Source organism: Dermacentor silvarum, chromosome 5 (genome assembly GCF_013339745.2).
Source record: "Dermacentor silvarum isolate Dsil-2018 chromosome 5, BIME_Dsil_1.4, whole genome shotgun sequence".
Taxonomy (NCBI): Eukaryota; Metazoa; Arthropoda; class Arachnida; order Ixodida; family Ixodidae; genus Dermacentor; species Dermacentor silvarum.
Genome location: NC_051158.1, coordinates 72,457,632 through 72,581,194, shown reverse-complemented (window position 1 = coordinate 72,581,194; position 123,563 = coordinate 72,457,632). Strand labels below are relative to the sequence as shown.

Genomic DNA, 123,563 nt, shown 5'->3' with positions numbered 1-123,563 from the left:
CGTGAGCGCATCGTAAATGAACAACCAAATAAGCGTCTTATTCCATTGTTACTACAACTTTCAGAATATGAACCAGAACTCTTCCTTTGAACAGTGTATACAGGCTTCGTGGTGCTGTGATGTTGGCCAAGCATAACGCTGATCTAACCTATTATATAAATACAACAAATTTAATTTGGTAGCCGTTGTCGCAACCAAAATCGAAGCCGTGCCTAACTTGAACCACTCTGCGTCGCTACATAGGCCAGGGGCGACAACTTCGAAGCGACGGCCGTCCTTTTCTTTTAAATGCATTCTAAATTGGATAATACAAGATCCTCCTCGCGTCTTTGCATTTTTAACTGGCGGTTCAAAAAGCTTAAGTGAAAAAAACAATAAACTAGCGAATGGGCAGAGAAAATAGGCAACACATAACATAGAAGAGAAATATGGTAGCGCCGTTCCGTAAGATATGCTGATTCGGCTTATTCGACTACGCGCTTACAATGCGAAAATCGCATTTACCGTGCTCGGGACATGTGCACATCTGCAGTAGGGGACAAAGGCACTGTCACAACCGCTTTTCATTTCGGCTTTCTGCCTGCGTTCCTGACCAACGATGCTAGATCCAACGTTGCTCCTGACAACTGTGGTCTCCAATGTGCTTACAAGTCTAGCCACACCACCATTGCAAAAGTGACTTAGTTCACATTACGTATTACGTACATTTATAAAGTTATGCATATTTATATCCTCCTGAGACCCGAACACAGCTATGGTACATAACTGCTCTTCAAGCTGGTTTTTATTGTCTACTGTTATATGTTACGAATGTGAAATAAAAATTATTTAAATACCATGAATAGATACCAAAAGCTGCATCTTCATGTACGTGGAAGAAGTAACCATCTGATTTTGTTTACTATAGTAAAAACTAAATTTGATTGCCTAAACGCAGAGATAAAGATTGAACTACGCGTAGTACACTGCCATGTTGCTGCTGCATCCGTGATATTCACGCTATATCAAAGAATTCCAAACACACTTCAAGCGTGCTTTCTGCCGTCTGTGACAACACAGAGGTACTAGATGAACTTAGTGTCGAATTTCTCTAAAGCAGATGACAAGAATGTGTGTAAACCTATTCTGTACAGTTCCACATGCATTTCGGTGACGATGCCACGCGTCCTATTTGCGCGCTATAAACATATTCATGCTACTGGTGTGTTTTGTGTCTTCCTTCTTTCCGCCACTGTGCGACTTTTCCGTTCAGCGCATCTGTCCTCCCCCTCCTACTAATAAACGTATTTCTTGCATTGATGATGATGATGATGATCGAATCCAATTTTCACATGATGATGATTCGCCTTTAGAACATGGCACCTACCCACAATGAGGGATGCGCCAAGAGTCATGTAGGTTGCACGCACAGGTTAATAAAATTAATTTCAATATATACGAACCTGCTCCCCTTCTTCACTTATTTTCAAGATTTGCTGCTGGCGGTCTTTTTTTTTATCACATTTGTGGCACGACCCACGATGGGGGGATTGGTCTCTGTTTGGGTGCATATGCATGTAAAACGCGTCTTATTTTCATTTTTAACGCGATAGTGTTAAGGACCCCGTGTCGCAGAAAATCCGGTGTCGGCGTCGGCGGAGTTTTTGTGAGCGAGAATTTCCGTATATTTTCTTTGATGCGGCCAAGCTGGGTTGCTATTTAAAAAATGACCGTAGGCTAGGTAAATAAATTAATGACACAGTCCTACTGAGTATTTGAAAGAATGAGCGAGTTTTTACTATTGCAATTGCAAATAGGTTTGTCATTCGTTGTTGTCTTTTCAACGACCAGCATTGGGCCTCCGGCAGGAACCGTAAACAGGCGACAAAGCCCGAAGGCGTCAGCGAAAGTCCCAACTTTCGAAAAGAAAAGCTTATAATACGAAGTACAGACCGGAAAATCGGAATTTGATACTATTGCCAGTAGCCGAAGAAGAAATGGCAATATAGCAGTTTTAGTTTATGTAAAAGTGTCAGTAGCCAGCCGCTGTTTATGGTGGTGGTGTCGAAGCGCTGGCATTATGAGCAGTAAAGCGACTGTAGTTCTGGCTGTAAGCTTAGCCGCCGCGGGTATAGCAGGTGAGACACTGCGCGAAGCAGGAGCTGACGGTTTAAAACGGAGTGTGGTGAAGGGCCTACCAATTGGAGGAAGCCGAATGGTTGGAAGGCAATTCAACCTACAGTTGAAGTCGATGAAAGGCAATGTCTTCCTGGGAGAGTTCGGGATCGCAACAGGGCGGAGTCACTGGCGCGCGGGACTCTATCGCGTCCCTCCTAACATCAGGGTAGTAGGAGGAGCATCGGACTCCTTAAACTATTTTACCTGCACGATCTTCGGGAAGGAAACTTAAGGAAGCATAAACATGTGTTGGAGCGCATGCGGCAGGCATTGTCAAATCGTGACTGGGAGCTCACCACTGTGGTTGAAACGAAAAGTGTAAACAAAGAAGCTCGAGGACACGTTAAGGACCGAGGGAACGAAAAATGTTAGGCATAACGTTAAAAGACAGGAAGATAGCGGTGTGAATCAGAGAAAAAAACGGGGACAGCCTATATTCTAGTTGAGATAAAGAGGAAGAAATGGAACTGGGCAGGCCATGTATAGCGTAGGGCAGATAACCGGTGGACCATTGGAGTTACAGAATGGGTGCCAAGAGAAAGGAAGCGCAGTCGAGGACGGCAGAAAACTAGGTGGGGTGACGAAGTTAGGGAATTTGCAGGCGCAAGTTGGAATCAGCTAGAGCAAGAGAGGGGTAATTGGTGATTGCTGGGAGATGTCTGGGAGATGCCTGGGAGATGCGCAGCGTAGCAACACCCCAAATAAAAAAAAAAATACTGCTCCAGTCAGGTAGACTGCTCCCTCCCTGATAGTGAGATTATATTTGGATCATCAAAACAGTGATGCGTTTATTTAGGAATACCATCGTTTCTCTCTCGCAGGCGCAAGGACAAGCGGGTGTTCGCGCCTGCGAGAGAGAAACGATGATATTCCTAAATAAAATGTTAAAATAAACTAAAATAAACAAAATAAATTTTTGTAATTAAAATAAAAAACCTACCCATTACACAGCCTCTGGATGATTCGAATGAACTTGGCTGCATTTAAGGAACTTAAATTCTGTCGACAATAGGAAGCAGAATCGCAATTTATAGTGCCTTATACTTTTTTTCCAAAAATTGACTAAAATATGAGGTAAAACATTGAGGCACAGAGCTCACAAATCGAAGAGTGCATAAATATAGACACCATGCTTCTGTAAATTGCATCTGCTAGAGCATCTCAAGTAGACAAATGTGATTAATTAATTAAGACAAATGTCTTAATTAGTTGACGTGAGATTAGTGTATTGTTTACGAGCGTTCTACAGTCACCACTCGCAAATTAACGATACATTTCAGAGTGCTGTATAGTGCATCAATTTTGTGCGCATTACCGTATTTACTCGAATCTAACGAGCACTTTTTTTCCGATAAAACGGGTCCAAAAATCACGTGCGCGTTAGAATCAATTAAGAACGATTAAATCTGCGTTACCATATCGCCATCGGCATTCCAACCTCGTACGTGCTTCGAGCTAGAGTGTACTAGAATATGGTTAGAGTACTAGACAATGGTCGAGTGGGCCGAACGGCGGTCTCCCGCTGAGGCGCCGCGTGTGGAAAAATTGTGCAAGGGGGCTGCGAGCGAACTGGATTGGGGCAGAGACGCGCTCCGCGGCATATTCAACGTACTTTCGCTGCAGGCGCCGACGCCGATCGCGCATAGTACGCTCTTAAAATAGTGCTTTATTTCAACTGCAAATTTATGTTTACACCATTTTGCCAGACATATATATTTGAGGCATGGATTATACAACGCGACGTCTTCAATTTTGCTGCCGTTGTCAAGCGCGTCGTCTGCTAGCGAGCGCTCGTTCGCTACGCGAACGCTGGCGGACGCCCAGTTTTTCTCGCAGAACGTCTGTGCAGTACATTTTAAGTGCGAATGCACTTCTTAAGCGACCCCGAAAACTCCGCCGGCATCCGCGCTCCTCCTCCTCTCCCCTAGCAACGGCGCGAGGAGCGGAGAGGAGCGTCTGTAGCAACGGCGCAGCGACGTCACGCCCCACGTGACTGCGCGCGCTCCGCCCTCCGCTCCGTAGCTGCGCGCGCCCCGCGCCGGCTCCGCACCGCTCTCCGCGCCGTGACGTCACGGCGCGTTGTGCAGCTGGCGCCTCCGCACCGTGGCTGCGCGCGCCGCGCCGGTGGTAAGTGGTTCTTGAGGGAAAGGGAAAGGTTGGCGCTATCTTCTGCAGCCCTTGAGAGAGCACGGCTCAGCGCTCCTCGCACCCTCTCCGCGCCGTGACGTCACGGCGCCATGCAGCTGGTGTGCCTCTCCCCCCGTTAGGTTTGCACTCACCCTCGGCCGCCGCCTCTCCCCTCGCGCTGACAGCTCCCTCCTCGCCCGGTAACAGCCCCTCGTGTGCGTACTCTCCCCACCGCTCCAACCCTCTCCAACCGCCTGGCGTGTTTTGCTCCGCCGTCACGTGTGTGTGTGGCGCCGGCGCGTCAGTCGTGCTCTCTCGCTGCCGTCTCCTTCGCTCGGCTCTGCAGTTTAGTCGCGCGCGCCCCCTCATAGCATCACCCCGTGCTTCGCACTTCCTCATACTCCCCTTCGGGGAAATGCGGGTTTTTTTCTTATGTTTTAGTTGCTTTGGTGTAAAACCAAATGTAGTTTTAGCCAGGTGAACTGCTCTTTTTACCACTGTCTTCTGATAGTAACTGGTATCTCTGCAATATGAAGGGGGCTATACGTAAGAAAATTTTATTATTGATATCGTGTCATTTTACGCGCGCTTCTTGTTGGTCAATATTAATCCGGGAGAATGATCGAAGCAATAAACCAGGTTTATTAACTGTGTGGCGCGAAGAAATACCGATGTATTTCTAGGTTATTAAATCAAAGGGTACATAGACAAATATATTCACGATATATGTGTAAGGGAAAAAAATAACACATATTCTAAATGCACTAATTGAAAAAGTGAGAACTCCCGACCGGAATAAGCGCACGTGTTTGCAGCAACAAACACACTTATTAGTGAATGCTGCACATAAAAATGTCGCAGTTTCACCCGAAAGGTGAAGCATCAATTGCGATAGCAAATTAGTAGAGAGCTATGCGGAGTAAGGATAGTAGTTTTGTCAGCTGTATAAACTTGGACATGCAGCAGCACCAGCAACGCGCAGAACTGTTGTCGACGCCGTCGGCGTTTTGCCCGCGTTCGCTCCGAACGCGCGCGGCATTGGTGACTGTTGCCGGTGCCTTTGGGGGCGGCTCGGAGGTTTTAGACGAGTTCAGAACGGGACACTCGTCGAGCAGCGTCGGAAGTCTTTACAACCTTCTCGCCTCGCAACGTGTTTATATAAATACGCATTTGATGCCGCAGCTAAACGTCGCCTTTTTTTTTTTTTTTTTTTTTGAGTAGATGATGACGTCGTCGATGTACACATTGCAAAATATGCCCAAGAAAGGTTTCAGAATGTCGGTCATAATCTTTTGAAACCACGCTGGGGAGTTTGTCCAACCAAATGGTAGGTGATTGTACTCGAAACAGGTCAAATGTGGTTCTGAACGCGGTGTACACACTAAGTGAAGAGACGAGAGTCTCTTCATTTAGTGCTTACTATTTTAATTTTAGGTAAATGTTTACTGCAAGTTATATGACCACTACAACTAGCGTATAGACTCGTGTAAGGGCCACACTTTTCTGCCGCGATTTTGACGAGCCTTTCATGGGACCGGGCCATTTGACCTCATTTTTCCAACTACGAGTATGACATCCGCCGTAAACCTCCGCCATCACCTCCTCTCGACATCCAGCGACGCGCGAAAGTACGCTGCGCGCGACAATTCGCTGTTGAGCCCGATCAGAATCAGCGCATGGAACGCGATTGCTTCTCGGTTGGATGTCTTTTTTTTTTTATTATTATTGGCTGTCAAGTTATGGGCGCGGCCCTTACACGGGTGCGATCCTTACACGGATTTACACGGTAAAGATCTTCCTTCGTGTAATTGTCTTCTACTTCGCCATCACTAATACTGCTTCGCCTTCCCCGCCAAACTGCACTCTTTCTTTATTTTTTAGTACATTGAGTCCGAGTCAATCTTATCAAAGCTTTCCAGGCCTTTTTCCTAAGTCACATTACCTATATAACGCCCTACCTTGATTGGAGCAGGGCAGAGAAGGCCAAATTATACGCGCTTATAAGAACGGGCCTCAAACGTGTGCTGGGACTTTCCCAGTCCACGAGCACGGAACGACTGCTGAAGCTAGGGCTCCATAACACGAGAGACGAAATTATAGAAGCCCACTCAGCGGCGCAGGTTTATAGACTATCGTCCAGCAGGGCAGGAGTTAGAATACTATAAACGAGGCGGGCATTCGGCCCTGGCACGACCCGGAGGATAAAGTCTGTCTACCTAAAAACGTTAGTTCCCTAATCAAGGTAGACTCGATTTCGCGCAACATTCACCCAGTACACGAGGGTAGGAGACGGGCGAGAGCTCAGGCAATCCTCAAACAGATCCCACGACAAGGATTACAAGCTCTATTCGTAAACGCCGCTAGATACGACAGCGGAGACGCGTTCGCCCTATCGGTAGTGGATACAAAAGGCAATCTGGTGAATGCGGCCTCTGTGTGCACCAATTCTGCTCACGAGGCGGAGGAGGCGGCTATCGCCCTGGCCATACACAGGGCACATTCTCCCCTCTTCGTCTTCTCGGACTCCCGTACAGCCGTTAGGTCCTTTTCGGCGGCGCGCGTATCGAAACGGGCAATAGAATTACGATCAACACGCTCACGAATTTCGGTCAAATCGTCACGGAAGCATATTTCCACATTTCATGGTTCCCGGCCCACCTGGGGGACTCGATCCAACCGCACGGCTGCAACCCCAACAGGCTCACCGGCTGGCGCGCGATTTCACGACACGCGCAGCAGTCAACGGCCATCCTCGTAACAAGGCTTGCATCCAGAAAGACCCATCGTGCACTTTTCACGAAATCGTCTCACACTACCGCTTGGTAAGGAGGTGGTTCGCCTCCACCCAAAACTAAAACCACAAGCTAGCACGCTGAGAATGCTACAAACCCGCACCTATCCCACTCCGCGGTCGCTTAGCAGGATAGACCCAGACTTCCCGCAGTTGTGGCCCAAATGCGGAGCCGATTCATGCTCTTTTGATCATATGCTCTGGCTGAGCCCAGCCAAAGGAAACTCTATACTTGCCACAAAGGAATAGTGGGAGGAGTTCCTAGGAAGCGACCACCACCACATCCAGCTCCAGGCAGTTCAGAGGGCCCACGACGTCGCAACGGGATTTCGCCTCCCGGTGCCATCGTGGGCGGAGCCACCGATTTGACCTGAGGGAGACCTGGCCAGTTTATAAGGACCAATAAAAGTTCTTGTCACCGTCACGGCTTACGGCCAAAGATTAGCATATAGGATGCCTAAAACCGTTTTCGGCGCTCGAGGTACGACCACAATAAATGACCCCGTACCAATTACTCCGCATTCTGTTAGGCGAGGAAGGCGGAAACTTGAATGGAATCTTGCCCTGCAGTTTACTGTTTTTTATCTATAACAACGCTTCCTGTAAATCTGAGTTCAAGGCGGGGCAGATAGGTCTACTTGTTTGAAGCGGCAAACAGGAAGGTTACATATATTTCTTCGTCTGCGTTTCGGAAAACCTACTGATGGAAAACTATATGCGCAACAATACACACCAGAGATACACGCTGCTTGAAGAACGAGAAAAACATTTGTTCTCCAAAGGGAACCGTACAATAACATAGTAGAACGAAAGCTGACACTGCGGCCGCAATGCATGCGCAATCACCGAGCGGCAATAAAAATAGTAGAATGAAAGCCAACACTGCGGCCGCAATGCACGGGCAATCACCGAGCGGCATTAAAAAATAAGATAAAGAAGAGAAAGAAAAGAATTTATTCTTAAGGAATAAATACATGTCATATGCAATTATGAACACAATTTGAGCGGTCTGAACGCAAATACCAGCGCGCGAAGTAGTACGAATGACCCTGCCGAGCAGTACCGCCAGCAGTTTCCAACGGCGCGACCTTGATGCGGCCCAATCCACTTCGATCGCTGCGGCCACAGTATTTTTCCACGTCGGGCGCTCGTCCCACTCGGGATGAGCAGCTTTATCTTTGTATTGTAAAAAGATAATTTACTAACAATGCAAATAATTTTCCTCTTTAGTGTATTTCAGTGCACAAGCATTACTTTGCACTGTGTAGGTGGTAAAAACTGCCACACAAATCAGTTTCCTACAATGCCAAAACCATTCTCATAAAGCATTTCTTGCAACACATTAGCAATTGTCACATCCAAGTGAGTCTTGGCTAATTCCAGTCATATTTTGCAGCAACAATGCGAAGCTTTATTTGCCCTCTGCTGAACAGACACTTGATCCCTTTTCTGCTTGTTTTCTTCAGGTAATTGTCACAATGCAGCAGTTTTTTTTGCACAAGCTTGCAAACATACTTACATTAAACAACACTTAATGCTTTCATATCTAACACACTGTACAGAAAGTAAAAGTCTGGCATCACACATGTGCACAATGCACATGATGCCGTAGTAAGACAGAAAAGCCTTGAAACAGGCTAGACAGTCACATGCATTGAAAGCATGCACTTCTATGCTGATAAATAAAAGATTAAAAATACCGATTTTAGAAAAAAAAGAATAATGTAAAAGAATAAACTGCAAAGTCCCTTGTGGTGTACACTTCAAGCAGTGTCCCCAGGCTTACCCCTAATGCTGCTCACGTCTGCAGGAAAATAGTCCTCAATGTTAACATGTCCATTAAATAGTGCATCACCACTACACTGTTGCATCATTCCCAGCAGTGAGCCATCGCTTGAGCCAAGCTCCAGCTCTCGAATTAGGTTTTCCAGTGAGTTGTCTTGCTTGTCTGCTTCATCTGGGCGCTTTGGCGAGGAGAAACGGCGGTCACTAAAGGTTTCTTCAGTGACTGTCTTGCTCAACACTGGCCGACTGTGCAAGAGCTCCTTGGATTTTTCTTCGCACAGCTCATTATAAATTGATGACAAGTGAGCGCTCATGTTCAATTGTTCGTGGGAATCAGATGCATTTGCCTGAGCACCATCAGAGAGTTGGTTTTCAATTATTTGCTGGTACAGCATGTCCATTCGTGCACTCAAATCAAGTTCAAAGGTGTCATTCTGGCCGGGGTCATCTTCAACATGAACTGCCTCCAAACTTGCCGAGTCCCTGGTTGCTAGATTCAAATTGTCTTGGCAGCATGTATCTCTCGTGTGTATCGTTGCGCATATAGTTGCTGTGCTGATGGGCTCCAAGCTGTCTTCAAAAGCAGCATTAACGGTAGTTTGGTGGGGTATGCTGCTTCCTGTCTCGACTTCTGAGTAAATGGTCTCTGCCCAAAGCTTGAGGTCACCGCACTCGCTTGCTCCAGTGCCTGGCAGGGTGTGTGCATGGTCATCACTGACGTGACCGTGGCTGTCCTTCGACACGCTGCTTGTGGCTTTTGGAGAACCGATTCCACAAACAAAGGTTTCTCTCCGGACCTCTTCTGGGCAAACTGTCGCTGTTCGATGCATCAGATCCTCAGATTTATGAGCGGGATGCACCACAGGAGAAACTACAGTCTGAGCACTGTCACTCGCAAGACAACCACTGTCTGCCGGTGTGCTTAGTGCAGTCTGCTCAGCTGGGCAACTGCTCTCATGCTGGTTGTCAGTGCTCAGGTGGCCGTTGCTTTCAGGCAAGCTTGGCAAAGTCTGCTTGTGGAGCGGGGTCGATTCCACAGTAGCATTGCATGTGTTCTCATCACAAGCAGTACGCTTATTTGACCTTGTCTTGAAGTCCACAGGGACGGTAATTCTGGTGGGAGCAACAGCTTTTCTTGTGCCCTGTGCAGGGTTTGGTGCGGCCTTTTTTGCTGGTGGTATAGGAACCTTCCTGTAAGGCCCAGAGGTCAAGTTCGGTTTCTGCGAAGATGTCAGAACGCTTGACCTTGGCACTTGCTTCTGCACATGGTGAAAAACATGTATGCACAGTGCAAGGTTAAAGTAACATAGTGCTACACGGATAACACAAGTTTTCTGCAACTGCTACCCTGTCTTGCACAGACTGAATTTCACACCGAGTTTTTTTGGTTTAGTGCCATTTGCCTTCTCTATGGTAGTGGTGGCATGGGTAGAGGTACAGCATAGATTTCCAGTACTCATGGTCCTCAGTTCGAATATTTGTCCAAGCCCCTACACTTATAGGAATGGTAGTGGCACCTAAATCTGGCAAAATAGCCAATAAAAACTGGCATAACCCAGTGGAGTTGAATTACAACCAGATCAGGGAGACCCATTGAGCTTCATGAAGACACTACATTGCAAAACAAATTGCGCTCAGTAGCATTAACTTAGCCACTACCTGCCTCGCTAATCTCACAATTAACTCTTTTCCCTCTGGCCCCAGTGTGTGCAGAACATGTGAACAAACTGGCCTTCTGTTGCACCAAAAATTTTTCTGCTCCAGTTCAGTATGAACAGTTCAGTTGTGGTTCAACACAGGAGAGAAAAAATACTGGCTCAAATCAGTTTAAACCAGTTTATGTTTGCTCTACTTAAGAATTACAGCAAAACAGCATAAATTTATTTTGTACAAAAACTTGACAGCGCTCCTGAGCTGCATGAAAAGACTGAAAAAGAGGTATGTGTGCTGTTCTTCATGCTGCAACTAGTTAGAATATACTAAATATGGCATTGTAGGCCACTCCAGAAGTAAAAATGTCAGAAGCAATAACAATTTCCGTCGCACCTACTTCAGTTTATATACCAGCATAATCAAAAGTGCCAGCGTCTCTAGAGCACATCATTTCAGCGATACTACAGGCCTTCCACCACTGGAAAACTATTTCACAGTCACCACATTCAAATGCTCACAAGCACATTACTAGCATGCCTGCCTCTAGATGAGCCACATAGGAAACCACAAAAACAGTGCTGCGGGTTCTAAAATGACAGCAACCCCACGAGAACTTACAAATTGGGTAGCATATGAGCCACACGTGCAAGCAATGCTAGAACGAAAAGCTCCAAAGAAGCCGGCTAGCCTGAACCAAAAGCCGCCATTTCTTTCATCTTGTTTTCGTTCTGGAGTGAAAAAATCGTAACGTTCCAGTTCCAGTCCTGCTTCCACACAAAAACATCCTTTTTTCAGATTTTCGTCCCAACTCCTGTTCAATAACTTGGTCAGACTTTCTGTGCAACACTAAGTTAGGAGAGCTGGTGACAAATATAGTGTGAGATAATGAACATGTCTTCTGTGTGAGGGATGTGCTTGGCCCAGTTGGTGTAAGCTGCTGCAGATAGCGCAACGAGTCCTGCACAGAAAAGTAGCCGACGATGTGGACGCGGCTACTCGCTGTGCAGGACACGTTCCGCCATCTGCAGCAGCCCACACCAACTGGGCCAAGTACAGCACTCACATTCCACCCTTGTACAGACAACAAAGTCCCTTGGTCTAACTTGGCATCCACAGTCACTCAAGCACAAGTCCTGTAAGTGACGGGGAAGCTGGTGCACATGCTGTTGACACTGAGGCTGTGCCTGGTCGACAGCAGTTCCATCATCTGTTGCTGGAGAAGAGCATGTCTCTCCTTCAAGGCTGGACGAAAGTTGCGCCACAGGAGCTGACAGTGGTACATATAACTTAATTTGCGACACGTGCACAGTGCTTGGCTGATTAAGCACACGAGTCGTTATCCCCGATAAAAGCAGAGCCTTGAATGTGGATTAATTCAACTGCTCGGTGAGACGGTAGAACCCTTTGAAGCATGGTGCCATTTTTCCGTGGGGCACAGGCGCTTAACGCATGACCCATACCAGATCACCGACTCTGAAGCTATGACAGCAATGACCTAGAACTTTCGATAGCATGTCTGTAAAGACTCATTCACACTAGGCCGACACGACACCGATTTTGGTCTCCCGACTGTTGACGACAGCATTTTCCTTCCTTTAAATCGTTGGCCACAGCATATTCCGTCCTGTAAACTGCTGTCGCCAACAGTTGGCAGACCAAAATCGATGTCACGGCGGCATAGTGTGAATCAGCCTTAAGGGTTCGGTTCAAATGCTCAGTGAAGCCATTCGTTTGTGGGTGGTAGGAGGTGGTAATTTTATGCAGTATACTCGTAGAGCAGACACGCATGATGTTGTCAATGACGAACAAAAACGTACGGCCACGGTCTGTGAGCATTTAACGTGGAGCATCACGCATCAAAACAATATCGGGTAGGAGGAAGTTCGCAACATCAGTTGTGCAAGTCGTCGGAAGAGCGGTGTTATGGCATAGCGAGCCGCGTAGCCCACAGCGACGGCAACCCACTTGTTCTCTGATGTGGATTCCGGAAAGGGGCCAAGGTCTAAGCCCAAACGATGGAAGGGCTTGTTTCAAGTGGCTGCAGGTAACCAGCAAAGAGCTGGGATGGCTTCTTGCGTCGTTGACATAGTTCACAAGCGGCAACGTAACGTTGTACGGAACGGGCAAGGACCAGCCAGAAAAAACGGCCGCGTACTCGGTCATAGATTCAAGATACGCCGAATTGTGCCGCCATTGGTGCGTCGTGAAGCTCTTCTAGAACGGTTGAGAAGAGATGTCTAGGTATTACAAGTAGGAACTCAGAGCCGTTCGGAAGAAGGTTACAACAGTAGAGAGTACCGTTGGAGAGGACGAAGAGGCCTAGAGTAGCATCGGCCAGAGAGCGTTGAAAGCGGTCGATGACTGCTTTGATGTAGGCGTCACAACATTGCTCATCGGTGATATGAAAGAGCTGTGATACTGAGAAAACGCAAGCGGCACTGTCACTATTTGAGGAGTCAGAGTCGTAAACAGGGTAACGCGACAAGCTGTCAGTGTCTTGGTGCAGGCGCTCAGACTTGTACACCACGGATTATGAAAATTCTTGCAGCCTCAAAGCCCAACGACCAAGCCGACCTGTAGGATCCTTTAGGGAAGAGAGCCAGAAGAGTGCAAGATGGTCAGTGACTACGAAGAAAGGACAACCGTAGAGGTAGGGACGGAACTTCGTAACCACCCAGACAACAGCAAGGCATTCCCTTTCCGTAATGAAATAGTTGCACTCCGACAGTGATAGGAGGTGCATAAGCAATAACGCGATCCTGGCCACACTGACGCTGGGCTAGGACAGCATCTACGCCATGACCGCTGACGTCTGTATGCAATTCTGTAGGGGCATCAGGGTCGAAGTGGCGAGTATGGGTGGTGAAGTGAGAAGAGTGACGAGACGAGAGAAGGCGGCAGGCAGCTTCTGAAGTACCTCACAAGAATTGTATGCATTTCTTCAAAAGATTAGTCAGGGGTCTAGCAATTGCCACAAAATCTTGGAAACAAAGCAACGAAAGTACGAGCATAGACCTAGAAAACTTTGAATGTCTGCGGCTGTCTTCAGAACCAGAAAGTCGGACAGCACAAATTTTGTCGGGATCAGGCTGTACTCCAAAACCTTGAGATGGCCCAGGACAGTAATTTTGCGACAACCACAACAACATTCTGACGAGATGAGTTGCAGCTTCGCCTTTTGAAATACATGAAGTATAGTTCCAGGGAAAACACGGGGAATGCGGGAATGCTGCTTTCACCTTGTTCTCGTGTTGCTCATCATCAAGCATAGTTGTTAGACGCTCAATGTGAGCGTCAACGTTGGCGAAAAAATGAGGATGTCGTCAAGGTAGCAGAGACATGTGGACCATTGAAAACCTTGGAGCAAGGAGCCCATCATACGCTCAAAGGTGGCCGGAGCATTGCATAATGCAAAGGGCATCACTTTAAATTGGTATAGGCCATAGGGTGTTATGAATGTGGTCTTTTCTCTGTCCATATCATCAACACCAATCTGCCATTAACCAGAACGAAGATCAATAGCAGAGAAATAATTGGAACCGTGGAGGCAGTCAAGGGCATCATCTATACGTGGGAGCGGGTATACATCCTTAGTAATTTTGTTCCGATGACTGTAGTCTACACAGAAGCGCCACGTGCAGTTCTAAACCAACTTCACAGTTGACGCCCAGGGACTCTTAAGAAGGCTCAATGATGTTTTTATGGAGCATTTTGTTCACTTCACATTGAATTACTCAGCGTTGCAACGCAGTAACTTGATATGGTCGTCAGTGAATCGACGTAGCATCGCCAGTAGAAATGCGATGCTTGACCACGAGCGTCTGGCCTAAAGGGCGATCGTCGAAGTCGAAAATGTCTCGGTAGCACCCTAAAACTTTGCATAGGTCTTTAGCCTGCGCCGAGGACAGGTACGGCACAACCATTTTGTTAATGTTGGAATCGGCACCCGAGGCAGGCGCGAGAGGCCTGCTAAGCTCGGAAGAACCATCGGTTGATAAAGCTGCCACTTGATGGTCGCCGAGGCAATCAACGTTGGCAAGGCAAATACCTTGCAGCAGAATTTGCTTTGCCAGTCCAAAGTTAAAGATAGGCATGTGAGTGCGGTTAGCCGTAATAGTAAAAACACTGTGAGGCACAGTGACGTCATACTGCAGTGGAATGTCGGGCAGAGGAGTGACGAGGTACTTGCCATCAGAAACTAAAACTAAATATTCAAGCAGAGGTCACAAATAATCGAAGGACAATGACTTTGAGACAGCTAGGCCGGCTATTGCGTCAAAGGGAAAGAGGGTGTAGGAAGATTACAGGAAATCACAGGAAGATAAGAGAGAAAGGAGGTGAAAACACTGGAGGTGCTGGAAATGCAGCGAATAAGTTGAAACAGCAGAACAGAGTACAAAAAATGTCCACAGAGGTAGTCTAAGAAACGTGCCAAAGAAAAATTTAAGTTTCTTTTGCAACAGGGCAACGTACAAAACATGCTCGCGCGATATGAAAAAGATGCCCCTTTCATGCCGCCCTTTTTCAGTGTGATTACGGCTCCCATATTCTGCAGAATCCAATAATAAACACGAGTTAATAGTCAGTGCTCTGTCTTATCTGTTATATTTTGTCCTCGCGCTGGGAAATAGCACTATGTCAAACCGAGTAGCCCAAGAGTACAAGGCTTGCCGATTAAGCAACTACATACCCTGTAAGCTAGAAGTGGCTCTAAATAATACAACGCAGTGTCTATTCTCTCGGCAACCGGGAGAATTTTTAAAACAAATTCCTGCCGGCACTCATCACCTATTGGCTCTCGGTAGGTTAGGTTAGGGCACACCTGCAGGCAGTTTTTTCTCGGCAGTTTGTCACGTGACTCCGACCGCCAATAGGACGTCCGGAGTACCAGGAGAAATTTGTTTCAGAAATTCTCCTGGCTGCCACGAGAATAGACTCACCCATAATATATAAAGCTTCATACCTTCCGCGGGCGCGCTTCCTGGCGGAGAGTCCCAAGCAGGACGAGGCGGCCTTTGTATCCCTTGTCCGTGGACACCGAGACGCCCACTCTCGTCGCAGTTTCCGTGCCGTCCGGTTTCCACACGAAAGTCACCAGCTGCTGCTGGCCGGGGGCCACCTTGAAGACGTCGGCGTCGGCGCTGAACCCCTTATCCCGTGGCACGCTCAGTGTCACCAACTGGTCCGTGTTCGTTGTGTTCATGATACGCAGCTGGCGCACCGCCTCGCGTTTCGCTGCGACATTTTCAAACGTCACCTGCGGTGGCTTTGCGAACGGCTGAAGCAGCAGAACTTCTACTACAGCTTCGCTTTCGACCTCCTTGGTCGGCGGCGAAAAGGTGAGCACCTGTTGTTTGGCCATAACTGATCTGCGGAGAAAGAACGCAAGAAAACGCTTGAATCAGAACACACGGGAGCGTAGCGCTGAGCGCGCAAAAATAACCTCCCCGCAAGGGTTACCGCTGTTTGTGGATGGGTTTTACTATCAGCCGTTTCAAGAATGCCACTTTGGTTTCCGCGGCGTATGTTCGAGCCGACATTCGTAACTGCCACTGCTTGTGGCGCATTGACACCCAGTTAAAAATACCCTGACGCTGCTGCTGTAATTAGAAGCTCAAAATATAAGCCGTAAAAGCCCACAGCGCTGCCTACTTACCGCATACTTTGAAAGCTTTCAAGGCACCGAGCTCACCGGTTTCATAGAAGCAACCGCCAAACCAACAACTAATTTTGAATGAACGAGCGCGCGCGCGAGGGTCTCGGGGTCCAGTGCGAGACGCCCGATGGTCCAATCATAAAAGACCAGCTTTGCCCAATCAAATGACATTTTGTCACGTGACTAAACAAATAGATAAATGAGTGGATAACGAGGTGGTAGATTCAAGCCCGTTATAAAATCCCTACGCCTAAAGGGCGTTTGGGCCTCCCGCAATCGTTTAAGCCGCGTGGAACCAGCAATAGCATAGCCTTCAAAATCGGCATGTATTTATTCAGAGGACGCCATCTGACCATTCTGATTTGGTGGCGCCCGCGGTGCGTCGCCAGATCTTGGAGGCCGTAGTATGGGATATGCGTCATATCTGCTAACCACCACATGCCCGCGTCGTCTGTTAAAGTTGTATTTAGTGACTGTTAATAAAGGAATTAGACAAATACCAGCCCTGCAGGTTCGCCAAGATTGCATAGAGTTAATATACTGACTGTTTATACTGGGTCAGTTTATTAACTCTATGCAAGATTACTTCCATAATATATACTACTTTATGGCCATGTTTATAACTAATTAAGTTAGCCATATTGAAATGTCGTTTATGTTGGCATATTAGCGAGCTTTCATGATGAAAATCTGCAGCGTGACTACACTCTAACTAGACGAAGACAGAGAAAGAAGACGACACACAAGCTAGGTGCCAACGCCGATTCCGCTTCCGATTGAAATACATATAAAATGCAGAGAAAGTAACATTCTAGCAACTGTAGAAAGCAGTTTCGATTTGGCAAGTCATACTTTTTATAAAGCTTGCTGAAAATCGGAAGGTTTACAACAAGTGAAGCACGAAGTTTACAAATTTGCAACTCTGCATCAAAAACAGCTATATATCACAGTTCTGTAGAAATATAAGTTTACAGCTTACGAGAAATTGTTAACTAGTGTTTGAGTGAGGGTGACGTGAAGATATTTTAGAGTTGAAAACTTGGTACTTTAGATTTTGCAATGTTTAACCATTCTTAAACGAAAATGGTGTAGAAACCATCGAAGAAATTTCTCAAGTGAGCGATGGCTTCGTGTGAACTGTTGCATAACCCCACGCCATCCGCGATCACAAAACTTCATGGGCACATCAGCAGGCACACGTACTAAGTTCCAATCTCGCTGCTATCCAAAATGATAAATGATGCCACTTGTAATCACAGCAGCCCAGTCAAAACTAGAGTGTACTAGACCATATTCTAGTACACTCTAGTCGAAACTCTGTAGCAACCCCGGCCCACTATCCCTTGTATCCTGGCTGCAAGTTGAAGCTACTTCATTGCAGTGCAAGTGGCCAGGCGCGACGCGGAGGCTGCATACCCTCGTGTCATCTTGGCACATCCAGAAGATTGACCAAGAATGGGCACATCTGCAGTGCCAAAGTTGTCCGTTCGGGCACATGCCAAGTGGCCCATGCTGTCTGCTCGGCAAAACAGCAATTAACACATTCCTTGTCACTCAATAGGGTTGGTAATATCGATGAAGCTAGAATTATGGAAATGTATCCCGCAAAACGATTAATCTTCATCGATGTCCGCCTTTCAAAATTTAATCGACTTAATCGATTAGACCTGCTCGATTAACCGTTTTCGAGAGTGCAACACAAGAGGCGCGAAAATTTTGAAATCGCACATGGCGGCGCAAGAGCACTCATTGTGCGGCTGCGGTAGAGCAATTCACGGCTGTCTTTCCCAGTCCCGAGAGATGCCAAAAGCTAGAGAGCACAAAAGCAAGACAAATTTCTGTCTTTCTGTTATGCTTCACCCGTGGTCATCATGGAATCACAAGCCCATTGCAAGCCCTGCTTGGAGCAATTTTATGCAATTTTATGAAAATGCACAGGCCATAATACATAATTTGTGCAAGTACTTTTAGAGGTCAATAATAACTGAAGGGCAATTAACTCAATCAATTGAGACAGCTACAGGCTGGCTATGTGTCAAATGGAAAGAGGGTGTAGAAAGAGTGCAGGAAATCACAGGAAGATAAGAGAGAAGGGGTGAAACAACTCTACTGGAGGTGCTGGAAATGCAAGGAAAAAGTTGAAACAGCAAAACAGTAGAAAAATTGGCTGTAGAGATACCCTAAGAATCGTGCCGAAGAAACGTTTCTTTTGCAACAGGGCTTCCGATCTCTTCCCCCAAACTGCACCAAGGAGGTTTTTTAAACCTCCTTGCTCCGCACACGCCACCCCAAGCCGGACGCTGGAAATGCCCTCGCAATTTAAGGCATAATATAGCAACCCAGTCGTTGATCGTCGTGCCACTCCCAGTCCGCTAAAGACATTTCACAGCATGCGCGCCGGTTTGGAGCATGTATTTGACATAGCGATGGAGTTCATGCCCGCAATCTCTAGCATCCGAGTATCTTCTCGTATGCTGGTTGTGTGGCCATTCAAAGAAGGTGCCGGTTTCACCCACACATCCAAGCCATTCCTTCGCTCCGTAGATAAGAGCATGGGGTTTAAAATCCTCCCCCTGTGCATATTGCAATTTCTTGCATATGCGAGTTGCACTTCAGCTTTCACTTATGGCATTTTTCTTATTTCTTGTTAGTGCCATGCATTTTATTTAATGCAGCACGAAGCCACTAAGATCCGTTTTATAACATATATTGTTTACCTTTTCAAAAGCCACTAGTGCCAATTATTATACTTAGTCTTACACAAGTTAGATAATCCTTTGTCAAACGTTTATACACTTGAGTTTCAAACTTGGTTCCACCTTTCAAACATTAAGATAGGGTCCTACAAATGTAGGCAACTGTGTTTCAAGCTTTGTGGAAGCACCTGGCAAAAATTTCGATTACTCGATGAAAAACCACGCATCAAAAGCAACTAAAGGCTAAAATGATGAATTATTAATCGTTAATTAAAAAATTTAATCCACCATCTATATTACCCAAGTTGACCCTACACCCAAAATGGCCCGAAACACACAAACTGCAAAGCGGGAGAAGAGCCAAAAAAGCAATCACTTTAAAATTCACACCCTACATATTGCCATGTATTTAGGCAAGAGCTGCCGGGGTTAGTAGAGCAGAGGTAAGCCACCGTCAGCAAGTGTTAAAGCCAGTCGGCTGCATCAAATTTTCGCCATGTTTAATTCACAACAAAAGCCGTGGAAGAAATGTAGTGCAGAGAGACACTGCAAGGCAACACCGCTTCAACAGCTTAAAAAGCTCCACGTTATGCAAGGATTCACATAAAGCTCCAGTGATTATTACTTTCATTGTGTTCTACTCTTCAGCCCGTTTCACATCTAGTACTATTTATTTACACAAGCGACAAACATGCTTTCAGTACCAGGAGCAGATAAAATTGGCCTCGCCGTGCACGTGCAACAGCCCTGCACCACGCCTACGACATGAAGAGGCCATGATTTTGCAACACTTTGGACCATCAAAACGGTGCAGGTGTCACCACCAAGAAGGCCCACCCTTGGCACAGTCCTGTGTCGAGTGGGACCAAAGCCAAAGCTGCCAGGGAAGGAAATTGTTTGGTAGCATGGAGAGTGGCACACCGATGAAAGGAGCCCGTGTCCTTTTATGCTACCACATATAAAACATTTGCACATATAAATTTGCATACGCAAGTTGGAATCAGCTAGCGCAAGACAGGGGTAATTAGAAATCACAGGGAGAGGCCTCCATCCTGCAGTGGACATATAGGCTGATGATATAAACACATACCAACTCACACACAAAAAGCTTGCATCGCCTGAAACTCCACATAGCTCATCCCCAGCGTGGAGCATGGTGAAATTCTGCCTTGTCGCACCGACCTGGGATGATCCAAATACCATTGGTAGTCTTCAGACTTCGCACCATTATGGGACTATTCTGGAATAATAGTTTTATGTGTACACCGCCTTTCTTTAGAGCTCGCCACTTCCCCGTCAAGAATACAATGTCACACCAACACGTGCATACGTAACTTGAAGACTCGCAGCTTTACAGGTAAGGCACACAATATAAAAGTTCTAAGGGGTGCAAATATTCCTTCAACATACCCGGTCCATAAAGACTGCAAACACTCTTGCTCTTTCAACTTCTCTGACAATAGTCGACACGGGTGGCAAATTACCATGTCAACACCTTAGAACACACACAAGGAAGAGACACACACACAAGGTTTGTCAGTGTGGCTGACGAGTTTTAATGATGTTTAGGCCTTCAGGAACTGCTTCTTGGAGCCAGCTGCCTTCGTGACCTTGAGGACATTGAAGCGCACCGTCTTCGAGAGGGGTCGGCACTCGCCCACTGTGACCACGTCGCCCACGGCCACGTCCCGGAAGGCTGGCGATAGGTGCACAGACATGTTGCGGTGCCGCTTTTCGAAACGGTTGTACTTGCGCACGTAGTGCAGGTAGTCCCGCCGGATGACGATGGTACGCTGCATCTTCATCTTGACGACCACGCCACGAAGGATGCGACCCCGGATGCTCACATTGCCTGCAAAGAGAAGCAATAGAGGTCACATTCAATGCATTCAGTGATAGGGCATGTATCTCCCCATCCATCAGCTTAAAGGGACACTAAAGAAAAAGATGGGTTAAGCGGCATTACCATAAAAGCCAGCAAAGATGCAAAAACTAAACACGGGTGGAAACGCCGCCTTCAAGTTATCACACGAGTTCGCCGTAGTGTCATGGATTTCGACGGCCTCTGCAGGGCCCAAGTTAATATTTTACCGATAAAGATGGATTTATTATTCTACTAAAGGCACAAAAGACTGAACGTTGCAAATTTTTTGCTCGATCACAATGGCCCAAATACGAATAAATATTTGTAAATAAACAATGTGACACACTAACATATCGGCATGATCAGAGGTGAGTGAATATCAAATAGTCAACCGCAGATGTATAAAGTACAAACAGCAAGAATATTTCTGCATACTTGGATAACACACCTCTACTGACTAGCTAAAAAAAAAAAAAAAAAATGAAAGAAAACATCCCAGCTTACTATCAAGGACAAAGGATCACCTTTAAACACAATACTATTATAAACTGTCATCAAAAACTGCATGAATAGCCCTGAACATCTTTAGAGCCTTGTTGCAAATAACTTTCGAATGAATAGCTGTTGTATGGAATAGCGCTTTAGAATTAAGTTAAATGGTGGCGAGAAAAAAACTTAGAAGTTATGGTAAAAGAAAAACATTCAGAGCCCTTCCACTACTATGAAGATGGAAGCCAGCGAAGCTGTGACTATGCTGGGTCTGCTGTAGTGAATATCCCCCCCCCCCCCCCATGAGAATAGGTGTATCGTCACTGGGAATCACCCAATCGAACACGTCTATCATGAACAACGTTCCGAATGAGAAACTGCATTGAAACCTGGCCGTCGTACGGGGGAAGTTGATGCTAGCGTTGCCGACGCGTGCACCACCATTGTTGAGTTCCTGGAGGGCAAGATCATGCTGACGTTTGGCCTCAACATTGTGCTCCCGCAACTCTGGGTCGGCAGGCTCTTCACTAATGTTTGGCCTCCACATCGTGCTCCCTCAACTCGGGGTCTACAGCTCTTCGCTGACGTTTTGCCTGGGCTTCGGAAGCCCCCACACGCTAGAATTGGCTCGTCAATGACATGCCCTTTCCCGAGCGCGTTCACGGTGGCGTTGCTCATGAATGGCTCACACCCCCGTAAACGCGGCCTCCCCATTACGACAGAAGTGAAATTCTACACTGGAATGATTAGTGGCAACCAGCTAGCTGTGGAAGACAACGCTCGAGCCAATGTTGATGATGATAATGTTTATTCCCCCTACATGGTGACATGATCCTGGGGGAACTAGCCCTTAACAGCTTCGCTGTAAGAACCTTCTGCAGGACTTGTGGGCCATAAACACACACGAAAGGGTCAGTTGCAAGAAAAACATATCTGGTTGTAGCATAAAAGGTAAAAATGCTAAATGAATAGAGTGCTAAAAATAAGACTACAAGCAATGCTCCCAGGTTTGTCATGTAGGCTTTTGCCACGAAATCATAAAACGATACTTGTATTATCCATTTTGTTTCTGCATTCCTTCGAAAACTTTGTTGTTTCACTTTTGATAAGTTGAGAAACCTTAATTGGCAGATGGAGAACAGTAACAAGACTATATGCATTAGGTTTAAACATTTGAAAACGCTGAGTAGGTCATTTTTGAATACGAACAGCTAGCACTGGTGGCCCAGCCAGTTCGAGAATTGGAGCAATTTTTGGAGCAGGAAAAATGCTGTTTTGGATCAATTGGAGCAGGAGAAAAGCAAGTGCATGGCATATGGTGCAGCTTATTACTATTACACAATTGTTAGGTACATCTTTAGAACAAATGAACACAAGCAAGACAGACTGATGCAGCCATTTTGCTCGCGTACCCAGAGCAGAAATCGTTGCAAACAGACCTTACTTGCTTAAGTAAAAAGCAGTTGTGGACTACTGAGAATAGTTTTATGCAATCAGACATAATACAAAAGTGACTAGAAATGCAGAAAAACAACTTTATGCAACAACAATGCCTAGCCATGAGCCCGAGGAGTCGACGCTCCATGTGCTTAGTCGTGCAGTTCCAAGTGCCAATGCGCGAAATGCCTAGCTGCGGGCCCGAGGAGTCGACGCTCTATGTGCTTAGTTGCGAATTCCGAAACATTGAGTGCTGAAAGGCTTAAGTGCGTGTCCAATCGAGGATTCTGTGCGTGAAGTCCGCGTCGCCGATGCTCGGAATGCTTAGCCGCGGCGTGTCTGTCCACCAACGGAGGGATCGGCCACACTACTGCGATGTCCGCGTAGTGCACGTCGAGGCAAAGGTGGCGCTTTGGCGCAAGTTGCACATCGGTGGGCGCAGACAAGTAGAATTGTAGCAAAATTGCACAAATGGCGCAGTTGGACCAGCACTGAGTTAGTGTGTAATATTAAATTTCTATATTGAAAACTTTGGATAGTGTCTTTCATGTCTTTTATGTGAACGCTGATTGGCCAAGCTAGTGGAACTGAACATGTACCCTGTCATCGTTACTCTCCTGTCATATAGTCTCGAGTCCATTGCAACATTGCCTCATCAATCCAGCGAGGTGTAAGGCTAAAGTGTTAGTACACCCAGAAGTGATCGACTGTAGCCAAAGTGGTTTGGTACTGCTGCTGACTCCCCAGCAGTAAGCAACAAGGGCCCAGTTTGGGGTGTCAGGAATTTGAGATACTTGCCACTCCAGTGAACAATCCATCTGCTTACAGGCAAACAGTACCTCAACCTATGCACCAATTTAGCAATGAAGTACTTCAAATTTCATTGGAACGATATTTTATACGAAAATGTTCCAGCAAGGCTATCTATCTAGAGTGAACAATGAGAGCATTGATGATGGCATGTTTTCTTTTTGCTAAATGCAGGCTCGTGTATGCATCCTCAGTAACTAAGAAGACCACCTCACAAGGCAGAAACAAAGCATTACAGCTACCGACAGAACTATCTTATTTGCTCGATTCTAGGTCATAAAGTCAGAAAATCATAACTTTCCTAGAACAAGAACAAAAAAGGCATTAAGGCCCAACCACATGCACGTGATTTTAGAGCAACGGCGACAAGCAACACGCTTTGCCGTCACGGAGGGCTTGTTGCGGCGCCGGGTTTTGACCAGCGAAAAAATTTCGCATGTCATCCAAAAGTCCATGCGGTGACTTCTGACGGGGACAGCATATGATAGGAGATGCAATGCACCTTGGTTAAAACATTGGCCTCGTGATACACTTACAATTGTTTTACGTGCGTACAATTCCATTTCTTAGGACAACAATGTAAGTGCATCACTACTTTATCTCACTGTGTCGTGTCGCTTGAATATCACGTGCATGTGGTTGCTGCTTTAGACTGTGAAAAGAACGTGTCATTACGGTTGCTAGTGCACGTGCAACATTCGCTCGTAGTCTTCACCGACACTGCCAGCCTCTTAGTCACCGGCTTATTTAACAGTGCTGACACTGCACACTGTCCTTGCATGTATCTAGCATGTCTGAGATACTGCACCTTTGGATTGCTCGCACTATCCATCGTAAGACATTCTCGCTTCTGTTTTTGTTCACTAATAAAATCAACATCTTTTTCCACCTCATAGTACCGATCTCTCAACGGCACAATGAAAGCCATCAGCTTCGCAGCACAGTTGAAAAGTTTGTTTCACTGCTTCCACCAACAGCACATGTCCTTTTCATCAATATAGAACCAACACTGGGCCAGCAAGTTTCCGCTTTCTTTTTTTTTATCTAGATGTCAGAGGTGATGATGCAATATCGCACCTGGAATATTGTGGCTGCAAAGCGACGTATAAGTGTCTAGTAGTTGCAGCCAAACTGCATCTTTAAATCTAAGTCGAACCTCGATTTTCATCTCTTCCTCTACCTTACATTTTCTACAGAAGAAGTTTTCTATATCGAAGTGCTTCAAGTTGTCAGTTAATTCGGCCTTGCACTGCTGTCATCTGGTTAACTTGGATGGTAGAGCAACCATTCCGTAAAGGCACTGGTCCTGGGTTCGAGCCCTAGACCAACCAAGTTATTCTTCACGAAGCTTTACATTTGAGAAATCTGCATGAGTGTCCTATGGCTTCGTGCTACTTCTCGGTGAACAACAATTCTTCCCTTTCAGGGACCACTCAATAACAATCTCCCTTTTCGTTGGAACATGTAAAGTGAAGCTTAAGAAATGTCAGCCTTAGAATTTGAAAAATGCTGTAGTAATAACCAAAACTGCTCAAATTTAAAGAAAGAAAACTCAAAATGGTTTGATTACTTAATGCATACACTTAATATTAAATATTCCCAGATTTCACAGCATAACCTACCACAGCGGCTTAGACCAGAGAGCTGCAGGGACTACAAGCAGCACAGTCAGCAAAACAACACATCTCAACCCAATTTCAAGGACATGATTAGCTATGTCAAAAACGTCATTACAGTTCTGCAGGCAGATAAACAAGATGGCTTTGTTGTTGTTCCTGACCAAATATTTCATGATAGTGCTTAGATTCAATTTAAATATATTTCGGTGATGAGCTCCAATCAGAAAACAGTTAGCAACAAGCTGACTGAATGAACGTAACCTGAATTCCATCGACAACGAAGTCCCCAAAACAGATGTAAACTCCCTGAAGACTTTCTTCAAAGTGACTTGCTAGCCGAAGTTGTTGGCTAAGACCTATTGTCTCCGAAAATGGGTTGTGTCTGCAAATGTGTGATTCGGTGGCTTCAGCAGCATCTGAAGACCACCTTCATGGATACATCCTTTTTTTTAAAATCTGGCAGGTAATCTTGTGAATGAGCTGAATATGGAATTGAAGGGTGCTTCATCTGCCTTTTTAATATACAATACTAATCTATATTATTTGGTCCCTTTTCAAAGCCTCTATGCTGCTGTTTGCACGGTGATAACAAGGGTGAACTGTGCTTCCTATACTAGACATGCACAAACAACCCGTTTTTAACACTTCTGGCGTTTTAGCTCAATTACATAGCTATATTCCATGACAGCATTTTTATGTAAAAAAAGCAGGAGTTTGTATCAGCTCATCACCTGCTACCGTTTTGACAGTTTTTAGCCAGTTTCAAAAGTGAGTTTTAAGTTTCCTCAGCGACAGTCCCAAAGACAGGATGTAGTGCTTTGTTACTGATTTCCTCATCTTCATGAATACATTGGCTGATTACTAATACAATGGCTCACACAGTGACATTCTACATGACGCTAAGTCATATCAAGACAATGTTGACTAGCACAGCCAAAGATCCAACTTTGAACATGGTCAAGAGTTGCAGTTTCCAGATATCAGCTTGTTCTTTGATCTTTCATTCCGAAAGAGCATTTGCTTTAAAAAGTACAGCCCCGCCATAAGATAGTCAGCTGGCGCAAGAAAGGCGTAATTGGCGATTCACATATTCTGAGAATACAATCAATGATGTATAAAAGGCATATCATATCATATCAAAGCACACATTCAAGGGTAGTTAATACAGGCATAATAGTATAATGCTACTCCTGAGAAAACTTTCTGGGGTTTTGCGTGCCAACACCAGTTCTGATTATGAGGCATGTCGTAGTGGAGGGCTCCAGATTAATTTTGACCACCTGGGGTTCCTTAATGTGCACTACAACGCAAGCACACGGGCGTTTTTGCATTTCGCCTCAATCGCAATGCGGCCGCCACGCTCTTGAGAAAATATGTACACATCAACTGGTTTTAGTTCACAGGTGACCTGTGTGAATAAAGTTGGGTACTCGTTCTCGATTTTGGGCACTTGTAAAGCCATGTTACCAAAAGTGGGATGTGCCAAAAACTTTACACAAGAAAATTAGGCCTATGCAGTGCAGTCCCCTAGACTCATGCACTGTCTCGCATTTATTTTAATTTAAAGTTTTGTGCGCCAAAACCACAATATGATTATGAGGCACGTTGTAGAGGGGAACTCTTCTGGGGACCTTTAATGAGCACCTAATGGATGATACACAGGCAGTTTTGCATTTCGCACAGACTGCTGTCCCGCGTTAACATCCACTACTTACAATGCTATAACTGTCACGTCAGCACCTTTCAAACAGTCAAAGATTCATGCTGCAATAAGCTACAAGCAGAAGAAGGCATGGACCATTAAACAGCTTTATAGCGCATGTGTGCAGAATGATGTATCTCGATTATTTGTTGAAAAGAGTACAACTGGCAAACCAGTCAATGCTTGAATGGCAGGCCACATCAGCACAGATTGAATGGTTTTAGTAGTCTAAAGGTTACATATTGCAAGGACTGTTGGTGTTATCTGACGCTCACTCATACTGAATTTATCAGCAGAGGTAAGGTAAAACTGAACGGTGAGGCACATTGCGCGTGCATCGTCTCTTGACTAAAACACCTCATCATTGCATTTATTTTTTGTAGCAGATCACTGCAGGTTGAAGGCATCTCCCAGCAATCGCCAATTACCCCTTTCTTGCGCCAGCTGACTATCTTTTGGCGGGGATGCACTTTTTAAAGCAAATGCTCTTTCGGAATGAAAGAAAGTTCGGCAATTGGCACCTGTCCTGTTGCTAAGTGTTGTTCGTCCGCGTCCTTCTCACCATCAAATTCCTCGACGAATTGCATATGTCACCAGCTAGCTATAGCGAATATTCTGTCCGCAAGCATTTTTTACCTCAAGCATAGGCGACACTATATGCATTTCCGACGGACACCGGTTTTAGATATAATCGTTGTCGCAGTTAAAATCTGCGCAAGCAGAAGATCCTTTTTTTCCTTCCGCACTGACGCAGCGCAAATCAGGTTGCCAAGCCAACTACCAATGATTTCTAAGCGTAAAATGACATTTCAGAAGCGACATCCCTTTCGAAATAAACCTTAGCTGCACATTTTCTTGCACCGGACAACCTGCTGTCGCAAAGACAAGGCAGAAAGGCGCGCACCTGTGAAGGGGCACTTCTTGTCGATGTATGTGCCGTGGATGGCCTCGCGCGGCGTCTTGAAGCCCAAGCCGACGCTCTTGTAATAACGCTGCACGCGCTTGGGGTTCCCCTTGGGCAGGCCAGCCTTGCGGTTGAGGAACACCGTCGGCTGCTTCTGGAAGGAACGCTCTACTTGCTCGGCCATGGTGCCTGCACGGACAGTTGGAAACAACGTTTCAGCCGGTGACACGTCCAGACAGGCGGCGCGATCACGCCGCGAGGCCTAACCGCTGTTCGGGTAGCCAGGACCTGGCTTACCAAGCAGCTAAGTAGATCGACACAACAAGATCGTTCAGTGGGTTACTTCATTAGCGTTCCTACGTTCGATTACAAAGAAATAAACAGCTAAAGATATCTAATCTTACGAAAACCAAGCACACACGTGGTCGCTTACCTAGCAACTCAGTCGAAGACCGGAGAAGAAAAGGATCGTCTTGGATCAGCTACTGAAGAGCTTGAAAGGAATCCACAAAGCCAACCTAGCGTCCGATGTTGGTAATAAACGCATCAAAAGTAAAAGTATACTTTAGACTATTTTTGTAATTATTTCTGATTTAATATTTTTAATTGAACGATTAGGTTGTATAGTTTGTTTGAGATGCGGCCAATACTTTTGCTGAAAGAACAAAATCAGGCCCAGCCAAGTTGTGGTTCCGGTGCTTTGCAACTGATTAGTCTCTGGGGCCGTAAATCGCACCGGGAACGTCCGCGCATCTCTCGGCGGCGGACGAGTTGGTTCCGATTTTCGGGTGTGCGCTGGCTGCCTGGCCGCGTGCGGTTGGTGTTTTGACGCCGTGGTGCTCCTCGTCTACACGACTCTGCGGCGGCGGCGAGCGCTCACCACCGGCGGTCGGCAAGCACCATGGGCAACACAGACTCCAAGCTCAACTTCAGGAAGGCCGTGATCCAGCTGACGACGAAAACGCAGGTGCGTGGCGGCGGCATATGCTGGCGAGCGCGACGCGCGCGGGGCGGCTGGTGCGGCCATGTCGCGCGCGCGGCGCCCGTCGCTCGAGAGCCGCTTTTCATCGTCGTGGATAGTTTTACGACCTTACGACATCTGCGACGCGCTGTCTCCCTGAGTGGAAACAGGTGCCTCCGAAAACGATGTGCTTCGATCGGATCCCCGACAGCGCGCGACAGATCGTGGCGGCATCCGAAAGTTGGCAGAACAGCAGAGGGGCGCGCCTTGACCCACTGTCGTAATTTGTTGATCGCTCGCTCTCCCCATTTACTTGTGTTTAGTCTCGCTTTTGCCGGAGTTAGTCTATAAATAGCAGCTCGCCAGTGGGCTGTAGCTTGCATGCATCGTCTGACCGGCGAGAACAATATGGTCTTGAGAAAAAAAAATCGATCTCCGTAGCGGAGGATGTCACTGGTTGCCGTCGATTTGTGATGATTCGGACAGCGTGGTACCGAGCGTTGGTGCTTGGAGACAAATTACATAAGCAGTAATTAAAACGTAAGCGCTATCCGCTAACAAAAGAAATCACAAATAAAAAAATAATAATCGAATTAAGGGAGGCGGCGACACCATAATTGAATGCGTCACATATCTGGTTCAGTGCAATTTATGAGCAGGCTTGCTTTAACGTAACTTGATACGCTAGTGGTTAGCGATGTCTATATATTCATGCGCGTGAATCAAGCACGCAGCACGTATGCGACGTGCTTTTTATATCCAAACCAGTTTGTTCGATGGGGGGGCAAAAATCTCAACATAGGCAGTGCAAACCTTCTCAGATGCCATGTATATGTAACTAACATGCGAAGTTTGAACAGTACGTCGCGGTTTCGGCTACATTTTGGTCATAGATAAAATTTTGCTCGTTTACTGGAAATATCTATATTTATGAGAAGTGTGTGAGAATTCAAAGATTTTTTCTTTCCTCTTGGTTGTATGGTTTATTGCTACTGTTTGCTCTCGAAGATTGCCAACAGGAGTCATATTTATGCTTAGAAAAGAGACGAGAAGTCCTGCTTCGGTTGAGCCACATTTCATATTTAAAACTGCATGGCAACAAGAATATTGGTTTCGCTAAGAGGTTTCCTATTTGATCTGTGTGGCATGCACAATTGTGTCCAAAGGCTTGTGAAGTGCACATTTATGCTCAGAATAAGTACATTTATTCTCAGTATTCCTACAATGAAGAAACTCTTTGAACTCAAGCAAACTCTTGTACCATTTGAGTGACCTTTCCGTCATAAGCATTGCACAGCGACAGCTGGAATACTGATCATGCACTTTTACTTCTTTTCGAGCGAAGTGAACGGAGACGACAAATGGCAGATACTAAAATATCATGAATGACGTTGAAGTTTGAAATCTTTTTCACATTCATTAAACTGAATAGTTTACATAAGTAAAAACCCCTGCATGTCTGTAAACTGGAGTATGTTCACGAGCTTCCTTTTGCTCTTGACTCCCTTAGATTTCCTTTCTTTTTATGCAAATCTTGAGAGTAACATGATATTCTCCACAATATTCCTTCTACAATATTAATGCTTTATTAATGCTTTTTTTTTTTTCACCAGTTACAGAGACGCGTATACCCATTCCCTCACGCTAAGTTAGACAGGGCGCAAGCAGTACACTACAGGCAATTACAAACTGATTCTTACATAAACCCAAGACTCATGCACGCCATGTATCCAGACACGTACACTACAAACACATGCACATCCTGTGGCGAGGTTGCCACACTTAATCACATGTTATGGGAATGTCAGGACATAACAAATAATGCGGGCAGTGCCGACACCTCCGCCTCTTCCACCGCCAGCCTCCACTCGCGTTGGAAGACCACACTGCTCAGCTCGAACCTGACAGTACAACTCTGGGCCGTCCAGCAAGCCGAGGAAGCTGCTTCGAGACAAGGTCTCGGAAGCGCGTCCACGGCGGGTGCCCAGACCCACTAAACGTACGCCGGACTCAAATCTTTCTGTTTCTCTACATGGGGAAACACATATCCCACTCACCTCAAGCCTTTAGAACGCCTCCAAAACCAAGCATTGAAGCTCATGACATTTACACCACTGCGATGCCATTCCCTGCCTCTTTACCAACTTCTTCGTATTCTACCCCTTCGGTATTTATTTCAATATAAGTTATCGCTTCTCATGTTTCGCTTCATTCATCTTGACATACCTACGGACGTCCTTTCTTTGTGTCACATCGTTAATTCATACAACACAAGGTTTTCTGAACAGAATAACCTCCTTTTACCGAAAATAACATCAAATTATGGAAAGTTTACCCTCAGATTCGCTGGTATAAGTGTTTGGAATGCAATTACTGCTGACATTAAGATTACCTCTTCTTTCTACTGCTTTAAACGAAAATTAAAAATAAAATTGTTAGAAGAGCTGCTTTCTCTGTGATCTTTCTTGTCCTTTTTTTTTTGTCTTTCTTTTTCTTGCCTCTTTTCTTGCCGATTTTCCTTTTCGTCTTTGTCTTTTCTGCGGACGTGTGTTTTCTAGTATTTGTGTGGGAATTTCTACTACGTATGACTTTTCTACTACTATGACTTCTACTACGTATGACTCTTCATGTTCTTATTGATTTTAAATAAATATGTTCGTGTTCCATTGCTTTAAATTCACAAGTTAAACTAGCCTAACCTTTTTATGATATTTATTTTTGTACTATTTCCTTGTTATTTTGTTTTTATATAACACTTTGATTTGTAAAAAGTTGTTATCGCTTGTTTCATGCATCCTGCTGCTGTTTATGTGATTATATCGTATGCAATCTAAAACAGGAGGTCCCCCAGACAGTTCTACTTTGGGACCTCCTAATGTACTACCTAAGATGTATGCTTTCTTTGCTCTTGCGCTATTGATTTGATAATAAAGTTTATGTTCTTCTTCTTCACATATTAGATGAGGATTATTAACCTTATTTAAATTTTTTTGTTGCTCCCATGACTTCAACTTTTAAACCAACAAGGAACTAAACAAATCAATAAATAAAGCTAAGGGCACAGTGATAATAAAGCCGTCCAGATAAGTGGAACAGCACACAAAAACAAGATAGAGATTATAGCGTAATGCTAGTCCATGCTATCAGCTGCACCTGATAGCTGCCAGTGATAGCGATAGTACTTGTTTAGAAAAATACAAATTTACATTGCTATGGACTAGCATGAAACAGCATGCATGTTTGTGTGTATTTGTGCACCAGATGTTTATGGGTGAGAATGTGTGTGTGGTTGTTGCAGGCCTGTAATTATACTGAGGTGGCATCAAAATTCTATGTTGTGGTGGTGTCATAATTCTGCGTCATAACATGGAAACACAACTTAATGTGACTGCGTAGATGTGCCGTGTGTTTCACTGATGTCTGTCTCAAGTTATTAAAAACAAAGGAATTCGAGACAAAATGGTAATAATCTTTGCTAGCCAATATTCCTAGCAGTGGTGGACATAATAAACTGATTGACACTCCCCTGTAAGTCCTTTAATTAAGTTTCACTAACTTGTTCATTTTTTAACAATATTTATCGATAGTTTCTTGTACTGGCTGTATTGTGTTTATTTAAATAGTGTTTGTTGCTTTTGTTTTCACCTTTGTAGCAGTGTTAAAAATTACGTGTAGTGGCTATTTTGTATTTGAAATTATTAAATATTCGTTTGTTGCTTTTTTTTTCTTCGAAATTTCCTACAATGTAACCTCCATACACTAATGCCTTCTTGGTGCTGTCAGTAATCCTAACAAAAATTTATTTTTAAATGAATTACTTTCGCATGGCAAGAAGTAGGAACCCTGAACTGTCCCAAAAATTGACTCGCAATATTCTTGCACCGCCTTTCTTTCTTGATGTGCAGCCAATCGAGGCCCGTGATGAGGCATTCTGGGAGCAGTTCTGGGGCGAGTCTGGGCTGCAGAGCGTCCAGGATGTGTTTGCCCTGGTGCCCGCAGCCGAGATCCGGGCCCTGCGTGAGGAAGCCCCTTCAAACCTGGCCACCTTGTGCTACAAGGCTGTTGAAAGGCTGGTGCGCGCTGCCGACTCCCTCTGCAACACAGCTGCCCAGCAGACAGCTGGTATTTTGACCCTTTTCTGCCTTCATTTCTTTTTAGCAAGAACTGTACGTATTTTCAGCACAACCTAGAGGTGAGCAAGTTGATAGAGAATTATGTTACCAGAGGGCATAGACTTAAGAAAGTAGAGAGTCGATACGTGCCAACATTGTGTTTACTGCTGACTTAAGTAAGTTAGGAAAGATATGCGCCATCATGCAGAGAAATAAAGACCAGCTGAATTGCAAGAAAAGACCTGGAAGGTGTATGTAGAGCATTCCAACAAGTTTGTAGAATGCCGTATGGGCGTAGGTGATTAAGTTTCTTCTAGCTTTGGTCACTCTTATGTGGGGCAGGCTGGGTGTTACATCAAACAGATATTAATTAAGCATAACTGTTCATCAATCACATTGTTCAACATTGCATTAAACGGTTGCGGTTGCAAGTGTATTCCTAAATTTGAAGACAGTATACTTCTGTTCAGACATAAGAAGGAAGAATGTGTCACCTTCTCGTCTCGTCTTCATCAATTCGTGCTGCTCTTTGTTCACTATGAATCAGAACCACTTTGCCCACCAACAAGCCCTAACAACGTTCTGGAAGGTTCTTACTATCTCTTGGTATTCAGCCACAGTCCGCAATAAAAAAGAGGAAAGAAGGCCTTCAGCTACGGATTCATGAATGTCACTAAATTATGGGTGTTCTGTGCAGTGCTCAACTGTGTGCGCCTGCTGACACGCATCCTACCATACATCTTTGAGGACTCGGACTGGCGAGGGTTCTTTTGGTCCAGCCTACCGGGAGCAGCCGAGGACGACACAGCCACCAATGGAGGAGCACAGGTACTAGTTAGAATAGTAGTGCCATTCGTAATGTTAACGCTCTTGCATTGATAGATTTACGCCTCACTTAGAACAGGAGACTGCTGTAGCATCTTGTCTTTGCTCCCCAACTGTAGCCTGTTATGGAATGTGTCTACAGTCGGCGTCAAAAGTTTGTGGACCACAGGGTCTGAATGAAAGCTTGTTTCCACCACCTAAACATGGAGCCTGGTATTCGGCTTTACATACTGGTAATGCGAATGCCATGGTGTCGTAAGTATTTACTTACTGTCGTTACAGGCTGAATCGAAGTCGCTAATAACAAAGTGTTGGGATGTGGGGGGCTGACCACAGCGCCTTGCCTCAGCACACTGAACCCCGCGGTTGGGGCATGCCTGTGCAATAGACGAGAACCACGTGTACGCTCGGACAGCATTTATTACGACTGCAACTAACACTTCGAGCAGGCCAGCTAGCTATAGTTGACATCGCTGAGGGTTCCCTCGTAGAGAATAATACACTAGGTAAAGAACGGCTTCCAACTTACCAACTGGGGAATACGGGCGGCCGCGGCGCTTGCCGCAGCCGCCTACGTGACACATCTTACGTGACACACCCGGTGGTGCTGATAGTACTTTTGATTCCCATGCGCCACCCACGAAACGAAAGCTTCCCCTCTCCCCACCCTGCCTGGCGCGCATGCGCCCGACGCGACGTTCACTGCGCGTGCGGCGGTCACATCCCTCCACCCTTAAATGTTCCCCTACGGCGGAGAAATCGCTGGAAGGACGGTGTTGACGAAATGACTGGGCAGATGCAATGATAAACTCGGGCAGGAAATGGCAGAATCCACGTCAATGGGCAGCACAGTCCTCTGTGGCGGCCGTCTAGATATGGCAGCTGTTACAGTGGTTGACAGTGACGGGGACAGAAGACGGCTTGCCCTCAAGGTCCGCGCCGCAATGTACAGCTGGGAACAGGGGGTCAGGACTTTAGCGAAGCGGCGCGCGTGCCGGCACGAGCAACCTCGCACCGACGCATCCTCGAGGGAGTATATGATGGTGGGACTCCTTCCTCGTGGCTGCCTTGTGCTGCTGCATCGGACCGGGAACAGGGCGGGGCCTCCGTTGCAATTTGAGGCCGAGACAGCAGGCAGGGACGTGGACGATGACAGCAATAGCAAGTCCAGGCGGCTTCACTTGTTCTGCAAAGTCGCTCAAATGCACTCCACAAACACTTAGAATTAAGGCAGTAGAGGCCGCCGCGGTGTCGGCCATCTGACACGATACTGAACCACCCGTCTACCACATAGCTTTATGCGGCAACGAAAAAAAACCAATCAATTTCATTTGAATGAAGTTATTCGCTCCGACCGAAGTTTTACGGTCCGATACAGCATGAAAGTTGACGATGCTCGTATGAACAAAGCGCTCTATGGTCATCCGAGATTTCGGTTATTCCGCCCTCAAAATATTGAGTCCATCTGAACAAAATAAGCTTTCTATTTCGAACGAGGTTTCTTAGCTCGGACGAGTATATATAGTCAAACTAGCGAGTCCGTTTGCACCCGTTAAATGTCACAGCATGGTTGTCTTCGAACATGTGACCGGCATCTCCGAAGGGCCTTAGGCCTAATCGCGTCTATGACGGATTCCAATGCCACAAAAGCCCCATAAAGGGTTCTGATGAGCCGCCGTGAGGAGATGCAGGCCTAGCTAAGTGGTCCCCGCTCGCTGCTCAACACGCAGCTTCCGAGCCGACTCCTGAGACTGCAACCCGCAGACGTCCTAGCCATCGTTTCCGGCGCCCGGCTCCCAGAGCCAAAGATACAGAAAGGAGGCTATTTACATATCTACAGGGAAAATCAACCACCGCGTCCGCTGCTGCACTCACTCGCTTCAGGCGTACTCTTAGGAGAAAACTCGCTGCAAATCTCAGCATCTACACGAGTTCGGTGGCACTGGTGCAGCATTAACTCGCACTCAAAAAACGCACATGCCCAATCTAGCTAGCAATCACGCCTTTGGGTGAGGCCTAACGCTGGTCCGGACAAAGCCTTCCTCGCACCGAACCGATCGTCGTCCCGTTTTCCAAGAGCTTGCCCCTCGTTGGGAACGCCAAATGTCGGGATATGGGGGGCTGACCACGGCGCTTTGCGTTGGCACACCGAACCCTGCGGTTGGGGCATGCCTGCGCATCAACCACGGTCTGGTACAAGCTCGAGGAAACAATAGACAGCCACGTCTACACTCAGACAGCATTTATTACAACTCCTACTAACACTTCGAGCAGGCCAGCTAGCTATTGTTGACATTGCTGAGGGTTCCCTCGAAGAGAATAATACACTAGGTAAAGAAGGGCTTCCAACTTACCAACTGGGGAACACGGGTGGTCGCGGCAATTGCTGCGGCCAGAACGCGGTTGACTAACCACGTGCGGGAAAACGGGAGCAGCGGCGGAGCCTTCCACTATCGCCGCTTGCTGGTGACCGAAGAGACTGGGGCGATGTCAGAGGGATCTCACGTGACTCACCCGGTTGCGCTGATATCGCTTACGATTCCCATGCGCCGCCCACGAAAGGAAAGCTTCCCCTTTCCCACCCTGCCTGGTGCGCATGCGCCCGACGCGACATTCGTCGCGCGTGCAGCGGTCATGGGACCATGGGACCTGCGGATTCCCACAAAAAGAATTAAAAACTAGGCCGTCTTTGAGAGCAGACATCTTATTTAAAGTGATCTGTTTAAAAGAAGTTTGTCCTCAAAGATTGCTTCTTAATTGTTGCCCATTAGTGGCACTGGTTTTTCTGTAGTGGTTGCAATACAAATATAGTGGTTGCAACCTCAAATCCCCTTCACTTGATGGGGGGGCTTGTGTCATACAATATAGTTACCCTGTTGACATTTACTGTAGGCAAACATCAATATAGTACATAAAATGTGGAACTCGGAGGGCTTATTTGATTGCAACACGATCAGTATGGCTAGCGGAACATTGTGAATTCTGCACCATTGTTTCTCACAGAAAGGGGAATAAGTGCAGCCTGAAATGCTTTTTACATTCATTGAAGTTCTCAATTTAATTAATGAAGTCACCCACTGCGGTACATTATATCAGAATGGCATTGCACGTGAATCTTATTGAACAAGACCCATTAAAAGTTGATTTGTGCAGCCTTGTGCCCTGAAGCTCATCAGTGCTTATAGTATGTGTCTCGCATTCAACCAACTCGATCTTGCATCAGGTTGAGCATCAGTGATTCATATCTTTGCCATACTGTACTGAGGATGCAAATTTCCATCACTGACAGCAGAAATTAGAAATATTAATTGTCTTTTGTGTTGTTTCAGACGGAATCACTGGCCCAGTCCCTCATCACGGCACTGTGTGTAAGTGTGGACTAGTAACCTCATAGTTAAGAACTTGTGCACTACCTGTGCTTAAAGGGGCCCTGAGCCACTTATTGAACATAGTAAGAAAATGCACAGTTGCACACAGTGGAAAGATTAAGTGATATTTCTGTCTTTTTGCGATCACAGACATGTAGCATCCATCACCGCCGCGACACTCAACTTTTGGCCGGGGCTTTGCTATCTTGGCTTCTCCGTTGCTTCCAGCATGCTAGTGGAGACGAAAAGAGAGAGGAAACTGGGTATCAGTGCAATGACTCCACTTATAGTTGAAGGATCAAACATTTTTCTGGCATGGGATTTGTGAGATGACATCCTCTAATAGTGAGGCCATTCTATGATTAGTTATAAAAGTGTTTCAGGGCCCCTTTAAAGGCCAAGTGGAACAAAATTTAACTTTGGGTAAATGTCTAGCCTAGACAAAGTACGCCTATCAAAACAGTGATCGCCATAAAGCCCTCTGCGATTAAAAAAAAAATTCTTGGTGACATTTTCTTGGGACAGCTGATATACAATATGGGGAATTCTTAAAAAGCATCTGCCAAGTATTGTGTCAACTACTGCTGCCAAAGGTATAACGGCCTGTAGATTGATTTTCAATGAATGGATGTCTAATGCATCATATCAGCTGCTTTTTCCTTCAAATTTGAAGAAACGTTGAAGTTGGAGATCCCTCATTACCAGTTAGGCGCTTCCTGTAAGAGTAGACGACACTGTGTGTGACACCAACTGCTAACCACAGGTGTGTTGAGAGACTTATGTTGCATGTGAGAAGGCTACTATCGTATGGTGTTTCCGAAAAGGTTTCGAAACTTCCTCCTGCAATTCATGTCCTTGTTTTCTTTCTTCAGCCGTATTAAGGTGCCGAGCACTACCCCAGCTCAAATAGCTCAAATTTGTATTTGTCTTTTTCATGCATGCTACGCTCTGCAGAAGCCCTGTAGACAAATGCGCATGCTAATGTTTGTTGGCCCTGTGTTGATGGGAAGCACCCTAATATATTATCTTGCAGGACCTGCTGTTCTGCCCGGACTTCACGGTGTCCTGTTCAAAGAGGCCTGGCCCTGTAAGTGGCTGAGCTTTGGTGCTTTCACACTGATCAACATAAAAACATTGAGGGGGGAAGGGAATATTTGCAGCATTCACTTTGAGCCTGTGTCACCTGTTGTGGCGGTTTATGAGCGTGGTCTGCGAAGACATATCCAAAATCCATAAGCTCATTCTTAGCGAAGCCTGAAAAGGGAAATTGTTAAAGGGGAAGTTCGTCATCCACCCGACCATAGCAAACAGCTACAAAGGGAACCCAAATGGGTTTCCCAGAAAAAAAGCTTCGCAGTTAAAGAAAAATTCATCCTGGTAAGGTGATCGAACCCGAGACCAACGCATTTCTGGGGTGGTCATTCTACCATCTGTTGGTTGCTCAACCAGGAGGCTAGCAGATTGCAGAGTGAGGGTGAATGAATCTACAACTCGAAGCACAGGGACGCTGAATATGGCAGATCTGTTCTGCAGAAGCCTTCAAAGCTGACTATAGCTATTATAGTCAGGTGGATAAGTTTCCCCTTTTATAAATCTGCCTCCATATTGCAGGCTTCCGCAAAACTGGCTATAATTAGCAAAGCTGCATCATCTTCATTGCTGAGCAATGGTCAGAAAAGAAGTTCACTCACCCAACATATATTACATTAATAGCTCCTATAGGTTTATTCATCACTCAGTGTGTCTGGAGTTCGTATCACAAGACCACCTTGCACAACCTCTGTAATTTCTTTAATTACTTGCATGGAAGTTAATGTTTGTTCATTCACTAAGAACTGCAAAGCATTAATTCTCATAATAAATATATCTAGCACAGGCATAGTTCTTTTAATCTAATGTCACTGTTACTGCGAAGCTTGGTTCTGAAATTGTGTCACAGACCCCAGTGAACAAGGCGCAGACGCCGGACCAAATTCCAAAGCCGACTTATCAGCTTCCGAAAATAATCCCACGAATGCAAGGACAATTAAGAATGGGCCGTCTGGTGCGCCAGCGAACGCCGGTTGCTGTCCAAAGACCGAGTCAGAGCCCAGAGTTGTCAAAACACAACAAAATATATTCTTCACAAAAGGCAGTAACACACACACTTGCACACTTAGGGCTAGACACAACACAATACAAATCAGATGGGTATTAACAAACACAAGAAAATAATGCACGACAAGCACTAAGAGTCCAACACGTAAAGTACAAAATGAAAAGGAACAGTAAGTGTCCAATCGTATTCACCGTGCTGGTCATGTCAGACGATCTCGGCGTGGCTCGGGGCAAATCTCGAAGAAGGAACTTCTTCCGGAAATGCAGACGCTCGATGAACTCGCCGACTAGCTTGCCGGGGAATCCCCTTCTTCCGCAGACGCTCAGTCTTCACGTTACATCACTTCGCCGGTGAGGACTCAACTCTCTGAACTCCCCGAATTCCTGAATTTCACCCTCTGATTCTTGCACGGCGGTTATATAGCTTCCACAGGCATTCTCGAACTTTCTTATGGGTGTCGTGATCTCGTAGCATGGCCAAAGCTTGGGAACCTTCAAGGCTTTTCTCGTTCCTTCGGCCGCCGCTGTCGGAGCATTCTCGAGGGGGGGGGGGGGGAGTGATGACTCATCCTGTTGGTGTATGCTCATGCGGTAGTAATGTCTGTCGACTCGCCGGGTGAGAAGGTGTCTCGGCGTGCGCGTGTGCTCTCTCTCTTTCTCTCTCCGGTTAACGTCGCTTCGTCGAGTCTCTTCCAGACGTTTCGGCGCCATTGTTAGCATTGTTGCTTGAGGCGTATGCGCTCTCCCCCTCCGTTGAAGTTGCCGTGGGGCCGGCGTGTTCTTTCGCTGGCTTGCGTGACACTCGGCGCACGCTTGGATTACGTGCTCTTTTGTGACAAATTGATATTTTATATAGTGTCGTAGTGGAAGTGATCCCAAAGATGCACCAATGAGCATCTTCAGGGCAAATAGTTAAGACGTAGTTGCAATGAATTTCCAACCCAGTCTTCATAAAGCCTAATGTATCGACTGACTTCTTAAGTTTATAGTGGCTCGTAGCATGCCTACTGGTTAATTCATACGATGATCACATTTTGTCGCTCAGAGGCTTGAGTTGCGGTGAGGCTGACACTGCACTGTGCTACAATAGATCTTCCACCGTTTTGGAAAACACAGAGACCAGTCTACTAACGATTTCAGTGCAGGTATGGCGATGCCTATATACGGATAAGCGTCAGAAATGCACAAAGGCGCAGCAGCGGCCCCACCAAAAAGCACAGCCATCGACTAGTGCACCTCTACTTCACCTATTGCCACCATCCCTCTAGCAATAAGCATCTATACCTATCTGCTTGGCAGCTCATGCAGCCTACTGCGTGTTTTTAATGCATACTTTTAATAGGCAATAACCCAAATACACTGCTGCACCTTGCTGCCTTGTTGAGCAGGGCCGGTACAAGTATGCGTTGTTTGCCAAAGCAAAAGCAGCTTGCAGTCACCGCATCTGCTCAACACGCTACACATCGCACTGGCTGTGCTGCAGCATTGCGGGCGAAATGGGGTGCAGTCAGCCAGCAAACGTGCCCATACAGCAAGCGTCCCGAGGTCTGCCTGTCCTTAGTAGGCAACGCACAGCAAGCAGATCGAAGGATAATTGGCAGCACGCGGCAGCGGGTATTCCATGTTTCAAAGAAGCAGTGCTGGTTCTTGCTCGGATCGTAGTACGGACACACACACGCATCGAGGGAAGCTCAACAAGCTAACGCATTTTCCTCTCTTCCTTTGTGCTCTCTACTGAAGTTTCATAATGCTGCTTTGTACTTTATCAAACAATTATGTGCTAAAGCTGGAAGCTTCTTTCATCGCTATAAAAAACAATCCTATTAATGCACATTTGAGGCAACTTTTACTGCAGCGTCGCATTTCTTTCTTCAATCGTGGCCATGCATGTGAAGACACATAAATTTTTACTTGCTGGTTAGTATGTACTGCTCTTTAGTGCATAGTTATGACTTGGGTACTTATTAACGAAATTCCACTGTACATTGCTTAAAGTCAGTTTGGAAAAAATAATATTGTTACGCCAACAAAGGGCGTTTATTGATGAGCCAAGTGGAGTGAGTCGCGACAGCCTTGATCAGCTGAGTGCCGATCGAGATTCGGCTAGCTAGCCGCCTGTCGTCTTTTTCCTTCACTCCTCTTGGATGCCCCACATCCTGCTGAGGCGTAAACCCAGAACGCACGTAAGAATGTCACTATATGCTTATGACAAACCTCCAAAGCAGAACTTCTGGGCCACCGTCAGCAGCTTCTGTTGTTGCTGGTGCCAAGAAATGGTGCCACTCAACAGCGCAAGCTGGTTTTGAGGTATGATTAAGCTTACTATAGCAACAAGGCAATCATAGAAACAAGACAAGGCAACGATCCATAAAAGCAAGTTTCGAAAGCCAAGCGAGAAAACAGCTGCTGTTAACAGACACACCACAGTTCTGCATCATCGTTTGCATGTGCTCATTTGGACACCCTAATAACCCCGGTTTTTCTCGCAGGATCGGCCTGAGGAGCCATGGTCCCTGGACAGCTGCGAGTACATCTGGGCATCTGGGGTGGGCTTTGCCCACTCACCGCCCTGCATACCCCAGCACGATCAGAACCGGCTCGAGCTGCTCAAGTTGCTGCTCACCTGCTTCTCACAGACCATGTACCTCACCTCACAGGGTGAGAAATGGTGTCACCTTCTTGGCCCTGGTTTTGTTGACGTCACCATCATCATCCTATTTGCTAACCAATAAGTTCTTTGAAAATCCCACGAGGTGCAAAAAGCTTCACAAATAGTGATCAATTTCAGTGAAAATGATGTGTTCATTATTTTTGCAATGTCAGCGTAATTCCTTTAGCTGTTACTTCAGATCTTATGGTAATTTTCATGTGAGAATTTCAGTGATGAGACCTGTAACGGAAGAACATGCCAAGAGTCACAAGATATTTTTTGTCATGTTTTCTTTCACGTCTCCCTACATGCTCCTCGTCTTGTGTTGTCACTTGCTTTCATTGTGGTAAACATTTCCTGTTGCTTGAAGTGCTAAAAAAAATGTGGAACTTTTAGAATGTGAACTTTTTGTAAAGCATTTCAAGCTTTATGTGGAGCATTTAGATACAACCTTTATGTGAAACATTTATAATTGAAGCTTTTAATGGAACGTCTTGATTGCAAGCTTCATGGGGGAACTTGTAGCACACCTTATGTGAAACTTTTTGATTGCAAACTCTATGTGGAACATATAGAATACAATCTTTATGTGTAACATTTATAGTCTAAAATTTATGTGTAACTGTTTGTGTACACTGCAGTCAGTAACTGCTTGATGCCATCTATGTCTGTGCAGAGGCCCACCAGCAGCCCAATAAGTGGATTCACTTCTTTACATCAGCTGACAACAGGTGCTTACCAAAGTTCTTTTTAAATAGGTCCAGATATTTCCAGTAGCAACGAGAAGTGGAATAACTTTGTTATGACTGAAATGTGAAACAGAGTAATTTGAAATGCGGTTAAGGTGTAAGAGATTTGAACACAAAAAAAAAACAGAACCAGCTCTCAGCACACACAGAAAGGCACAAGATGACAAGAGTGTCAGCACAAGTATCGCTGTCGTTGTCTTCTTTACAGGATTAGGCGATCATTACATCAGACATGAACCAACTCGCTTTCCTTGAAGTCCTGTTATAGAAAAGCTAACAGAGCATGAGACCTTGGAAGAACTTAAACATTTGAGTGGTCCGGGCATGCAGCCTCGACTTCAGATCTGTGGCCTGGACTAAGCATAGGTGACCAATGCACTGCTGTTCAATTATACCCACTTCAGTCACGAATTATGATCGACTGGCGATGTGTTAAGTTTACATAATTTTATGCCAAGATGCAGGAAACTCCATTGAAAGCTGATCAAGGCAGTAGTATGACTCTTTGTGCATATTACAGTGAGTCATCATAATTACTGAGCGATTAAATATCTGTGTATTGTACAGTCAGTGATGCTGTGTTTCTTCATAAAAATACTTGAATCGCACTCTCGAATCACATGTACAAGTTAATTATTAGCTGCAGCAGGCAAAAACTGAGATTAAATACAGCTTTATCGCAACACTCGCATCTTATAAATTTTTTAGGCCAACTGTAGATGCAATACTCTATCGTTTGAGCTGGAGTGACCCAGGGGTGCAAAGCTATTATGTTTAGCTGTTCTATCGGGCTATTTGGTTATTCAGTTGTGCGCCTGTTTAGTACATGCGCAGTACGTTGCATACTGAACGGTTTATGGATGTATTTGTTCTTTTGTGGATTCATAGTGTTTTTGTTTAGCCGAATATCTGATAAGGTGAACCAACTTCAGGGATTACTTCATATTACTCTTTAAGGGAGCTTGCTGAACCTGCGCACTCTGGAACAAGACGGCAGAGCACTGATGGTTTCATTTGCTTCAAAATATGCCGTCTACATGCACTACAGTGGAATCCCGTTGGTACGATATTCATGGGAACCGGAAAATAAAGCCTATCATCCGAAAATCGTAGCATCCAACGTATTATCCAACCAAATCGTGTTACCGGGACAAGAAAAAGAAAAGCATTATCCCGAAAGCGTATTATGCAGAATCGTACCAATTCAATTCCACTGTATCTGTAAGCTTGTTCATAGGCATATTGACTAGTGTTGGTAAATTTTTGGCCTTTTTCTGTCCATTTTATTAGCTACACTTATGAGGGTGAAGTGCAAATATTTATAGAGATAATCTGGACATCCACATCTTGGATACACTCGCCACGGTAGACCAGTGGCTACGGCGTTGCACCGCTGAGGTCGAGGGTTCGATTCCGGCTGTGGCAGCCACATTTCGATGAGGATTGAATGCAAAAATGCTCATGTACATAGGTTTAGGTGCAAGTTAGAGAACCCCGGGGGGTCAAAATGAATCGGGAGCCCCCTACTGCACCATGCCTCGTCAGGTCATGGTTTTGGCAAATAAAACCACAGAGTTTAATGAAACACTTTTTCGACATATTGGAGGATAGGATAATGCTTTCTACTAACAAAGATAATGCTGTGGATGGGCTTGCAGGCATGCCTTGCCGCTGTTCACATCGCTGCTGAACATCGTGTGTGGCTACGATCCTGTTGGCTACGGCCTGCCCTTCAACCACCTGCTCTTTGCTGATCATCGGGAGCCCCTGGTCGAGGTGGCACTTCAGCTGCTTGTGGTCACCCTGGACCACGACTTCAGGCCACCCCAGCAGCAGAACAGCGCCGGCAGCAATGGTGCAGTGCGTATCATAAAAAGCCTGCATTTTGCTCTAAACAAGGTTGTAAGACGAAATGGGTTCTGGTAGTTGTAGAAGCGTGCAGAGATGGGGAGGCTGGCACATATTCGTAAAGCAGCTCTCTTGAGCAATGCAGACCTGCTTAAAAGGTACAAACAAATGCAAAGCACTGAACTGAGGATTCACGATGAATACAAAGAGGGTGAAAAAAGGACAGACATGGGAGAAAGACGACAGAACGCGTAGAGTACTCGCCCTCATCTGAAACGTATTATTTTGAATGTCATGGGTTTGTGCAAGTCAGATCTTAGCTAGGTGTGCAAGGAAAACAAAACAAATTATTGTATAAATAATATTGCTTGGCCAGTAAAAAGCTATATGCCTGACTCACCGTTTGATAGCACTTGGTTTCTGCACTGTCACTACAACATGACAATATATAGCCAAGTAAGTTGGGGAGTAATGCAAAGCACAGGAGGGTATCGTGTAGGCCAAGTAGTGCATTTATGGCACAGAGTAAGTCTGGTCTTGTTTTACACATGCATGGAACTGGCATGGACTAGTGCACAAAGTGCAGGACGAATTGAATGGGCGATATGTGGCAGTATCAGAAAATGAAAAAAAATAAACATAAAAACATAGACTAAACATTAAAATCTTCGTCTGTCCCTGTGTTTCTTGTTCTGTGCCCTGTCACTGTGGATCTGTTGTCACGTTTCTTCTGTTGCTAATTGCCAGCACGTGCAAGTGATGCATGCACAAACAGTTTACTGGGCTACATCTGCTGGCACAGGGTCCAGAGGGCGAGGCCTGGTGCGAGAACCTGTTCATCAACTACCTGTCCCGCATCCACCGCGAGGAGGACTTTGCCTTTGTGCTGCGGGGCTTCACGCGGCTCCTGAACAACCCGCTGATGCGCACCTACCTGCCCCACTCGGCCAAGCGCATCGCCTGCCACCAGGAGCTCCTCGTGTTCTTTTGGAAGATGTGCGACTACAACAAGGCAAGCTGAGGTGGTGGGAGAATTGGGAGAAGGGGGCTCGGGAGAGTCAGCCACTCTCAGGTCGTTTTGTACAGAAAGAATAATAATGGTAATGGACATGCCAATATGTGCACAATGCAGGAGGCCAGTAAAAAAAACACTATCAGAAGAACAGCTTGACAAGGCTGCAGGTCCCCTTGATATTGGCACCTTTGCATCAACAGCAAAACAGTAAGCTACATTCTCCGAACAAAATTCTTCCACTTACGGCATATACATGTCCAGGCCACTGTAGTGAACACTGTACTAAAATAATGTACACCTGAAAAGTCTGACCGAAATACAGAGATATGGAACAAGGGAACGTAAGTGATAACCTAACTACAACAAAGGTAGTCAAGTGTGATGGGATAATGTAATGTTTCCTTTCATGGGACAGTTTGCATGGGAAAACGTCGTAAAAATAAACAGAAAGAAATGCCACTGAAATGAAACCCAATATTTACAGAAATTGTACACTTGCTATATGACAAGTAGGACAACGCATTAACACCGCTGAATTAACTCACGATAATAGCGGCATTTTTGTTATTGTGATAGCGTAATTCACTAATAGAGTTCGAGTAATCTTTTGCTTTAGCAGCCCTTTAATGTCGTCGTATGCAGGTACTAGCTTGTGTAATGCGCCTTTCTTTTCGTGTCACCTGGTCGCAATTGTGGCTGCAGTTATGTGCAGGGGCAAGTGATATGTGCAAAAGTAAGGTAGGAATTATGTAGGAGTTATGTAATTGTCATTTAGTGCAAGATCTGCCTCCTAAAGGTTCGAAGTGACGTTGAAGCAAATAGTAATTAGTGTCGAATAATTTCGAATAGAATAGTGAGAATAGTTGTGGCATTTGTATAAAACCTTGACATAAATGCTAGATGTTGACATATCTAAAATAAGTTGGTCCTTTACATGCAGAAAGAGAAAGCAGGTTCATCTCTGGAGTCATTTTATTGTCAAAGTGCCATTATTCCAATATTTTCATGAGCGATGCTGTGAAGTGCGACCTTAACTGCGCGACACCCGCCGTTTATGTTGTGTTGCATAAATTCAGCTTCTGTAAGCTCACATACGAACTTGTTAGGCACGCTTGCCGCTTTTGTGGTTCTCAATCTAGCCCGCGCGCGTGATCTGGGGCCCGATCACCGATGAGCGGCAAACTTCTGTCGACAGTTTGTCGTCCACCACCACTCCTGCCTTAGATGTTAAAACCAGCGCTCTTTCGCTGGGTGTCAGTCACCGTAGTTACGGCTTAACACCACGTTGACACAAATCGATTGACATAGGTCATACAACTCTCGGGAAGCCATCTGCTGCTGTGAATAATATCTTTTAATAATATGTTTGAATATTATGTTTGAATAATCGAGCAGGTGCGGAAATCAGCGACTGGAAACAAATTCATCTTTGTCTTGTCTTGGCCATGAGCTATGTGATGCGACTTGCTTACTGAAACCAAAGCTGCTGATTATGTTTTAAGATTTATTGTTAACACACACGAAACTTTTTTTCCAGTTTAACACTAAAATTGGGGTGCTGGTTATGTACGAATTTCAGACTTGAGGTGTGGTTTCATGGCAATGCGGCCGGCACTGCCGTGAAACCACCTTTAAGGCAAAGTTCCCCACCATTAGCGTCGCCGAAGAAATTGGTAACAGAGCTGCTGGCCGAAGATACAATGTGGGCGATTAGTGCACCTGTGAATGGAGACTGTTCTTACAAAGATTTCGGCGTTGCATGCAATTATTTTCACGGATTATACACGTGGACTTTTTTTCTTTCCGAAGCATATATGCTGAAAAATATGTACATTCGTTCATTTTGAATGCTTCAAAAGCTTCGAATACTGAAATTTGAGCCGAACCGAAAATTAAAGAGCATAATATTCAATTGAATATTTGAAACTTTCAAATATTCACACAAGCCTAGACACAACACTATGCTTCATGTTAACGGGTGCCCACTGTAATCTCAGAAATTGTAGCTAACCTTTCTTGAGCCGCTGTTAAGAGAAACGGAAGTTGAAATGTAAGTTAGACATTGAATGCATACAAAAGGGAGGCAACACAAGCCAAGGAAAGCATAATGTTCACGAATGTGTTGGTTCATATATATTCTGTCTTCAGTGCACCATGACCAACTAGCCCGGTCGCATACCTTACTTCATTGCACCATTTAGTCTTTATTCATGCATTTTTAATGCCCGAGTGCTAACTGACTTAGACGAGTAATGTGCATTGGCATACTAATCATTGTCTTTGCTTTGTTCCTGGATTCATTTCCTATTCTTATTTGTATTCTTCTCTGCATACACAGAAGTTTCTGTTCTACGTGCTGAAGAGCTCAGAAGTGCTGGACATCTTGGTGCCCACACTGTACCACCTGAATGACGCTCGTGCTGACCAATGTGAGTGGCGTTTGCTTTTAAACTAAAGTGAGTCTTCGTCAATTATTTCTATTTCGCACAGGGAAAAAGTCTTTGAAATGCTCATAAAATGGCAACTTACACCACTAATGCAGCTTCTTTTTGAATTTTAAGTGAAGCCAGAGTTTTGTAGAATGTAGGCCTGTAGACCTGCTGTAAAATGTATTGCTAAGAAAGAGGGTTGATTCTGACTGTTTTCGCTTGCTTATGTTCAAGGCAGTTATTTTCCTAATCGTGTTTGATATGCTGTGGAGATTTACCGAGCAACCTGTTTGCCAGTACTTCATAGTTTTTGTTTATATGTGCTAAATGCTAGGGATTATTAGCTGTGCCTAAGGCTTCAGATTGTTGCAATCTGAAAATTTACTGCTAGTTCTATCCCATACTATGCTTGACACAACTTTGTAGAAAGTGTGGTTTGGTCTGCATAACAAGCTTTACAACATTCCAGAAACACTTCAGAGATTAAGTGACTGCCTACCAACTTACACATGCTAAAACTTTGCAAAGCTGAAATTCAGAAACCAATCTACTATCTTGCTTAGCACTACTTTGCAGAAAGTGTGTGCTGATTGCATGATTGGACAGTTGGGAGGCAGTTATCACTGGTAAAATTGGACCACCAGAGCTTTGTAACCCTAACAACTTTGTCGTTGCAAAAGATTTTTACATTTTACAAGCACTTTGGGAAAATTAACTTCAGCTGCCGAATTGTACATGCTATAACTGTGCAGAATTGAATTTAAGAGGTCAGTCTATCCGAACTGCCTTGCACAACACTAATTTGTAGATAGCACAGGTGGTTTTCACGGCTGGACTGTTAGGAGGAAGCTTTCAGTGGGAAAATTGAATTCTTAGAGCATTAGGAGCCCTCGTGTCTGTACTGTAATGCACATGTAGCATGATGCACATTGTAACAATGCACATGTAACATGATGCTTGCCTGTCTGCCACGGTGGCCCAATGGTCATGGCATTCTACTCCTGAGTATGAGAAGGTCATTGATTGGATTGCCACTTTTTGGAGTCCCAATTAACGGTGCGTGATGACCCACCGAGGGTTCACGTGTCAGATTTCTCTAGTGCGTTGTGTGGTGAGTCGCCAGGTCAGAGAAATGGCTCCGCGGTGTGCCATGTCAGAAGCAACAAGAACTTCTCCTCTCCGTTAATTTCCAGCAGGGATGTCGCTTGCGCACTGCAGGAAAGCCCTGTGCAGCCGCAGATTAGGAATAGCTGTTGTGACCCACTCGTGACCTACGTCGCAGTGAACGTGTTAAAGTTGTGTGCCCCATTGGGCATATACAGTCAAACCCACGTTATAATGGTACCGGTTTTAAAAATATACGAGATGTAACAATGAGCAGTCAGTGCACCGTCAACTTTTGTATGTGTTCTACAGTGAAATAAACTGCTTACTACAATTCTCCCACACCATGTTATCGGTTATAACAGATAAATCTGGCTAAGGGACACATGTGCTTTCCGGAAAAAAAAAAAAATCTAAATTCTCGAAAAATCCCTCCCTCCCCCTCCACATGGCACATCTTTGTCACATTGCCTTAAAAAAAAAAAAGAATGTCACACCTGCCTTTGTGCCACACACATGGCCAGCACAGCAGGACATTGTCGCATTGTCTTGAAAAAATAAATATATATATCCCCAGTGGCTTTGTCACACCCTTTTTATGCTGCCCACCCCACACCATGCCTTTGTCGCACCCCTCTCTCTCCTTTCCACCCTCTCGCCAACATCATAGGGGTGGAAGGGAGACTGGAAAAGGCGACTAAGGCATACCAGCTCACATTGTTATTCTTTTCCTAGATTTCGTGTTCCTTTTCTTTTCGATGCAGACACCCAGTAGCCAGATTTAGTTGTTATAGCCAATAATGCGGCATGGGAACATTGTAGTAAGTGGTCTATTTTACTGTCTTTTATTTTACCATTTTTATTTTACGGATAAACACAGTTTGCTACGTGGAGGCTAAAAATACATGGTGTTCTATGGACTCGAGGTTATGAAAAGTAAAAGACTTCGTTAAATTGAGGATTTCGTTATATTGAAGTTCATATTGAAGTTCGTTATACCGAGGTTTAGCCGTAATTGATGCCTGCCCCTCTCTTCTCTGTGCAGCCCGTGTCGGCCTGGTACACATTGGGGTGTTCATCCTGCTGCTGCTGAGTGGAGAGCGTAACTTTGGTGTGCGGCTCAATAAGCCATACTGTGCCAGCGTCCCCATGGACATTCCAATTTTCACGGGCACCCATGCCGACCTGCTCATCATCGTACGCAATTCAGCCTTTTCACCTTTCTCTCCGACATCAGGCTCAAGATTGCAGAACTTCACCTTGCGGAATTTCTCAAGCCATGAATACTAAGGCTCACAACTATGCTAATTGAGAAAAATAATAGGTGTAGCATCAAGAGGCACGAAGTCAACAGTGTGGATTAGAGAGAAAATGGTTTAGCTGATATTCCAGTTTACATTAGGAGGGAAAAAAAACAGGGGGCTGGGCAGGCCACGTAATGCAATGAGCAGATAGCCGGTGGTCTTTTAGAGGTACAAAGGTGGTCATTTAGAGGCGCCGAAGGAAAGGAAGTGGAGTAGAGCACGGCAAAGAATTAAGTGGTGTGATAAAATTAGGAAATTGCAGTCATACAACGGGGTCAGATGGCCCAAGACAGTGGTATTAGAGATCACTGGCAGCAGGCCTCCATCCTGTAGTAGACATAAATTAGTGTGACAATGATGAGCTCATACTGATGAGCTCATACCGATTGGCAATTGTTAGAATCTCCACACCTGCACGTGTTGCGTACAGTCAGCTGCAAAAGTTTACAGACCATGGAATCTAAGAAAACAGTGAATATCTGAGCTGTTTGTAACTGTAGCCAGTAAAACCTTACAGCACCATGTTGTTCGCAAGTACTAGTGCAGGCTGGATATGCAAATACCAGGTTGTGTCTCGAGGCTGCAAAGATATTCAGATTTTTTTCGGATCCAGTGGCCTGTAAAATTTTGCCGTTGACTGTATACGTGGAGTAGTCACCATAGTTCTTGGTTGCAGGTGTTCCACAAGATAATCACCACTGGTCACCAGCGGCTGCAACCCCTGTTTGACTGCCTTCTCACAATCATTGTAAATGGTAAGGGCCAGTTAGTACATTTAGTATAAAGGGGCATCAGCATCACCTTAAGGGGAGGCCTCTCTTCAGCTCTGGGCTAACTCGTGATTTCCCCATTTGGATACAGTCGAATCTCGTTATAAGGAAGTCGCATCTTACACAAAAATTCCTTTGTTATATCATATCTTATATTTGTTATAAGCATATATTCGTTACACTATGATGATGATGTGAAAAATTTTAGCCTTACTGCATTATATGCGATGATTTGTTATATCCAGGTTTGTTATGTCGAGGTTGAACTGTACGTATAATGCGCAGAAATGTTCTCATTAGACAACTGCTGTACCAAATGAAGTAAAATTTACTAAATTTCAGACGGAAAGCAGAATATAATTCTACTGACTACTGGAAGTACAATTTCGATTTAGGGCCTCTTAATCTTTAGAAGTTATAACCAAGAATTAGTAAGTGAAAAATTGAAGCATGAATTTTAGCAATCCCATAACTGTGGATCAAAAAATGGGTGTTGCAGGTAAACTACATCTTTTAGAGCAACTAAAGCAGACAAACGTGATACAGTCAAACCTTGATATAACGGACCTCGATTTAACGACATTCGTGGTGTAACGAACTATCTTCATTTCCTTTATCTTAGTTCTATTGAATTAAGAAAACCTTGATATAACAAGCTTTTTGCGGCAAGTACAACTTCGTTATATCGAGGTTTGACTGTATATGAATTTAAATGTATAGTGAAATTGTTACAATTCTTATGAGTTATTTGCAGAACTCCTACCCACAACTTAGTGGTAGATTTCAGAGCAGTGTATAACAACCTCGATGTTCTCCCACCTTAGGTGTCTTGGTTGGGGCCGCTTACAGAATTGTGATATCTTTTATTTTAATTTCCCTGTTAGAGTTGTAAGCTTGATGCTTAAGTGTTATGATCATGTTATTATCTTCAACAGTTCTTGTTAAAATTGGTGGTAGAATAAAAGCTTTGTCCCCTACAGTCGGTTATTTTAACTGTTCTCTAAAATACAATAAGCCTATTCCAATTCAGTGCAGTAGATGCCAAGCAAAACAGTTTCTCCGTGACTGTGTATTCAGAGAAGAGCTACTGAGCTAAAGGTTCCTCTTAACAACAAAACTTTAAAAAGACCACGGAAGGAGCTTTGACGCTATAGGTGCTGCATGTCGTTATGCCTCAAATTTTTCTTCCTTTTTTTTTCTGTCATGCAGTTTCACCATATCTCAAGACATTGTCCATGGTTGCCAGCACCAAGCTGCTACATCTGCTTGAAGTAAGTGATCACTGGGAAGATGGGATAAAAGTTAGCTTTTACAGAATTAATAGGTATCAAAAGCCAATCACTTAACAGAACTGTGCGTGTACAACAGACCAAAGACAAAGAAGCCAAAAACAAAAATACCTAGCCCTTCACTATTTTGCAAAACTTTAGGAAACATCTGAAGAGGTCATCTTTTTTTCTATGCTCATGCTTTGAACAAGACAGTGTTTTTTTGTTTTTTTTCTCACTCACTCTGCCTCACTGCCTAGCTAGCACTCGCAGGGTTAAAGTGAATGTTGACCTGCTGCTGTACTCGATGCCGCGGTGATCACCGGAGCCTACTTTCTCATCGGCACACTACCTAAGGTGGTCGTCCTCGGTGCTATCCATGATGTTAAATATTCCAGCAACTTTAAAACTTTCCGCAACAGCATGTACTGATACTGACTGCCATGTTTTCAAAGCTTTTTTTCCCTTTCAGATTTTTGACCTCGAAAGTAAGAGGAAGGTGTCTTACATAAATGAATAATGGGAGCTCTTACACAAGTAATATGGCGCGTCCTTGTATTTGTTCGGCAGTCCCGATTGGCTCCAGCAGCACGAGCGAGAAGGAGACTGGCTGGCTCCTTTTCGCTCAGTGCTGCTGGAGCCAATCGGTCAGCCGAAGTGGGCAGTCCACTAGAAGGACTCTTACAGAATACCCCCCCCCCCCAAAGATCCGTATATACGACCAACGCTAACGTGAACTCCCCTCACACCCCACTCCTCCATTAACCTACTTTTTTCGTAGACAGGCGGGAGCCCGGAGAGAGCCTGTGGCACAGGCAGCCGAGGCCGGCAGGGCTGCATGCATGTGCCGCAGTCGGAGAGCGGGCACACACATGCACAGTCATGTGTGGCAGCCGCCTATGTCTCCCCCGCCATCAGGCTGCCGCACTGTGCCCTCTTCGCCTTCCTTCCATTTATCAGTGGCCCTGTCAATAGACGCATGTAGAGCAGCCAGAAGGGCGAGGGAAAGCACGCGCGTCAGCAGCCGAGGCGGAGGATCCGTGCGCTCAAAAAGGCGACGACGTTCGAGCCAATGCTGATGATGATAGTTTTTTTCTACACGCGGACACGATCCTCGGGGACCTAGCACTTAACAGTTTCGCTGTAAAAAAGAAAATAAAAAGGCGGGGCGGGGCCCTTGTCGTATATGTCACGCGATCCTCCAGCTCCGGTATGAGAGAATGCAGGGAAGGAATTTCAATTGTGGAGGCTAGAAGGGGTCAAGTGGAGAGAGTGTCTATGTTGGCGGTGACTCTTGCCTTCTGAAATCATGGGTTTGCGGCACTAAAATATTTCTATCTCGGCTAATAATGAACCAATTTGAAAAATTATTGCGGTAGAACGCTCCCTAAATAGGGCATGTAACAACTTCCAGCGTTTAACCAAAATTTGCTATGTGGCCTAGTGAGGGGCCCTTTACGTTATAACGACACTTTGCAGACAAAAAAATTTATTTGAAGGAATAAAATTACTGTATTGCTGCCCCTTGTTAGGAAGATTGTTTTAATGTTATTTATGAGTTTAAAGGTTCGAAACAAATAATTCATAATTTTTTAATTCATTGTGTTTCTTTAAAAAGTTCCAAGTTTGCCCCCTCATGCGAGCAATTGTACCATTGAAACGAATTGCTCTATCCTATAATGCATTAGAGTTTATGTAGGGCTACCTTTGAGCTTTGCAATGAAATAGAATTTTTAAAATATGTGTCGCATGTTTGGGGACTTATCTATCAAAACCTAAAAACACACAGGATAGCTTCCTTTTCGCAAGCCTATATTGGGAGAAAACTGGCCATAAATATGAAATATTATGAGTGGAATTGAATCATTCTAGTTCATTGCGTGACTTGAAACGTAAAAAAACAGCTTGGAAAGTTGAAAAAAAAATTTTTTTTCATTGAGTAAACGTTTATCGATGATGGTGGCACAAAAATGAACAAATTTACATTTCAAGAAAAACAAGAATAAAGATCATAAGTTGCAATTATACACATGAAAGCAAAGTTCCAGACTTGTTGCAAGGCTGTCTTTAAGCGTCCTTCTTGTCATGTTTTGCCTGTTTATCAGCTCTGAATATTTTTTTGCATTATTTTATCAGACTACTGGCAAAATGTCTTTATGAGAAGAAAGCGGTCTTTCACAGGGCAAGCTTGAACACTGAATGGACCCGGTTCAATTCCAGTTTGTGGCAAGAATTGCAGGGTTTCTAATGTTAAAGTGTCAGACAGCACCACAGAGGCAAAACATAAGAATTAGCAGGCTCACGTACATGGTTTTTGGAACTCTTTACCAGTGATGGTAATTATGATTTGGATTGGTGTTCCCTTGAAACGAGGCGGCGACAAATAGTAACCAGCCTGCTTGTACCAGTCGGGTTTTACTACATCTATAGCAGTCTAGCATTTTGCCTGTCTTTCTTTGAACATTTCTTTCCTCACTAAAACTTCTGTTGTCTCTAACGACTTCGGTTGTATCACTCTTTCCTCCTTTCTTTTTCACCAATACTCTAACCGTCTCTTGCATATCTTGAACGCTGACCAGTAATGGTTCCATCCGCTTTAAATCCCAGCGCTTCTTGAACGTGATTGTTTCTTAAAGGTATTGCCAAATCAGGCCATTGGCACTCATTCTGTCTCCCTTGTATGACCTATAAGAAAAACATTAGCAAAATATTGTAAAATATTACATTTATCACAACATAAAATAATGTGAGCAAGAAATAATACTTACATATTATTATTCTAAAAAAATGAAAGTAATATGATGATGATAAAATGTATTTATTGAAGGACGGCTCGAAGGCCTATTATGTGGAATAGGGAGGGGAGGGGGGAGGAGTGTTCAGAGCCGTCCTAGAAGCTGCGGCCCGTCCTTGGCGAAACCCAAGAGCGAGTCCAGAATGGCCCTGTCGGAATCCGTTGATCCAGTTGCCGGCCTAATCCACTCCTCGTAGGACTGACTACTCGCACCGCCCTCAGGTGGCGGTCCCGCTGCTTAAGAAGAAATTAATATAAAATTATTCTAAAGAAAGGAAGTAATATAAAAAGTGAAACCGAAATTTGTCAGCTTCGGTTTCACCAAGTGCGGCGTACGCTATAAATTAGCCTGTAACTATTGAACAGAACTAGGTAGAGCCATGGTTCTTTTTTGTGATAGGTAGGTGATCGTGTGGGGTTGCATAAAAACCGAAAAGTGAAAAACCCAATTTTTGGAGAAAATTGGTATTTCAAAAGTGTCCTCATACCTTAATAATATTCTTGTTTAGTCCTCCTTTCAGAACATTTTTCAGTAAAGGCAGCTTTCCATTGTTTGATGTCTGTGTCAAACACTGTTGCGCAGGCATTCAGCACACCGTGGTTTCTCTACTCAAACCCAACCAACCACCACCTGGTGTTCTTTCTGCTGGAGATCTTCAACAACATCATCCAGTACCAGTTTGATGGTGAGCACGACAGCACAAAAGCCTCTGTGCAACGTGTGTTCTTGTCCATTGGTCACGTAGACCTGAGATGCGTGAGGGGGCTGGAGATGCCCAGTATTCAGATTTGACATTATTTATAGAGGAAATTTTAGTGATGATAACTGCATTGTAGAAGGTGACAGTTGTTGGACAATCATGACATTGCCCCCTGGTTGCTCTTGCATTTTAGAACGCTGTTGAAAGATATGCTCGCTGCAGAATGGCTTGTCTGAGAAATGATCGTCATCAGCATCTTTATGTGCCTTATTGGACAAAGGCCTCTTCTAGTGATCTCCATTTACCCTGTTCTTAGTCAATAGATCTATCTTCATTGTACACCTGTACATTTCCTGATCTGATCACGCCGTTTAAGCCTCTCCCACCCTCAATTGCATTTCTATTTCTTCAGCACCCATTCTGTTTCGCTAATAGATTTCGCGTAACTTGTTCCACACATTGGCTGACCGGCTGAACTCCTCTTCTCACTATTAGTATAAACTAGAACATCAGCTATTTGTGTTAGCTTTCTATTATATGTACTACTGATATGAGAAGGAATGCGTATGCCCTCATTCCACAAATCCTGTCTTTATTTCCTCCATTGGAATCCACAGAATAAAGTTCTGTGTATGAATGTCATCTACAAAGTAGTTTGAATAGTAATGTGTTGATAGCTTGCTAATCAGTCATAAAAATTTGAACTGCTTTGTGCTGTCATGGGAAAACACAAGGGAATGCGGGAGGTGGAAATTCAAGACGATCTGCAACACGATAACAAGGTGAAAGAAGGAGCCAATGTTTCAACAAGTTCACTTGTCTGGACTCGTCTTTTTCAAGGCCTTGAAAAAGACGAGTCAACTTGTTGAGACATTGGCTGCTGCTTTCAGCTTGTTCTCACGTTGCTCATCATTTTGTGCTGTTAGGTGACATTCTATGATTTTGCTCCCCCTGGCAAGAAGGGATACTGTGTGTGGGCAGTGCAGCATTTTTTAGACAATGTCTTTTGTCAAGTACCAGTGGCAGGTACTTAGAAACAATCCACATTTTGTTTTGTTAAAAAGAAGGAGGGGGGGGGGGATGATAAAAAAGAAGCCACTACACAGCATTTCAAGCTCGTTCGATGTCAGTGTGGCTAGCTACCTTGCACTGAGCTTTATTATTATTATTATTATTATTATTATTATTATTATTATTATTATTATTATTATTATTATTATTAAATAAAAATCAATTTCGTTTTTGAGTAGAATTAGTTATGGTTGTAACGCTCATGAAAATTTGAATGCACTTTTTCTTCACAAGTGTGCACGTTAGAATTGTGCAAACACAATTTGGCTGTCGCTTAATCTGTACCTAGCAGTCCCAGTCATAGAATTTGCCACAGAAATTACGAAAGGGAACTCTTGGGCTGTGATCATTCCATTACCATTTGAATGATGGATAGTGTACATAGATTTGCTTTATGTTTGTGTTGTGGCTTCACATGTTCTTGTGGCATTGTTTAAAATTCTTTATCTTTCTAAGCAATCATACTGTTCTAAATGGATGAGTACAATATGTCTGTGTGGACATGCATAATCATTGTGAACTATTGCGTTACTAATATAATGTGATATATTTCGTTGAGTGCGATCAGTTCGCATTGTTACAAAGCTGTTTGAAGCTTGAAGGACGACGTTTAGACAAGTCTATGTACTAACCACCATAAATGGCATGCTGGCTGAATCACCCTGCTTGCGATACTCGTAGACACTGGTTGCAGAGATTGTTGTAGTAATTTTTGTGGTCCCAGTACTGTTCACTTATCGTAGGTTTATGTCCAGGCTTCTCTATATGGTTGCTAATATATTGACAAAACAAATTACTGATGAACCATTGATAAAAGTTATTGAGGGTGTGGGTGCGAGGTGTGAAAAACATTAACTATGTTTCTGTTCCCATACTGCTGAATGGAGGCATGCTATGAATGCAGCACTGGTATGAGCAGTGCTTAACTGCTTGCTTTCTTTCATCAGCATCTGCTGGTTTGGCGAGCAGCAAATGAGTGCTCGTTTAGCGAGTATACGTTGAAAGTGAGGGACTGAGAATGCGGCTGAATAGTCGTGTTGCTATAATGCACCCTTGCAGGCAACTCCAACCTGGTCTACACGGTCATCCGGAAGAGGCACGTGTTCCACGCACTTGCCAACCTGCCCACCGAGCAGGGAACGATCGAGCGCTCGCTGAGCAGGCGCTCCCGCAGCAAGGGCCCAACGCCTAGCGTCCCGACCACGCCCTCCGAAGAGGCCATCCCCCCGCCAACCGTGCCCACTGCAGAGTCCGAGACCCAGCCGCCCGAGGAGGCGCCGCCTTCGTCCAGCCTCAATGCCACTCTAGCCGCCACGCCACGTACGGAGTCCAAGCTTTAGCTTTATTGTGTGCTTCTTAGTGTAGCGAAAAACTGCTCCGTAACAACCCTGTTCACTCCTTAGTGTATATAGTTGAACCTTGTTAAGGCCAGGCTACATGGATCGACAAACCGGCGTCATAGTGACGAATTTCGCCCGGCATCAAACGCCCACCGCCAACCTGGCCCACCGCCAAAAACAAACAACGCCCACCGCCAAAAAAATTCGGCTGACGAACCTGCGAGGCGCGCTCGCCAGAGGTAGCGAGGTGCGATCTGACTCGAACTTCTGGCAGAGCGCATAACAAGAGTATTAATTGTTTGTAAATGCTTGTATGAAAAAAAAATTTTTTTTTCGCATTTCTTGGCAATTCAGAGCAAATAGTGCAATGAACACCCTTTTTATAATTTCTTTGTTTTACAAAAACACATTTCTTGAGTCTGGCGACACTGATAACTACGCAGCAAACACGCGTCGGCGTCCGCCTCATTTTCGCTCCCTACAGCCACGCCAGCAGACAATTGGCATCTTGCCACCGCATCTATTTCTGTGGCACGAAGTCAGTCTTGAAAGTTCACTCCATGACGCCCGGTTTTTACTAGGAGTGTGCGAATAGTGCTTTTTGAGACAGAATCAAATCCAAATTGATAATGACAAGGACTTAATCAAATTGAATAGCAAACACTCTTTTATAGTGAGAAATGGGACAGGGGAATGAAAAGAACCCAAATACAAGCGCACACTCTTGACTCGCCATTTGTCAAAGCAAGAACCAAGAACTTCTTACTTGGAAAGCATGGCATGTACTTGTAGGGCTTTGTTCTTTTACCAAGATTGGAGAAAGAAACCTTTGCAAGCTAATGATTGTGTGTGGCATTTTCTTGGCAGTAGGTGACTAGTGTTTTAGTTTCTTTGCTAAAAGTGGTTGTCCTATTATTTTTAAGTATTTAAGCCTGTACGTTCCAATAGAAATTAAGTAGCACTTGAGTGTGTCCATGCCTTTCATTCACTCAATCATTCATTTTTTATATTCACTTTATACATGGAAAAATTCATACAAATGTTTAGACCCATATCTAATGGCTAGTAGAACAGTCTAAGTACAACATAACGTAACCAGGAGCAGACAAATTTGCAAATAGTGGTATTAAGTACAAGACATCGGTTTAAAAGTAACAGAATTCAGTTATATTGACAAAGAAAGAACAGCAATACATTAATGCGACAATATCTATCACAAAAAATCAAATAATGCCAATTTACTATCGAAATTGCAAAAAAGAAAGCTTAATGAGACCAAAAGGACAGAATACTAAGCAAATGTAAAGTGCAAGGTAAGCTTCAGCTTACGTAAAGTGTCAATACATAAGAACTTACTGGTGTTCTATCCCGTGCGTAATGTTTCACTAGGAAAATAATCAAATGAATTATACCAACTAGCCCGAGCTGTTAAACTACTTACCAAACGGAATTGTGCTTTTAATTGCTGCATTAATGAAGTGTACTAGTAAATCAGCAATATTTGTTACACCATGCAGGCCTAGAAAAAATGACTGAGCCAGCGCATCCAGCATCCTCGCCAACAGGCAGCACAGCCACAAGTCCCGTGGAGAAGTCGCCACCTCGGGTGAGTGAACCTTGCCCAACTTGGTCATTCCTCTTCTTCTGTCCTGTAAGCCCTATGTCACGTTTTAGCTGCAAATCTGCTTTAGCTGTGAATTGTGTCCAAAATATTGTGCATTAAGATTTTTTGGATCAAATAGCTATCCACTCTAAAGAATTTTAATGAGAAAAAACATCTAGGATTGTAAAGATAGATTTTTAAAACCCTTTATGTGCCATGCTCAAGGAAAGCCGTGGCACATCTTTTGCTAACTCCCTGTTCTGCTCCGGAGATAATCCATAAATGTCGAACCCACCATGTACCGGTCAGGCTATCCACACGAAAGTTAGATCAACTGAAATTGCATGGCTGCTTTTGTTTCCACCTAACAGGCTTACTTGTCAGTTGTTAAGATCAAGAAACTTGGTAAAATGTGTTGCAGCTTATTGCCCGTAAATGTCATTGAATCTTGCCAGTTTCCTCTTTATATTGAAATTCGAGTTTGGTTCACTATGGAAAGACGTCCAGCACTCTAAGAGTTGAAAAGGTGTAGAAGGTATGTCTCAAATGCTGCTTCCTTACAACAATGACAGCACACTGCTGTATTAAGTGAGCTGAAAGTAGTAAAAAATTACCCTCCTCTCAACCCCGGCATTCTCCATCAACTTGTAATCTGTGCAGTTATGGCTATATCCTTCTTCCTTAGCCACAGAATTGTCCAGTGAGGCGAGCGCTGGCTCCTTCTGTTTGGTGTGAACTGAGTTTTTCCTTCCCTTGTCTCTTTCTAAAATGTTTTTTTTTTTTGTTGTTGTTGCTGTGGTTGCGTTGCGGTGAAACATCATTTTGAGGTCCATCGCTGTTACCACAAATAGTTGGCAGCTAGGCGTAAAATTAAATTTTAAGAACTCGTGTGCATCACGTGATCAGTAGCGGTGGCCATAGGTTCTTGTTTTACTACAGTCTGCGGCTATGTCCTGCATCGATTGCTCGAATCTTAGGTTCCAGCAACTCTTTTCAAGGCTATTTGTACCACATTTTAGAGTGAAGTTGTTAAGGGGAGTTCTGAAACAGTTTTCGTACGGCGATGAAGGCCGGTGAGAAATGGTGTGGTTGATATCAAATGTAAATCCAACGCAACATGTTTCGAAGCCCCAAATTGGCTTTAGAACATAATAGTAAGTGATTATAATGTAAAAGTTACCTTGTTGAATATTATTCAAGAGACAGCAAATCTTTATGTGCATTCTTTTTTTAAACAGTTAATCTGTAATTCTTGTTTTGCACGTTGCGTTATACTGGCTCCACGTTGGAGGTCAGCTCCAATGATAAGATGCTTGCTTATTGCTCGGCAACTTCCAAATGAAAAAATCCAACCCCTTGGGGTAGCCCAGTGGCTAAGGCATTTCGCTGCTGAGCAGGAGGTCAAGGGTTCGGCTCCCGGCCACAGTTTCGTTGGGGGTGGAATGCAAAAGCACTCGTATGCATGTTGAAAAAAAATGTTAAAGAACTCCAGGTGGTCAGAATTAATCTGGAGCCACTACAGCGTGCCTCATAATCAGTTCGTGATTTTGGCACATAGTACTCTTGAATTGATTTCATTCAAAGACATGTTCCTGCTCGTAAGGAAAATAGAAGAGGTGCAGAGACAAAAGGACGACAGAAAAGGTGAACCAGCGCTCTACCTTTTCTGTCATCCTTCTGTCTCTGCACCTCTTTTCATTTTTTTTGCGCTGGAACATGTCCGTCTAAATTGCAACTAGTCCACTCTTTGCCTTTAATTAATTCATTCATTAACGACAATAATCCGCAGAAATCACGAGCAAGATGCTTCTTGCTGATGTTGCAGATAGACGTCAGTCATCGTGCAGTGAGACAGAGCTGTCGCCAACTTCTTTGTTATCGTTATTCTTATGCAGAGCGGTTCGAAGGGTGGCGGCGGAGGAGGGCTGGTGCGTGCTGGGAGTAACGACGAGGAATGGCGCGGCCCTACGCCCGAGTGGGTGGCATCTTGGAAGCAGAAGCTTCCGCTGCAGACCATCATGCGCCTGCTACAAGTCCTGGTGCCCCAGGTCGAGAAGATCTGCATCGACAAGTCAGTGCTTCTCTCTCTGTGTGCACGTGTGCATTCTGCTACTTCTAGAGCCAAAAATAATTCTGGCAGGACCTATCTCATGACAAATGTCAACGCTAATGCGATTACTAACATTAAAGCAATGTAGCGACGCACCATACTGCCACAGCAGACACTTGAAGTGGCTATCTTGCTGCCAACCACAATACCAAATGATACCTGCACACAGTATATCATTTTGTAATCACTGCACCTCAGTTGAGACTCGATAGTATCCTTAATATCCTGGCTACAGCTTCATTGCAATGGCTCTCCATCGCGCAGCAGCGCTTGACGCCGTGGTGTCTGTTGTTGATGGGGCACTATCACTTTAATATATTTAAGGCTACATATACCCGCTGTGTGTATGTGTTGGACCTAACGTTAAGAGACAGGAAGAGAGTGGTGTGGATGAAAGAGCAAACGGGGATAGCCAATATTCTAATTGAACTAACAGAAAAAAATTAAAGCTGGGCAGGCCATGTAATGCGTAGGATGGATAACCTGTGGACCATTAGAGTTACAGAATGGATACCAAGGGAAGCGTAGTCGAGGATGGCCGAAAACAAGGTGGGGTGATGAAGTTAGGAAATATGCAGGTGCTAGTTGTAATCAGCTAGCACAAGACAAGGGTAATTGGAGATCGCAGGGAGAGGCCTTCGTCCTGCAGCGGACATAAATAGTACTATAGGCTGATGATGATGATGATGACTCCTTGTGTGACCTTGGCACATCCATTCTGGGGGTTTGGTCGAGAAAGGGCTCATACCAATATCACATACGCAGTGTCGAAGTCTGCTCCCAGTGACCCAAGTTGTGCACTAGGCCAGACAGCAGCCAGCAGCAAGTTGTCTGTTTGGCCACATACCCAAGTGGCCCATGTTGTCAGCTCAGCAAGACGGCATCCAGCACATACTTAGTGGCCCAAGCTAGCAGACACCTTGGGTCACTTAATGAAAGAGGTTCAATACAGACAAATAGAAATATGGGCAACATTTCCAAACAATGCTAATCACAATAATAGGAGCAGACAAATAGAAATATGGGCAACATTTCCAAACAATGCTAATCACAATAATAGGAGCAGCCGCACCCTTTCGTGCAAGATAGATGTTTGTCGGAGGAGGCTGCAGGTTGAACCCACTTATAACGAATGCAATAAATACATGAAAAGTGGGTGTTGTACAGTCGACTTTCGTTAATTTGACCCTGATAGGACCGACGAAAGTGATTGAATTATTAAACAAGATGCAGAAAAAAAAAATGTGAAAGCACACTGCTGATTCATTTGGCAGTATTTGCTCGACTCTAACACTCCCCAAGATGAAACGTGCTCTTGCTTTCTATGTGCCCAAAATGTAAATTAACTTAGAATTGTCATTAAAGCTCCTGAAAAAAGAAGAAATCTAATGGCGACCTAATCTCTCCAGCAAAAAAAAAAAAAAATTGAGCAACGGTCGAACATGTGTTGCACAATAGCGGCCGGTTTCTTAAAGTCAGCTTCGCCATATGGAATTTTTGAAGTCAACTTCGCAACACAGCCGTGTTATGCGGCAGAGCATAAGAATGCCTCAAAGGTGGTTTCTGGCCCTATTTTCTTGAAAGAGAAAAATAAGCTGCACTTTAGAATTGTGTAAATATTGTAATCAGACTTATTCAGCTACCATTATTGCTTACAAACCTTCTTAGGGCAGGCCAAAAATAGTCATTTTCAATGGGAGATGATGTGTGTTCAATGCATTCACTGTCCCCTAAGCTCCGTAGAGACAGACGCTGCCAATAAAGGGGTCGCTAATGGGGTCACTATAGGGGCCAGGCACATGCCGACTGTTCAAAAGTTGGAATTATCCGGTGAAGGCCAATTTTATGATCAAAGTAACAAAAGGTTAGGCCCGTATAAATGCATGGGAGCCAGCAAGGACCTGCAGTTGAGATCGAAGTAATTGAGAAATCGAATTAACCGGAGTCGAACTAACGGAAAGTCTACTGTAACAGTAGCTGTTCACGTCTGCACTTACCAATGAGTGTCCTTGCTTTGGTTCGAACGTTTTAGGATCATTTATTCATAAACACAGAAGACTGAAAAAAAGTAGCCGATATTAACATCCACAGTAGTCGTCATGGCACTATATGGCATGAGATGTCATAGTGCCAGCACATACACATATGCGTGCACGCACACACACACATGTGCGTGCACGCGCACACACAGAGAGGATCATCTAAACATATTTTTCTAGAAACGCTTGTTAAAAAAGTGATGTTTTTACTGCTGTGCTCCCAATAGGCAAGAAAAACATAAGGATCTTGACAGCTGGGGCAGATCCAGAATAGCATCCAGTAGGGATGGCCCCCATCAATGTATACAGAAAACAGGGGAACGGTCGAAGCTTTTGCTGCATGCTATGTACTATTAGCCGGCATGTTTGGGAGGAAGCCCGGGGCCCCCAGGGCCCCCCCTTCGGATCCGCCATTGCTTTACAGTTTGTTTCATGGCCTTGAGTCACTGCAAGTGCCCAAGATATGAGACTGAAGATCTTCAACCCTTGTTATTAGTACCTTTGACATTAAAAACGCTGCTGAGTTTGATGTATATTTTCAGTACAGTGGCAGGGATAGCTGCAGTAATTTATAAAACCCTTATGCATTCATCCATATTTTGCACTGAGCCTGTAATGATGTTGTGATTAATACGTTTTAACTTTATGACACCACCTTATGGCACATCTATGCACTAACTTGGGTGGCTGATTTTGTTAACGGTGTACTCCCACTCCGCCTTTTCAAGTTAGCATGGGCCAGCGGCTTGGGTGGTGACCGATACCAGTCTCATTCAACACCAGTACACCATTTTGAACAAGCGTGTACCACTGCCCAGATTGGCTTATTTTGACTGTGACTATTCCCGTACATCATTTCGAATTAGGCTAGAGCTTGAAATGGCTATCACAGTGAAAGGGACCTACTGTTGCAAGCCTGTATAAGCGACACCCCCCATACCTCCATGCTGACCATTGGGTGTTGCATTGTGCAGAGGCCTGACAGATGAGAGTGAGATCCTGAAGTTCCTGCAGCATGGAACACTAGTTGGACTGTTGCCTGTGCCACATCCGATCCTGATCCGCAAGTACCAGTCCAATGCCGGCACCACCATGTGGTTCCGAACCTACATGTGGGGACTCATCTACCTTAGGTGTGCGCTCACCTTCTTTCTGCTTTCACTTTCTTTGCAGTACAGGTTCCCTGGTCGAAGTACAGTTAAACCTCAATATAATAAAGTCTGTAAAATAAGCAATTTGCTTCTGTATATTGAAATTTCATTCTACTGAAATTTAATCTTTTATGCCAACAAATACAGTCGCCAGTCAATTTTTCTTGAATGAAAGGGGCCGCAAAAATTTCTGAATTTTCGGGCAATCAGAAAAATCAAATTTGAATGAGAAAAAAATCGTGTTGAATTTGAGAGTTGGCGACAAATGATACGGCTTCATCCCGTGTCGATCATATCTCTACATTAGCGGTACGAAGCGAAGCCGGCCACGTTTTCACGTTCACTCTGTCTCTGCGGTTGGTTGTGTCACCCACAGTGCCACGACACTATCATGAAAAGAAATGATAGCGGGGAGCGAATGTTTCGTCTGCCTCTCGCTTCAACGTGTCTCCAAAATTCGAGATTACGCAACCTCCAGCACTAAACACTCGGGAAGACAGTGCCTAATGCCACACCATTTCAGCCTGTCCAGTCTTTGCACACTTGGCAGGCTACCTCTAAAACAGGGCGTGCGGGCTGCATATGCCAGCCACACTGACAGCCATGCGCAGCCACAGCCACGCAAGAAAAGGAGACATGCACCATCCTGCTCCTCTCCTCCCCCAGCCCGCTCGTAACGCGCAAGCAACTTATGGACCACTTAGAGGGAAGGTGTGCATTAAAATTGGGCAAAACATTGTAATCATTCATAGTGATCTGCCATTTTCACATATGAATCTGCCAAAGGTAGGCCGAAAATTTGTGTTTTTGCCAGAAGGTAATGAGTCAGTGCCTTTGCTACCCCCAAATCATTGCCAAGACGGACGTTGCTACCGTCAGAGTCACAATTAGTGTCGATATTGGGGTCAGGTGCACGTGAGCTTACAAGTCAAGTTTGAATTATGCTGCAGAGGTCCATTTTAGGATCAAATAGCAAAAGTTTGGGTCCATAGGCCCATAAATATGGGCACCTTGTGTTGATTTGACCTTCGATCAACACCTTGTGTTATTTGACCTTCGAATGATTGACCTTGGGTCAATCAATCAACGTTGCGCATGAATTGACAGTGCGCATGAATTGGGCAGTGTCTTTTAAACACGAAAATTGCAGCTAGTTGCAGAATTGTGCCAGGAACAATAATGAAAATACTTAAATCTGATTTTTGGCCCAAAGTTGTGTTGAATCAGAATTGCTGATGCCAGCTTCACTGTTTTAAAGGATGAATCCACATAAAACTAACTACTGATATAATAAGCATTTTTATCAGAACTATCGCATTTGTGTAAGTAGAATCTCGATGATAGTATCACGCCTGATATGAATTTCGGGATAATACAAATTTTTTAGAAGTCCCAGCCCAAGTCGATTAACTTACAACATGCTTAATTTTGATTGTTGCAAACCGCTTTTCGCGCCACAGCATATGATATGAACAATCAAACCATTGTACGATCCTTGGCCCTGGCACGCCGGTAGCACCAGACACTTGCTGTTGTCAGGTCGGCAGAGCGGCCGTGCCAATGCGCCGGTCACATTTCTATTGCCAGGGCTACTTACAAGAAAACCACAGACGTTGACGACCATCCGCCGCGGCTGTGGGAGGCAAGTGCTGCCGCCGGGTACCTACCGGTAAAATAGGTACAAGTGCGCTCCTGGTCTGGTGCTCGGCCATTATGGGACCTCAACGCTTGGAAAGGGGTTGTTTGACCTCAGCCCGAAGGCGTCCCCACCTCAATAGGTGCTTGGGGCGCCACATGGGAAATGGCCGCCATGGGAGCGGCCCAGACATCACTTGTTTTCTGTCCTCACGAGGGTTTCGACGGGAATTGAGGGCGCAGGCTCCTTTCCCAAGCGCATCACCCCTGAAGAAAGCCGACCGCCAGGCCGGGGCACGCTTGTACCCATTTGAACCAGTGGGTGCCCGGCGGTAGTGGGAATCGAACCCACAACCTCCCACAGCCGAGGCGGGCGCTCTACCACTATCTTAACCACGCAACTTGTCGGCCGTTTTCAAACACCTTTTAACTTTGTCGGGAACCGGCAATCACATGCAACCCTGTCTTGCCACATCAGCAAGATCGGGGCATTCGCTTCCATCTACACCTGTATTCGATGTCTTCCATTATCTTCAGTGCCTGATGACTACACAAAACTTTTCTACCTTTGCACCCGTCCAATCACGTGATACAACAGTTTCACTGCCACGACGAAATGTAAACAGATTCCCCTATCTTGCGCAAATCATATTCTATTCACCATCAGCCAGCAGCTAGGATGCAGCAATGGAAGAAACTCGAGATAACCAGGCAGATCTTGCAATGTCAGCTTTGGAACACGCGAAGTTTGCAGTTCGCTGCTGCCAAAATGTGCATGAAACAAGCGTGCCAATGATGGAAATTCGTGTCAGGCAATAGGAGCGCTCCCTGCTCGCTACATGACTGCAGTAATGAATTGCGACGCTAGTTTTCCCTTTTATTGCGATAGCAATTATATGGACACTTCAACCGGATTTCTGCCGTCGGCGTCGGCGTCGCCGTGAGGTTCCGTATAGATAAAATCTTCGCCCCGCGCCGTATGCCCCAGCGGAAGCGTGCGGGGACGCGCGCTATCACGGAGAGCGAACGCACTCAATCTCCCACGCGCAAGCAAGGAAGCGGAAAGCCAGCGCCGGAGGGAGCAGGGGGGGGGGGCACTTCTCTGCCAACAACCGCGCTCGTCGCTCGTCCGCACAGTCTCTTATCTCTCCCACGCGCAAGCAAGGAAGCGGTAAGCCAGCGCCGGAGGGAGCGGGGGGGGGGGGGGGGGCGCACTTCTACGCTGCCAACAACCGCGATCGTCGCTCGCTCGCACCGTCTCTTATCTCCACACGGCTCTGACCTTTATGCGCTCAGTTTCCGTTGAAGCGATAGACCGCACGTACGTTCGCCGCTGCGGCGTATCCGCTTGCTGCCAGAGTTTTGACGGTCGTCTGCAGTCATTCAGTGTGAGCTATTCATGTTTGTTTGTGCGCGCTCACACCACGCTTGTTCATTCAGTTAGTAATAGTCGGGCCACATTTTCCAACGCACGCTACACATGCAATGCTGCCCGGATCGGCAGTGCAGCGCTACAGATGTGTCCCTTCGCACGCGCTGCCCACGGGAAGCGCTTCTCATCAACACCACCGTTTCACACGCGCCTTCTCGTGGTCATCGAGTCTCTCGTCATGTCGGTCTACTTACGCCGCAGCACACCTCCTTACTTAATCAGCTCATGTTTACTACAATTCATATTGCTACCAAAGCCGCTCACCTTACTTCGTATGACATTGCTGTGTTGCTATCGCATTCATTGCTTCGCCCTTAGGGCGAAACTGTGACATTTTTTTTGTGCCCGCTTTTGATGCTTCTATTTCTGCATGGAGAAATACAGCACTGCAACTATCTTAATTTTCGGTCTCTTGCGTTTACGGCAATGCCAAGATGGTGGTGCTGTGTGAGTGGACAGCTGTGCTTGGACGATCAGCGGTGCGATAGCACCTCCTGAAAGGGGGGCCCGGTTTACTTCCCAGTTTCAAATACAACTGACTAAAGATGTGCAATTTTCTTTCTGCTGCGTATTTCTTGCAAGTATTTCGGCATGAGATAAAAAAAAAGGTCTTAGGATTGCGAAAAAAAATTAATAAATGAGAAGTTTTGAGCAAGTCGGCCATTTCATTGCCGCATCTCTCCTTAATTTCCTGATTTTTTTACGTTGTTTGGCAATGCTAACTACGGGTGATATGAATTTTTGTGCCATCCCGAGAGATTCGTATCGTCAAGAATCTACTGTAAATAGTTTTGACTGTATGATTCATTTGGCAAGCTGTGGCTTACCATGTCGCTACTAAGTGCCACATACCTTTTTTTCTTTGCCAGGAATGTGGATCCACCCATCTGGTATGACACGGAAGTGCGGTTGTTCGAGATTCAGCGACTCTAGTCATATTTGTCGTTTGCCTCATCGACAGCCTTGAGACCAAGAGACTTCGTGCAAGTGCAACGCACAAACAATGGCCTGAGGTTGTCCCACATCGGTGACCGTGGGACACCCGATAGGCCAAACTACGATGCACAGTGTGCTTGCGGGCAGTCACGCCCTGGGTGCCTGCCGCGTTGCCAACCAGAGCAGTGTTCTGCTTAAGCCGTCTGGTATTGGTGCTGTCAAGTGCAGACGGCACTGCAGCGAACGCACATGTTCGTATGACTGCATTCCCCAGGGCATCAAACAGGCGGCACCAGAACCAGCGGTTCATCCACGCAAGAACTTTTTTGTAGCTTTTGTTCAGTGTGCAAGTCAGTCTGCATGTGTTTTAGATCATTGTACTACATACTCCAAACCGGTGACAGGTTTCTGCGATCTTCAAGTGGAAGCTGAAGATTCAAATCTCAGCTGTCGTCAACATAAATGCATGCTGGCAGTCAAAGAGTTGATAGGTGACTCTGTTTCGGCTTCAGCTCTCTGTGTTAGGCTGAACTGGACAAAGGTTTCTCGTTTCTCAGACAGAGGTGTCGAACCTTTTGCAGAGCTCCTGCAAAAGATGTGCAGACAAGGTAGTGCAAGATAGACAAGCAGAGCATTTTCTATACTTTAGCATTTGCAGCTGTGAACTCGACACGAAGAATAATTTACAGATTGAACTTCTGTTGGGCAGTGAAGACGCACAGTGAGACTTTGCTGCTGAAATGGTAGACGTCGTTGAACAAATGCAAGTGGGGCATGCACGAAAACATGAAGCACCATATGAGACTGTCTTTTTTTTTTTCATTGAACCACCATTTTACAATTGCCCCGCATGCAACGCAATATGATAAATTGCCAACAGAGGTTCTGTTATATCAGTTCACATTCCACCTCTGAAATGACTGTATCAAATCTAATTTAACATGTGAAAGGCAACTGATGGTTGCAAAAATTATGTGGATGAATGAATAAATAAAGATTTACCAAGGCAATGAAGCATAAAAAAAGCAGACAAAAGAATTACCTGTTTCATTTTTTTATTTGCCTTCAAGGCATACCAGGGAAGCATGCATTGCCTTGCTTCCTTTATACCCCGGTCAAGCGGGCAAGTTAAGTGCACTTACGGAGAGTGCCACTCGGTTTAAGCGTACTTTGCCGAATCTAAACGTCGCAAGTGGAGTGTCACTCGCAGAAGAGTGTACTCCGGGCGAAGTGCGTTCACGGAATGCACTTTGTTGGCCGAGTGTGTAGCCTCACCGCCAGCGGTTTCAATAGTACAAAATGTAATGCATAAAAAAAGTACACAGAAGTTCATTTTAGTGGTTGAACAGCTCTTGCGCACAAATAATAACCTAAAACGCACTCATATTCTGTTCTAGCAGGATCAAATGCCGCCTCATCGGACGCCGCTATGTCGTTCTGGATTGGCTTGGCATTTTTCTTGGCCAGAATTGACTTGCCACACTTTTATAATAAAAAATAATTTCGTTTTTTGTTGAAAAAACATAGATTAAGTTTGTTTGTATTAATAATACAACGTAAAACAATCACTTTTTAGAAGTACTTTTCTTTTTAATCTACATCTTCACAAAACGCTTTCGTACTATTTGTAGTCTGTCGACATTTTTTTTTACGGCGAGTGCGCTCTGTTTTCCTGTTTAGAACCGTGTACCCTAAAGTGTCACTCAAGGTCCCGAAGTGCACTCCCCGTAAGTGCGCTTAACTTGCCCGCTTGACAGGGGTATTAGTGTCGCAGGGGGCATGGAACGCAGCCCCGTGGCTTCTGTGTTAGGCATTTTGCAATCAGACTCATTAATAGCTCTGTAAGTGTACGTCTCTGGATTAGGTGCTGAGCTATAATGTTTGCTTTTGCAGTTACTCGAAGCCACAACTTAAAGCCTTCAACCTGAAGTGAATTATACCACTGAGTCCATCAGCCATGTCGTGCTGAGTACGCTGGTATACTTGTCAGATCACCAGAGCTGAGCAGCATTGTGTTTGTTCAACACCTGGGAGGCAGACCACCTGTGAATGTTGAGTGCTGATGGCACCCCTCTAACGCAGAACACAGACCTGCCAACTTTAAAGTTTGTATCATGCTACAGTCGAAGCCCAAAAGTAATAAATCTTGGTTAGAAATATACTAAAGATTGCTTTATTACTCAAGATGTGAACCGTTTACTAAATTAATTCACAGCATTTGTTCTTTAGGAACGCTATAAACAGGCTAACTCTCTCTATTCACAGTCAAAATTATCTGTGTCACAGACGGAAGTGTTCTTGAAGTTTATTCATGTAACAGCGGTCGAAAGTATTGTTGCCGTTATACATGGGTTGAGTGGAGGGGTGGCACTGCTGTGGAAATGCATCAGAGTAGTCAAGCTCATCTGAACAATATGGCTCTGAAAATCAGTCGGCAACTCTATTTGTACTTTGGAAGCTGGACACAAATAAAAATCATGAAACCATTAGCACTTATACGACAATCATAAGCAAGCTCTGAAATCTGGGGCATTTTACGATAAAATCGTAAAAGTTGACGGCTATGTGAACAGTTCAAGCGAGCATTGAAGTAATCGAGTAAGTTACAATGTGTTGGGCATGAGATGGCCACCCTACCCTTGCCTTTAGAGAACTACCAGAACAACTAACACCAAATTATGTCGCTTTTTACATAGCTACCATTTAGATACTTTTGGTTCGAGGCCTCACTTCCTTAACCATTTCTGGGCAACGATTTCTGTTGGAATCGCAATGTTTTGCAGAAGATATCCAACATCTAGAAAAGCAAACAAGAAGACTATTCTCACAAATGCGAATGTGAGCAATTCAAGTTGCACAATTTCTCGACTTTGTGTCGCAGATGAATATATAGTAGCTCTCCCCGACTAGTTCACAAATGTCGTTGTGTCATATTATCGGTTTGGTGTGTGTGCATTATCTTTGGAGCCTGCTACCTAATGCATGTCACCTGCCTTGGGTCGCACAAGAATGTTCTTCAAGTTACTTTCACTCCATTATGATTGTGAATTGAGAAGTCTGAAGGACCACATGCTGCTTACAACTGCTTTTTATGCTTATGCTGCTTTTGGCAGTTCATAAGAAAAATCTTGAATTTATTGACAAAAACTCTAGTGTGAATTTTTTTGTTTATTTTTTCCCTGTCTTTTGTCGTTCATATGCACTTATTATAAAATTTTCACTCCGTTAAGAAAATTCGGACCAGAAAGAGTTAAACGTGCAACAGATACGTACTTATAGACTTATACCATCTTTTGATGCTACCGGTTTCGAATGTAAACCAAGTGGAGCACAGCTTTGGGACTTTCCCAGATACTAACACGAAAATCGGAAGTGGTGATCACTGAGATCTTTGTGATATGTGTGTCGGTCTGCGCACTCCGCAGTAGTCGCTGTGACCATGTCACTGAAAGATTAGCACATTAGGCACTCAGTGTAATAATAGGGGAGAGAATGCAAGGAGAGCATTCTGGCCTTGCTCAGCCAAAGAGATTTGAATAGAGCACTGAAACAATGCTCCTCCAGTTTAAATAGACTGTGTGAACGAACTTTTGCCATTTCATGTAATGTAACACATAAATATACTAATTGCCAGCAGACAGGAACTCATCAGTGCAATGGCGAGTTGTCATTTCCTAGCACAAAATCAAGTCCTCTGAAACCTAGAAAAAATTTTGTCAAGCACCAGAGCTCCATAAATAATTTACTCTAGTGCTGGTTTCTACGAACCAGTCTTGGTTTCAGTATAGTACCTAGGTAGTGGATGCATCATGACGTCACGATACAGGTGTGGCTTGCTCCATTCCTGCGATTGGTGCAGCCAACGCACACAGGCACAGCTAGAATAAGCACATGCAGCGCTTGTTTATTTTTTTATGAGCAACATCATACCTGTGTGAATCGCTTAGAATTAGAGATTATCTCTTGTGGAATACTTTCTCATGACACTTATGATAGTGTGCTGTATTAAAAGAGCTACAAGTGGTTAAAGATTACTTTGGCGATCGATAATGTTAAAAAAAGTCGCAGTTTCACCCGAAAGGCGAAGCATCCATTGCGATAGCAAATTAGTAGACAGCTATACGGAGTAAGGATAGTAGTTTTATTGGCCGTATAAACTTGGAAACATTTGCTTACTAACTAAATTAACAAGCATGGTGTCAGCATGCATAAGCAAACATGAGCACATCACACTTGATGACCGCGGACACTCGGCTGTCAAAAGCTGGCGTGAGCAAGCACGGCAGAAGCAGCGAGCGAAGTGACCTTCATGCGGTCGGTCGCTTCAATGGAAACTGAGCGGCGAAAGTACAGTGCACACAAAGGCATGAGCCGTCTGCAGACAGCTTTCAAGATACGGCATGCGCGCCCGCGCAAAGTACACAGCTGCTGGCAAAGGAGAAGCCGCACCACCCCCCTCCCGCGCTGCCTTCCCGATTTCCTCCTTTCGCGTTCAAGGTTGAGTTGCCAGTTCCCCTTGCGCCCGGTTGCGAAATACGCAGTGGGTACCGGAGCACAACGCCCAGCCCCTCTCTCCCATCCCCCCATGGCCTTTCGCGCGACGGAAAGCGTTGTGTTTGCTCTTAGGGAAAGCGCGCGTCCCTCACGCACTTTCACTCGCACATGCAGCATACGGTGCGTGGCAATTTTATCGCCCTTGGACTTTACACGGAACCTCATAGCGATGGCAGCATCCACTTGGAGTGTCCATATAATTGCTATGGCAATAAAAAGGCTATCAGTATTATTAATTGCTATCGATAGCACTATCAAGAGTACTCAGTCAAAAAAAAAATTGACTCCAATTAGCTTTTGTCTCCAATTAGCACGAGTTAGGACTTTTGTCTTGCTAGGTCAGGATGACACGTAAAAAAATACAATTTTTCTTTTTGGCCTCGTAATGCTAAAATTGATAGAATGAACACTAGAAAAAAAATATATCTATATATATAAGTAGCCAGTGACAGGAGAGCACCATGCTACACAAGCACGCAGTGAGAGCACGAGCGAACGAATGAAAATACAGCTATTCTAGCAGAAGCGTAGCAGACGCTAAAGATGATCGAGTACCCCAAATGGCATCACCAGAACACCATCGAACACCATTTTTCGAAATCGAGAAATCAAGGTAGTGGCTTAAGTGGAGATCGCGTAAGGATACATACGGGGCTTCGTTTCCTATTGCCTAGGAAAGCTGTATAATATGGAAAAATTCGCTATGGCTGCATTTTGATGATACCCATGATTAGGGCATATGGAATTGCTTTCAATGACATTCAAAATATTATATTCGTTTCACCTTATTCAAGTGCCCCACTGTACATGCATGTTGCATTGAAGCAATGCTACAGCTAGTGAGCTATTGCAGTGTTGTGCTTTTTCTACTCATCCTGTTATTTCCACGTGTTCCTCAGCTTCATTACAAGCTAAGTCTGCCAACATGAAATTTTAACACAATGCATTGTTAGGACCAAAGATTTTGCTAAACATTGTGTTTATGCTAGTGAAAAGTAACAAGTTTTCTTAGATAAATGTCTGCAAAAGCTACATTTCCGGGTATCTTATGCTAGCTGTGAAGCTCATGCAACATGCAGTTTTCATTGCAACTGGTGTACACCAAAAGAACAGACTGGTTGGTTAGCTGGTACTGCATAAATTCAGGTAAAGCGCAAAAGAGCATGCAGGATGTGGTGGTGCACCACTTTTGATGAGCACATTTAAGATGTTCTAAGGCTGTGCTTAGTTTGATAACAAAAACTCCCTGTTCTTGCAGTACTGCCTTCAGAGTGGAGCCTTTTATCTCTGCCAGTGTATACAGGTGCTTTTCGTTTGTACTTCTCAAATTCTAGCTTCTTCCACAAAACCAGTATTTTCCTTTCCAAAGCTAACGTATGGTAGCACATACTTTGCTTCGTCCCATTTGAAGGAGCAAGTAATGCAAGTAATTTATGTGAATGGGGATCGCTGTCGCCCCTAAAAATAACAAGAACTTCAAAAAGCATTGGCACTTTGTTGAGGCCCCATCCTTATTCCGACGTTTTTTTTTTTTTAATACATTTGAAACATAAATTGTCCAGCTGGTTCCATGCAAAATTCCTATTGGTAAGTACTAACCATTACTGTATGTAAGGTGTCTTGTGAAGAGTTAGTCCTCATTTATTGCACATAAACAAGTAATGAATGGTACAAGTAGCTTCACGGAGGGCCAGGCTAGCTAGCTACATACAGAAAACGTGTCATAGGTTACCTGCAGCTAGCTGTATGCCCTGTCGCCTTTTCCTGCAGCTTTGGCAGTGGGCCGGGTTCCCTGACGAGCCAAACTTTGAAATTCTCCATTCATGATGCCAATGGTACACACTCACTTGCCATTAGCAAGCAGTGAGGCTGTTGGGCTTGGCATCAAGCAGAACTTCAGGCTTCCGGTCTGGCACAGAACATTAATTCTTAGTGCATCAGCAGACTATGTGCTGTGATTGTGTTGTTTAGACAATTTGACTAAGGCTTGTTATGGAACGGGCCTATTCAAGAAGGGTTTCATATTTTTTGTCCTCATTAGACCCGCGTGAATAAATCTAATGAGTTCGGCGTGTTGCCACGTAAAGCCTTACTAAAACTTGTTGTTGGGCTAGTTGGTACATATATATGCTTCATGCAACGAAAAGGATGCAGCACACCAAGGAATAGACAGGCTAAATGAAGTGGCGGGAAGAGGCGCTGTACGCAGGTGAAAAGCAGATTTTATTTTGAGCACTGTGGCTTTCGCAGTCAGTGTGTGACAGATGCTGCTAGATTGGGCTGCTTCAGGTGCCGCCGCTGTCTTTTACGAAGCGATTCCATAATGCTGTTAACATGGTGGCTATTACCCACGTGTTCTATTTTCTCGTGTTTCAAACCAAAGTCTTTTAATATTAAATGACTATATGCTCAAACCGCTGCCCGAACTTTGGCACTGATGATAAGTGGTTCTTGAGGGAAAGGGAAAGGTTGGCGCTATCTTCTGCAGCCCTTGAGGGAGCACGGCTCAGCGCCAAATTGATACTACTTTTGTTTCTCAAGATCGCGCAAGAGAGAGAGAGAGAGAGAGTAAAGTTTGTTGGAGGCGTAAATTGGTAGGCGAGACCCTGGCAGAGGAGCTAACGTGGAGGCCATGTGGCCGCGACGCGGTTAGCCCACTCTGCCAGCATCAAAATATAAACGTTGGCCAGCATGGGCCGTATTCTGAAACGTTCGCCTAGGCGAAATCAGCGTGCGCGCTGATTGGCTGGTTGAGCAAAATTGAATGACGTCGCGCTCAACTACCCAATCAGCTCATCCAATTTTGCTAAAACAGCCAATCGGCGCACGCCTGAAAGCGAAAAAAGAAATTTCGCCTAGGCGAACGTTTCAGAATACGGCCCCATGACTTGACATTCTGGTCATACCATGTCATACGTCGAGATCGCGCAAACATCTCGCTTCTGAACGTTCGCCTTCTACATCACTGAGTAGACTCTTTTTAATTCGCGCTCCCGCATCGCCGTGTTGTCGATCACTGACGAAAGCACAGCACAGCAGCGTCGGCAAATCACAAGCGCGCAAGCCATGGAGGAAGGAAAACGTTCTTCCTCCATGGCGGGCGCAAGTCAACGCGCAAGCGAACGTTCCGAAAGCGAGAGGAGCCATACCGAGCCACGACCAAGCCGTGCACATATCGGAATGTATCCAACATGGCGGCGCCCAGTTAGCACATGGCTGGTAGAGAGGCTAGAAGGTTAGTGCTGGGTTAGCACGTTAGTACAGGGCACCAGCCTTTTGTTGTGTACTGGTCGTTGTTTCTTTGCAAGTAGTATTTGTAGATGTTCCAACTGTGTGCTATAAAGTGAGCCGCGGGCGTAGACGCACACGGTCATGGCTGGCGAACAGTTGGTCTGCGGTGTGTGCAGTAGCGGCGAGCCCCGCTACCGCTGTCCGCGCTGCTTGACGCGGTACTGCTCGTGCGACTGCTACCGGAACCACAAGCAAGAGGAGGGCCGTTGCCGGGAACCGGACGCGCCTGCACCGGCGGAGACCGGCGAAGAGCCCGCGTACCGCTACCCGACGCCGGACACGGTACCACCGGAGAGGCTGTGCCGCTTGCGCGATTCGGAGGCCGTTCTCGAAACTCTGCGCAACAGAAACCTGCGGGTGCTGCTGCGCGATCTGGACCGGAGCAGGGACCCCACACGCATGCTGGACTCGTTGATGCGAGAGCCCATCTTTCTGGAATTTGCAAACGCTTGCCTGGACGCCGTTGTCGTCGAGGAAAACTAACACGTGTGTGCCGGCACCGCTGCGCGAAGCACAGCATTCAGGCAGCGTTATGGCTGCGTGAACATGTGTGCTAGACTGCGGCAAGTTTTGTGAACGACGTTTGTCGGGAGATCTATACTTTGCTTGTGCTGTCCGCAAACAGATGTGTGGTGGGCTAGTGGAACTCGAGTGGATCACTGGTGTGCCTGCGCTGTGAAATGGAAGAACATAAAAGAACAAACAGCGCGCTGTGCGGGACGTTATGTAGACGTCTGCACTTAGCTGAACACGGGAGAACCTGGGGTCTTGAGTCCTCCTAAGGTGATGCAATGCTGCGCATTCCGCTGGCCATGCCGTTGTCCGGCACTGCACTGGGAATGATTTCGTAGAGCAGCAGTTAACATTCTGCTGCAGTAGTTGCACGTTTTAAAATTTGCTAGGATACCTGGACCGGTTATGCAGAGTTGAAGTAGCAGGGAATTCAAAGTCAATTTGCTTGTGGAGCAACCAGGTGCAGCTAGCGAAGATTAAAGTGACTAAACTTATTATCACACTTTGTGACAGGTTTTCAGGCCTGGCAATGCTAAATAGTCTTAAACAAACAAACAAAAATGTGTCTTGCCATCTGTCGGTCTTTCTTTCTCTGCTGCTTACACGAGTTGCAATGCTCTAAAACATTTAGTATTGTGGTACAACATGGAGTTGAAGACTGTTACCCAACTTTAGTGTCATTACTGTCGTCACGCTTCGCTGTCTGCAATGCCATTTCTATCTTGTCAAACATGATTTTCAGCCTGGGTCAGCCAGTGCAACACCTTTGCAATTGGCCACTGTCATACTGTCATCGTTGTGACATGGTGTTATTGTCATGCCAGTGTCATCGTTCAATCGGTGTCATGATGCTGTCATCGTCGGCATCCCTTGTCTTGTTGTGGTCGCACACGTTTGCGTCACACAGGCAATCACTATCCTTACACGGGCAAATTGTGCCATCTAGTAACACTTTGTGCAATCCCGAAAAAGGTTAGATAGCTAGTTATCTACAAAATGCTTCGCCTAACATACTGGTGGATCCACAGTGAGCCCCACTCTCTTTCCTTCACACTGAGACAAGCCGGCACCTTAGTGCCGACAATACTGAGCATGCGGTACATAGTTGCAGTAGCGGGAATACAAGGACTCTTGAATAATTACCAATTCAACTTGTTTACTTGCATAAAAAAACAATCCAGTGGTAAAGAACGCTTGCCAGCTGATGAGTTATAAGACCAATGGCTTTTAGAAAAGAACTGTACTGAACAAATGCATGAAGTTAAAGTGGCCCTGAAACACTTGGAACATAGCAAACAAAAAAGCTTGCCAGGCTCCTGTGAACATGCGAGCCAAATATTATTGCACTGCATGCAGCAGGGAATTTACAATCTCGTGTCAAAAGCAGTAAACAGTTGCTTGCTCTCGCGTCCGCAATGTCGTCATCGAAAGCAGTTGGCCCACAAACGCTATTAGGCTGATTTCGTGATCGCGGGAACATTCTCAGTAGTACATAATTGCCAATTTTGAGCGAAATAAATGAAAAATGTGTATGTATGCGATCTCACAAAGACAGAAAGATCATTCATTTTTGCACTGTGCATAGCTGCGTCTGCTGCGCGTGGCCTCAGAGATGGCAGTGGCGTGCTGCGTTGTTAACAGTCTACCACGGCCATCATGGGCTGCTGCGATAATCCCTTTCGCCGCTGCGACACCCAACTTTTGACAAGGGCTTTGCCCTCTTGGTTTCTCCGCTGTGTAGCTTCCAGCATGCTATCGGAGACAAAACAAAAAGAGAGGAATGCCGAATATCAGTGCAATAATTCCACTTATAGTTGAATGATTTGACAAATTTTGACGCTCTGTGTAGCTTCCAGCATGCTAGCGGAGACAAAGAGAGAGGAATGCCGAATATCAGTGCGATAATACCTCTTATAGTTGAACGATTTGAAAAATTTTGCCGGCATGAGATTCGTGGAATGATGTACTTTAATAGTGAGGCCATTTGATGATTAGCTAGAAAAATGTTTCAGGGCCCCTTTAAGCTCATGGTAATTCCTTGCCTTTTACTGACCCTCCGTGGCTGACTCAGCAAAAGAGCATAGCTATGATGCGACTGCTGCATCGCGATGATGATCATGCCTGTGGCCGTTTCCTTTGAAACTGGAGATTTTGACCAGATCAGGCCCAAAAACTATAAAGAAAGAAAGAAAAAAAGAACATTTACTGCTAAGGGGTCCGCGCATCTGCCTTTGTCACTGCTCACTGACAGTGCCACCAACACTTGAGCTGCCACTTTGTTCTGTCCACCATGTCCCAGCAAAGCTGCCGAGACGCGGTGTTGAGCTCGGCAGAGACGCCGGCCGATGTGGCCAATGTGACATCATTGGTGTGTTTTGATGTGACCAGTTTGACATGCTTGTCTTTCTGCTAGTGTGGTGGGCACACTTACCTGTGTTTCTATTCCGCAGCAAGATGTGACGGCAGTGTCAGACTACCTTTCCACTGCAATGCTCACGGCATGATAAACACCATAGGACAGCTTGGACATAGCAGTGCTACAAAAAAGGATATATTTTGATAGCTTAATAACATTTTATTGCCAAATATATGTACATTTATTTTTTTGTATCGAGCCTACTTAAATGTGACCAGGCACTTACAAGCACTTGCACATACTGCAGAAAAGACTTGTGAAGCTAACTGTCCATAAGTTATCACTTGGTAGATTTTAGGTTGGCGAATTCTTAACAATGACAGCTTGGAATGTGTTCTCACGGATTCAATGTCTGTGGGCTTCATCAGTTGTCACCGTTTATGACCGAGCACCTCAAATCGCCTTATTATTCTCGCTTGTCGCCTATTGAGGGCCTTGATGCCACGAGACGGAATATGAGAGTTTATTGGCCTTTTGCTTGATACATGCTAAGTGATACATGTTCCACATCTGCCAGCATGGCTGTGAGTGGCGCTGGCTAACATGCCTAGGACTCATGTTGAATTCCAATGGCAGAGTCGGAGCAAGTTTTTCGGCTCTTTTCGGAGCAAGTTTGTTCCAATGACAGAGTGAGAGCGGGAGTAAAATGTTCCAATGAGAGAGTCGGAGTGGATTCAGAGTGGGAGTGACTCCGTGGAGCAGGAAAAGATGCTCCGCCAAAATCGGCGGAGTGGACCGGAACTCTGCGTGACGCATTTCCTTTACGACGTTTGTCTGCTGGGGGGCGCAGCCGGTCGCGACTCGCGATGGTAATGGCGGACGAAATGAACGGCTCGGCTAGTTTGGCAGAGCGTGCGGCATTGCTTCTGCTACTCGATAGCGACAGCTCCGAGTCGGAAAGCTCAAGTTCGACACGAGCGACTTCCCGGATAGTGCCAGCGACGCTGAAACTGCCGCTTATGAGCGGGAATTCGACAGGATGTTCCGCATTCCCGCGAAGAGACCCGAAGTAGTGAGCTTCATCGAGGACGTCCTTCAAGTTGCGGAGACACCTACCATGTTTGTCCGCATTCTGTGTGCTCACCACTAGCAAACAAAAGCTGTAGCACGCTTAATTGGCAAGATATCCATTTTGCAGCTTTAAGCAGCGGGTTTAACGGCGCTGAAAAGACAAGTGACCGGTACGGCGGTGCTGGGAGCAAACAGCAGAAGGGAATGACAACACGCAAGGTACCCTGGGTAACTTGGCACCCCAAGGATAGAACTTCCGCCTTGCTCCGGCGGCGCAGGTTGTATTCCACTCGCGGATTTGGAGGCGTTGCTCTACGCCAGAGTCGAGTGCTCACTCGCGGAGTCCGTCGGCTGCTCCGGCTCCGCCATTGGAATTCAACATTAGGTCTACTATGCATACATAAACACACAACTGTAACTCAATGCTAATGCATCGCACACATAATGGGCAAGATGTGGGTATTGGTAGCACCAGCGGCACGTAGTCATTTCACTTTTATTTCTCTGTCCCTTTATTAAGAGCATGAAGCTTATCACAAATTTCACCCTCATTCATAATTAATTCTGCTTTAAACAACACTGTTGATTCCCCCTATTATTCTTTTGCCTTCATTTTCTGTTGGCTTCATATGATTGCAACTATGGCCGTCTATACGTCACTTGGAGCAAACGCCATGTCACTGAACAATGTCTCGGCTGATTGGACCTTTGCAGAGCTTTAACAGTTGCAAGACCTGTGTCAGCGTGCTGCTTCCAAGGCACTAATGAGGGGCGTGAAGTCGACGTACGAATCCACACGACCATCCGTCACGGGAGGTGCGGGCGGAGGGGCCTCCTCCTCGCACAGCGACACCACCTGTGGGAAGTGAGCCACACGCATCATATCTGGTCCCAAGCTTTTCTTAAAGGGAATGCTCTACCACCTGCTTCTCACACGGAAAACGGTGATACTTAATGAGTATAATTCTAGGGTTTTACATGCCAAAACCATGATCTGATTATGAGGCACACCGTAGTGAGGGCCTCCTGATCACCGTATTTTCCGGACCATAAGTCACATCTTTGTATAAGTCACATCCCCTACAATTCTCGAGTTTGGACGAAAAAATTAGCATATAAGTTTCACCGGTGTACAAGATGCACCTACGGTACTCTAACTCGGTCGGTATAATGAAAAGCGATTATGCACACTTGTACACTTACCGCAAAATGCCATAATCACCCACTGCAAGGCACTAAATTTCTGTACATAAAATTTTTATGAGCCACAAATTCTAGCAGAAAAAAACATTTCAACTAACTCTTGGGTGCAGAAAACCAACATTTATAGCACTTCTGTCATGTATGGTCAGAAATATGTTTAACATGAAAAACGTAAAACAGCTACCGCCGTGTTTGAGACATTGCGCGAGCAGCACCGAGTAAAAACGAAACTACTGTTTGCAGCAACTGGTGCACACACAACTGTGATGGCAAACAAAGGCCATAAAGCAACAAATGGGCCCAAAGTGTTCCGCTGATGACTATGGCGATGCAGACTCCGCCACTTCGTTTCAGTTGGACACTAGCGCCGTTTTTGCTCTTTGTGTTGCACATTTGCGGTGCTCGTCGAGCTCCAAAAGTTGTCTGAATTCACCGGTGTGTGGCCAAATACGCCTGAATTAACAGCACTTTGATTCCATTAAGTAATGCATACGCCTTCCGGGACCAGAGGACGAGTCCGAATTATCCGATTTTCTGAATTAATGAAGGTCGAGTTAACAAGGCTTTGTTCCATTCCACTACATTCCACTTTCATTCCGTTACATTCCACTTACAAAGACTTTTTAAGGCCTATATTCAATATATGCATCTCTTGCAGCAGTGCTTCATCAGCGCTTGGGCGCTCGTCGTTACTCACTGATAGCGACTGCTGTGATAACGAGACAATCACTGTGGCAGAGCAAGTTGTGGATGGCAATTAGAATAGAGGAGTTTTGTGAATAAGGGCCAAGTTTATGCAGTAAGCACATATGGTAGTTGGTGTTTGTCCCGTCATGCACATCTTCGGTCTGAGCCTTTTTTCGCTGCAGTTCGATTGTATCTCTAAGAACACACACCGTGTTCCTTCGCATTACTTACTATGGCACTTACCATGAGTGTGAGCTCATGAGGCCAGCCAGCTGGCAGCTCGCAATGGTCGAGCAGTTGAGACAGCGCCTGTCGGGCGCTTCCGGGCTGTGATGCCAGCTTTGCAACCAGTTGGTTCGCCTCCTGCACAGTTTACACAAACACACACAATATTGCACACTGCTTATGCGAGGCATGTGGCATGGAAGTTATGCTTCAGAAACACTTTAATATCTTTTTTTTTTTTCCAAGCTTGCTCAGTAGCATAAACCTCAAGTTCCCAGTCTGCTCACTTGGTTTGCAACTCCTGAGCAGTTAAGGGCTGTGCAGAGGCCATCGGAAAGGAAGACGAGCCGGCAGCCTGGCTCCACGCTCAGCGGGCCACACATTTCTGGCTCGTTTGACACTGGGTCGGGCCTGCACAAACACAAGGGCACACTTCAGCCTGAGGGCGAAGCTCATCCAAGCTATTCTGATGGCATGTCATCCAAGTCGAAGTAATGGCACATGAACAGTGCTCATGCAAAACAATGCATGTAATCAACTAACCAACATATGTCCACTTGGTTGCGCTATATACCTGGTGTTCACATCTAGGCTACCTGGTTAGGTGGACGTTCAGCAGCGAGAAACCTTTCCACAGTAATTTGTCTGACTGCCTAAAATGCACTACTTAAACTTTTATTTATTCCCTTTAAACCATAGATTGCCAAGTTGAAGCTGAGAAGTGAAGTCGTTTCTACTTAGCTGAAATCCAAAGACTGGCACCACTTTCAAGATATCTGTCCTTAAAATGTGCTATGAAACACACTGGCGCATACTTTAGCAGATTTTGGGGATGAATACAGTCAACGTCCGATTTTTCAAAATCCCTAGGGGCTGCGGGAACGTCCGAAAAATCGGGCAGTCTGAAAAAATGAATGCATGCCCTTTTCTGCCCCCAAGGGTTTAAATCGCCACAGGCACATCCAAAATAGCTCTGAAGGCCTGTCAGTACACTATTACGTGTATCGGTACTTGTGCTGTAATAGGAGACTGCGGGTGCGCGCGTGTATAATTGAGGAATACGTGCAGTGGCCCATGACAATTGCCCGCTTCCGAATCTTGGTATGCTTCACCGCAATACTTCGCGTATGCTTCACCGCGTAACACTGCTGTATTGAGGCAAAGCTGACTTTCAGGAACTGGCATTATAGAACGCGCTGTGCTTTTCGAGCTTCCAAGTAAGTGGCGAGGATTACAAAGATGGAGTTGTCGCCATTGCTAACAGCGGCGAATTGATTCAATGAAAAACGCAGCACCGAACAGAAAGAAGCTTGGTGGCAAACGTCGAAATGGCTAGGCCTAGTGTTGCCGCGGTGGTAGCTACGGCTGCCAGCGGGATCCGCGTGAAAGAGGCGCTAGTTCGAGGCACCAAGATAATCAAAATGTCGGCGGCGGTGGCTTCGACTATTGCTGTTTCGGACCTGCGGTCATGGTAAAAAGTCTGGAAAATCGGACGGCAAAGGTTTTTTACGTCCGAAATGTCAGACAAGGATCTTACACACTGACTCTATGGAGTATGTGGTGGTGCCGCGAAGGAGTCTAAATTATCGGGCACGTCCGAAAAATCAGGCATCCGGAAAATTGGTCGTCGACTGTATCTCGAAGCAGACATCACTTTATTGCTGCTTGGCTTCAAGTTAGCAGTTGTAACATGTAACAAAAAATAACTAGACGGCTAGTTAGCATATTTCAAGTAATTAGGTAAATTATTGTTAAACTTTTTTTTGTTGCTAACGTCTGCCTAGCCACACAGTCTAGCTCTGAAAATGAAATGGCCTAGATGCAACAGCTTTTCTTAAGTGTTTCACATAAGAAAAAGTGCTTGGTGTTAGTATACAAAATGCCATCCCGACATCAACTTGGCAGCAGCCCTTTAATAGAGGTGCCTGTCAGGGGTCGTTTCAGCTCTCGACCTGTATGAAAGCAACCTGTAGGCATGTCAGAAAGCAATACTCTGTTTCAGTAGTTCCATGCAGCACTGTTGAAGCTGTTGAAACACCCGTTTCAAGTATAGTGGTAGCGTCGTCTGCTACACGGTGCGGCGCATAGAAGCCGACAAGAAAGAGGTTTGAAGGAGTGCGCGTGGCATGTGGAATTCGGTGCATGGACAACAAAAAGGAAAAGAAGAAATGAAACCCTGAAGACGAGCTGACGTATTGTCTCTTTGTATCAAGGCTTGTCCGTCCCCGACGACGAAGCCTGCTCTTTCCTTCAAAAAGGCTTTCGCCTTTACAGAAGCTACAGGCTTCTTCGACCAATCACGAGGGCGAACACATCCTAAAGGTGCCCTTCAAGCCCTGTCGTCTGCCAGCGGAAAGTGCTGTAGAGCAGGCGGCTGCATCATCTATGAAGACTCCAACTGCAAAGCGACATCAGCTGTAGAAAATTCGTTTCATATTTGCTTCGATACCAAAATGGCATGCATCTTCAAGATATTTCGAGGTACAGAGTCTGAAGGACGGTAGCAGAGATGGCGGAAGTGGAGGGTTCAGAAGGAGCACGTGGCCAGCAGTGTCACTTGAGATGGTGGCGCCATCTCTTGGTCCCCCTTGTAACATCCACTTGTACATGGTGAGCTCGCTGACATTCGCAATTGCAGCCACTTTCTTAATTATAATTTGTGCACGTTTACTGCACTCCTCCTGCGCTGTTCCAAGCATGTTCAATACCCAACTTATCCATTCCTTTTGTGTAAAAGAGCAGCTTGGAACGACACCACACAAGCGAATCAGCGGACGGCAATTCTGCGAAGGACGAAACGCTATCCAGGCGGGAGTCCTCCATGTTGTTGCAGTTGTGCCGACTACGCATATGAATTTAGCCACTGTAAAAGCAATTAATTGTTTGTACTTTTTAAATGAAAATAATGCCTATATGGCAGCAATGCATTCATTTTTTTTGTTCTTTGCACGTTTTCATTTGAACAAGTGGAGAACACTATTTTCAGTGTCATTGGAGCCTCAATAAATATTTTATTAAAAAACGAAGAAAAATCACACAATAAACCGCAGCTGAGGCCTGCAGAGAAGCTTCCAAATAAACACCTGCCGACGAGACCACTTGTCAAGGCCATTTAGTCACTGCAACGGGTTCCGAACTACAGCACTTCATCACGTTGGACAAGAATCTGCACTTGCCGGTCGCGTAGCCTTGGCTCTGCTGCAAGGAACTACTAAAACAGAGTATAGCTAGCTTACACAGCCTCCGTAATTGCTTTGGGTACCACTACGAAAGCTGTCTAAATCCGTTGGCAATCGATAAAAGCGGCAGAGAATTCTAACTTAAGCATAGTTCTTGTAGCCTGATAGTGCTGCTGCCACACGTTTGACACTATAAGCAGTGTCATCATAGTGAAAGCGATCCTGAAGGGACACAAGTGGACGACTCGAAGGTAGTGGGGTTGAAAAGAGATTTTAACAGAAGCAAATGCATGCACCCATTTTGTACATGATGCACATACACTATAGTGACCTACAAGGGCATGCAAACTATGCCACATACCATATTTTCTGGATTACAGGCTGCACCTTTGTATAAGTGCACCCCCCACTTTTCGCGAGTTCTTAAAAAATGTTTGTACAGTAGACCTAGGGTTAATTCGACACCATATAATTCAATTTTTTGGTTAATCCGATACCGACCGAAGGTCCCAGCCAGTGCCCATGCATTTCTATGGGCCCAAATTTTTGTTATTTCGATTCTAAAACTGCCCTTTGCTGGATAATTCAAACTTGACCAGTCGGCAATCACGCACCTGACCCCTACGGTGACCCCAATAGCAACGCATTTAGTGGCAGTGCATGCTGTGAACACACATCATAATTCTCTAATCGAAAATGCCTATTTGCATTTTCAAGAATTTTCAAGCAATATGTAGCTCACACTGTCTGACTATGGCATTTACCCAATTATAATGTGCACCTTTCTTTTTTCAGGAAAATTGGGCCGAAAACTGCCTGCATGGTGCGATCGGACACGAAGCCAAAAGTGTCTTCGTGAAGTTCATATGCTTTACTGCATAACACGGATGTATTACAGCAAATCTGACTCAAGAACCGTACAGCAAAGCTAACTTCAAACAACCAGCTGCCAATGTGCAACACATATTAGACCCTTGCCCATTTCTCTTGCAAGAAAATCACGTAGGCATTAGATTTCTGTTTTGTTTAGGAGCTGTAATGCCATTTACACGTTAGTTTTCTAATTATGACACAAAAAGAGTTCGATGGGGGGGTGTTAGAATAGGACAGATAGTACTGCCAAATCAATCAAGGGTGTGTTTTGGTCTGTTTTTCAGCATCTTGTTTAATTCAACTCGCCGGATAATTTGATTGATTTTGTTGGTCCCGTCAGGGTTGAATGGAAGTCGACTGTGTATAAGTTGCACAGGTATATAAGATGCACCTATTTTAACTCAGTAGGCATAATGAAACGACGCATGCATGTGCACTCATCACGAAAATACCAAACTTGCCCATTTCAGGGAACAAAATTTTCATGAACAAAATTTTTGAGCCACAATTTCGAGCAGTCAAAGACCTACGACTAACACTCCTCTTAGGCACAGAAAACCTACATTTACTGCACTTCCCTCGAAGCCACTGAAGGCCGGCAGCATCGCTGGGTAACTGTCGTCAGCTTCTGAATAACTTTTCTGAGACATTCTATGTGCGTCACTGGCATTGCCTCTGCAGTGCAAAATTGCCGCACGACTGGCCACTCGAAGCACTTTGTGTGTATTCGCGGGGTTCTTTCACGCTCAGAAAAACATTTTCATGTGGCATGTATTGAGCAACAGAAAGCTGTATCGGGAGTTTTCTCTGCTGCTCTACAATTTTCTCAGTGACACTTTTCATCTAGTTACAATATTTGAGAAGTTTATTAAGTAATTAAGACTGATTATCTAAATAGGCGGAATGCAAAAAATAATCCGAGTATCTCCAAGTGACGGCCAACAACATTACTTTGGTTCTGCCCAGCTACATGGCATTTGCATATTTTTAAATCGTGGTGCATGATAGTTGGGACACCCTGTAGGTTGGACAGATGCATGCCATATGCCAATGCACGTACGTACCCGTCGGGGCGCCGTCGGCGTGGGTGTGCACCGAGGCAACGAGTGACGGGAAGGGTTTCTTCCACAAGGGCGTCGGTGTTTAGACCAAGCCGTGCCAGGCGGGCCAGCTCATCTGCATTGTGCATGCTGTGCTCCACTGTCAGCAGCTGCGGCTCCTCTTCTCCTCCGCGCAGCAGCAGCAATCGCGTGCGCCCTGCAATATGTGAGGTGGTAATGTAGCCACACGTTCTTTGCTCGTTATGTGTTTTTTCTTGTTTTCGTGTGTGTCTCTGCAAGAATGACAAACTGGGCCTTGTTGGCAATAAAAATGCAGCTCGCGTTGGGATGCCACCTTATTGGCATTATTGTGCATTTACTTCTGCACAAGATGTACGCTTGGCATCAGATCGCTGATCTGTTGTGGGCATTGTAGGTAGTATCATGAGCCCATCATTATGGTACTTACAGTAGAACCCTGTTGATATGATCCTATTTGGTATGATTATCTGGCACCGATGTTTGCGATCGAAACCATAAAAAATTACCCAATACAGTTAGGCTGCTTTCTTTTACCGGGTAATACATTCCCAGAAAGCGCGATTGTTTGACACCAACGTTCACTCCATCCCAAAAGTGTGATCGTACGATACTCTTTCCAGCCGTTAAATCCCATGTGAACAAGAAAGGGCACGAGGCTTGCGCAATCGAGAGCAGTAGGCGCCTGCCATGGCAGCTTCCCCGCAGTACTTGCCCGTCCGTGCCACGCAAAATGCCGGCACGTACTCGGTTTCCTCTTCCAGTACCACCAAATCACCTCGCGTGTTGTCATCCGTTACATTCACAGTTATCGCCACCAACCCTATTGCAATAAGCATCTTCGCCTATCTGTTTAACAGTGTGTAGTCGACTGTAGCATACTGCATGCCTTTAATAGGCGATAATACAAATGCGCCACTGTTCCCTGCTGCAGCCGGTGCGAAGTGAGCGTCATGTTTTGCTCTGGCGGCAGTTTAGGCATCGTATTCTGGCATTGCTCACCAGCTCAATTTCGTTTCATTTTCTGTAGCCAGCTTGAAACACTATGCGGGGGGAAAAAAAATGACAAAAGCATGTCTTGGGCCACTTAAGCCCTGCCAGCTTGCCGTGCATCACTGTCTGCTGCTGGCAACGATCCTTGCTGAGTGGGTACCTGAAAATTTCCTGCCAAATGCCCCGCCCGAAGAAGCTGCCAACCCAAGCTCAATTCAAGGAACGCAAACATAAATTTGCCGAAGCTGCAAAAACGACAAAATGCATCTCGGGCTGCTTGGGCTCCACCAGCTCGACACCCGCTGGCGTCTTGCGCTGCAACATTTCATGCAATGCTTTGCTCAGTGCAGATTTCAACTACAGTTTATTCTGCCAAATTTTCTTTTGTGGCTTTGGATTGTACGTTTTCCCAGTTATGTTTCCTTCTTCTGAGAATGTATGAACGAGGTTCTACTTATTATGATCCATGTAGCACATTTTCAAACTATTGGGATGCTTGCCACTTGTTTGAGAACTTGTTAACATGCCCTGTAGATGGAGCTGTTTGTGAATCGGTCCATGTCAACTGTGCTATAAGTACTGTTGCTACAGCTGCCAAATTGTACTTCTTTCGTAGGCACACGTTCACCCACAAAGCGTTTATGCTCTTGAAGTTTCTCCTAGTCAGACTGTCTACTTCCAGCCGATGTTTTCTTGTGACAGAATGCAGGAGCACTGACAAGGCCATTTGTAAGGTTTCTTACACAGGTGAATTCCATCACAGCAACCCCATATGCACTAAAGCTCTGGTTACAGCAAATGAAGATACTGCCCCAACCCAATTCAGGTCTCTTCAACTTGGCTGCACTTTTGGAACCAGTTTTCGAGTGTGCAGTGTGTGGCACTGTGTGAGCTTGTATCGTGTGAGCACCAGCATGCCTCATTGCCTTTGCAAACAGAAAAGATGCAGCGACAAACCAGCGCTGGTCGTCTCCTGCAGGCACTTTCTTCTTGTCATCACAATAACCAATATCGTGGTACTAGTACCACGCAGTGGCAACAAATTTGTAGCCGTCAATGCTACTCTTTTCATCAGAGAACGCAGGATAATCTTATGCTGCACAAATGAAAGCAATTAAGTGTGCCTTTACCAACATATCTGTCCATAAAGAGCTTGCTAACTTCTCAAAAAATAAAGTGCTTGCATTTACCTACCAACTAGTTAGGTTCGTTGCCTTCAAAGTGAATCTTCAAACAGAAATTTTAAAAGTTGGCGAACTTTCTGGACAGACATCGTACTGGCATCATACTTGCATCTCGCTTTCTTATGCCATCTAGGCTTACTGTTTTAACCAAAGTGGGAGACACATACATCTGTGCGCCATAAATCGACTAGCACTGTGCCATGTTATATGCTACCAAGATCTTGCACGATGCCTGCGCTTCCAAAGAAGCAAGTGCAGGAGAAACGGGAACTCATGATGAACTGGCTTGTGCACCAAGTAAAATCAAAGAGCATGGTGCACTCTAAAGTTGACGACAAAAGTGCTGGACTCCCTCAAGTAGTGCAGAAAGTGCAGCCAAATTCAAGAAACCATTCTTATGTTCATATGCCATAATGACCCAATGCGATAAACAGTCAAACCTGACAAACTTTCCCCAGCAAAGCAAGACCAGTGCTGCTGTGGCACAGGAAAACACTTCTGCAAAGCAACGGTGAAGCTGAAAACAAAGCTCAAACCCTCGTGCCCACAAGCACAGCTGCACTCATTATAGCTCGAGTTCACCGCAGGCACACAGCAATGATGGCAATAACAATCTCAATTATGCCTTTTGACTGAGGCAATGACTGCACTTGAATATTGCTTGTTGAAAATTCATGCACTGTAATTTTCTAATCAGGTGTTTTCACTATTTATAATTAAAGGCATTAATTGAAGCATATGTTTTCGCATGAAACTCCTTATCAGAGGAATCGCTGAGAAGTGTCACTGAATATTGTGGCTAGACTAGGCACTTTGGTTAAAAGGTGGCGCTGCCCTTAACTAGGTCAGTCGAGGAGAAACTGAGTTAAGGAGTGTTTATGCTAACATGGTGATAGTTTTCTTGGAAGTCTCTGACCTCATAACTGTATCTATTTTCATTTGCACATTTTTCTGTTCCTGCCAACCTACCGACTCGCTCCAATGATCCATTGCCTTTGCAAACAGAAAAGATGCAGCGACAAACCAGCTCTGGTCGTCTCCTGCAGGCACTTTCTTCTTGTCATCACAATAACCAATATCGTGGTAGTACCACGCAGTGGCAACAAATTTGTAGCCGTGAATGCTATTCTTTTCCACAGAGAACGCAGGTCAATCTTATGCTACACAAATGAAAGCAATTCAGTGTGTTAAGAGCTTTTACCAACATAAAGATCTTGCTAACTTCGCAAAAAGTACTTGCATGATGTGAAGGTATCGACAATAAAGAATTATAGTTGATGGCCTGCAAGAATTGTTCAGCCAAGTATCACAGTTACCCTGTGTGCTGAAGAACTCTCGGCAGCAACCATGCTCAGTAAAGCTTCTGACATAATTTCGTTGCTTTTTGTGTTTAAAACAAAGCGCACAGTAGTGTGACAGTGCTCGACCCGTTTCCCTCTTTACGGTCATCTGTGTCATCACGCTGTACTGTAATTTCCAAGCCATGAATCAGTTCTAACTAATCGAGACTTTTATTCTCTCTTGCAATGTGTTTCTTGTGCAGCAATATGTTCTAAAGGTGGTTCTCAGGGGACAATAGGTGCCAACCTAACAGAGCTGACAAGGATGCGCCGTGCACCCACCTAGGTTGGCGACGTAGAGGTGCTCGCCATCCATGACGACAGCAAGCGCCAGGGAGCATCCCGACGACAGCTCTGCCTCCAGGGCGGCCAGGGATGCCTCACCGGGACCCTGAACAAAAAGAATAGGGAGATCCAAGGGGCTCAAATTTTCGTTACGTCGACACCGTACAAAGAAACAGAATATGAAGTCAGAGAAAGTATGGGGAAGATTAATTGTTATGTTTAATTGAAATGTAGTAAGAGGAATGCAGTAAAGAAGCAACAACTCGCCACAGGTGGGAGCTGAACCCATATCCCCTGCTTTATGCATGTGGTGCTTTATCGAGTAAGCCACGGCGATGCCACCTTCCCAGTCACATTCATGAGTTTCTGTGTGTGTGCTTGTAAGAGATAAGCCCCGGTAGTGCTAGCCAGCTCCGTTCACAGTCAAGGCAATGGAGGATGTAGGTATCGTAGGATTACGTGACAGCGGCGAACAAGCTGTGCCGTCGTTCCTACTCAGAAGGGCGAAGGCGGCGAGCCAAGCAGAGGCTGCAACAACCAGCATCTAGGCTTTCAGAACAACACTGCACGTGCCGAGCTTGCGCCTCGAGCACGCGCTGTGCATCTTTATTTTTCTCTGCCTTGACAGCCAGCGCCAAGGCACCAGCTGAAATCGCCGAGCAGTGCGCCCCGCGTTGCATCGTCGGAGGGCGCTACAGTATGATCCCCACCTGCAGCCAGTTATTTTTTCGTTCACCTTCAATTCCTTTTACTGTATTATTGCTACACTTCAATGAAAGGTAACAATTAATTTCCGCTATGCTTTCTCTGGTATCATTGACTGTTTCTGCATACGGCAGTCACTGGAACGTTGTAATATGGGCAGCCCGAGCTGCCTCATGTTGGGACACGGTAACAAAAACTAGCATGCAACAGCAGCACGCGAACCACAGAAATTTAATTTTTCATTTTGTCTCACTATCCTAAGGGGCACTAAAACACTTCTCGAACACAGTAAGAAAATGTTCCTGATAATAGGCGTGAACCCACAAAGTAAATGTTATTCTGCTGCATGCAGCAAGGAACCTACAATCTCACATACTTGAATGCTTGCTCTCCCTATTATAGCCCAGCTCCTGGGCTACGTCAGTGATGACATTACATGAAGTGCAATGGCCCATAGGTGCCACTGACTGGCAGATATATACATACCCTTTCAGATGTGCTCAGAAATGAGGAAGTGGTGATTGTTAAAGCGACTGACAACTGGCCAGAATGTGTTGTGAGACATTGATGGAAATGAAATGACCATGATTCATAGTGATAGAAACAAGCATGCTGTTCAAGATTTAAATAGGAATTATAATTTTGATTTGGTAAAGGAAGTCTCAAAAACCAGTAAGTAGCGAGAACTGTACGTAAGTCAGCTGTTATTAAGTACCGCATAGTTATCGGTTAAAATTGCAGTTTGTATATTATAAGGCTTTTGCGCTTTATTTGATGCATATTATGAAGTAAAAAAGTCCATGCTAACGAGCGGCACTCGTGTCCCTCAATGCATGGCGCTGTCGTATGCCCGTGAAATTCTGAGCACGCATGCGAGCTAGAATCCTTTGTTCCAGCTTGTTCAGATCCTTGAAAGACGACATGTTTCGGAAAGCAAGAGCGCACGCGTGGCTACAGCAACGAAGTGTGACCCGCGTGTAAAAATGCTGTTTCGCTTTAGACTTTTAGAGAATTTAACTTGGCTTGGCTAAAAAACATCCTTGACTTGTTAATGACCACATTTGTTGGACATGAAACCACGAAAGCACGCAGCTACAACTGTATAAATAATTTAACACTTCAGAAAACACGAATCACAGGAACATTGGCTTGATAAGAAAACTAATAATTTCACACAGCTACGACTGCACTTGCTGTCTGCCTCTCACCAATGCCAGTGTATAATTGCTATTGCACTCGCCTACCACTGTTTCCAGCGTGCTTCCAGTGAATGACTACATCTTTACTGAAGATAGAAAAATTCTGATAAAAATATGTTACATGGCGTTTTCCGCATTATCATTGCACAATTCCACACTCTTACCAGTAAGCTTTCCATTGCACTAAAAAAAATGGGTACCATAGTAATTGGTTGTCAGTCCCTTTAACACATCCTGTCCGTCCTATTGCTGCTGCATTGTAACCCTTGGGCACCCTTGCCAGAAGCCAGCCTTGAAGGGCTGCCATAAGCACATCACAGAAAGATAATAGAAAATAGCAATAGGCAGGGCATTGCTGCCAGAGTGACCACAGCAGAGAGAAAATGATGAGTTGGAGGGGAACAGGGAACGCAGACGTTGCACTCATTAATCTCCATTCTCATTAGATCCTTCTAAAAAAATTTTAAAGGAATATATTCCTTGAAAGGCATCACACTCATTCCAACACAATGCTCAGTTTCAAGAAAAGGTGTGTCAGGGGTCCTTTAAACCCTGCAATGCCAAGTGTCCCACATGCTCGGCCTTATCCAATAAGCCATTCCATCACAAAGGGTAGACCAGATGTCTCCTGCCCCAGGCCATGGTAGTCTTACCTGGTCCGGGGCTCGGAGGAGCTCATCTCGCCGGCTCAGCGTCGGCTCCAGGCTCTGCAGCCAGGCATCGTGTACAGCCTGCAAGCTGGAACAAAGTGCTGCCTGAACCTGCAAATAGAAATTGGCCATGTTCCAGCCTACCGCTAGCACCCTGCAGACAACCTATTGACACAGAGATGCACAGATAAAACAGTTGTGGAGGCTATAAACAAGGAGACACAATGCAAGATAAACTTATTGCAATATGCAGTCACTAACCCTGCTCCCTTATTGCCTAAAATTTGCCTGATAAGAAAGGGCAAATATGTCTATAGAGGTATCAATATGCAATGTCTGGATGTCAGAACATAAAATTTTCAGCAAGCGAAAATGGAAAATTATACTGGGAACAACCGAGGACCAAGATGCTTCGCATAAGCCTTCCAACAGCATACCGGAAAGTTTCATTTGTTCAATGCCCTATAAGAATTATCATGTGAGGCATCACCATCTGAATGAAAAATAATACAGGTATTTAAAGTAATCAAAGTTACTAGAAAAGTTCATGTAAAGTCGCTCATTGCTTACTACAGTGTGCAAGAGAAGAGGTGGAGTTTTAATGGGGTGGGAGATTTCTCAGTGCACTCTACGAAATCTCCCACGGACCAGTGAGAGCTTAATATCCTGCAGTAACAGGCTTTCTCTTAGCCATGTAGTACTTGCTAGCACAATCAACTATGTTTGCAGCCAATATATCATAAGATGCAGTTCAAATCTTTTCAAGACCAGTCCATCATAAGATATATATATAATCCATTACACTGCTAGTTCAGCTGCGATGGACCTGTGTAATGTCTGCGACCTGTGTAATGTCCATGCTAGTTCAGCATGGACCTGTGTAATGTCTGCGCTCTTGTAGCAGCCATGTCCCCTACTAGAAAAAAAAGTAATAAAAAAAATTGCGTAGGCTGTATCAGAGATGCAGCCTTGTGCGTGCTACCGAGAGTATATGGGCACTAGGGTACAGAAATGGCATAACCAAATACAAAAGTTACGTTTATTCATGCATTAGAAAGCTTAGAAGCCTAACTTACGTTATAGCTGGTGGGGATCGTACGGTCTATTTTGAAATAATGCTCCCTCCCTATGCCTAGGATACGTTAGACGTTAGATTTCCAGTCTGGACGTTAGATTTCCAGAGGGTCTTTGGCACTAGGGTAAAGAAATGACGCCCCTGCTGGTGGCACCCATGACTGGCCCATGCTGCTTGAGCCTGCTGCACTCGCAGATGGTTGGGCCTCCCGCGTTTGCCTCAAATCTCCTGCGCTTGCGCTCACTATAGAGATGGACACATTCTGTCGTGATCCAAGTTGTTGGATAACCCTCCCTCCTGCTGCCCGCGTCTCTACACACCATTTCTAGACTGTACATGTTGAACACAGGGTTAAGACTTAAAGTTTGACGCCAACCAAATAAGGGAATTTATTAGCCCGACGTTTCAGAGCCAATTCGGCTCCTTCTTCAGGGGGTATTCTTCAGAGGTGGTGGTGTGCCGCTTTTAAAAGGTCCATCGTAAGAAAGGAGAGGAAGGGGGGAGAGAGCGTAAGTTGGGGAGACTCTTGAAAGGGCACCTGTTCTTGACAGACGAAAGAGGTGGTGGTGGGGGGGGGGGAGGGCGGCGTTGCTGGTCGTCTGGGTTGACCATTGCTGGGGGCCCTTTACTCGCGGGAATGCTGTTGATTGAGGGGCGGAGGGGGACGAGATGTTTTGGTGTTGGTGACCTAAAGCGGGGGGTCCTTTCTTCCCTTCGTCGCGTCTGCAAGGCCGTGAACATACAAAGAAGGAAGGATGCCCTTCACGTGGTTTATATTACCCGCCGTATTCTGAATGTGCCATGAGTCCAGGAGTAGCCTTTTTCGCCAGTTTGTCTCTGTTTGAAGGATTTGGTTTTCTTGGAAAGAAATCTTGTGGTCGGCGTCTTCGGAATGTTCGGCGACGGCGCTGCATATTCGGTTGAATGTTCTGACGTCATTTTCATGTTGTCTGATTCTTTCATTTAGATTTTTGGTTTCTCCAATGTACGACGCCAGACAGTCGGCACAGCTGATTTTATAGACGACGCCTTGATCTTTTTCTTTTGGTGGACGGTCTTTTGGTTTAGGAAGGAGGATATTCAAAGTGCTCATCGGTTTGTGCGCGACTTTGAGGCTTTCTTTTTTTAATATTCGGCTGAGAGCTTCACTGGTACCTTTGACGTATGGGATGGACACTCGTTTCTGTGGTCGAGGGGAAGTCAACGGCTGCTCCCACTCGGATCGACAAATGTACTGCCGAGCTACGCCTTTCTGAACGCCGAGTGAGAAGCTAAATTTGACCTCCTATTGCATCATGCGTGGTGCAACAATGGTGCCATACGTGTGCGTGACACATACATGATTGAGTAATGGCTCCTTTCCTCTGCACAATGATAGCAAAGTAAGGTGCATGGGTAGTACGGTTGCAAAGATATAAGCGATAATGCTACAACACACTTTTGTTACATGTGGTTTTAGCAAACGATCCCCTATGACTGATTTTAACGATGTTTCACATAAAAAAACTCATGCTGATTCTTTTTTTAAAGAAATTTTCCCATGATACAAATCTGAAATATCCACTTAATGAAGCTGCGTACCTTTGGTGTTTCCTCATGAATATCATACAAATGTAGAACATATTTCAATCAATGCCTTTACGTCAACTCAGAGCTTCGCACTTCAACATAGCGCTCTGTGCAGCCTATGTTCGTTGGCGTGGCCACATGGGCTACATCACCCATACTTGCGATTTATGCCAGCAGACACAATTAGAGATTGTGCCACAGCACTTTGATACCAGGCATGCTCTTTGATGTAGACACCATAACATGAGCTTCTATCTCGTCAGACGCTTCATAAAACTTGCTGCACACAAGGTCATAAAGAGACTTGCAACTGTGACACCTTTCTCGAGTGCATTGCACTGCATGTGTCATAAAGAGTCATATCTGTATTGCACAAGAGAAGCATAAGGTGTTCATAGAATGTTTTGTGAACTTGTGGTTGCTGCTGTGAAGGCCCTGTGGTTTTCAGTTCAATGGCATTCTTGCTGCTTTGTTTTCTTCATGGTGCCTCCCCCCCCCCCCCCCCCCCCTTTGGTGAACGGACTCTTTCGAGGTGTTGGCTTGCTGCAGGCTTTCATACTTGATGTCTCACTCATGACACACTGTGCCCAATGGCCAGGCCTAGCAACAGGTGATGTGTTCCTGCCTGTGAGACGTGTTGTCTGCAGTAAGCACCCAGAATATGGCAGTGGATGTACCAGCAGTCATGGGAGGCATTGTGTAGTCAAGGCATACAGGAAGCTCATATCAATATCTTAGCAAATACCTATAAAGATTCAGCAGCTGCCTTAATTATTCACAAGAAAAGCAAAAAATGACCGATCAAGAAAGGGGCCAGCAAGGTGACACAACTCTCCAATGCTATTCACTGCGAGCTTAGAAGTACTTATTCAAGCTATTATGGATGGGGAACGATTAGTACTAGTCAGGATAAACGGTGAATATCTTGGCAATTTGCAGTTTGCAGATGACATTGTCCTCAATGCTAGAGATGACTTGCAATAAATAATTGAGGGCCTTAGCTGAGAAGTAGATCTGAAGATAAATATGCCGAAGACAAAGGCAGTGTTCAGTAGCCTGGCAAGAGAACAAGAATTTGCAATTGGCAGCCCCTACGATCTATGCAACAGTATGTATATAGGGAAAACAGGGGGAATGTGGGAGATGGAAATTCAAGACAATGAGCAAGATGAGAACAAGGTGGGAGCATGACCAACATTTTGACAATTGGACTTGTCTTTTTCAAGGCGACATATGCTCTCCTCGGCACAGTACGTATATAGGCCATTTACTCCCAGGTGACCCAGATCACGAAAAAGGAATTTACTGAAGAATAAAAATGGGTTAAAGCGCATGCGGTAGGCATCACCAAGTCACAACTAGCAGCTTACCGTTATCCCTGAAAATAAAAGTGCGCAATCGTAGCATTTTATTGGTGCTAACATATGGTGCAGAAAAACAAAAATAGTTCGACAATCTAAGGACTGCACAACAAGCTTTGGAACGATAAATGATAAATGCAACATTAAGAGACGGGAACACAGCGGTGTGGATTAGAGAGAAAATGAAGGTAGCTGACATTCTAGTTGAGATTAATAGGAAGAAATGGAGTTGAACAGGCCATTTGATGTGTAAAGCAGATAATCAGAGGTCTATTAGAGTTTTTGAACGGGCGTCAAGAAAAGGGAAGCGCAGTCAAGGATGGCAGAGAATTAGGTGGTGTGATGAAGTTGGGAAATTTGCTGGCACAAGACGGTGTCAGCAGGTGCCAAGACAGGGGTAATTGGAGATATCTTCGTCCAACAGTTAACATTAAATAGGCTGAAGATGACGGTGACTTGGCAGCATGTTGGGCCTACAGAATGACACACCTTCCAGAAGCACTCCAATTTTCTTTAGCCATAATACCATCGTCGCTTCTGTTGCTGGCCTTATATGGAGGCACCAATATAAAGTGCAATGCATTAGGCAGGCACGTAAAAAGCTCCATTGATAAGAAAAGGAGGTACAACGTCACTCTCAACTGCAGGTTTGTTGAACACACCGTGGGACTGAAATGCTCAAGGGAACAAATGACAATGCAGTAGCGTGAACACAAAGAAATGTAACTTATTTCTCTTTTTATATATTAATGCCAGCTAGCCGAGATGCAAGGCATAGTTCCCTGAGGGAAACGTACTGAGGAATCGAGGAAGTTGGGCTCACCACACAGGGATGCCATGCAAATGTTCATCCACATCAAACTCTTTGACTTAGACCGTTTGCAGGTGCAGTACTGTAAAGCGAAGCGCATATGAGCGATTGTGTTTGCCCGTCCTGGTGCTGAGCTCTGCAGCCAAATAGAAGTCTTTTGTGGGAGAGCCCCACAAAGTGCACTGACAAGCATGCATTTAGCCAATGCAGGCCAATGTCCTGCATCCGAAGAGCAGGAAGCAATGTCGTATCGTGATAACTATCCACACTGACGGGTCGAACGAGCGTAAGAGTGCTCGTACTGTCTCTCGTTGTAGCTGCATAACTAGGACACAAGCTTGCGCCGTGCATGCCATGCGGAGAAGATGATCTTCAGAAGACATAAGAGACGTTTGGGGAGACAAGTATCAAGAGATGCGAGAGTCACATGAAAATTTTATGCTAAACACAAGAAAGGAACAAAAAGAAAGAAATAACAACCAAAAATTATGACAAGTGTGAGAAGGACAGAAGTGATCAGAAACAACTGTGAGTTTGAGGAAGGGGCAGAGTGGCAAATGACTGACCTGCTCTGGCTGAGAGGCATGTGTGAGGCGCTTGGCAAGCTCTCGAGGCAGCCGGCGTCCAACAAAGGGAACCAACCACCGGGGGCTACCCATCGGAGTGGCACAAAGTAGGCAACTCACACGGGCATGTGCGTTGTTCACCCTGCACATACCAGGGGGCAGCCACAACACCATGTCCCTCCGGCTTTAATACACACCTTGTTTTATTGTTGTAACAACTGAAAAAGTGCAGCCATCAGATTTGGTGGACCATTGCATTTTACAACTCAATTTGTGTTTTTCAATTTGTGCTGCTCCTGTCTCTATCATGACGCACCACACAACCTTGCTGCCATGTGCAACAAGTGAATCCCATTGCAGAAATTAAGCAGTAAATGGCTGCGACTTGAACAAGAAATATATTTCATGCTGGTTTTACTTTTTTTACAAAAACATATCCCCTATAAATCAGCACTGAAAATAGGTACACTACTTCCTTATGCAAATGGCTCTGGCTGTCAACTATGACAGGAAACGAATCTGTTTCTCTCAGGCTTAATCACAATAAATGAGATTTTTGGTGTGCTCAAATACTAACACTTTGCATCAGTCAGAATCTCATGTGTACACGATTTCATGCAAATGTTATGACAAGACCTTTACAAAGAAACAATTCATGTATCATGCAGCTGTTGGTGGACGGTGCATATTGTTCAATCAGTCACTCAATCAACCAATAAATCAATCATAAATCAATCATTTAATTAATAAATAAAAAATTTTGCCTCTGTAGCTTTAACCTTATAGCTATGGTGCTGAAAACCTTTGCACAAATTCTATGCAGAGAGAAATGGACATATGCTACAAGCATAAATTCAAACAGGAGCACGAGTATTGTTACATTTTAAGATTTGTTTACCTTTGTAACCACTGCCTAATTTTGGCTCCAAATCTTCTGTCTGGGACTACACGATGCTTAGAAGTCAGTTATGAAGTGGTTGGTCATTTCACTCCCATGAAATTATGCTTTTAACAGGTGTTCTGATAAGTTGTCTCTTGTTCTCATTTCAATTTATGCTGATGGTACACAAAGAAATGTTGTCGAAGCACCACCTATATTTGCATACAGTTCATGTTAGCGTTTACAATTGCACGGCTTGTCAAGACAGTGACTCTTCTTAATATTACAGCCAGAAAAAGTTGTTGATGTGCACAAGTCCTCCTCGGGGAAAAGATGCTCACCGAAACTGCAGACAGCGGTTGTGAGACTCTCCTGCTGCATGCCACGAGCCCCACGTGTCTGCTGCGGGAAGCTGTAAACAGTTGCAAAGAAAGTGCATTGGGATTACATTTTTAATGCCTAAAAAAAAAAAAAAAGAGAGAGAAGGTCAATGCATGAAAAACAACAGCTGCAAGACGTTTTTACCAGTGCAATTATGTGGGTGGAGAGAGCGCCACATAATGGACACCACAGACACAGATGATGTCTGCTTGATGAAAGGCAAAACACCATTGTCAAGAATTTCTGTACACACACATACTCTCTTTTACTTGTTTGCATCATTAGTTGATTGGCGCTTGACACTTGGCAACAAGAGAATGGAACGAACTTTTCTCCGTGGAGTTTCTCGGTACCCTGGGGCTCTCGACTTTGGCTGGGCTTCCAGGAGGATGTTTCGGGGACGAAGACATGAAGCATGACAAGGAGAACTAGTACTCAGAGGAACCAGCGAGTGATCATCATATAACGGCTTCTCTGTTAAAGTAGAACCGACATGACATTTTTAACTTGTCATTGTATTGCTATAAATGATGGTCCAAACCCTCTATATCGTAGAAAAAATACTGGCAACCATCAGAGCACTGTAAATAATTTACTATAGTACTTCTAATAATCAGTCTTGGTCTCTGTACCTCGGTGGTGGGTGCATCATGATACAATGGCTCACTTTGCTCCTGCAATCATTGCAGCTGCCACACACAAGTGCAGCTTAAAGAAATGCGCGCAGAACTTCATCGCTCTCTCTTTTATGATAATTATAATGACACTTAGCGTTACTGATTCACAACGTCAGCAAGTTTTCTCTGTGTTGTAACGTCATGATAATGCTGATGGCGCCATGTCCAACATTTCGAGACCAACTTCTGTATCAAATTAAAGTATCTCAAAAGTGATCCTAGACCATACGCACCAAGTGTCGTCATTTCACGCGTGAGAAATGTACGGGTGAGATTAAACAACTTTGAAAACATGTGCTGGTGTACATCTTTAAGATGTAAGTGTTCATTGTTTGTGTAACTGTAAGCAGTGAAATTAACAACAGCAATGGCAGTGCCTTACTCGACAAAATCTATCCTAGAGGAAACAGCCACAACCTCAACAAGCAGTACATCTCACCACGTGTGAGTGCCACCTATACTATTGTTGGCAAATTACAGTGAGCATTCTGGGAAGACGTATCTGAATCTTCAAGCAAGCGCTCGGTGTTTGCTGTCCAAATGTGTCAGAGGAAAACGATGCCCTGTGCCGGACACAGTGGAAGCTATGCGAAACCAGCAGAATGACCGAGCAAGGAACAAGTGTATCTGTCAGCTCTTTTCTTTGGCGATTACGTGTTGTTATTGAATGTTACAAGGTAGATTATTTTTGTACAAAGGAATGAACCATGCGCAAATAAAGTCGCACAGTTTCATCACAACAATGACTGATTTATTTTGTGTGCCTCCCTTAATGCACAGTTAGTTCGGCTTCTATGCGTACAATGCAAGTAATAATAATACAGTGCAATTAAATAACGATACAATGCAAGTGACGAGGACTTGTGATCTGGAATCGAGAGCTAGATCGAGATGGCATGAGCCGTCAGGATCGTCGACGACAGAGCTCACCGTGTCGTTGGAGCCACCACTGCGACCAGAGGAACTGGACCCGTCGGTGCTCTCGGAGCGGGTCGGCATGTCAGCTCTTAACGGGATGAGCGATGGGTGAAGACAACCGACACAAATCAGTGTAAACAATAGAACAACCGGACGACAGCACACACACACAACTACCACAACTACTTGCACAACTGCACAACCTACGCGCCGCGCTAATCAGCCGGACGCGGCTATGGTGGCTATTGGCGACAGCGTTTTCGGCTGGTTTCGGCCACGACCTCCTCTATAAATTGGCGACCTGCCCATACGGCGGCGCTCCTGCGCGCCGATTTTGTTTTGCTTGTTTATTTTATTTTAGTTCTGTTAGCTGCCACCGCGAAACGTGGCGCCACAACTTACCCCCATGCCAGATCGCTCGGCGTGTAGTTGTATATGGGTGTTCTGTGGTGTAGTTGTATGTTGTTGTTCGTCTGCCATTTTCCACGTGTTTTTTCAGCCGTGTTCTTAATTGCTGCGAAGTGTGCTCGCGCAGCGTAAACAGCGCTTGCGAAAGCATTGGTCGCAACAGCAATGGTTTACTGTTGCATGCCGTTTTGTAAATCGAGCGGACGGACATCTGCTGGCATCTCATTTCACGAGTTTCCTGTCACTGATGCGCGCGTACTTTGGCTGAAGAAGATATCTCGCCAAGGCGAAGGTAATGTGCTGTTAAAGTATAGCGGCCGGTAATAGCATGTATGTCATTCCCAGCAATATTGTCAAAACAGTAGTCTGTATGACTAAAGAGGATGCGTTCATTGTAATTCGTTCGATGCTCGCGGCTTTACTACTCCGAGCAACACCAAGCCAAAGTCTCGAAAGGTGCTGAAAGTTTGAGCTTGAACCAATAAAATGTACTTCCTGACACATCTGTCCATTTCACATTGCGTGAAGTGTGTTCCTTCTGCATGAGCATTTTGCCTAGTTCAACTGAACTACACATGGATGTGTTTTCTGAAGTAGTGGGGCTTAACTTTGAATTTATGGTTTATGAGGGACACTGCAGTGAAGGGTCCTCGTGATGGAGGTGCAGCAAAGTATTCCTGAAAAGGGAACCAGGTTAATTCCGATCGTCTGAAATGCTCACGATTGAATTCATTGCAATGAAAAAAAAAAAAAAAAAAAAAGGTGCCGGGAACTAATTAGCCTTAGCATAATTGATCTCGTAACTCGGTACGAATAATTGCATTGAAAACCCGAACTCGGTAACCCGAGACGCAGAGGGTGTGGCGGAGTGTGCAGCGAGAAATTAAAATTTGCACATTGGAGTTTCTGCACTCCTCTGTATCAAACGGGGGGTGGGGAGTAAATCGCCCGCCCGCAAAACCCGCCAAAATATTCAACTAAGACTTCTTCGCCATGGAGACCTTCAAATGGCATGCCGCAGACAGTAAATAAAAGTGCGATAAAAATTTTTACATGTAAGGGCGAGATCCCGTGAGAACCGCTTGCTGTGCACCGCAGCGCTTCGATTGCTATTCTCATCCCGCATATCTACTGTATTAGCGAAGATGCCGTGATGGTGGACGCGTGGAATTGAATGCGTATTTACGCAGAGCGACAGTAGCAACTGTTTTTACGGTGCGTACACAAAACCGTGCTTGGGAACAGTCGGCAGTGCTGAGCTAGGTCGATGTAGTCGCAAGCCGTCAAGGTGTCTACTACACATTTTGGCCTCGTCTGGGCGCATTAATTGAACAGAGAACCATTTTTAACAAAGTTTTCCAAGTACTTAAATAAAAGAAAACGAAAACACAAGGCACGGCACACTGTACTGACTAACAACGCGGTCGCCGTTCCGAAGTGTTTCGACCATTTCTAGTTGTCGCGTCGTCTGCTATGGGGGTAAGTAGTGGCGGCCTCTCGCGGCATTTTTGGCAACTGCCCGAACACGTGACTTTCAAAAGTGGAGTCACGAGCTGCCGTAGAGAGGGCCGGTATGAGCAGGTCGCCAATTTATAGAGGAGGTCGTGGTTTCGGCTAACTGCACACATATGACCTCCGAGATTGGGTTGCGATCACTACTAGTAAAACCATTATGATGAAAGATGATGCCAAACATGCCACAGAGCGTAGTTTTCCTTTCGTTTCCCAAAATTTGATAATACACTTCTGAGCTTTTGTAACGTAGAACCAGTACATTTTATACGTTAATTTTATGTACTATCAACATCGTACACCTCAACGGCAGCCACTGTGAACAAATCCAATCTCGAAGGCCATGCTCTTGCATACAGAAGACGATGGAAAAACGCTGATTTGGTTTAAATGTTTTCTCGCTTTTATCTTTCAATCTTCGTTGTCTTATGAATGATTTCGTTAGAAAAGTGTCTGCAGCATGCTGATACTGTCGCTGCGCTGTTGTAAGGGTGAAGTCACGCCACCAAGTGTCGTTGCGTGTACCGCCTCTTGCCGCCCACAAAAGTGCGAAACCCATGGAGGAAGGAAAAAAAAAAATGTCACAGTTTCGCCCTAAGGGCGAAGCAATGAATGCGATAGCAACACAGCAATCTCATACGAAGTAAGGTGAGCGGCTTTGGTAGCAACAACACGCAGAACTGTTGTCGACGCCATCGGCGTTTTGCCCGCGTTAGCTCTAAATGCGTGCGGCGTTGGTGACTGTTGCTGGAGCCTCTCATATAAATAGGCACTTGGTGCCGCAGCTAAACGTCGCGTCCCTTCCTTCCCCCTCCCCCACGGCCTCTCGCGCGTCTGAAGAAGGCGCGTTTGCTCTACATATATGGTGATTGTAAAGGAGAAACGAGACGCCTAATTCTGCAGCCCTTAAGCGAGCACGGCGCAGAACGCGCGTTTGTTCTCCGCCGTGCGTTCACTCCCCGTGAAAGACGCGCCCCTCGCGCCCTTTCACTCGCACATACAGCGTTCGGCGCGCGGCGACGATTTCATCTCCAAATGACGTCATACGGAACCTCACGGCGACGGCGACGGCGACGCCGACGGCAGAAATCTGCTTTTGAGTGTCCATATAATTGCTATCGCAATAAAAAAACCTTCCTCCATGGCAAAACCGAACTGGCCCATCTGAAATGGCGCGAAACCACCAAACCATTCTAAACTTTCCATTGGGTACCAAATCTATAAACTGCCCCTTTCCTGTGACGGAAGTCACAATGGAGAATGTTGTAGTAAGGTTGTAGGTGCCGTTTGGCGCTACACTCTAAAAAAAGTCTACACCATTTGGGTCGTTTCTTGTCCCCAAACAATAATCGTCATCTGTCTTCGCCCCATTTCTTTTCTTTAACGCTGCGAGGCCGGTACTTCCTAGTCCCGAAAGGCTTGCGCGGCTTGCGCGTTATCAGCGTGACACAGCATTCTCAGCAGGAAAGTAGCAAGCGCTGAGTTTTCACAAAAGGAAACGCAAGCAAGGCAGATGACGATTATTGTTTGGGGAAGGAAGGAAGGAAGGAAGGAAGGAAAATAAGAGGTGAAAGGCAGAGAGGTTAACCAGGTTAAGTGTCCGGTTGGCTACTCTGCACAGGGGGATGGGGTAAGGGTAGAAAAGATTAGAAAACAAGAGAATATTAAAAAGAAAAGAAAAAGAAACGCATCAGTCCGCACATTCTATCGTTCTTCACTAAGCCCTGTTTCTTTCAAAAAGCGTACTAGCGCTTTTAAAGCAGTTCGATCCGGCGTCGGCTGGGACCAGGTACCAATAATTCTGGTTTCTGTGAGGGGACGGCTGTCTATCTTGTCGAGCGTGGTGCCGAGGACTTTCCTTTGTGCAATAAAACGACGACAATCACACAGAAGATGTGCAATCGTCTCTTTGAACCCGCAAGTTTCACAATCTGGACTTGTGGCTATTCCGATAAAGTAGGAGTACGCGTTGGTAAAAGCTACTCCAACCCATAGGCGACAAATGAGATTTAATTACCTCCCATCGTGGTAAGCCATGTGGAAGGCGGAGTTTCAGATTAGAATTAATCCAGGGAACAGAGACGCTGCATGGTTTTTAAGGTCCGTTGAATTGGCGCTGAGCCGTGCTCCCTCAAGGGCTGCAGAAGATAGCGCCAACCTTTCCCTTTCCCTCAAGAACCACTTATCATCATCATCATCAGGTCCGTTGAATTCCAGTGGGCTAACGTGAGCTCGCGAGCAAGCGCACGGAGCTTTCCTGCTGCGTCTATTCTGGAATCGGCACTGGTATGTGAAGATCGAGCGGCTGCGTCTGCTTGCTCGTTTCCAAGGATACCACAGGGACTTGGCAGCCATTGAAAGACGATGTCATGTCCTTTGTCAAGTGCCAGATGGTAAATTTCGCGCGTGTCCGCGACAAGTTGTTCGTGGGGTTTACGGCGTAGTGCAGAGAGCAAACTCTGCAGGGCAGCCTTGGAATCGCAGAAGATATACCCTTTCTGGGGCGGTTCCTGATCGATAAATTTCATTGTTGCACACAGAGCTGTAAGTTCGACAGCCGTCGTCGATGTCAAGTACGATGTCCAGAATTTTATCAGTGTAGATTTTGCTGGTACAAATACTGCAGCTGCTGAACTGGAGTGCATGACCGACCCATCGGTGATCGGTGTAAACATGTAAGCAGTCTCTGTGTACCTCATGTAATAGCAATAATGCTGCCTGCTTTAATGCTGCTGACGGCATTTGTGCCTTATTGACGCCTGGACTGGTAAGGCATATTCGAGGTGAATGCAGAGACCACAGTGGCAATGAAGGCCATGCTGCTGGGACGTAATTCGATAGTAGCGATGCTCCGTGAGTAGTCAGGAGACGGCTAAAACTCGTATGCGGCGTAGTTGATGGCAGGCAATCAAGATGGTGAAAGGGCGTGCTTGCGACATGGCGAGTGCGCACTCTTAGAGCGTCGACTACAAGGTACGTTGATATAGGGTGGTCACGTGCTATGGCGATTGTGGCCGCTGTGGATGCACACTTAGGGAGGCCGAGGCACGTCCGTAGAACTTGGGCTTGTATACTCTGGAGTGTTCGAAGGTTCGTTTCACTGGTGCTTCCCAGCACGGGCAGGCTTTATCTTAGGAAGCCCATAAATAATGAATGGTACAGCTGTAGCATCGATTGCACAGATGCACCCCAAGAGTTTCCGCCGACAAATTTGAATACATGCGCTATTGCAGTCAACATCTTTTTCATATATGAAATATGTGGCGTCCAAGACAAATCACGGTCGATGATGACTCCAAGGAAGCGATGTTTTGTTTCGTAAGAAATTACTTGTCCATTTATGCGTATAACTTATGGAGTCGTTGTTTTGCGCGTAAATGCGACTAATCGGCACTTTTCGGAGGATAGTTCTAGGCCTTTCATACGCAGATAAGACGACGTTTGTGTGACCGCCTTCTGCAGTCTCGCTCGTATCTGCGGACGAGTTACGCCGGACGCCTAGATGCAGATATCATCTGCATAGATGGATATGTGGACCGTCCTTGGCAATGATCCAACAAGGCCTAGTAGTGCTACGTTGAAGAGCGTGGGGCTTAACACTCCGCCTTGTGGCACACGTTTGCTGGTGACATGGTGGGATGTCATTCCATCTTCTGTAACTACGAAGAAGGATCTACTCTCCAAATAGCTGTGAATCCAGCGCAGTGCACGGCCACCAATGATCACATCGGTCAAAGCATCGAAGATTGCTTGGTGTGCTAGATTATCATATGCGCCTTTCATATCAAGAAACATCGCCGCCGTTAACCGTTTCATGCTCTTTTGGTGTTGAATAGATGTTAATCGACCGATGACCGACCGCGCCGGAAGCCCGTCATTGCATTCGGATATACCTCATTATGTTCCAAGTGTGACGTCTCGGTTGGAACGACGTTTATTAGGCCCGGGAGCTCGTCAGCGAACCAGCGCAGCACACAGGCGATGATGATGAACACATATACAGGCGAAGAGGAGGATAGGTAGAAGTGTGAGGATGATGATGATAACATACAGATGAGGAAGATGTGCGTAATAAACGCCCACACTAATTACCCCCCGACGTGAAAGCGGCCATCCTGGCCGGCCGTCAAGGTGTCGAGGCACGCCGCGTGAAGGGCTTCATGTGGGAGACGTGGACAACCTCGGTATTGCGGCAACGGCGGTCTGTGGGGGCGTCAAGAGGAGTGACGCGATAGTTGACAGGCGAAGTCTGTCCAAGGACTATGTACGGCCCGATAAACCGTGGCTGGAATTTTTCACATAAGCCAGGGGTGCGAACAGGAGTCAGGAGCAGGACCTCGTCACCAGGTCGAAAAGATACAACGCGATGGCATTCGTCGTAAATATTTTTCCGGTCTTGTTGTCTGGCCTCTGTGTTCAGGCGAGCAAGCTGGCGACAGTGGTCGAGTCGGGAAATGTACTCTTCGCACGATGATAGAGATGTATTAGCCTTGGAGTTGAAGAATGAAACGTCCAGAAAGAAAGTAGGGGAGCGTCCATAAACGAGGTAAAATGGCGAGTAGCCAGTTGTGCGCTGCACGGCCGTGTTATAGGCGAAAGGGACGAATGGTAAAAGAACATCCCAGTTTTTGTGGTCTGGTTGAATATAAGCGGCGATCATGTCGGCAAGGGTACGATGAAACCGCTCGGTCAGGCCGTTAGTCTGGGGGTGATAGCTAGAAGCTGTCTTGTGGGCTGTGCCGGAGGCTCGAAGAACTTCGTTTAGCAGTTGGGAAAGGAACGCCTTTCCACGGTCACTGAGCAGTACACGAGGAGCACCATGGCGTAGAATAATGGCTTCAAGAACGAAGTGAGGAGTAACGCCGCCCTTGGTAAGAGGCCCCACTGTAAAAATCGCGCTCACACATATCGTAGCCCCGACGCTCGTCTTGCTGGCGCTTGCGGCAAAAGCGTGATATGTGGCCGCGATAGCCACAATAATAGCACGTAGGACGAGACGGACGCCAAGGGGGGTAGTAGGGGGTGTTCGGTGTACCGTGTGACAGGGAGGTCAGATGGGCCGATGAAGGCTCTGGCGGTGATGACGGGAAGTGAACCGTGGGCGCAGTAGCAACCGACGCGTAAGTTGGTAGCGGCAACGGAGAAGTGACGTGGCTGACAGGCTTGGCAGCAACTTGCGCGTATGTCGGTCGTGCGGTAGTTGGTAATGCGTGAGGGACAGGAGCTTGTGCTGGCACAGCGCAGGTCAAGGACGCCAGTTCTTCCCTGATAACGTCACGCAATGACGCACCGAAAGGTTGGCTGGGATACGTCGAAGGTGAGGTTAACCTCATCGATTGTAACTCTTCGCGTATGAGCGTGCGTATCAGTGTACGTAGGTCATGGTCCCCCGTAGAATGGGCATCGTCAATGTCGGGCTGTAGGCGGACAGACTCGAGCTCATCGAGGCGCTGACAAGTGATTACGACGTCAGCGACGGTAGCCGGAATCTTAGTGGCGAGTGCATTGAAGGCAAGAGTTCCAATGCCTTTGAGAATGTGGCGTACCCTGTCCGACTCCGACATTGAAGAATTCACACGTCGGCAGAGTGCAAGGACGTCCTCGATGTAGGAGGTGTACGACTCGCCCAGGTGTTGTTTGCGAGCATCGAGGCTTTTCTTGGCGAAAGTGGACCGAACAGCCGGTGTGCCGAACACTTCACGAAGCTGGTGCTTGAAGAGAGTCCAGTCGGTCAATTCGGGCTCGTGGTTAAAGAACCACGTCTTCGCCACGCCAGACAGATAGAAGGAGACATGGCGTAGTTTATTAACATCATCCCAGTGATTGGCGGAACTGACTCGCTCATAATCGTCCAGCCAGTCTTCGACATCCTCTCCGCGAAGACCAGCGAAGAGATGGGGGTCACGCTGGGCGCTGTTGATGATAAAGGAAGGAGGCACTTGCGATATCGGAATGGTGGCAATAGGGGCGCCAGGCGGCACGTCCTGCGGCATGCTAGCTGACGGTGGGTGCAAGCGGCGACCTGAACGAAGCTCCAGGAGGCAGACTGGACGGCCAGAGGACGTAGGACCGAAGAGCACACTCCACCACTTGTGACGTCTCGGTTGGAACGACGTTTATTAGGCCCGGGAGCTCGTCAGCGAACCAGCGCAGCACACAGACGATGATGATGAACACATATACAGGCGAAGAGGAGGATAGGTAGAAGTGTGAGGATGATGATGATAACATACAGATGAGGAAGATGTGCGTAATAAACGCCCACACAAGTACCATTCAAGACGCGTCAACACCATCCTTTCCATTAGTTTCCCAACGCAACTGGCAGAGCGATGGGACGGTACGATGTCAAGTCTAATGGAGATTTTGAGCTCTTAAGTAAATGTATTAGGCGGCTGATCTTCCACTCACAAGGAATCAATCCTTCGTGCCAGGATTCGTTGTATCTCTCCAAGAGTACACTGCGGGCTTTGTGGCCAAGGTTTCCAAGTGCCTTGTATGTGACTCCATCGGGCCCAGGCGATGATGACTTCCTGCAAGTCGCCAGCGCAGCTTCTAGCTCTTCCATAGAGAACAAGAGAACCATGCTAGAGTCCTCGGATCTGCAACATCACGTGCTAATGATACAGGTCGTGATGGCAAGCCAGCGATTCTTGCGCAGAAATCCTCAGCAACGTCGATCTCACGTCGTCCTTGATGCAGGGCAAGAGACTTAAAAGGGTGGCGCTGTTGCGGAGGCGATTATAGGTAACGCAGAGTTCACCATATGTGGGACAGAGGCTTACGAGGATCCAATGACTCGCAAAAGGATTTCCACTTCTGAGATTGTAGCGTATCGATGCGGCCCTGTATTTTCTTTTGGATCCCCCTCACCTCCCTCAGATCATGGTGCGCCTGTATCTTCTTTCCGCGCGTCGGCGAATCGCTCGAAGCCTTTCCAATTCACCTTCATATTCATTATACTTTGGAGAAGGCCTAAAAGTGAGCATAGCCTCTTTCAGTGCATTTCTAATCTGATTCTCCAGAAATGATGGGTGGCCTGCTTCTTGACATTCGTCTTCCATAAGCGATCTGAACTTCGTCCAGTCTGTTCCACGGAGGGCAGTAGATAGAGACTTGGCTTCAAATTGATCTTCGAATAGGTAGGAACGTGATCACTTCCATGGGTTTCTATGTCTGAGAACCACATTATACTGCTTCGAAAACACTGAGAGACGAAAGTCAAGTCCGCACAGCTGGTGTAGGTTAGTCGCCGTAAATATGTCGGGCTGCCGTCATTGAGACAACAAAGTTCTTGGTCCGAGAAAAATGCGACTAGTTTTCTTCCCTTGGAGTGCATCTTCACACTCCCCCAGAGCGGGTGGTGTGCGTTAAAATCTCCACTAACTAAGGATCCAAGGGCCAGGTGTTGCGGATAACAAAGCACTCAATCGTTGCGTGTCAAAACGACTGGTATATGCAGCGACGAGAGTGAATGTAAGATTCTTTGTTTTCACAGTTAAACACACGTATATTGGTCGTCGTCGTGAGACACAACTGAGTGTAGGCTGTGTAGCACGTAAGTGAGGTCACACCGAACATAAACGACGACCTTGCTGAAGACATTTGAGACATCGATGGTAGGCGTTCTCTCATCTGCGCTGGTAATGCACGAGGTCAACGGTTGACGACCGGCCTTCTCCGGATTGTGCACTTCCTTACAACTACCACAGTGTTTTCTTGACTTGCGGTGCCGGGAACGTCGGCGTCGCACTTTAGTTGCGGCTCTTTTATGCGTCAAATGGCCTCTAACCATCTGCCTCAAGATCTTCTGTTTATTTTTCTGGAACGGACAATCTTTCGAAGTCGCATAATCATGCGCACCCTTGCAGTTGGAACAAGTGTCGGAGCTATGTGACTCGGAACAACGTGAGCATATGCCTGGGTTCTTACACACAGCACTCACGTGTCCAATTCTCTGACAACTGTGACACTGTAGGGGCTTGGGAACGAAAGGTCGTACAGCTGGTATGACGAAAATGGCCGACCTTTACGTACGATGGTAGGCTATCACCTTTGAAGAGGAGCTCCACGCAAGTTGATGAGCTTGTATTATGGGAATGCTATCTGTCGTTGTTTTGATCAAAATAGGCAATCACTGTCACAGATTGAGAGGTTGATGTTGTAAACCACTCCTGCAGTGGTTTCCAAGGTCTGAGGAATGTGGCAGGGCACTTTGATGTTATCTATTCTGCGTAATCATCAACGGATCTAAGGCGCTTCGGTTAGCAACATCGATAGCTGAGGACGTTCTTGCGATTATTGATTATGACGTCTTTTATCTCGCCTGGAGCAAGAGACTCCAGATAAATAGAGATGGCCTATCTATTGAGTCGGTTGAGATTGTCCGTAGCTGCCTCGGGAACGAAGATAATTGTATGCTCCGGAGCTCTCGGCGTAGGAGTCACAGTCGACTTACTTGATGCGGAGCATCCGCTGACATCACGCCTTTTCGCTTTCCGGTGTGTGTAGACCTCAAAGCCTTCATCGTCCGAAGTGATGTCGCTAGAGGAGAGAGTACAGCTCGGTGTCATCGCTGTCAGCTTCGCTCCGAAGGCAGTTCCTCTTCCTTGGAGTAGCTCCCGCTGACGCTGGCAGGTTTAGGGCGGTGCTCGACCGATTCCACTTCCATCACCGAAAAAGGGAGCGGCGTCTCCCAGCAGAAACCGGTGAAAATGTATAATATTCCAGAGAGACCAAAACAGTTTGGTTTGGTTTGGTGCCTATAGAAATAGCACAACCCACTACGGCCATGAATCGGGTGGCAGTGGGAAGAAAAATGATGGATACTTAAATGGGATTTTCTTACTTAAGAATGAGATAATAAATGAATTGTAATCGTTAATATTACTTTTCATGCTATAGCATCTTAAAATTTGAAGCAAATATTTTTGTTGCCTTGTTGTGAAAAAAAAAGAACAGTTATGTGCAGAACAACCACTTCGTCGTCTTCTCCTGTTGTTTGGGGACAAGATATACGACCCAAAGGGCGTAAACCTTTTTCAGAGTATACTACGCACAATCGTTCATACATGACAATCGTGAACACGATTACGCCGCGGACGAAAATTTACAGCAGCAGTGAAGTAGAACACACTTTTAGAGCGATAGCTCTACTACTCCAGGTACAAACCCCGGAAAACGCCTGCTACCGTAAATTTGACCGTCAAGCTCAGCCAAGGTCAAACTGGGACTTAGCCTGCCACTAGCGGCGGCTGCTGCGCACGCCGCCTGGGCGCGCCCATATCTAGGGTCTCCGGAAGAGGGGGGGGGGGGGGGCACTCGCCCCTACAGAGTCTAAACCAGTGGGGGCATGCCCCCACGCTTAAAGCTGTTTCGACCCCCCCCCCCCCTCTTCTAGAACAAACACCGCTCTGAAGCGGCGTTTGACGAACTGTGGCAAAAAACTCAGTCAAGTGCCACGCAAATAGCATTGAAAGAGCCTCAGGTGACAAGGCCTTCAAGACTACCAAAATTGTTCGAGCTCACAGAGAAGCCTTCTAAACCTGCTGCACTTGACCTCAAGCCAACAATGAGGAAGGAGTTTTTCGGGGTCATTGACCGGATAATGTGCGAATTCCACCGTCGGTTAAAGCAGTCCGGTATGGATACGCTGGTTAATCTAGGTTTGACGTTGACAAATGCTGCCCGGGGGCAGGAAGATGAGTTGCGAAAGAATTTAGGTAGACACGCTGATGATTTCTTTTTGATATCTCGGCTTTCAGCACAGTTTATGCTCTTGTCATCTCTTCTGTCCGAAGTTGATACGGCATAACACTAGAAAGCCTCATAGATGTCCTACAGAAATAATGTCGCAGTTTCACCCGAAAGGCGAAGCATCAATTAAGCAATAGCAAATTAGTAGAGAGCTATACGGAGTAAAGATAGGAGTTGTATCAGCTGTGTTAACTTGGACATGTACCAGCACCTAGCAACGCACAGAATTGTCGACGCCGTCGGCATTTTGACCGCATTCGCACCGAACGCGCGCGGCGTTGGTGAACTGTTGCCGGTGCCTCTGGGGGCTCGGAGGTTTTCGACGAGATTATAACGGGAAACTCGTCGAGCAGCGTCGGAAGTCTTTACCACATTCTCGCGTCCCAACGTTTCATTGCGATAGCAATTATATGGACACTCAAAAGCAGATTTTTGCCGTCGGCGTCGCCGTCGCCGTTGCCGTCGCCGTCGCCGTCGCCGTGAGGTTCCGTATGACGTCATTTGGAGAAGAAATCGTCGCCGCCGAACGCTGTATGTGCGAGTGAAAGGGCGCGAGGGGCGCGTCTTTCACGGGGAGTGAACGCACGGCGGAGAACAAACGCGCGTTCTGCGCCGTGCTCGCTTAAGGGCTGCAGAAGTAGGCGTCTCTGTTCTCCTTCACAATCACCATGTATGTAGAGCAAACGCGCCTTCTTCCAACGAGCGAGAGGCCGTGGGGGAGGGGGAGGGAAGGGAGGCGACGTTTAGCTGCGGCACGCAGTGCCTATTTATATCAGAGGCTCCGGCAACAGTCACCAACGCCGCACGCATTTTGAGCGAACGCGGACAAAACGCCGATGGCGTCGACAACAGTTCTGCGTGTTGCCGATGCTGCTGCATGTCCAAGTTTATACAGCTGATAAAGCTAATATCATTACTCCGTATAGCTCTCTACAAGTTTGCTATCGCAATTGATGCTTCGCCTTTCAGGTGAAACTGCGACAACTTTTTTATACAAACTCGCATTCGGTTCTACAGCTCAACGTCGCCTCCCCCCCCCCTACGGCCTTTGGCGCGACGGAAGAAGACGCGTTTGCTCCCCGTGAAAGTGCGCGTCCATCGCGCGCTTTCACTCGCACATATAGCCTACGGCGGGCGGCGACGATTTCATCGCCGTTGGAGTTCATACGGAACCTCACGGCGACGGCGACGACGACGCCGACGGCAGAAATCCGCTTTGAGTGTCCATATAATTGCTGTCGCAATAAAATGAAATTAGGAAAGAAACCATCCCGGGATGACTGTTGACGTTAGTGTGAACAGTGTGATTAGCATGGAAGCATTGAAGCAACCGCCGAATTGCGTCTTAATTGTACGAGGCGCATGCTGCAGCCGTGCTCCTCGCGTCCCTCTGGACACACTGCGCCATCTAGGGGCGGCGCCGTGAAGTCCGCCTGTGACGCATGTCTGAGTATAGGTGATGTCGGTTGAATTCTGCCCGGCACAGGAGAAATTTCAAAAGGATTTTTGGTCATTGAAGAGCGGTACATACCTGCAGTGACTCAAGTTGGCATCAGAGAGGTTCATTAAAGACTGGCACACATCCACCCACTGCGCGCAAGACGTTTTGTAGCCGTCTTGGACCAGCCAAAACGGGCTAAAACTGTCTTCCAACTATTCAAGACGGCCACAAAACGTATCTGAGCATGCATATTTGACCCAAGGCCTTTAACCACGCTAAATGGGAAAACAGAATACGTAAAAAGAATTTGAGGGGTTTTACGCGTTAGTACCACCATCTAATTAATTATGAAGCACGCTGTAGTTGGCAACTCCGGATTAATTCGGACCACGTGGAGTTTTAACGTGCACCTCAACCTATGTACACGAGCGTTTTTGCATTTACTCTTCGATCGAATGCGATCGAACTGGCGGCCTCGAGCTCAGGAGCTCGAGGCCGCCGACACGTATTGCAAATTGCAATAATTGCAATACGTGTCGTAAAGTAATTAACTACGGAGTTAATTAGTGATATTTTGTTCATTAGTTGAATATGTGTTTTGATTTCTCGTGCTACTGATGTCCGCCTCATCGAATAACCCAGCTCAATGATAAGAATTATGCTATACCTGCCACAGGCAATTTCTAAAAATTCCCTAGAACTTAAAAATGAACGCTCTGTGTATTTCACAATGAATAGAAGCACGACGTTTGCAAATTCGTAGCTCTGCACAAAAACTGATATTGCCGTTCTATAAATTAACTGCATCTGTTGAGCACTTAAAACAAACAGATTTGATATACTCGTATAAATGAGTTTGCAGTCCACGTGAACTTATGGAATGGCTTACGAGGCTTTTGCAAAAATCACATTCGCTAATTAGCGGTGTATTTCAGAGCCGTGTATACTGCACCCGTTGTGTCCGCTTTAGATGTGGCGCAGCTTGCAGCATTGTAATATCATTTTTATTGCTGTGTCGCAGAGCTGTAAACTTGATAATTTACCATTTTCAAGACTTTTTCTAAAAAGAGTGACGGCATAAATTGAAAATCTGCTTCCGGCCTTACTAGATTTTACATTTTATTTTAAATACAACAAACGTCACAGAAATCGGTGCAGCGATTGCCGAAAGAGAGTAGGAGTTGCGCCCGAAAGGCGAAGCATCGATTGCGATAGCAAATGAGTAGACAGCCATACGAAGTAACGATAGTAGTTTTATCGGGAGCATAAACTTGTAAACATTCGCTTACTAACTACATAAACAAGCGCGGTGTCACACCCGTACAAAGAAACATGAACACATCTCACTCGATGACCGCGGAAACTCGCTGTCAAAACGCTGGAGTGAGGAAGCGCGGTTGCAGTGCGCGAATTGACCTTCGTGCTACCTATCGCTTCAGCGCGAACTAAACGACGAAAACAGCGCGTGGCGGACTCTGTCCCCGTCACAGATCGCTTTCAAGATAGCGCCTGCGCGGCCGCGCGCATCCGGGCCATGCGCAGCAGCCGCCGGAGTTGAACCACCCCTCCCTCCCCTCCCACCAGTGCCTTGCGCGCGACGGAAGGCGGCACGCTTCCTCCCCGATTTCCTCTCAGCTTTCCCCCCTTGCGCGCGCGAGATTGAGTCGCTATTGTCGGCTCTGGGACTTTATCGCCCTGGGACTTTATACGGAACATCACGTCGACGGCAGAAATATGCCTGAGAGTCCATATAATCGCAATAAAAACGATTCCCCCGGTCCCATTTATCTATCGGAGCCCCCGAGTTTACGTAGCAAGCGCTGTGTATTTCACAGCTGGCGCTGTACTCAAGCATGTTTCAAAACCCCCTTTAGAATTTTCCACCTTCCCCCATGCCCGACGACCCTGTCACAGAACACGTCGGGGCCTCGAACCATCACGGGACCAAATGTCTTAAGAGAGGGCGTTACGTGACCTCGCCCTCGCTTTGCCTTCTGTTTTCTCTCCCAGCCTGCGCTTCCAAACTTTGACCTTTTCACATCTTTCACGGCGGGAGCCGACGGCGGTTGCACGGTCAAGCGGGTCAAGTCAGTTGGTGTTTCTTTCTTTCTTTTTTTTTTTGCAGCGAATCTGTTAGTCTTTAGTTGGTCGGGATTTTTCGTCAGCTCGCGCTTATCCAAAAACAGCACCACCACCTAGAGGGTGCTGCCAGTCAGACAGACCTAAAACGGCAGCTGGAAAAGGGCTTTGTCTTTGAATTTCCGCGTACAGAATTATGTTTTCTCGTATATTCGATTTACAATCCAATGCTATCACGTCCGCAGCTGCCGCCTATTGCACGTAGTATAGCGATCAAAATTACGTGGCTTATGGAGTCAAATCCTTTGGACAAGTCCGATCCCGCGTAGTAGCCGGCATCCATAGGAGGAGGAGGAGGAGGAAAAGCAAGAGGTGAAAGGCAGTCATCTATAGAATTTTTCATTTTATCAGCAAAGGAAAGTATCCCGGCCACGGCGGCCGCATTTCGATGGGGGCCAAATACGAAAACACCCGTGTACTTAGATTTCATCATCATCATCACCAGCCTATATTTTATGTCCACTGCAGGACGAAGGCCTCTCCCTGCGATCTACAATTACCCCTGTCTTGCGCTAACTTATTCTAACTTGTGCCTGCAAATTTCCTAACTTCATCACTCCACCTAGTTTTCTGCCGACCTCGATTGCGCTTCCCTTCTCTTGGTATCCATTCTGTAACCCTAATGGTGCACCGGTTATCCATCCTACGCATTACATGTCCTGTCCAGCTCCATTTTTTTCTTAATGTCAACTAGAATACCGGCTATCCCCGTTTGTTCTCTGATCCACACCGCTCTCTTCCTGTCTCTTAACGTTAGGCCTAACATTTTTCGTTCCATCGCTCTTCGTGCGGTCCTTAACTTGTTCTCTAGCTTCTTTGTTAACAAGTTTCTGCCCCATATGTTAGCACCGGTAGAATCCAATGATTGTACACTTTTTTTTACGATAGTGGTAAGCTCCCAGTCAGGATTTGGCGATGCCTGTCGTATGCACTCCAACCCATTTTTTTTCTTCTGTAAATTTATTTCTCATGATCAGGGTCCCCTGTGAGTAATTGACCTAGCTCCTTTACAGACTCTAGAGGCCGACTGGCGATCCTGAATTCTTGTTCCCTTGCCAGGCTATTCGACATTATCTTTGTCTTCTGCATACTCATCTTCAACCCCACTCTTACACTTTCTCGGTTGAGGTCCGTAATTATTTGCTGTAATTTGTCCCCCTTGTTGCTGAATAGGACAATGTCATCTGCAAACCGAAGGTTGCTGAGATATTCGCAGTTGATCCTCACTCCTAAGCCTTCCCAGTCGAAGAGCTTGAATACTTCTTCTAAGCATGCAGTGAAAAGCATTGGAGAGATTGCGTCTCCTTGCCTGACCCCTTTCTTGATAGGCATATTTCTACTTTTCTTGTGGAGAACCAAGGTTGCTGCGTAATCCTTGTAGATATTTGCCAAGATACTCACGTATGCCTCCTGTACTCCTTGATTACGCCATGCATCTATGACTTCTGGTATCTCTACTGAATCAAGTGCATTTTCATAATCTATGAAAGCCATACAGAGAGGTTGATTGTACTCCGAAGATTTTCTATTACTTGACTTATGACATGGATATGATTCATCGTAGAATATCCCTTCCTGAAGCCAGTCCTGTTTTCTTGGTTGGCTGAAGTGAAGTGTTGTCCTGATTCTATTGGAAATTATCTTGGTGATTATTTTATACAATACTGAAAGCAAACTAATGGTTCTATAATTCTTCAATTCTTTAACGTCTGCCTTCTTATGGGTGAGTATAATGTTGACGTTCTTCCAGCTCTCTGGTACACTTGAAGTCGTGAGGCATTGCGTATAAAGAGCTGCAAGTTTTTCACGCATGATATCTCCACCATCTTTGATTAAATTGGCTCTTATTCCATCTTCTCCAGCAGCTTTTCCCCTGGTCATGCCTAGCAAGGCCCTTCTAACTTCATCGCTAGTTATAGAAGGAGCCTCTGTATCCTGTTCACTACTACTTCGGATGAAAGTATAGCTTGGCTGCTCTGGGGACTGTATAGGTCAGTATAGAATTCTTCCGCTGCTTTCACTATGTCATGGAGATTGCTGATGATATTACCCTGCTTATCTTTCAGTGCACACATTTTGCCTTGTCCTATGCCAAGTTTTCTTCTCATTGATTTCATGCTGCGTCCATATTTTACTGTTTCCTCAATCTTTTCCACTTTATAATTTCGGATATCCCTTACTTTCTTCTTGTTGATCAGTTTCGACAGTTGAGCGAATTCTTTGTGATCTCTCGAGTTTGACACTTTCATGTTTGGCCGTTTTTTTAGGTCCTTTGTTACTTGGGAGAGCTTACCTATTGGTTGCCTTGGTGCCTTACCTCCCACTTCAATTGCTGCTTTTGAGATCAGCCTAGTTACGGTTTCATTTATTGCCTCTATGTTGTCTTCATCTTCCTGTTCTAAAGCTGCATATTTGTTTGCGAGCACCAGCCTGAATTCGTCTGCTTTTACCCTTACTGCGTCTAGGTTGGCCTGTTTCTTATTGACTAATTTTATTCTTTCTCTCTTCAAACTGAGATAAATCCTAGACCTCACTAACCTATGGTCACTGCACTTAATCCTACCTAACACTTCGACATCCTGCACTATGCTGGGATCGGCAGAGAGTTTGAAATCTATTTCAGTCTTTCTTTCTCCATTAGGACGTTTCCAGGCCCACATCCTGTTGCTGCGCTTCCTGAAGAAGGTATTCATTATTCAGAGTCTATTCCTTTCCGCAATTCTACCAACATCTCTCCTCTAGGCGTTCCTAGAATCGATGCCGTAGTTGCAATTGCTTGCTCACCAGCCAGCTATTCCCCCACTTTTGCATTGAAGTCGCCCATGACTACAGTATACTGAGTTTGCACCTTTCTCATTGCTAATTCAACATCTTCATAAAACTGTTCTATTTCTTCATCATCGTGACTGGAGGTTGGGACGTAGGCTTGTACTACCTTCATTCTATACATCCTATTCAGTTTTATTACGACGACTGCTACCCTCTCATTAATGCTGCAAAATTTATCAATGTTGCCCGCTATGTACTTATGGACTAGAAATCCTACTCCGAATTCTGTCTTATCTGGAAGACCTCTGCAGCAGAGGACATGGCCGTGAGTCAGCACTGTATAAGCCTCACCTGCACTATGCTGGGATCGGCAGAGAGTATGAAATCTATGTCGTTGCCTTGTTTCTCCATTAGGGCTTTTCCAGGTCCACTTCCTGTCTGTCGTTAAGCTAGCCTCACTCGATATGGTGCGCGTGTTGAACGTTGCCAGGTTCAGTTTCCAGTGGCGGCCTGTCCGAAGCCAGAGATTCTTAGCACCCTCTGCCGCGTCGCTGGTTTGACCGCCGCCTTGGTCAGATGCTCCGCAGCCGCTGGAGACTGAGGGCCATGGTTAAATTGTAGGAGTCACGAGGGAGGTAGTGGCCGAATACTGCATCAGGGAGGCCAATTACTGTTCTGGTGAGGGAGTGACATTGTTGAAGCTTAGTGCATGAGCCTTCTTAATTTGGTTGCACCTGGACTAGTATAGCCCCACTAGCTCTCGGCGATATTTTTTTTTTTGCCGGTGTCAGGCGCCACTCCATGCCTGAAAATGTAGTGTATTGGAGGAGGATTCAAACTTCCAACCTTCAGATTAGAGGCCGGGTGTTCTACCTCTGCTCCAAGCCACCCCCTTGCATGCATATGTATTATGTACCTATAGATCAAAAGTGTAGTATAATTCATTCCAGTTACTTTGAATGGATTCATACACTGGAAATATGATTTTCAAGTTGGTTACGTTCCAGTTTATTCCTATTGGTAATCCAATTAGACTTAGAAGTTGGGAATGTAAGGTGGGCCTAGCTGGTTCAAACTGGCAAGTCCAATTGGACTCTATTGGTTGCATCCCTGACTCAACCGTAACCAACTGGAGGTAATGATTTCCCACTTGGAACCAAGTCCAATTGGACTCAATTGGTTTCACTTTGACTCAATCGTAACCAGTTACAACTAGAAGTAGAGATTTTCCAATCGGTTTCATGTAGGTCCCGTTCATTACAATTGGAAACTCCAATTGGTTTCCTCCTCTGACTGAATCGTAACCAGTTGTAAGTAAGGATTTTTCAGTTGGTTCCTATTAGTCCGAGTTGATTCCTATTGGAAAAGCCAATTGAAGTCAATTTTTTTGACTGGGCTTAACTAGGATTGGATAGAGCCACGAGTAAAAGCTGCTTGCAGATACAAAACAGGTAAAAAAACATTATTTTATGCAAGTCCAACACATACAGTACAGTGTTGAGCACATAGGAAAGAAGAAAAAAAAAAACACTGCGTTGCTTCATCCTTACAATTATACGCAAGCACTGATTTTGCATCACGAACTTGTGGCACTCAAAGTACCACACGCCGAGTCTTATAATGAAGTTGTTTGCAACACAAACTGTTTGCTTGCTTGCACTCCCAAATCAACAAGCACATGACGTCATGGGATAATTTACATGTATCTGCTGGGACTAGGGCAGCAAGTTCAGGTTATCTGAGGGTCCGAATTCATCTTCATCATCATCATAATCATCAGCCTATATTTATGTCCCCTGCAGGATGAAGACAAAATTCAGGATGGTCCGAATTATGGAGCTCTAACTGTGCCAAGCTTCCGTCAAACCCAGACTTACTTTTTTCCCCCCAACCTGGCCTTGCAAGGACAGCTAATCTTCAAGGACTGAGGTTTGGCAAGACTTGTTGTCAGACATTCCTCGACACGAAAGCATAACACAGTTTCGCTTCGAAGATGCAAGCGGCCAAACTCCTTAATTTGACCAGCAGCGGTGGCTCAGTGCCTATGGCGTTGTGCTGCTGAACACAAGGTCACGGATTGAATTCTTAGCTGTGGTGGATGCATTGCAATGGGGACAAAACACAAAAAAAAAAACTCATGTACCGCGCTTTCGATGCACATTAAAGAACCCCAGGTGGTCAAGATTAATCTTGAGCCTCACAGTACGGCATACCCCATAGTCTACTGTACATCTTCGTGATGTAAATTTAACTCCTTAAGTTAGTGGAATTCATATATTTTTGCTGGATATTGTCTCTCAAATGTTTTATTGCGATAGCAATTATATGGACACTCAAAAGCAGATTTCTGCCGTCGGCGTCGCCGTCGCCGTTGCCGTCGCCGTCGACGTCGCCGTGAGGTTCCGTATGACGTCAATGGAGATGAAATCGTCGCCGCGCGCCGCCGAACGCTGTATGTGCGAGTGAAAGGGCGCGAGGGACGCGCTCTTTCACGGGGAGTGAACGCACGGCGGAGAACAAACGCGCGTTCTGCGCCGTGCTTATATATATATATATATATAAGTGGTTCTTGAGGGAAAGGGAAAGGTTGGCGCTATCTTCTGCAGCCCTTGAGGGAGCACGGCTCAGCGCCAAGTGCGCCGTGCTTCCTTAAGGGCTGCAGAAGTAGGCGTCTCTTTCCTCCTTTACAATCATCATATATGTAGAGCAAACGCGCCTTCTTTCGACGCGCGAGAGGCCGTGGGGGAGGGGGGGGAGGGGGAGGGAAGGGAGACTACGTTTAGCTGCGGCACCAAATGCCTATTTATATCAGAGGCTCCGGCAACAGTCACCAACGCCGCAGGCATTTTGAGCGAACGCGAGAAAAACGCCGACGGCGTCGACAACAGTTCTGCGCGTTGCCGGTGCTGCT

At 45.6% G+C, this 123,563-nt stretch overlaps 5 protein-coding genes across 6 annotated transcripts; 2 read left to right on the top strand and 3 right to left on the bottom strand.

Moving 5' to 3' along the window:
- Nucleotides 1–8,030: 8,030 nt before the first annotated feature.
- LOC119453491 (uncharacterized) lies at nt 8,031–17,391 on the bottom strand. 2 transcript variants are annotated; one of them, XM_049668180.1, is made up of 3 exons: nt 17,266–17,391; nt 15,477–15,882; nt 8,031–10,119 (listed from the first exon to the last, which is right to left on the bottom strand). In XM_049668180.1, exons 2-3 carry the CDS (start codon nt 15,873–15,875, stop codon nt 8,839–8,841), a joined length of 1,680 nt encoding a protein of 559 aa, XP_049524137.1. In that variant the 5' UTR covers nt 15,876–15,882; nt 17,266–17,391; the 3' UTR covers nt 8,031–8,838. The 2 variants fall into 2 exon arrangements, with proteins under 2 accessions (XP_049524137.1, XP_037571464.1); XM_037715536.2 differs by lacking the exon at nt 17,266–17,391 and adding an exon at nt 16,170–16,294.
- A 3,006-nt stretch (nt 17,392–20,397) lies between these two features.
- LOC119453492 (40S ribosomal protein S11) lies at nt 20,398–28,248 on the bottom strand. Its single transcript, XM_037715537.2, has 3 exons — nt 28,124–28,248; nt 27,691–27,879; nt 20,398–20,717 (listed from the first exon to the last, which is right to left on the bottom strand). The coding sequence occupies exons 2-3, from the start codon at nt 27,872–27,874 to the stop codon at nt 20,431–20,433; spliced, it is 471 nt and encodes a 156-aa protein (XP_037571465.1). The 5' UTR covers nt 27,875–27,879; nt 28,124–28,248; the 3' UTR covers nt 20,398–20,430.
- Nucleotides 28,249–28,433: 185 nt separating this feature from the next.
- LOC119453490 (protein HID1) lies at nt 28,434–70,012 on the top strand. The gene is made up of 19 exons (XM_037715534.2): nt 28,434–28,657; nt 32,557–32,773; nt 33,461–33,591; nt 36,918–36,956; nt 37,990–38,043; nt 41,543–41,711; nt 42,380–42,434; nt 44,111–44,312; nt 45,103–45,312; nt 47,654–47,744; nt 49,894–50,045; nt 50,829–50,907; nt 52,132–52,193; nt 55,568–55,670; nt 57,816–58,076; nt 59,614–59,702; nt 61,595–61,770; nt 64,823–64,981; nt 68,936–70,012. The coding sequence occupies exons 1-19, from the start codon at nt 28,592–28,594 to the stop codon at nt 68,997–68,999; spliced, it is 2,379 nt and encodes a 792-aa protein (XP_037571462.1). The 5' UTR covers nt 28,434–28,591; the 3' UTR covers nt 69,000–70,012.
- A 6,727-nt stretch (nt 70,013–76,739) lies between these two features.
- LOC119453489 (zinc finger HIT domain-containing protein 3) lies at nt 76,740–78,905 on the top strand. Its single transcript, XM_049668181.1, has one exon. The coding sequence runs from the start codon at nt 76,929–76,931 to the stop codon at nt 77,328–77,330; it is 402 nt and encodes a 133-aa protein (XP_049524138.1). The 5' UTR covers nt 76,740–76,928; the 3' UTR covers nt 77,331–78,905.
- Nucleotides 78,906–79,613: 708 nt separating this feature from the next.
- Nucleotides 79,614–102,869, bottom strand: LOC119453487 (uncharacterized). The gene is made up of 9 exons (XM_037715530.2): nt 102,640–102,869; nt 100,993–101,063; nt 99,772–99,913; nt 94,393–94,500; nt 91,833–91,941; nt 88,019–88,211; nt 83,190–83,313; nt 82,921–83,040; nt 79,614–81,643 (listed from the first exon to the last, which is right to left on the bottom strand). The coding sequence occupies exons 1-9, from the start codon at nt 102,706–102,708 to the stop codon at nt 81,527–81,529; spliced, it is 1,053 nt and encodes a 350-aa protein (XP_037571458.1). The 5' UTR covers nt 102,709–102,869; the 3' UTR covers nt 79,614–81,526.
- Nucleotides 102,870–123,563: the final 20,694 nt, after the last annotated feature.

Excerpts from the sequence above, each read along its gene's own strand:
- LOC119453491 (XM_037715536.2), bottom strand. Across the intron at positions 10,120-15,476 it reads AGGAAGCGCGCCCGCGGAAG|AAGCAAGTGCCAAGGTCAAG; the intron begins GTATGAAGCTTT and ends CACCATGTGCAG.
- LOC119453490 (XM_037715534.2), top strand. The coding sequence starts at position 28,592 with ATGGGCAACACAGACTCCAAGCTCAACTTCAGGAAGGCCGTGATCCAG. Across the intron at positions 58,077-59,613 it reads CACTCTAGCCGCCACGCCAC|GCCTAGAAAAAATGACTGAG; the intron begins GTACGGAGTCCA and ends TACACCATGCAG. Across the intron at positions 61,771-64,822 it reads GAGAAGATCTGCATCGACAA|AGGCCTGACAGATGAGAGTG; the intron begins GTCAGTGCTTCT and ends TGCATTGTGCAG.
- LOC119453492 (XM_037715537.2), bottom strand. The coding sequence starts at position 27,874 with ATGGCCGAGCAAGTAGAGCGTTCCTTCCAGAAGCAGCCGACGGTGTTC. Across the intron at positions 20,718-27,690 it reads CAAGAAGTGCCCCTTCACAG|GCAATGTGAGCATCCGGGGT; the intron begins GTGCGCGCCTTT and ends TTCTCTTTGCAG.
- LOC119453487 (XM_037715530.2), bottom strand. The coding sequence starts at position 102,708 with ATGCCGACCCGCTCCGAGAGCACCGACGGGTCCAGTTCCTCTGGTCGC. Across the intron at positions 91,942-94,392 it reads TCCTCCGAGCCCCGGACCAG|GGTCCCGGTGAGGCATCCCT; the intron begins GTAAGACTACCA and ends CTTTTTGTTCAG. Across the intron at positions 88,212-91,832 it reads CCTCTACGTCGCCAACCTAG|GGCGCACGCGATTGCTGCTG; the intron begins GTGGGTGCACGG and ends CACATATTGCAG.
- LOC119453489 (XM_049668181.1), top strand. The coding sequence starts at position 76,929 with ATGGCTGGCGAACAGTTGGTCTGCGGTGTGTGCAGTAGCGGCGAGCCC.